Raw genomic sequence first — 144179 nt, forward strand, 5'->3', positions numbered from 1 at the left:
GTAGGCTAGAAAAACTAAGATCAGCCTTGCTGTCTTTCTATAGACAGTCTCTATCAATATGACCCACTTAGCTAAGCTTCCAAAAGGAGAGAAGGAGTTCCTAAGATCATCCAGGTTTGTGTTCTGTTAATTTGACTCAACATTCTTAGTATTCTTGATCAGTATGAAAGTGAAGATGGGAAATGAGCAATGATTATTTTTTAATGTTTCTTGATTTTTTGTTAGTAAATCTTTCTTAATTTTTGTTAGTATATCTTACTCTGTTTGATGAACATAGCTGCACCATTGTTTGGGACATATATATTTATAATTGTTATGTCTTGTTGGTGTATGGTTCCCTTGAGCAGTATGTAGTGTCCATCTTTATCCCTTTTAATTAACTTTGGCTTGAAGTCTATTTTATTTAATATGAATATGGACACTCCTGCTTGCTTCTGCAGTCCATGTGAGTGGTGTGATTTTTCCTAAACTTTCACCTTTAGTCTGTGTGTGTCTTTTCATATCAGATGAGTCTCCTGTAGGCAGCATATTGTTGAGTCTTTTTTAAAAAATCCAATCTGCTAGCCTATGTCTTTAGTAGTTAGTAGTTTATGCCATTAACATTTATGATTATTTTTGAGACATGGTTTGTATTTCCAGCCATATTTGTTTATTTTTGTTATTTAACTTGACTTGATTTTGTTCCTTGATTAATTTTTCCTTTAGGTTACTACCTCCCTCTGCCTATTTTCATTGTTTTTCGTTTCCTCTTTGTGGAATGTTTTGCCAAGGATATTTTGTAGTGCTGGTTTTCTAGCTATAAATTATTTTAACTTTTGATTATCATGGAAAGTTTTTATTTCATCTTAAAATATAAAACAATTTTTCTGGATATAAGATTTGGCACCCATTTTCTTTCAGAGCTTGGTGTATGTTATTCCAGGATCTTCTAGTTTTCAGGGCCTGGGTTGAAAAATCTGCTGTTATCCTAATTGTTTTTCCCCTATATGTAATCTGATTCCTTTCTCTTGTGGCTTTTAAAATTCTCTTCTTATTCTGTACATTGGGCATTTTTAGTATAATGTGCGTTGGTGTGGATTGTTGTGATTTTGAACATTTGGCATCCTGTAGGCTTCTTGAATTTGGGTTTCCAATATATTCTTCATGTTTGGAAAGTTTTCTGATATTATTTAATTGTTTATTCCTTTGTTTTGGACCTCTATGCCTTCCTCTATCCCATACTCTTAAATTTGGTCTTTTTATGCTATCCCATATTTCTTGAATGTTCTACTCATGGTTTCTTATCATTATCACTGTGTGGTCTATGTTCTTTTCAAGATTATATATTTTATCTTCATTGTCTGATGTCCTATCTTCCAAGCGGTCTACTCTGTTGGTAATGCTTTCATTTGAGTTTTTAATTTGGTTTATTGTTTCTTTCATTTCAAGGATTTCAGTTTTTGTTTGTTTGTTTTGTTTTGTTTTTAGAACCTCTATCTCCCTGTTGAGGTGATCTTTTGCTTCTTGGATTTGTTTATGTAGCTCCTTGTCGAAGTGATCTTTCACTGCTTGTATTTATTTGCTCTCTTATATCTTCCTTTAGTTCACAGAACATTTTAATCATGTATATCTTGAATTCTTTCTTTGTCATTTTTTTTCTGCTGTGGCTGCCAATGATTCTAATGATTGGTTTCTTGATTTGTTTGTGGTACTTTCTTCCTTTTCTTTTTGTGTTGCTCATGTGTCTTCCTTTCCAGCTCTGTGGGTCTAGATTGTTGGTGTTTTTACCTTATAGGTTTGTAGTGCTCTTGTAGGGATCTAAGACCTCTCCTTTGTGGGGAAGGACAATGTTAACAGATCCCAATATCAACAATATATCACCTATGAATAACTTGTTGTTATTAAGACATTTACAGTTTAGTCTCAATGTCCAGAAATGTTGGATTCAATTTTCATCTAAGATATAAACAGTAGTTTCATAAAAAGGTTTACAGTTTCTGTTGGTGGATATATCTTCCTAGATAATATGTCTTAGGAAGTGTGAAAGAATTCTAATGAAGAGGGTTAGTAGCAAAAGAATAGACAGGAAGTAAATTAGGTTAGACAATACATGGGAAGACAGTGGAGTACTTGAAACAACACACATATGTATTTATAAAAATGCAGAATGTTAAAATAGTAAAATTTGGAGGGGGAATAAAATAAAACAAGAAAAAATAGGAAAAATGGCATATACAACACCTCTATATTATATTATTCAGGTGACTCGGTTCTCAAAATCCTATTTCATGCAAAGTTCTTGGTTTTATATATGTTGGTGATGTGAGGGCTGGAGAATAGAGAGGTAGAAGAGAAAGAGGAAAAAAAAACTCGAAAGAAGAAACCAAGGTTGTTGCTAGTTTTAGAGATTTGTAACTTTTCTTTTTTCCTCATCCAATAGGTGGGGTTGTCTGTTTTAAGATGTATCTCTGCCTCAGGATGGTGTGTAGGTAACCGGGGTGGGAAGACTGGTCCTGGTGTAGGGCATCTGGAAGTGGGGAGTGCCACCTCCTGCCAGTCTCTGCAGGGAGACTACACCTCAAGGGTCTCTTTTTGGTACTGGTAGTCTGACTTGAACATCCGGTATTTTCTCCCTCTCTTGCCTGGAGATTTCCCAGCTCCTGGTCTCTCTGTTAGACTCCAAACTTCAGTCTCATCCCCTCTCAATTAGCAGTTCCCACCTGCAGGACCTCTCACCCCTAGGCTCACACCAGGTGGGCAGTGCCTTGGTCACACTGCACACCTGCCCAGCTAGGAGCTTTTTTGTGTTGAGTGGTCACTGTGCTGAGTTATCACAACTGGGGGGAGGAGGGAGCTGGATACCAGGTACCTGGCCAGATGGAGATCCAATCTGAGAGCTGCCCCCAACAAATATGGCGAGAAAGGTTATCCAAGATGGAGTCGGTCTGCTTCTAGCACCAGAGTGTCTGGTGAGGTGGGGGGAGCCAGGTGATGGCATTGTGCTGTGTGTAGTAGTAGCAGAGTGGCCTGTGTGGGTGTGGAGCACAGTTCTGCAGAGGTGCTGATAGGTGATTCTCCTAAGCTGCTTGAGAGCCGTGCGTGGGCTAGAACTGTGGGTTTTTGGTTTCCAGCCCCGGGGGTCGGAGTCCTGTTCGAACACTGAGGCTCTGAGCCTTGCGCGGGGGTCACAGCGCTGGTGATTCCTGTGAAAATCAGTTGTATAGGAAGGAGTCCTCTTATACTCTCTGAGATGCAGTATTCTGACTAGGTGAGATCTGGGTCATGGATTGACACAGAATGCTGCCTCCCTTTGGCCCACCATCTTGGAAGTCTCATTTTATGAATTTTTCCTACATTTGTAATTTATAATTATCTCTTTGTAGGATATTTCATCAGATATAAGCTCCAGTTCTGTGGCCAGAACCGGAAACTTCCCTCTTGTTCTTTGCATTACACATACTGAATATATAAATATACTGGATATTATATATATATATATAAAATATCCAGTATATGTATGTGTGTTTGTGTGTGTGTGTGTGTGTGTATAAAATCAACTAACTGATGCACATTATTTTCTGGAATGAGACTCATTAGAGGAAAATAGCACAAAGAAGTAATGGCAGTTACTCATTTGTTCCCTCACCCATCACACTGTTGTGAAATTCTTGTGCAATGTGCAGGTATGTGGAAAGTCTGGGCAGACACTAGGGATTGGAGTCCAGAGTTTTCACATGGGTATTTTGGGTACAAAGCTGGTTAGTCAGAAGTTCCTCTACTCTCATGACTAAGAAGTGCATTCTAAGCATTTTAGTAATGGCATAATAAAGAAAAATGTAGCTCCTTCCTTATTTTCTCTACCTCAGCATTTTTACTATAGAAAATGCAAGCCCTAACCTTTGTATCTATATCTGTAGGATGCACCTAAAACAATCACATAAGTCATTACTGAAGGACTTTATGCCAATGAGTTGCCCTAAGTTCACTGTAGCCAGCTAATATGGAAACTTACAGGAGCTAAATTGATACAGACCAGTATAACACAAGCTAATTCTTACCCATCATATTAGTTGTGATTTCAAAGTATCGCTATTTATTCCCATTCCATAACCAAACACTTTCACCTATAAGAACTCCAGGGCTGGATTACTGTAGCAGACAGCTGCCCAAGGGAAGACTCAGTTCAACCCAGCACTCCCACTTTTACAAGAACAAATTAAATCTAATAACCAGCAAATTCATTACATTTTCTGAATCTATCAGAGATCTGAGCTTATAAGGCAATAAATTCACCTGAAATCTAAGGAAAGATAGGTACCTCCAAGAAGAGACAGAATGTGAAGTCCTATACATGTGGGGTAAGCACTTAACCCATACACATATTTTAAAGCATTTAGGTAAATTAACAAGTCACAGGAGACCGAGGGTAAGTAAATTGCATGAGAGCATAGAACCCTTGGCAGCCACCTCCAAAAGAATAAGTCACACTTATTGATAGCACTTTCTAGACTCTCCAGATGGTGAAGGGCTGAGAGTAGATTAGGGTATTTTAGAAAGTTTCTCTTCTGTTATAGTTTTGGGAGAGATGAGCAGCAGCCATTGCACAAAAGACAAAAAACTCTTCTTGGAAATGTCTTCCCTGTGGACCAAAAGCCTGGGGCCTGAGGATAAAGCTGCTAAGTCTCCATCTCCGGCTTGAGATGAAAACCTGTTACAGCTGGGGGGAAGAGACAGAAACCTCTCCACTCCTGATGGAGGAACAGGAAGACATCTGAATAGTATTTGCACTGGCTTCTTTAAAGACCCCTGCTAAATTAAACTCTGGTTGTTCACAGTAGTAACTTGCTTAAAAGTGTACCCTGTCCCAATTCTCCATTTCTTTTGTAGAACATTCTTTTCCTGTGGTCAGTACTTGGGTTGTATGGATACCTGAAGCTTTTACAGAGAAGTTTAATAGAGATTTAGTACATGAAAAAATCTAGACCAACCTCTGGAGTACTTAATAATTTAAAAGAAAAGAAAAACTGCTGTGACTTAAGTAGGGTGGACAAATAAAGTACAAGGTATCTCAATTAAATTTGCATTTTGGATAAAAAGAATTAATTTTAATGCAAATATTCCTCATATAATATTTGTATTTTGTTGTCTTTGCAATATTTGTTGTTGATCTGAAGTTCAAAGAAACATGAAATCCTGTATATTAAGTTGCTAAATATGGCCACTCTCTATATAAGCTCAGTAGAGTGGTTTGACTAGAGAAATGAAGAAAAATTTATATATAGAGAAAGATTATTTTAATGGGAAAGGAGGTTTATTCCCACCCCCCAAAATGTACTGACCCATATATCAGTCAACCTATCCACAACCCAATCCAATGCTCTTTACTACATTTGTCAAATATGTATGTGAATTATGTCTAATTAATATTTTCTAAATGACTGCTGCCATTCTAGGTCCTGGCCTTTAGAAGCTTCAGAAACGGTACTGAATATGGTAGTAATCTTTCTAATACTATAACCAAAAACCCGAGATAATCAACTTGTAAAGAGAAAAGTTTTATTTTGGCTTATAGTTTTGGAGGTTTCAGTCCTTAAATGATTGGCCCCGTAGTTTTGGGACTATGGCAAGGTAGTACATCATGGAAAGAATATGTGTGGTGAAAACACAAAAATAAACAACATTCACTTCATGACCAGCAAGGAAAAACAGAAAGAAGGGCCTGGAGTCCACCAAACTCTTTCTTCAAGGGTCCCTCAGTGACCTAAAGACCTTCCAACTCACATAAATTACAACATTCTGACTAGCACCACCCTGGGGACTAAGCCTTCAACACCTGGGCCTTGACAGGTCATTCAAGATCCAAACTATAAAACCAAAGGACATAGCTACTGAGGTTTCTGCACAGTCTTTTCATGTAGAAGAAACTTTAAGCCAAAGTTCTAAATTGAGACTGCCACAACAATGACACAAAACCGAAGCATGTGTACTTTTATACATAAGAGGCTTGGTCTGGTAGTACCTACCTCTCCCTTCCCTTATATCATCAAGAAAGTAGAGATATGGTGGGAAGCAAGTGCCCCACAGGGTCTGTGCAGCAGTCCTGAGAGTTGAGGCCAGACAAGGGAAGATGGTCAGGCAGCTAATTGGCCTTCATCCTACCTTCAGATCTTTACCTGCCAGCTACCGAGACCCTGCTAGGCCAGTATATTCCTTAGTTTTGGTTACTGCATCTCAAGGGAGTTGAAGTCTAAGTCCCACTAAATGTAGCTCTGCATAATATTATTTTTTCTTCTTTGTGTCTAAAAAATTTAAATACACATTCTAAAATCTAGTACTATAAAAACATGACCAAATGGGAAAAATTATGGGTATATACAATGATTTCAAGGTTTAAAATATGTGGTACCTTTTGAGTATCAGCAAATATTTCCCTATGTAAGAGTTAATAAAATAAATAGAGAATAAAAACTCTTTAACACAAACTCGAGGGTCCAGAAAACATCATAATGTTAAAGATTAATTTGTACAACTGGAATATTTCTTAAGGTTCTGACTGTCTTTCTTCTTACCTAATAGGAAATGACATTACCAAGTTTATGGTCATGGAAGAACCACTAACCCATAATCCTTAGCCACATTCATGAAGATGGAAGGACTGTATAAATGGGGACCAGAGGATAGGAAAATAGGTAAGTCTGAAGTTTTTAAAGAACTATAGTTCTCTGTGAACACCTAGAAATTTACTGTATTCTTTCATTCCATTAAACTCATTCTGAGACTTAGATTTCTCCCCACATGAATAGTTTAAGGTCAATCCCAAGTAATCATAGTGAGGGCCAATGGTTGGCAATTTTTATCATCCTGCACTAATGTGTAAAGTGAAGACTGCCTAGATCAAAAACAAACCTTAATTCAGTTACTACACAAACAAGGTCTATTTCCTCAAATTTAACTAAGCAGGTAGGTAAAATTAGAACTCAGAGTTTAAAAATAAATAAATAAATAAATAAATAAATAACCAAAAACCGTAGCAGAAAAAATATTTAAAAAATAGAAAACGCAATAATAAAAAATGGGGTGAGGTTAAGATCTACAGTAGGGTGCAAAAGGATGTGTATTGTTAACATTACTAGCTCATATCTTATATTACTATCAGATTTAAAATTTTAAGGAGACTGTATAAAGAAGTTTAAGGAAAAAGAGGGAAGAAAAAAAAAAAAAAGAATGAGAATACCCATCCTCTGCTTGGACTAGTTATCAGGTGCGAGATAAGTGCCAATCAGAGATTGAATTCTCAGTGTTCACTGCGCTGAGCCAGCCAATCCCAGGCGGCTGAGCCATCGCTGCTGGGACAGGTGTACCTACCGTTGGTGCTGGCCAGCTGCCGTTACCGTCTCCGAAGTATTTTTCCCTGTGAGGATGGAACAGGTGAAATACCTGTGGGTCACAATGATTAAAGTCCAGTGTGCCAGACTGAGCAGAGGTTACTAGACCATAGCACTGTTTCTCATACATTCTTTTTTTTTTTTTTTTTAATTTTTTATTGTGGGTTGTTCAAAACATTACAAATTTCTTGACATATCATATTCCACACTTTGATTCTAGTGGGTTATGAACTCCCACCTTCACCCCATACACAGATTGCAGATTCACATCAGTTACACATCCATTGATTTACAAATTGCCATACTAGTGTCTGTTGTGCTCCGCTGCCTTTCCCATCATCCACCCTCCCCCCTCCCCACCTCTCCCCTCCCCTCCCCTCCTCTCTCTCTACCCCCTCCACTGTATAACCCTGAGGGTCTCCTTCCATTACCATGCAATTTACCTTCTCTCTCCCTTTCCCTCCCACCTCTCATCCCTGTTAAATGTTAATCTTCTTCTCCTGTTCTTCGTCCCTACTCTGTTCTTAGTTACTTTCCTTATATCAAAGAAGACATTTGGCATTTGTTTTTTAGGGATTGGCTAGCTTCACTTAGCATAATCTGCTCTAATGCCATCCATTTCCCTGTAAATTCTATGATTTTGTCATTTTTTAATGCAGAGTAATACTCCATTGTGTATAAATGCCACATTTTTTTTATCCATTCGTCTATTGAAGAGCATCTAGGTTGGTTCCACAGTCTTGCTATTGTGAACTGTGCTGCTATGAACATCGATGTAGCAGTGTCCCTGTAGCATGCTCTTTTTAGGTCTTTAGGGAATAGACCAAGAAGGGGAATAGCTGGGTCAAATGGTGGCTCCATTCCCAGCTTTCCAAGAAATCTCCATACTGCTTTCCAAATTGGCTGCACCAATCTGCAGTCCCACCAGCAATGTACAAGTGTACCCTTTTCCCCACATCCTCGCCAGCACTTGTTGTTGTTTGACTTCCTAATGGCTGCCAATCTTACTGGAGTGAGATGGTATCTTAGGGTGGTTTTGATTTGCATTTCTCTGACAGCTAGAGATGTTGAGCATTTTTTCATGTACTTGTTGATTGACTGTATGTCCTCCTCTGTGAAGTGTCTGTTCAGGTCCTTGGCCCATTTGTTGATTGGGTTGTTTGTTCTCTTATTGTCTAATTTTTTGAGTTCTTTGTATACTCTGGATATTAGGGCTCTATCTGAAGTGTGAGGAGTAAAGATTTGTTCCCAGGATGTAGGCTCCCTATTTACCTCTCTTATTGTTTCTTTTGCTGAGAAAAAACTTCTTAGTTTGAGTAAGTCCCATTTGTTGATTCTAGTTATTAACTTTTGTGCTATGGGTGTCCTATTGAGGAATTTGGAGCCCGACCCCACCGACTGTAGATCGTAGCCAACTTTTTCTTCTATCAGACGGCGCGTCTCTGATTTGATATCAAGTTCCTTGATCCATTTTGAATTCACTTTTGTGCATGGCGAGAGAAAGGGATTCAGTTTCATTTTGTTGCATATGGATTTCCAGTTTTCCCAGCACCATTTGTTGAAGATGCTATCCTTCCTCCATTGCATGCTTTTAGCCCCTTTATCAAATATAAGATAGTTGTAGTTTTGTGGATTGGTTTCTGTGTCCTCTATTCTGTACCATTGGTCCACACGCCTGTTTTGGTACCAGTACCATGCTGTTTTTGTTACTATTGCTCTGTAGTATAGTTTGAAGTCTGGTATCGCTATACCGCCTGATTCACACTTCTTGCTTAGCATTGTTTTTGCTATTCTGGGTCTTTTATTTTTCCATATGAATTTCATGATTGCTTTCTCTATTTCTACAAGAAATGCCATTGGGATTTTGATTGGCATTGCATTAAACCTATAGAGAACTTTTGGTAATATCGCCATTTTGATGATGTTAGTTCTGCCTATCCATGAACAGGGTATATTTTTCCATCTTCTAAGATCTTCTTCTATTTCTCTCTTTAGGGTTCTGTAGTTTTCATTGTATAAGTCTTTCACCTCTTTTGTTAGGTTGATTCCCAAGTATTTTATTTTTTTTGAAGATATTTTGAATGGAGTGGTTGTCCTCATTTCCATTTCAGAGGATTTGTCGCTGATATACAGGAATGCCTTTGATTTATGCGTGTTGATTTTAAATCCTGCCACTTTGCTGAATTCATTTATTAGCTCTAATAGTTTCTTTGTAGAGCCTTTTGGGTCTGCTAGATATAGAATCATATCATCTGCAAAGAGTGATAATTTAATTTCTTCTTTTCCTATTTTTATGCCTTTAATTTCTTTCGTCTGTCTAATTGCTCTGGCCAGTGTTTCGAGAACTATGTTGAAGAGAAGTGGAGAGAGAGGGCATCCCTGTCTTGTTCCAGATTTTAGAGGGAATGCCTTCAGTTTTTCTCCATTCAGAATAATGCTAGCCTGAGGCTTAGCATAGATTGCTTTTACAATATTGAGGTATGTTCCTGTTATCCCTAGTTTTTCTAGAGTTTTGAACATAAAGGGATGCTGTACTTTGTCAAATGCTTTTTCCGCATCTATCGAGATGATCATATGGTTCTTATTTTTAAGTCTATTGATGTGGTGAATAACATTTATTGATTTCCGTATATTGAACCAGCCTTGCATCCCAGGGATGAATCCTACTTGATCATGGTGTACAATTTTTTTTATATGTTTTTGTATCCGATTCGCCAGAATTTTATTGAGGATTTTTGCATCTAGGTTCATTAGAGATATTGGTCTGTAGTTTTCTTTCTTTGAAGTGTCTTTGTCTGGTTTAGGTATCAGGGTGATGTTGGCCTCATAGAATGAATTTGGAAGTTCTCCCTCCTTTTCTATTTCCTGAAGTAGCTTGAAAAGTATTGGTATTAGTTCTTCTTTAAAGGTTTTGTAAAATTCTGCTGTATACCCATCGGGACCTGGGCTTTTCTTAGTTGGTAGTCTTTTGATGGTTTCTTCTATCTCCTCAATTGATATTGGTCTGTTTAGGTTTTCTATATCCTCCTGACTCAATCTGGGCAGATCATATGACTTAAGAAATTTATCTATGCCTTCACTATCTTCTAATTTATTGGAGTATAAGGATTCAAAATAGTTTTTGATTATCTTCTGTATTTCTGAAGTGTCTGTTGTGATATTGCCTTTTTCATCCCGTATGCTAGTAATTTGAGTTCTCTCTCTTCTTCTCTTCACTAGCATCGCTAAGGGTCTGTCGATTTTGTTTATTTTTTCAAAGAACCAACTTTTAGTTTTGTCAATTTTTTCAATTGTTTCTTTTGTTTCGATTTCATTAATTTCAGCTCTGATTTTAATTATTTCTTGCCTTCTACTTCTTTTGCTGTTGTTTTGCTCTTCTTTTTCAAGGATTTTGAGATGAAGTATGAGATCATTTATTTGTTGGTTTTTTCTTTTTTTAAGGAATGAACTCTAAGCAATGAATTTTCCTCTTAGAACTGCTTTCAATGTGTCCCATAGATTCCGATATGTTGTGTCTGTGTTTTCATTTATCTCTAAGAATTTTTTAATTTCCTCCTTGATGTCTTCTATAACCCATTGATCATTCAGTAACCTATTGTTCATTCTCCAATTGATGTATGCTTTTTCCTTCCTTCTTTTATCGTTGATTTTCAGTTTCATTCCATTATGATCAGATAAGATGCATGGTAATATCTCTACTCCTTTATATTGTCTAAGAGTTGCCCTGTGACATAATATATGATCTATTTTTGAGAAGGATCCATGTGCTGCTGAGAAAAAAGTGTAACTGCTTGATGTTGGGTGGTATACTCTATATATGTCAATTAGGTCTAGGTTATTAATAGTGTTATTGAGTTCTATAGTTTCCTTATTCAACTTTTGTTTGGAAGATCTGTCCAGTGGCGAGAGAGGTGTGTTGAAGTCTCCCATGATTATGGTGTGGTGGTCTATTAGACTCTTGAACTTGAGAAGAGTTTGTTTGACGAACATAGCTGCACCATTGTTTGGGGCATAAATATTTATGATTGTTATGTCTTGTTGGTGTATGGTTCCCTTAAGCAGTATGTAGTGTCCCTCTTTATCTCTTTTGATTAACTTTGGCTTGAAATCTATTTTATTTGATATGAGTATGGACACGCCTGCTTGTTTCCGAAGTCCATATGAGTGATATGATTTTTCCCAACCTTTCACCTTCAGCCTATGTATGTCTTTTCCTATCAAATGCGTCTCCTGTAGGCAGCATATTGTTGGGTCCTGTTTTGTGATCCATTCTACTAGCCTGTGTCTCTTAATTGGTGAGTTTAAGCCATTAACATTTAGGGTTATTATTGAGATATGGGTTGTTCTTCCAGCCATATTTGTTTATTTCTGTTACTAAACATTGTTTGTTTTCCTCTTTGATTGTTTCCCCCCCCCCTTTACTGTCCTACCTCCCACTGTTGGTTTTCATTGTTATTTTCCATTTCCTCTTCCTGTAATACTTTGGCTAGGATGTTTTGAAGAGATGGTTTTCTAGCTGCGAATTCTTTAAACTTTTGTTTATCGTGGAAGGTTTTAATTTCATTCTCCATCCTGAAGCTTAATTTCGCTGGATACACAATTCTTGGTTGGAACCCATTATCTTTCAGTGTTTGAAATATGTTATTCCAGGATCTTCTAGCTTTCAGAGTCTGTGTTGAAAGATCAGCTGTTATCCTGATTGGCTTGCCCCTAAATGTAATCTGCTTCCTTTCTCTTGTAGCTTTTAAAATTCTCTCCTTATTCTGTATGTTGGGCATCTTCATTATAATGTGTCTAGGTGTGGATCTCTTATGATTTTGCACACTCTGCGTCCTGTAGGCTTCTAGGATTTGGGATTCTGTCTCATTCTTCAAGTCTGGGAAGTTTTCTTGTATTATTTCATGGAATAGACTGCTCATTCCTTTGGTTTGGAGCTCTGTACCTTCCTGTATCCCAATGACTCTTAAGTTTGGTCTCTTAATGTTATCCCATATTTCTTGGATGTTCTGCTCATGGTTTCTTAACAGTCTTGCTGAGCTGTCTATGTTCTTTTCCAGTTGAAATACTTTGTCTTCATTGTCTGATGTTCTATCTTCTAAGTGTTCTACTCTGTTGGTAGTATTCTCCATTGAGTTTTTAAGTTGGTTTATTGCTTCCTGCATTTCTAGGATTTCTGATTGTTTGTTTTTTATAACCTCTATCTCCCTGTATAGTTGATCCTTTGCTTCCTGGATTTGTTTGCGTAATTCGTTGTCGAAGTGATCTTTCATTGTCTGATTTTGCTGTTTAATGTCTTCCTTGATACTCCAGATCATCTGAAGCATGTATATCCTGAATTCTTTATCTGACATTCCATCTGCTGCAGCTGTTACCTCTTCTAAAGTTGCGTTGACCTGCATTGCTTGTGGTCCTTTCTTTCCTTGTCTTTTCATACTGCTTGCGTATCTTTCCTGCAGGTGCGGGCGGTGGCTCTGCTCTCTCCTTATTCCAATTGGGGTGTCGTGGCTACCACGCCGGCAGGTCACTGGGCCTGTTCTGGGAGCTGGTGGCGGCTCTGTTCTGCCCCTACTCCAATTGGGGTGACGTGTCTGTCGTACCAGCAGGCCACTGGGCCTGTCCTGCTGGTCGGTCGCAGATCTGCCCACCTTTCGGGCACGAGTGGAGGCTCTGCTTTGCCCCTACTCCAATTGGGGTGTCGTGACTACCCCGCCTGCAGGATGCTGGGTCTGTTCCTGGCAAGGGAGGCGACTCTGCTCTGTCACTACTCCAATTAGGGTGGTGTTTGTACCCCGCCGGCAGGCTCCTGGGCCTGATCCGCCGGTCTGTTGTAGGTCTGCCTACCTTGAAGGCGCGGGCGGCGGATCTGCCCTGCCCCTCCTACCACGCCTGCGGACCCCTGGGCCTGATCTGCAGGTTGATCACTGGTCTGCTCACCCTGCGGGCACGGGTGGCGGTTCCGCTCCACCCCCACTCCAATTGGGGTCACGTGACCACCACACCGGCAGGGCCTGATCCGGGCGTGGGATAAGGATCTGCTCTGCCCCTACTCGAGTTGGGGTGACGTGTGTACCACACTGGCAGGCCACTGGGCCTGACCCGCCAGGCTGTCACAGGTCTGTTTACCTTGCAAGCGCGAAGGGCGGCTCTGCCCTGCCCCTCCTACCACGCCCATGTACTACTGGGTCGTGGGTCTGCCCACCTGGCGGGTGTGGGTGGCGGCTCCGCTCCGCCCCCTCTCCAATTGGGGTCACGCGGTCACCACGCTGGCGAGCCGCTGGGCCTGCTCCGGGGGCTGGCGGCGGCCCGGCTCCTTCCCTCCGGCTCGAGGACAAATTGAGGAGACTCGGGTGACTGAGCCTCACCCCCCTTACCAGAAGACCAACTGCTTATGTCACCGCTGGTATTGATGAAGATCTCTCCTCCACCGCTTTCTGCTGACATCAGATCTCTGCCATGTTGGTATCCTATGCGAATGGCAGCATTTCGTTCCCCTTGCCAGGCAACCCAAGCAATGGGTGAGTCCTGACCTGCCCTCAGCAGGACCCGGACCGAGACACAGTTTCCGCGGGCTCCTAGCCCCGGTCCAGGGAAGTTCCGGGAGCCGGAACTCGGCCGCTCCGTGCTCGGTGTAAGCTCCTATAAGTGTAGGCTCCAAGAAGCAGCCCCCGCGGGCTCAGTTCCGGGAGCCGGAATTCGGCCGCTTAGTGTTTGGTGTATGCTCTGATAGTAGCAGGGTCCAAGAAGCAGCCTCCGCGGGCTCCGCAGCCCTGAGCCAGGGCGGTTCCGGGACGGTTCCGGGAGCCGGAACTCGGCCGCTCTGTGCTCGGTGTAAGCTCCTATAAGTGTCTCATACATTCTTGCTGTGGCGCCACCCTCTGAGAAAACTCGGCCCTGTTTCTTGCATTTGTAATCAACAAATATAATTAGCAGTTATCAGTTAATTCCTAGGATTATTCCAGCCTCTGCAATCATGGAAACTTCAAATGGGTTGGAAGCAGGGGGAGAAGAGGCTGAGAATAAGATAGCTGAGGAGCCCAAGAGGAACCAGATGGGTAAGAGAGTTGACAGTTTGTCCACCGGCTCAGAAATGCACTTTCTGTGATTATCCCCAGTCTCCTTTCCTGATTTTGCCTGGAACCTCAGCATTTGGGGTGGGGGCAGCGGAGGGTATTGCCCATTACAAGCACCTTGAAATGAAATGAAAGCAGTCTACATTAATAAAACAAATACTTTTTTTAAAAAGGGGGAATACATCTCACTTTACCCCTGTCCCCCTTGGAAAAAAAAAAAAAAAAAAAAACAGCATTTCATTAAATTGCCTCAGGAGGAAACTCTGGTTTTGTCCTAGAATCTAGGTAGGAGAATGAATAGCATAATTTCACAAAATGACACCAAAAAGTGGAGCCAAGGCACTTTTGAGTTTGCTACTGCTGAGGAGTTGTAACATCTTACCCTTTTGCATTTTCTAATATTTTATTTACTGGGCTGTGGACAGGAGAACATACTAAAGAGAGATTAGCTTGTGTTCCTCCAAAAGATAATGACATTTGTTTCCCTTATGTATAGTAAAAAAGAAAATGATAATCCTTTCAAGTTTGGCATGTGGAACCCTTGCTTTCCTTCTTTGGGGGATTTTAAGATTTCCTAAAAAATGTAAGTTAACAATTTCTGCTAAAAAATATCAATTGTATGATTATTGATCCAGTCTGAAACCAATGACTATATTTTTTCTTCCCTAATTTTAAATAGCTGAAATCAGAAACTGTTCTATAAGCCAGGATATTTAATTGCTTTTCAAATTTAGTCCCCTGCTCTACCTTCTAGAATAACCAGTCATTTGATAAATATTTATAAAGCTTAGGTATAGCACTAGTTGCTCTCCTTTTTCTTCTGTTCTTTCCACCTCTCCTTCTCCTCCTATATTTGGGCTGGGGATTGAATCTCATGCCCCGTTCATGCTTAGAACACACTTCGCCATTGGGCTACACACTGAGCCCTTATCATTTTCTATTAAACTCATTCTGATCAGGCTTCCACTCCCCATCCACTTCCCCCCACCAAACTTGTCTTTCAAGTTTGTCAATGATTTCAGTATTGCTAAATCTAGTGGGCCACTGTCAGTCTTCGTCTTATTGAACCTATCCAAGTCTTTGGCACTCCTCCTTCCTAAAAATAATGTCTTCATTTGGCTTACAAAATAACATATTTTCTGCATTTGCTTCCTACCCACTTTATTGTTCTTTATTCATTTCCTTAACTTGTTCTCTCTTTTCTTCCTGACCTTTTACCTTTGGAACGGCTCAGGGCTCAGTCCTTGAAGAGAATCCCCTCTTTTCCAACCCTTGTACCCTTGGTGTTCTCAACTAGAACTTTACCACACAAATAACCCCAGTATACATCTCCAATCTGGGATTCTTGCCAAACTTTTTAAGTCCAACTGCCTACTTGGCTTTCATATAAATATCTAAAACTCAACATTGTCTAAGTTGAAATATTAATCTCTCTCTCTTCCATAACCTCCTCTATATGTGATCTTCCTCATCCCAGAAAATAGTAAATTTATCCTTCTAATTTTAAAACCCAAAACCCTTATAATCATTTTTAACTCTTTTTCTTCTCATGTTCCAAATATAATCAGCAAAATCTGCCTAGTCTTTCAAACTATAAACAGAGTCTGAAAACTTTTTGCTCAGCACCTAGCCATCATTTCTTTTCTAATGTTCTTCCCTCTTCCATCCTTGATCTCCTTGAGTAACACAGTCCAGTACAAAAATAATGCAAGTCATTACATGTACATATATAATTTACAATTCTAGAAGCAACACTAAGAACAAAAAGGAAATTAGTAAAAGTCATTGAAATTATATTTTCTTTTAGCCTTATATAGCATTTCACCATGTAACAGTATAAACATTATTTATGAGACTTTTACCTTTTCTTTTTTTCTGAGTTTATTCAGTATAAATTTTATACTTGCAGGACATCTGAATTGGGACTAGACACATTTTAAGTACTCAATAACAACATGTGACTACAAGCTTCCATACTCGAAAATACAATTCTGGAGTCTGTTTTTGTTTTGTTTTGTTTTGTTGGTACCACGGATTGAATCTGGGGCATGTTTCCTCTGAGCCACTTCCACAGTCCTTTTTATTTTTTGTTTTGAGACAGGGTCTTGCTAAGTTTCTGAGGGCCTCCTTAAGTTGCTGAGGTTGGCTTTGAACTCAAAATCCTCCTGCCTCAGCCTCCTGAGTTGCTGGGATTATAGGCATGCACTACCACAACAGCTCTAGAGTTTGTTTTTAATAAAATTTTAAACATCCTAATTAGATATGTTCAAAACTCTGCAGTAGGTTTTCATTCACTTGGAGTAAAGACAAATTCCTTCAAAGGCTCTGTTGTGCTCTTATTGGATCCAGTCACCACCTTACTCCTCAAATACCATTTGCTTCTCTTCACTCAGTCCACAGGGACATGGATATTCTCACTATTTGGTGAACCAGCCAGGCACATTTACTTCAGTTATTGGTTTTAGAAAGATGATTTTCTTTTATATATGCATTTGCCTCCCTAGCCTACTCGCTTCAAGCCTTTACTGCTCATCACCTTCCCATTTAACCCTATCCTGACGTCTGCACTAAAATTGTAACTATTTCTACCAACAATCCTGATCCTCTTTTAGGACAATGCATATAATTCAGATATGTAAATTTTATAAAAGCAAGGATGTTTTAAAGTTATATTTGTCATTGTATTCTTAGAGCTACAAAAAGGGTCCATGGTATTGTGGATTCTCAAGTGGTATTTGTTGAATGTATAAATGAAAGATTGAATAAATTAGTGAATGAATGAGACAACTGCTCTCTGGTGATCCAGATTTTGGATCAAATACACATTTTTTATTAGTTGTCAATTTAAACTTGGCATTTAAAAATAATTTTTAATCGAATACTTTTAAATAATTTCAATGACCATAATATTTTCACTTGGCTTTCATGCCAGGTATCCAAAAGTAGGACCGCACTGCTAGTTGGTCCTTCCATTTGAGGGTCCTCCTATTCATAGTTTTTAGTATGAGCCATTCATTTTTTTTTCAGCTATGTGTAAGGGAAGCTTTAAATCTTGTTTCTCTAAGTTATATCTTAAGTAACTTCATCTATCTATTACAGTAAAGAGTAAAAGTAAGCAGTAAAAATTTAATAAAATTTCAGCATATTTTTTCCTTCTAATGCATTTTGTTTAAGGACAAAAGACAAAGAAACAGCTTCAACTTCTGGAAAAATGCTGTCTTTGAAAGACAATTGAGTCTCAGTTAATTCACTGATAGAAAACAAGCGCTTTGAGGTTATAAATATAGAGGAACTTATTTACAGTGAAACTTGTTCCAGACAGCACAGTAATATTTAAGAAATGAAATGAATGAATAAGGGAAATACCAGTAATATGAAAAAATGGGAAGGAAAGTTTCTGGATGTTGTTATTGCTGTAATAAGTTACACATAGATATTCGTTCTCCAGTGCAAATTTCTTTCATTCTCTGTTCTTGATGTTTAATTGTTCTCAGTACTCAACTCAAACATCAATCTGAGTTGATGTTTAAAGTTAAATCTTTCAAACTGAATGTGAAAGTAAAATATATTTTATCAGTCTGAAATATATAAGAATCTTTTATGCTGAAGGTCAGATTTTTCCTCTTACACTTGTTTTTCATTTTTTTCCTTTATCATCCTGTTAATTTTAGTTGGAATTACAAAGATATTTAAAGATAAGTCATGCTCACTGGACTTAAATAAATGTCCACAAGGCTGGAACTGAATCCATAAATACTGCTTCTTGTTATCTGAATATGAAACTTCTTGGAGCAACAGCCAGGAAAGCTGCAAAATATATTATGCATCTCTGGCTAAGTTCAACTTCCCAAAGGAAATGGTTAGATATCTCCTTTGTAAGATTAATCTGATTGAATGTATTGAGTGGCTGTTATATGGTAGGTGTATGGGTACAGTGTGATATGTTGGTCCATAAAGCCAGCCAAAGATCTTTGCCCATTTGGAGGTTACATCCCAGTGGAAGACACAAGCAATGAAGAACAATGATGGCAAATATTTAAATTATATAGCATGCTGGAAGGTAGTAAGTTTTATGCAGAAAGTATACAAATTAATAGGTATGATGAGTTAGCTAATTGGGTAGATTGAAGGCAAGGTCAGAGCTCATTGAGGTGATGATGGAGTCAATATGTAAAGCAGGTAATGAAGGTAGTTAAGGGAGTATCTGGTGGATAAGGTCTCCAGCAAAAGGAAACAGCTGGAGCACAGTTCTTCAGGTAGATGCATGCCCAGGTCATTCAAGGAACAGAGTGGTGACAGCCAGTCACCACTTCATTTTCCTGAAGAAGTCCATACGGCTAAAATGAGAAAGGGAATGAGAACGTGGATCAGTAGGGTCTTGTAAGTTATTGTAAAGACTTTGCTCACAGGAAAATATGGAGATATCAAATTACCAGTAAAAGTGTGATGTGCTCTGACTTCAATTTCACAAGAATTATTTTCTTTGCTGTGGTGAGACTGGCTACTGAATGACAAATACAAAAACAAGAGAATTATGTCATCAGGCAATTGCAGTAACCCTGGTAAGGATATGGAGAGAGTCTAGTGGACTCAGACAAAGACAATAGCATTTTATATAGTAAGAATAAGAAAAGTAGGAGATATACATTACATTCTGTATTCTGTAACAGGAAACTTTGATGCAAATGCTGAAGACCCCTTCTACATATTGGATAGGACTGAACAAACTCAATGATAGTGAAACCTGGAAATGGGCAGATGGGAGTGTATACAAACAATGGTAAGCTTTAATAACATTTATTAATTGAGTTACACTTGATAAGAATTCTGAGTTCATTGGCAGCTACCTCTATAGTTTCCTCCACAGCATTCCACAATAGGCCCTCAAAAAATAGATGCCAAAGAGAAACTCCAGACACATTTCTGGCCTTTAAAATACCAATGTTCACATCTGTGTGTTGAATTGTATTGAATTCAACACACAGATGTGAATATTGTATTGAATTGTACCCTACACGTGGGTCATAATGTCATTGTATCCTAAACTAGATGGAAGTCCAAGTAGTTTGATCCTTATCTCTTTAAACTTGAAACTTTGCCTTTTGTTTTTTTTTTTTTGTTTGTTTGTTTTTTTTTGGAGGGGGGGCAGCATTTAAATGTGTTTGCCTGTTTACTTTTATTTAAAATTCTAGAACTTTATATTCCTTATCCTGAAGAACCAGTTATACCCTTAGATTCCATTTTTGTTTTGTAAACATTTAAACATTTCTCCAACCTCAGACTGGAAGGACAAGGTGCTCTCCATAGAGGAACCAGTAGTTACCATTTACTGAGCACCTACCTTGTGATAGGTACTTGTTCAGCAGCATACACGTAAAATGTCAGACATTATATTATATATAAGACACAAAGAAGTTATGAGAAGTTTTAGAGAAACTTCTTTGATCATTATATTTACATCAAATTTGGGGTAAAAATACACAATAACTTGAGAGCAATAATATAACCAATAATAATGTTTATAGCTTTGAGAAGATATAAAAAAGTGTGACATACACTTTCTGATTAAAAAAATCTAATATTTATGACATTTTCCTGAAAAAAATTGACAATTTAACCTGATGTTACATAGTATATATAGTCCTATTTTTTAAATGAAGAAATCAAATTTATTAGTTGGTAAAATTTGGTGTGTTACTTTGCTAGGATTACTGTAATAAATGCCACAGGCTAGGCTTTTTACTAATTTTGGATGCTAAAAGTCCACAAGAAGTTGTGGGAAATGTTGGTTTTCTGGGGCTTCTCATCTTGACTTTCATAAGGTGGCCTTCTCACTGGGTGTCTTTCACAGATTACCCTCTGTGTACACTCAAGTCTGTGTCAAAATTATATTATTTTATGAGATCATCAGACATACTGCCATATTTGGCCCACCCAAAATATCTCATTTTAAGTTATTTATCCCTTTAAAAACCTTATCACAAAATAAGGTTACCTTATCTAGGTACTGGAGGTTTGGGCTTCAATATATGAAATTTGGAGTTGTGGAGGAGATATAATTCAGCCATAACAAGGTGGCCAGCATCCTGACAGGGTCGGTTTCTGCTCAGAAGATGTGGGCCGCATGGCAAATGAAAATTCTAAAATAATCAGTAAGAAATAAATACAGATCTAGAAATTAGATATGGAAAGAGGAGTGTCTGATGGGACTTCCAGTCCTGATAGGAGCTGGAACCCAAACAACTGAAGAAAAGGCTCTGATTATTTAAGGGAGAGTACATCAATGCAGCTCTAAGGTTTCAAAGTGGGAGGAGTCTAGTTTGGTGTTTGCTTCTTGGTGTGGCAGGGGTCTTGTAGTGAAGAGGATGGTTGACATTTTGGTAAGCCACACCCATCCCCTGGAGGCTGTGCTAGAACTTGAGCCTTAAGGTAGGCAGGACACCACCTGAACCAAGCATTCTCAAACCATTAGGTTCCCACTGGGAGTTCCTGATACCTAATGGCTCCAACATCACTTTGGTCCACACATGGTTCATAGATGCTCCCTGCATCAGCCCATAATATTTTGGTAAGTTCTCAGATGGCACTAGGGAACACATAGGAAGGGCTACACAGCTGATGCTCTGCATCTGCGGTTTCCGGTTTCCACATCCATTGATTCAGCCAAAAAAAAAAAAAAAAAAAGGACCAAAAGATACTAGATGAAAAATTTTGTGTAGTATGAAGCATGAACAGACATGATTTTTGGTCATTATTCCACAAAACAATACATTACAATAACTATTTACATGGCATTTATACCATATTAGATAGTATAACTGATATAAAGCTGATTTAAAGTCTGGGAAGATACACCTAGGTTATAGGCAAATACTGCACCACTTTATATAATTAACTTGAATATCTATGGATTTTGGAATTCACCATACTGGAGGTCCACAGCTTAGAGAAAACTTTTTTTAAAATACATTATGAACTTTTAAAATATTTATGAGGCTATGGAGGGATGGATATACACATATTTTAGATCTAGGCACCAGTGCTAATTATAACCAGAAATTAAAGGGAGAAATCATAATTCACCATTCTATTATTTTAATTGTGAAGTTTAATATGTGTTTCTATGTGATCTAAAAATATGAATTTAGAAAACCCTCTGTAGATATTTTGCAATTGCTTTCACATCATACTGCATCAAATGAAGAATACCTGTTTCACTGTGGTGATGGTTGCAGAGTGGCCAAGTGAGCCTCTGTTTTAGCATTGGATATACTATGGAAGTTTGTTCAGTGACATGTCAGTTACACTCTGCCTCTGCATCATCTCCAGATGGCTAGATTGACTTATTAGTATTCTAAAGCATAAGGGGAAGAATTCAGGCTCTCATAAAATGATGTACAGTGTTTTCCATGTTATTGACAACTTGAGGTACTTGCACTGTGTTGTTATGGAAGTGAAGTTAACAGTGTGGTTTTTTACCATCATCAGAGCCCTGAGATAGTATCTGGAGACTGATATGAGGAAATAAACTGCTTGTTCAACTTCCTCTATTCCTTCTGTAATGCATATTTGGAAACATGGTTACCAAAGTTTATATTCTGTGTTTGAGGCTGTGCTTGGTTATCTTTCCTAAGGTCCCATAAATAAAAATTTCTTTGTTTTGTTGCAGGTACAAAATTGAAGATAATGGTAATTGTGTCTACATAGATAAGAGAGTCATGAATAGTGCCAAATGTGAAAAAAACAAAAAATATATTTGCAGCAAAAAAAGCTTCTGTCTTTAGAGTTCTTCCATATGGAAAATAAGAAAAACTATCCTTTTTATGCATTATGAACTCATATAGATACATTTTATTTCCCACTAAACATATGTTTTAAGATGATTGATGAAAATTTAAATAAAAATTAATTTTGTCTAAATAACTGTTAAGAAGTCTAGAAATTAAGTTGAGTTTTAATGTGATGTGGGTTAGACCAACACAGTTGGTGCTCTGGACTACGGGTATAATGGTGGTCTTGGTTGGCACTGACCCATTAGTAAAGCCTTAATGGAACAGATTGGAAAGTAAAGGGAAGGGAGTGAAAGATGGCTCTGCTTGCCTGAAATCCAGTTAAATCTGCCTAAAAGAAATAACAGAGATGCAGCACTAGGCAAACATTAACAAAGTTTCACTCTGCCTTAATACTACCTACCTTATTTAAGATTTTCAAAGAAGGCCCATGTGAGAAATATCCCAAGATTGAAAAGGGACTTTGTATTGCCATCAGAGACCAGATACCCTGGAAATAAAGTTCATGGCTGAACCATGGACAACTCCTTGTAATTCTCTGGACCCTTAATCAAATTACTGAACTGAAGAATCACATTAACTGAATTTGTGCTGCTGTTTCTAAGAATAGTGAGGGAGTCAGGGTTTGTGATTTTTGAGTCAGCAAGAGGAACATGAGCAGAGATGAAGATGAATGTGAGTAAAGAAGACCTCCTGACATGAGTGAACCATGGAGTTTTCTCTGGATTCTTAGAAGCTCTAGTATTTAAATTCCAGGTAATACGTAAGCTGGTGTTTGAGCAATAGAGAGTAAGGGTTAGCCTCTGGCCATTGTTAAAAATCTCTGTTATCCTTTAATCTTTTGTTTTAACCTAACTTTCTTTTCCTCCTTTTTTTTTGTTTACTAACATAATGAGAGATGCTCTTTTGAATATTACCTTATACCATAAACTATGCTAAATATTTTATATCAACTATTCTTAAATAAACAAGCAAATTAAACCTTATCTAAATAAGATTATATTAAATGATGGAATCACATTTGAAATTTAGTTCTCATGCACATTATAGATTTCTAATTAATATAGAAAAGAGGATAGAAAAAATAGAAATTATGTTTAGCATCATCAAAAGCAAGTCTTGTCAGCATCTTTTCATTCTCTGTACCGACTGGGATTTAGTAGTGTCTAAAATGTGTTAGTAGGCTAAATACAGGCTTTGTTGAAATATAATTTTCACAAACATCATAAATCCTTATGTGGAAAATTACAAAGAATCTACAAAATAGATAATAGAACTAAGGAATGACATTTTGGCCAAGTTTCAAGATGCAAAATCAGTACACAAAAATCAACTACATTTCTATTTCCTGTAATAACTGAAAAGTAAAACTGTCATTTGCACTGAAATAAAAATAGAAAATATTTAGAAATATAATTAACAATGTGTGTGCAAAACTTACTACAAACTACAAAACATTGTTCAGTACAAATTGGTTGTGGTCCAAATAAATGAAAGTAAAACCCTGCTTGTGGTGGAGACTGAATGTCACTAAAATGTCAATTTTTACCAAATTGAGCTATAAATTCAAAGCATCCTGAAAAAATATCTTGGCAGGCTTTTTTTTAACATTGTTTAAAGCTTATAAAATAGGAAAATGCCTTAGGATAATAAAAATAAAATATCTTGAAAAAAGTTTTAAAAGGTTCCTGCTTTCAAGTTTTAACATAAATCTTTATAACAAGATCATGTGGCATTGACATAGGAACTGAAAAGGTATTAATGAAACCCACATAGAGCCAAGAAATGGGCCTCAGATTCCTCAACAAATGATTGAGTGAATGAAATAGCCTTTTTGGCATATAGTCTTGAAATAATTTTATGTTCATATTTTTAAAATATTAACATTGTTATTTATCTCATATCATGTGTAGAACATTTCTCAAGTTGAATCAAAAAATCTAAATGGAAGAGCTGAAACTTTAAAATTTCTCAGAAAACAAAAAACGACAAAGGGGAAAGTCTTTCTGCCTTGAGATAGGTAAAGATTAGATGGAGAAGTCCTCAAATTTCAAACTTTGGGGGAAAAAAGTAATTGATTTGTCTTTATTAAAATGAAGAGCTTTTTATATTCAAAAATTAAAGCAGTGAGAAATGAAGAGTGAAGCCATGGGTTGGGAAAGAACCTTTGTAAAACATGTATAGAATGGGTAACTCATATCCACAATTCCTGAAGAACTCTTGCAACTGAATATTAGTCAACCTTACTAAAAATGGATAAGTATTGAATGAGCATGTCACCAAAGAAGATATCTGAATGATAAATACATTAAAAATATGCACAACATGATTAATAATTAGAGGATATAAACTAAAAGAAGCCCAAAAGTGAAAAAACATTTGTTAAAATATCTAAAATTAAGAGATTGACAAGAACAAACATTGGTGAAGGTGTGCAACATTTGGAATCTTACACATTGTTAAAGAACTGAAAATTATGTACCTATTCTGGAAAACAGTTTGACAGATTTTATAAAGCAAACACCATATGACACAGTGATTGTATAAATGAATTTATCCAAAAGAAAGTATACTCTGACAAAATAATATGAAATGTGCATAGCAGCTTCTTATGTGATAGTCAAATACTAGAAATAAGAAATATTTCACTATGTCAGATATAAACATACAATGGGAATACCATTAAAAATTAAAAAGAGATTAACTACTTACATGTACAATGATTTCTGTAAATCTTAAAAGCATTATCATACATGAAATAAACCAGAGATAGACACCACACACTCTCTAATTCATTTAGGTGAAATTCTAGGATAGGTCAAACTATTGACATAAAGCCAGGGATCAAAGTCAGGTAGGAAAATGAATGTAAAAGGAAATAAGAAAATTTGAGAAGTGATGCAAATGTTTTAAATGACAGGTCTGTGGTGTTTACATGATTCACTTTGTGATATTCTTGTTATGAATGAGTCAATATTTTTCTGTTTGCTTCCCTAAGCTAGCAAGTCTGCCTACCTTTATCTGAAATTAATCTCAGTATTTTTTCCTGGACTGGGAAAGTGCTTTGATTAGTTAATTGTCCTATTTAACATAAAAGGTTGCTCAATACTGTGCTAAGTGAGGCACATAAGTAACTTTCTAGTCCACTCCTCTTGATCTGAGCCAATTAACACATTTGCTGTGATTAGACCAGAGCTACAAGGTGATGGGTATAAAAGCTGGACACAGAACAAGTAAGTTTTGGGGGGTGATAAGAAAGAAGTAGAGAAAGGAAAAAACAGAATCCAAGGCAGTTTAGAAGTGTTGAAGCCTTTACTTAAGTGGAAGTCTTTTGTAAGTTGGGGAAGACTTATGAGTGCACAAGTGTAAAAAGTTGTTTGGGACAAATTTTATGGTATGGGTGTTATATTGCAATAAAGATGTTTTCAAAAGGTACTTTTATAGGTTAAAAAGGTGAATGACCATAATTTCATGCAGAATAGAACACAAATTCCCCATCTTGGATTTAGTCAATTTCTGGTTGAATTAAACAAATGTATTCCTAAATTATCTCAATTCTAGTAATGTCTTCAGCTGTTGCCCCAACAACAGTTTTATTGTTTGTTTGTTTATTTGTTGTTGTGCTGGGGATTGAACTCCGGGACTTTTTATCACTGGATATGTCCCCAACCTTTCTGACTGGACTTCATAGTGTAATTTTTCTATTTCTTCTTTGGCTGCAATTAGTGGGTTTTGACATAGTGTATACTGTGTCAGAGCCCAAGGGTCCCACTTTTACTGAAGTTCTTACTAGAGTGGTGTTCCTCTAATAGATCAGGCAGTTCCATTGTAGATAGCAGAGTATGTAGAATGTACCCTCTGTGGCTACTCTTCCATTCTTATCATTAATGTGTGGTCTGAAAGGGCAAAGAGTAACAAATACCAAGTTCCCTAGTAGATGATGTATTTACAATCTTTTTGTTGCTTTTTTACTGTTACTATAGAGGTGAATTTTTAGAACAGGTCTTCAGCCTTCCTCCCTTGACCCCTACCAATGTTTACATGTGGCCAGGTTATTTGCTGGTCTTTTATCTCCCCCATTCTTTAAGCACAGACAACAACAAATGCCTGTTGAATAGGACAAATCAAGAGCTGGGATGGAGGGAAGACCTCTTGTGTTTTTAGCAGCTGTCACCACCTACTCCCTTTTTCTTCCAGGTCAGGGGGTGTGTCCATAAGAAAGGAGGAAGGATCCTGCCTGTGGTTCCCTCGCATGGCCTTTAGTTTTTCGCGAAGTCTCTGTCCCCCGAATTGCTTCTTTAGGAAATCATTTAATCTTTGGCCTCATTATTCTCACATCCTTTTCCTAACTAGTTTCCTGCACTTCTGGAGACCGAAAAAAGACCGCAGAGAGGTGGTGTTGGCCGTGGGGGTGGAGAAACAAGCAAAGCTTCCCTCCCAGGGGCTCTCCTGGAGAAGAGAAAGCAACTGCTTTCTTAAGTCGACTACCTAAATCAAGTGTTTTGATTCCAAGCCCAGAGTGTCAGTGCTCTTTCACTTCCCGATTCCATAAGAACAGTGGGCGACCAAGAGCTCTGGAGAAACGCCTGCAGGAGGAGGCTCAGCTCTACCAGGAGGAAGGGAACCAGCATGACTGGCAGGCGAAGTACTGTGATGCAGCTGGAGCTCTGCTTCAGCTGCGGGGTCTGGATCCAAGTCTTCACTTCGGGATACCTAATCTAGGACCTCAAGGCCCGGCTCTCAAACCTGAACGAGAAAACATCCTGCACAGGACTCAGACAGACAGCTACAACAATCTAGTTGCCTGTCTTCTTCAGATGGAGCTAGTGCACTACCAACGAGTGACAGTACAGTCAGAAAGTTTCAGAGTTTTCAATCAGGTGCTTTTAAGACACCAAGTGTCTTTAAAGGACAGCCTGATAATGAGAAGGCCTTGTATCAGGCTCTTTCATCAGCAGGACTATGACCAGGCTCAGCACTACCTACTGGCTGCTGTCAAATAGGCAGCCTAAAGATGCCAATGTCCGGAGGTACCTTCAGCTAATGCAGTCAGAACTCAGAAGCTACCATAGGAAAGAGAAGCAGCTGTACCTTGACATGTTTGGTTAACAAAGAAGAATGGTTCTTCTCCACTTGAACTTAGGTGAACCATTAAAGACCCATCAAGGGGAAACCTGAGCCTGAGCAAGAGAAATTAACTGTATACCTCTGACCCGGGTGGATTTCTGTTTTGTTTCCTATTCTGCATAAACTCTGTACTACTTAGACCTTGTATGTCTTTTTTTTTTTTTTTTTTTGGTCTATCCATCTGTTTATTTGCATAACTTTCAATATATATTATTGTTGGCGATGTTTGCCTTGAAAAATACACCAGAAAACATTCATCAGCTACAGGTGGAATTAATCACATTTCTAGCATAGATTAAATGATAGATGTTGCTAGGTGTATTCATATTCAGAGGAGAATGCTAACAGAGGATGAAATGGTAAGGATAGGCAGAAAGCAGTGTCTTCTATTGTTTTCTCAGATATCCAAAGCCAAACAGGAAAACATATATGGTGGAACTAGACATTATAAATTAGACCAAAATGTATTAAAATGAAAGATTTGAAATTAATCATTTTGATTTAAATTAATTCCTTTTTCTCCTCCATATTTCACGAACATTCAGATTCTTTTTCCCCTACAAAAATACATCTAGTTTATCTTTTTCCCCTGGTAATTCTAGTTCTTGCTTTTGCTTATATTCTTAAAAACTTTGGAGTCATGCATTTAAGTATTTATTTAATAACCCTTCAGCCCTTGTATCTCCCACCAAAAAAATGCCTGAGTAAATGTTTTAATTTTTAATAGATGCACATCTATAGTGTGCTTGTTTCTCTAAAAAACTTAGGTTATATTACCAAGCCCTCTAGAAACAATACCATAATAGAGCAGGATAAAAACTTTAATGCCTTCTTTACCTGTCCTTATATTTTGTAAGAGCACAGGTCTTCATGGAGGAGAGAAACAATAAGAAAGAGCTGTTATTGCTTGGTGTCTTTAAAGCACCTGATGGAACTCTCTGGAAGCCACTAGGCAGTTGTTCAGGATGCAGATCTAGTGCTGGCCTACCTCAGTAGAAGGCTCCATCAACCAGGAGCTCCTTTGTCAATCTATTTACTCATTGTGGATAATGTCTATGATGATGCAGGTACCAAATAGTAGGTGAGACCATACATCACACATTCCACTTTTATAAAGCAGAGGTAATAAGCATGTGCCATTAGCCAGTATAAAACCATAAAACAAAACAGATTTCAGAAAAGAAAAACTAAACACTCTAGTTCCTTATCAATAATACCCCTCTCCCAGTGCATTAAACTCCTCTTTTTTCCTCTATAGACTTTAAATAACATGACCATCAGTTACAGCAGAAAGTTTTCCTACCAAATTATCATATGAAGTCCAAAGACAGAACTAATAAAAGTTTAGGGTTATTGATGAAATTTTGTCATGGTGAATCTTATCAAGTCTGTTCAGCCAGTTTATCCTTGATTTCTATAGTTCCCTATAAAATTACTATAGTAATTTTATATCCACTGATTCCCACCCTTCCCCTTGATTATAAATCCCTACTTGTCCGTGTTGGAGTAGGAATTAAGTCCAGTTTCTGTCATCTCCCACTGGAAGACCTGGTTACAGTGATTCCTATACCAATTGACATGACCTTGTGAATACAGTATACCTTACTATGCTTTATTATTTTTTAAAAAATTTTATCATGTTTTGTTTGGGGTTTTGTTTTATGATGTTTTGTTGTATTTTTCCTCCTTTAATTCTCTTAATGTTATAATTAGGATTTCTTATCTTTTTGGTGTTTTTTCGCATTTTTAAATACCAGTTTTATTTTTTTATCATTGATCCAGAAAAGTTTACTGTAACTTTTTTTTTTTTTTGAGATAATTTAAAAGGAAGGCCAAAGAACATTTTGAAAATTCAAAAAGAGAAAAGAAAGGAAACAGGGAAAAATAGATAAATAAAATAAATATTAAAAGGAGAAGAGAGTAAAGAAAAAATATATATACAAATCAGCAAATAATGAAGATAAGAAAAGCTTGATAAAAAGCAAAAGTATTTGTTTCTGCCAAAGTGGCCACTCACATGGGCAAGAGTGGGTGTTCCCTACCTATGCTGATCAGAATTTCTTTCTGTGTCCTCAACAAGCAACCAGTGGAAGTAGTTTGGGACTGGAACCAGTTGGAATATCTCTCAACTGCCCTGCTTACCAGGATAAGATAATACAAACTGCAAAGTTTCAGAAATTTACTCTGAAAAGATTACTCAAGGCAATCTCAGGGTTGGGCTGACACCAGGCTCTGAGTCAGAGTCTGTGTCACGTGCCCATTGTGAAACCCACTTGGAAGGAAGGGGAAGTGAGTACACTGGGAAGAAGGAGTCCAGCACAATCCATAGCACCAGTCTCACCTTCTAAGATACAGCTTCTACTATAACCATGTATGCCTGCTCAGTCCCCAGAACTCCTTCAGCTAGTCACCTAGTATGTCTGTCCTAAACAGGAAGCAAGTTCTGCTTCATTCCATGTCACTCACTGGTTTCCCACTACATAGATTTTTCAGTGGGTTTGTTTCAGTGGGACTACCCTGGGGCTAAACTGGGTCTCAAGGTAGATGTCCACTGGGACAGTGTAGTCATGTTTGCTGTAGGTTCCTCTGTAGGAAAATGCAGAGGCTTTTGATTTGCACAACAGCAAGTTCAGATGCAACCTTCTCAAAATGGCTCATTTTTACAGAACTATGAGCATAGATTGGGAAGTGCAAAGGACTTCTCTAGTGCCAGCCCGTTATGCATATCCCAGATCCAGCTGTGTTCAGTCTTCCCATCTGCACTATGTTAAATTCTGTGCCAGCTGTGCTTATTGGGTCCCCTTCTTTCTCTGCTGTTCCTGTCCTTTGCCATGTTGGCACAGTGTGGCACTGTAGCTCTTTCTTGCTTTCTCTATTTTTTGTATTTGTTCTTTTTAGTCATACATGACAGTAGAATGTATTTTGACATACATACATGTAGTATAACTTCCCATTCTTGTGGTTGTACATGATGTGGAGTTACACTGGTCATATATTCATATATGAACATAAGAAAGTTACATCTGATGATTCATTCTATTGTCTTTCTCATTCCCTTCCCCACCTCTCCCTTCCTGCTACTCTGCTCTGTCCAATCTGGTGAAAACAAGCCCCCCACCCCTGCACCCCTCATCTATTGTGAGTCAGCATCTGCATTAACAGAGAGAACATTCAGCCTTTGGATTTTTGGTATTGGCTTATTTCACTTAGCATCATAATTTCCAGTTTCATAAAACATAATTACATTCTTCTTTATGGCTGAGTAATATTTGTGTATATATACCATATTTTCCTTATCCATTCATCTGTTGAAGAGCACTTAGGTTGGTTCCATAGTTTAGCTATTGTGAATTGAGCTGCTATAAACATTGATGTGGCTGCATCACTGTAGTATGCTGATTTTTAAGTCCTTTGCATGTACACTGAGGAGTGGGATAACTGGGTCAAATGGTGGTTCCATTCCAAGTTTCCTGAGGAATCCTCATATGGCTTTCCATAGTGTTGCACCAATTTTCAGTCCCACCAACAGTGTATGAATGGAAATTTCCCCCCACATCCTTCCCAATATTTATTGTTACTTGTATTCTTTATAACTGCCATTCTGACTGGAAGAAGATGATATCTTAGCATAGTTTGAATTTGCATTTCTCTATTGCTAGTGATGTTGAACATATTTTCTTATATTTGTTGATTGATAGTATTTCTTCTTCTGTGAAGTACCTGTTCAATTCCTTAGCCCATTTATTGATTGGGCTTTATTTATTTATTTTTTTGGGTGTTAAGTTCTTTGAGTTCTTTATGTATCCTGGAGGTTAATGCTATATCTGAGATAAAGGTAGCAAAGATTTTCTCCCATTCTGTAGGCTCTCTCTTCACATTCTTGATTGTTTCTTTTGCTTTGAAGAAGCTTCTCAGTTTGATACCATCTATTTATTGATTCTTGATATATTACTTATTATGCTTTTGAAGTCTTGTTGAAGAAATAGGTTCCTAAACCAACATGATGAGCCTATTTTTTTTTCTAGTAGGTGCAGGGTCTCTGGTCTAATTCCTAGATCCTTGATCCACTTTGAGTTGTGTTTTGTGCAGGGTGAGAGATAGGGGTTAAATTTTATTCTACTACATGTGTATTTTCAGTTTTCACAACACCATTTGTGGAAGAGGCTAACATTTCTCCAATGTACATTTATGGCACCTCTGTCTAGCATGAGATAACTGTATTTATGTGGGTCTGTCTCTGTGTCTTCTATTCTGTTCCACTGGTCTATGTGTCTGTTATGGTACCAGTACCATGCCATTGTTTTTACTATAGCCCCATAGTATAATTTAAGATCTTGCATCATCTCCACCTTCTCTTCCACTATTCAGAGTCTGGATTTCTCCAAGGCTCTGTATGTCCACTATTGTACTTCAGCATTTTCCCATAGGCATGTGCCTCAATGAATAGTTGCTTTCCAATTGTTTTGATTCCAATGCACAGAGAAGCAGGCAAGTGCTGGTTGCTTCTGATTTGCTGTCTTCAAAAGTATTTATTAATTTAATTCAAGTTTTATCATATTCTTTGCCTTTTTCAAAAAAAAAACATGTTCTCAGTTGAAGTGTAGAATCATGTTCTTAACTTTATTGGTCTTAAATTCTCAGATGATCAACAGATTAAAAAAGGCAATAATTTTTTCATTGAGAGTGAGTTTATGTTAAATACACTATGTTCTATTATTTATGTTTAATTCTCACAAAATTGGGAGAAAGATGTAATTATGAAATCCATTTATAGACAAAGATATAATGATTAGAGTAAGTTGATTCTCACACATAATAACTTCCAGAATCAGGATCAAAAGACTTGTCTAGTGCTGATGCCTCATAAATTGTAATCATCTTATGCAATGATATAATTTATTTGTTTTAATTTCTTTTGGATCGAGAGTAAGTTATATTACTTATAGTTGTTTGTTGATATCTTCCTCCTTCCATCCCTCCCTCCCTGTTTTCCTTTCTTCTCTCTTTCTATTGTAGGAAAATCAAAAGTTTTTCTCTACCATCTTAGGATTTTTCTGCTGAGTATGAGAATTAAGTTGACATGGAGATAGACAGGAGAAAAGCATCCACTTTTATATCATACAAATTTTATGCAGAAAAGAAATCTTCATAAAAAAAGAAGACTCAAAGACTCAGAATTGAACATGCATATTTAATTGGGAAAATTAGTATATTGTGAACATATGATAAGGTAAAAGTTTGGGATATGGTTGAGAAGTAACCAGGAGGTTTAATGAGGTTTGTTTATACAAATTTCCTTTAGCCTCAACTCTCCACTCTTGATGTAAGAGTGTTACTTTTCCTTCTGGTATAGAAAGAACATTTTTCACATGGGAATCCATTTGACCCAGGATATTTCTTCTTGCATCTTCTACTTTTCAGATTCTTTAATTTAATATAATAGGTATGTCAAGTTCTGAGTGTCACCCTCTGAACTCCTTCACTCTCATATCATGTTAAAGGGAAAAAAAGAACAAAGGCATTAGTAATCTGTTGGAAGATTTATAAAAATAAAATGCTAATATTCTTCTGGATATCATAGGCTCAACACACACATAAGCATGTGTGTGCATACACACACAAAGAGAATCCAAAGGCAGAATTTGATTCCTTATCCATGGCCTAATAGTTCTTAGAACCTGCTTTTCCATATGCACTCTTTACTAAATTTAGTACTTAAAATCAATTATGTCAGTGTTTAGCAGTTCTGATTTTTGTTTTCCTTGTCATTCTCAAGAATGCTGATGTTCCTTTGAAAATCTTCATGCTCAAGTGTTCATTTGATTAAACAGAGAAGGAAAAGTAAAAAGCAAAACTGATTCACTACAGTGAGTGGAAATAGTTTTTGATTTATTTTATCTGATATTTTTTTCTTTTTTAAGTAATATCAAAATGTTCTAAAACTGTGGCATGTGGAGGGGAATGGACTGCAGTAGGAGAGAAGTGTTTCTACTTTTCTGATGATATCAGAAACTGGACAGCCAGTGACAGAGACTACAGATCACAGGGGTCAAAACCGGCTTAGATTGATACACAAAGGGATATGGTAGGAAAAATTTTAAATAATTTCAAAGATTATGTTTCTGCAAGGAGAGAATAAAAACAATAACAGCTGATATTGTGTGACAATACATGTCAGACAGTGTTCTGAACACAATACTTATAAAAACTCAGGTAATCTTCAACCAGTGCCATGTGCATGCACACACACACACACACAGCACACATGCACAGAGGCATGAGCTGGGATTTGAATGCAGGCAAATTGCCTAGTGATATCATGTCTTAACATCAGTGCCTACTGTGTAGATAGATAAATGTCTTTATTGGATGTTTTTAGATTGCAATATTATTTCTTAGTTACATTTGCCTTCCACCAAAACTTTTCTGGAAATTAGAATTTTAAAAAAATGATTTAGCTCTTAGAGTTTAGGAACTTAGAGGTGAGGATGTGAAGGAGATATGTGCACTTGTAGTAAGTGAATTAATAAATGGAAGAGGTGAGAGAAGGCAGACAGACTTGGACTTTAGGGACACAGTAAGAAATGAGGTTGGTTGGTTTGTAAAGAAAAGCTGACAAAAATGATTAAGGTCCTATAGTAAGGATATTATGGAGGAAACCCTGAAACTCCCACTTAATATCTCCCATTGTAATAAATCATATTTACCCAGGAGTTAGTTTGATCTCAGATTGTATGAGAAAACATATAGCACGAATGGCATTCTTATGATGGGATCTACTCAAAGCAGTTTCCCTCTGAGTTTTTCCTTCTTAACAGTACTGCCACTTTCCTTTACTCCTTTCCCCTTTAATATATTGTGAACATATGATGAGGTAAAAATTTTGGATATGATAGGGAAGTAACCAGGAGGTTTAATGAGGTTTGTTTACACAAATTTCCCTTAGCCTCAACTCTCCACTCATGATGTAAGAGTATTACTTTTCCTTCTGGTATAGAAAGAACACTTTTCACATGGGAATTTCAGGCCCTTCTTCTTTAAATGATGGAAGGGCACCCACACTTAAAACAATATAGAAGCATTGGTTCCTGTCATCCTTCAGGAACAGGCTATACCAGTTCCTGTAGAAACCTTTGAGACCCCTAGCTTGTCATCCAGGTAGTTTTAACATCATTGCAGTTCATGGTCTTCGTCATTCACCTAGTGACTAGAACATATCAACGACTTAGACTTTGAACTTAAAAAGAAAAAAGTCAAATATGCTTTTCTCACAATTTCTGAAGAGGTGGAAATTGCCTTTGAAGATAATTAGAGGCCATGTAGATTATAGAATTTCAATAACACGATTAAAATATAACTTCTTAGACATGTCTAACTGATAGAGTGAAATAAAAATTGTTCTGATAATATTATCTCAAAGATATCTGTGCTGTTTGTGCTAGAAAAAAATGAAGACATCAGAATTTAGAATGTGAATTTTAAAAGGTGAAATGATTTAGTTGAGAAGCATATTCCACAATGTGCTCTAAAATATTAACTAATGGATGACACCTTGTGCTTGTGAAAGGAATTTTTGAAGAAATATTCAGGAACTTCCATGCACTGCATTGGGTTGAGCAGGAAAGTGGGAGAGTCTTGGAAATGGACAAATGGTACCACATTCAATGCTGTGTAAGCTTCAAATTTAGTATGAAAATTTTTATTATTGTGTTCTAGAAAAATTTAAATAATTTGAATGGTGATATTAAAAATAAATCTTTTTTTCTGTGTTAAAGAGACCTTCATATGAAAACTTTCAATCTCCAATCTGACATATGCCTCTTAACAAATCTCATAGTTTTTTAAAAATTCATCCAATGTCCACTATAAGCAATTTACTTATTTGAACTTTAATTTAATTTTAAGTATTTTTAATTTCTGTAACAGTTCCTTGCATGAAAGTTGCCTCCTCACTTATATACCATTTTTCCTAATAACCAGGGGTATAAGACTCTTCTTTCAATCCATGTATTCCTCCCTAATTTTTTAAGTTAGTGCTAGACAGAAAAGTGACAGCCAATTAGACAAATATTGAAAGCTTGGTTATATCATACTTGTTATAAAAAAATTTAAATATCAACAGAGCTAATTAACAAAAACTATATTACATGTGTTCTTTTGGTTCTACTCCCTGTATTTCAACAACACCAAATAACAACACCAAATTTTTATTTTTAGTAAAATAAAAATATTCATTAAATTTATGCCTGGAAGCTACTTTTTTATTTACAGAGATCTTTTGATTTAGCAAACATTCTTTTTCTAAATAGAAAAATGATAGATAACATAGAAGAATGAAAGGAAAAGAAGGAAAGAAGCAAGACAGATAGAGCGGGCAGTAGGAGGAAAAGGAAAGGTAAGAAAAGGGCCAAGCATGGCAGAGCACACCTGTAGTCCCAACTACTTAGGAGTCTGAGGCAGGAGGACTGCAAGTTTGAGGCCAGCCTCAGAAATTTAGCAAGATCTTCAGCAATTTAGCAAGACCCTGTCTCAAAATAAAATTTAAAAGGACTGAGAATGTAGCTCACAGCTAAAGCACCCCTGGATTCAATCCACCAGTCTAAAAACAAACAAAACCAAACGAAAAAACAAAGAAAGAAATGGACATAAACCTGTCTTCATCTGTCTGTACACTTTTTCTCCACATTGTTCTGAATAGAAGTACAGATTATAACTCAAAAAAATACCAAATTCAGTCTTATTTTCTTTTATTGAACCAATTTTTGTGAAAACATATGATATCAGGTAATATATTTTCTGGGAACTTGGTGTTTTTAAATATGTTTCAAATCACTGTGTTCTTAATTTTCTTTTTGATTATAGATGTATATAGCTCCCAAACTGACTTAGATTATTTCCTTTCAGGTTTGAAATAAAAGGGGATGGATTCTTTTTATTCCTGAATGCTGATAGAGTCCATAGTTCCAGGGGATTAATTGATATCAAGTGGATTTGCAGCATACCTAAGTATTTGTAGAGTATAGAAAACTAGAAAATGACTATCTTACTTCTGAGGTAAAGGAAAGAACTAGTTAAGCAGAAATTGTTTTTCATTTATTATGTTTTGAAGCAGACAGCTTTTCAAGTATTAAACAGAAGAAACCAAATTTTATGAATAAATGGAAAATTATACATAGAACCTCATAAATTCATAATACGTAAGTGCCCAATATGTGCAAATTTCAAAATATTTTAACTCTACTACATAAGAGATCAGATCAAAGCAATAATAAATAATTAGATGAACTGTGACTACAATGATGGTTATGAAAAATGAATTTAAAAGTATCTATATTGATAGGCCGACTAAGGATTATAGCTTAATAGTTAAAGAAATTTATGAGCTCTCTACATGTGAATGTTAAAAAAAATACTAACCATACTGTCCTTGGCTTAAATGTTACCAGACAATCACCCATGGATGGGTATTTACTTCAACAATATCCTGAAAACAAGGGAATGCGTACCAGGAAAGATGTTGATTCTGTCTTAGTTTGTTTGGTCTACTATAACAAAATACTTTTACTTTTACTTTTATTTATAAAAATACTTTTATTTCTTATAGTTGTAGAGGCTATAAGTCCAAGATCCAGGCATTCAGATTCAATGTCTGGTAAAGGCTCCCTTTTTGTTTCAGAGTTGTTATCTTCTTGCTGTGTCCTCATGGTTGAAGGGTCAAAGCAGCTCACAAAGACTTCTTTTGTAAAGGTACAAAAAATCCTGTTCATAAGGGCTCCACTCTTATGACATAATTGCCTCCCAATGTTATCACCTCCATATATTATCACAGTAGTGGTTAAATTTTAACTAATGAATTTTGTGGGAACACAAACATTCAGACGATGGTACCTATAAAGAATAAACACTGATAAATGACCAAGATTATATATTAAAATTATAATGCTTAGATTATGAAATGAAAATTAGAATTATAAATATAAGAAGTGACCAAATCATTGACAGGTAAAAAACTTGATCTTCCAACTAATAAAAAGTAAATAAGATGTTAATGACACATTCATGGGCACATCCTAAAACTCAAATTCTGTAGAATATGAAAAAATTATATCAAAACTGCTTTATTACCTTGGTTTAAGTTTAATTTTCTGCCTAGGTAAATGTAATCTGTAAATGCAAAAAGGTAAATGTAGTCTATAAATGCAATGAGTATAGGCAAATAGAGTACAGAAGTAGAGGAAAACAGCATCTAGGATACAGTGTAAATAAATAGGAACACACAGACAAGCCCATTCCTCACATTAATAGAGGGTGACTTCACGACATACTAACAGGTAAAACCTAATTTCCAGATAAGTCCCACCTTTAAATGTTTTGCCAGGCAGTATATGCTAATTTAAATAACTAAGTAATCTTGGCAAATACTATCATGTAATTAAGTATGGGCAAGTTACATTAGAGTACCATGTTGTTACCAAGAAAACTGGAAAAGTACTGGTATGGTGAACTGTTTTAATGTATAAACTATTGGCTCAGTTTAAGTTCCAGTTTTACCTAATTCTATATGTTAGCTTTTATTTTTCTTCTTCATTAATGATTAGCAAGTTAATTTGATTAACTGTTTAGTAATTAAGAGTAACAGTAACTCATTCCCTTTCCCTATTTCTTCTTTGACTCACAGTTATTAGGGCATAAATTTCTGATGGCTTAGAAGGAAATTTCTTGAAGGAATTAATTACCTCTCTTATAGAATGGATAATGAAATATGAATGTGTTTTGAACAAATGAGAGGAAAAATAAGAAACTTTATGTAGAATTTTGTTAGAAAACTGTGAGAGTTAAGACAATTTTCAATTAATCATGTTTATACATAACATTGATGAAAGAAGAATAAATTGTGGAATTATTAAAAGGAAATAAATTGTGTTTCAGCCAGCCTTTTGTTTCTGTGATCAATATACTTAACAAGAACAACTTGGAGAGGGAAATTTACTCAGAATTGTGTCGAGGTTCTGTCCATAATTGGCTAACTTCATAACTCATAACTTCATAACTCTGGGCCCCAGATGAGGCAGAACATCATGGTGGAAAAGCATGGCAGATTAAAGCTGCTCATTTTATAACAGCCAGGAAACAGAGAGAGCTCCACTCACCAGGAAAAAAAAAAATAATTTCAAAGTCATGCAACAAGTGGCCCACTTCCTCCAGCCATAACCTACCAACCACTCAGTTAATCAGTGTCAGTGGATTAATTGACTAATAGGTTAAAACTCTTAGAATCTAATAATTTCACTTCTGAACATTTTTACACAATTAGCTTTGGGGGATACCTCATATCTAAACCCAAACAGAATGCATGAAACTTCAAATAGTCATTCATGCTGATAGCATTTAGCACTTTATTATTAGTTGTAAGTTTGATTTCTTATAACTGATAATAAAGATAGATGAAAGAACAATTAACACAAGGGAAAAGCCAGTGAAGAAAGAAATACATACTTATATCTATGTGCCTAGTCTGCTATTTCACCAAATGCTCAAAAGCAATTATAATTCAAGAACTAGACTATATATGGACAGGAAATGAAGCAGGGTTAGAAGATTAAGTGGAATTATTTTTTAAACAATCAATTGACAAGATTGGAGAATTGTTTTCTTGTTTAAAAATACAACTAATAGAAGCAGAGAATAAAATGGTGGTTTTCAGGAAATGAAGGAATGGAGAGTAAGGAATTATTTCTTAAGGGGCAGAAAGTTTCAGTTATATAAAATGAAGTCAATCTAGCAATATGCTGTATAATCTGCAGTTCACAATACAGTATTGTTCAATTTAAAATATGAAATATCCACTTAGGTTAGAGTAGATCTGAAATGTTTCCAAAAGATCCATGGTGTTAAAGCTTTTGTCCCCATTGTTGGAAGGTGATGGACCCTTCAGGAGGTGGGGCTTACTGAGAGTTCTTCAAGTACTTGGGGCCATTATGGGACCCCAGCCCCTTCCTCTCTTCCTCTTCCTCTGTTTTGGTTCTCTCCTATTAGGTAAGTGGTTTTGCTTCTCTACACATTCCCACCATAATGGATTGCCTTATCCAAAGAAATCAACTAAAATCTCTAACATTTGAGCTGAAATAAACATTTCTTCTTTATGTTGATTATATCAGGCATTCATTATAATGATAGGAAGGTGTCTAACACAATATGTTGAGAATAGATCTCCTGTTAAGTGTTCTAACCAAACAACAACAAAGCAAACAAAAGGCAAGAAGGCACACATGAAAGAATATGCTGACATTTTTGGAGGTGATAGATAAGTTTAGTACCTCAATGTAATGACAACATCACAGGTATATATATATATATATATATCTCCATTCATGGGCTCTCTCTCACCCAGTGAGGAGGTCCATGGAACAGGAACAGAATAGAGGAGAGTGTGGCTGCAGAGTTGCTAATCAAGACCTCCAGAGACCAAGCAGGAAGCAGGTCTGATTTTATTGTGCAGTTACGATGTATATACTCAGGCAGTAGGTAGGCAGATTACAGGCAGCCACCAATGCAGTTTCTGCTAACTGCTCTTGCAGAGACCAATTGAGGAGTGGTCTCTGGAGCAAGCACAGGGACTGCAACACATGGCCTCATGCCCAGGGCTGTGCCTATGGGATAAGTGGCCTGCTGCTCATACGCCTAGCATAAGGGAGTGGCCTGGCACTCAGACGCCCTTACATGGACAGGAAATGCAGTACTCCATGCACTTGTCCCCGACATCTCCTCACTCTGACTGTGTTGCAAGAACTTCAGGCAGCATTGCTGTTTTTTGTTTGGTGGCTTTACATGGTTGCATAAGCATCTCATAACACAAAAAATTATCACTATTATGAACAGTAAGGCCAGGGTTATAGCATCATAAGAATTAGTTAATTCGGCTATCAGGTTTTTCCAATGTTCAGTCAATCCCTGGAAAAAAGAAGATGTTGTCAAGATAGACTCCTTTGTCTTGTTGATTTTGAAAATTGTCTTACTAAGGTTATGCATAGTCATAATATAGTTAGCATCCCAAGCGCCCTTAATATACTGAGAAAAATCAGAGAAGTATAAGGTTACACTGTCAGATTCAGCATATTGGGTGACACAAATATTATGAAGTTCAGAGTCACAAGTGAGCCTTTGCAACATAAACAGAATATCTAATTGTTCCTGGTGGAGGTCTAGTTCTTGCTGAATAACTAAAATAGTGGCTAGGGACAGTTTATTTAAGTAATTTTGAAAGGCAAAGACAAACTGCTTACAGTCTGAGCGGTCTGGATACTCTGAGTGAGTGAAGCAGCTGCAGTGGCTGTGGTGGCGATGGCAGCTACCAGGACAATAATTCCAGTGATGATGAGGCTAACTGCACACCTTGTCTGGTGTGGGATCTCATTCAGAAGATTCTTCATCTCCATGTCCCATGGACTCCTCCACTCTTTGGACAGGTTCACTGGAAGCCAGATTGCTGGGGCCACTCTGAGGATAAATATACATTTAGCTTTCATAGCAGTGGTTAGACAATTTGTGAGCCAGCAGTATATATTGACTATACCAGGGATCTCTGTATGAATGATATTTATGCCATCAGTATCATTGATTATTAGCATGGCAAAAGGTGGCATAACACAAGCTTATGCAAAGTGGGTATGGGTATAATTTGGCACAAAGGCAAAGCCATGGTCAGGGTCTGGACTCAATATAGACCTATTTATCCATCCAGCTGCTGCCCATTTGATGGGTCCTAGAGTTATAGTTAATGCTACCTATAGCCATAGATTCCACCATGGCAAATGCAAGAAACTCTTGCTGCCAACATGCCCAACAACACTTTTTGGAAAGCTCCCCTCAGATAATGATAGCATCTCATGGAATCAATGTGTCACTGCCATACCTTATCTACTTGATAAGAGAAATTTCTCTGGGGAAGAACGACATCTAGGCACCTGGGTCCATTTGAGATAGCAATATTGTCATGATATCCATCATGTCATACTGATTTTCTGCATACTGGTTGGTAACGGCTTGTCCTGTGTAGCAGTTACTGCAGTACCCCATGTTTTTTTTTTTTTTTTTTTTGCCACATCAGTTACATTTCAGGGAACTTCACTTGCCCAGGTGCATAGATGTATATATCTCTATGGCTATTATTTCGAGGAAATTTTTCTAAGTGATATGCACACTTACTGTATATACTTTTTGATATGGTATGGCACTAGAACCAGATAGGTGGGGCAGAATGGGAGATGGATTTATGGGAGTGGGGGGTCTCTGAAAGTACTTCACTATGTAGGTTTGACCTTGAAATTTGTAAATGGTCTATATAATTATAAAAATAAGTTAAACCAAAAAATATGTGATCCCAAAAATAAAATAAAAATTTTTTAAAGAGGAAGAGAACTTTGGGTCCTTAATGGCTGAACTGTAGAAAGAGGAATTATTTCAAGTGGTTTGAAAACAAAGTTGTGCATGTCCAATGAGATATATACTAGAAATAAAAAAGGAACTACATAAATGCTTTAATATGTTTTAAGCAATTAGCATAGCTCTCTCCTTATCAATTCTTCATGTTTGAAACCTTTGATTTCTTCTTTTCTAGATCTTCATAAAATATACAACAGGTTATTATGAACTATAGCCACCTCACTGTGTATTCACAAAAGAAAACACTGTATGTTTATTCTCATGTGTAAGTTTAAAAAAATTATCTGAATGTAGAATAGTGATTATTAGAGACTGAGAAGGGTAGGAGAGAAGGGGGATGAAGGATCACTATTTCTACAGTGATCCTGAAAATGTATGTATAAAGTTTACATATAGCATTCACATATATATGTGAATATGTTTAAATATATACCTATAAATACATATAAATATAATGCACACTGTATTTCATCATATATTAGGACAAAGCAGTTAATAATTTCTTATTCTTTCTAGCAACCAAGAATTTTTGCTTTTGTTTTTTTGTTTTTGATGCTGAGGATCAAACCCAGGATCTTACACATCCTAAGCAAGCATTCCCCCTTAGAGCTGCACCCTGCTGCCTTGTGATTTTCAATATACAAGAAAGAACAAACAAATTTAAAATCATAAAAGTTAGTAAAGCACCATTTATAATCGCAAGCCTCAAATTATCAATCCAATTCTTATGAGATATATCATATTTATCCCAAGCTTTACCAAATATTGGCAAAAGATACAAGACATGATATTAGCTTGTGTCAAGTATCTGGAAGCTAAAGATCTACACAATTTGGCTCAGAGCAATGTCTATGAACTGAATGTGAAAAAGCATAAATAAGATGCTACCTTTTGTGGTCTCTCAGCTTTTAATATCTTGTTCCCAAGACAAAATTGAATGTAGAAAGCAAAGAGAGATTTTTTAAAAAGTGGAAATCTGAAAACAAAAAACACATGAGAAGCAGCAATTAATTTATTATAAATAGGCCTACATATGACTCTAACATGAATCATTGATGAGAGTTATAATAGAAGGCCAGTGGAAAAGGCAAGTTTTTTTAAAAATCTATGCCATTTTTCAAAAATGAAGATGAAATGGACACAACAACCACTACCACTCCCTAAAACCCAGAGAAAATTAATTGCTAGCAAACTTGCTATGCTAGACATACTAAAAATATTCTCTTAAAACAAATCATTGATGCATTACAACTATGTATAATAGTGTGATTCATTGTAATATATTTGTGCATGCACATAACATAATTTGGCCAAATTCATTCCCCAGTATCTCCCCCTTGCCTTCCCTAGTCCCTCACCCCATTCCCTTCCTTTACTTTACTGGTGTCCTTGCTATTTATATGGAATCCACATAAATTTATATGTAATCCCCCCTCCCTTTACTCTAAGTTCTGCATATGAGAGAAAAATAAGACCCCTGACTATCTGACTTTGGCTTATTTCTCATAAGATGCTATTCTCCATTTCCATCCATTTTCCTGCAAATGACATATACTTGCTACTCATGGTTCAGTAAAACTCCAAGGTATGTATATAACACATTTTCTTTATTCATTCATCTGTTGGTGGACACCCAGTCTGGTTTCATAATTTGGCTTTTGTGAGTTGTGCTGCTATAATCACTGTTGTGGCTTTACCATTATACTATGCTGATTTTGGCTCAAGGAATGAAAAACTGGCACATAAGGTGGTTCCATTCTTAGTCTTTTGAGGAATCCCCATGCTGATTCTCCTTTTCATGCTCTTGTTTCCTTTGCTGTCAGAAGCTATTTAATTTGATGCCAATCATTTATGGATCTTTGGTACTATTTTCTGAACTTTATAAATCCTATTGAGAAATTTGTTGTCTATGGTTAAATGTTGGAGTGCTGACCCTCCACTTTCTTTTAGCAGTTGTGAAGTTTCTGGTCTAATTCCTTGGTCTTCAATCCATTTTTATTTGAATTTTTCACAGGATGAGAGGGATCTAGTTTCTTTCTTGTACACATGGATATCCAATTTTCCTAGCACCATTTATTAAAAAACAATCTTTGCTCTAATATATGTTTTTGCACCTTTGTCAAGGATCAGATGACTGTATATGGGTGGTTTTGACTCTATTACTTCTATTCCATTGGTCTACATGGCTGTTTTTATGCAAGTGCCATGCTGTTTTTATTAATATAATATTGTACTATAATTTTAAATTGGTTAATGTGATGCCTTTAACATTTCCCCTTTTGCTAAGAATTGTTTTGGTTATTTTTGAACATATTAAAACACTATATGTATAAATTAATTAATACAATCTCTGTACCACAATATATCACCATTGAAACACTTTGGATTGTGGACAATTTCTAAAAATAATTAATTCTCCATCTATTCCATTATTGTTCAAATAATATCCAAATTCTCACCTTCTTCTTTGTAACAAATTTTAAAATTGCCTGTATATGTTGATTCCCATTTCTCTCCAATTTTCTTTTTTTAATTATTAAATTATTTTTATTTATATATAACAGAAGAATGCATTACAATTCTTATTTCATATAGAGAGCTCAAGTTTTCATATCTCTGGTTGTATACATAGTATACTCACACCAATTCGTGACTTCATTCACATAAAACAGAGCAATAAGAAGGCTGGATGTAGCCTAGTGGTAGAAAGTTGGATTAGCATAAGGCCCTGAATTTGATTCCCAGCATCTAAATTTCAAATTGAAACAAAACAATAAATCAATGATATTAAAAAAAAACCACTATATGTATTCTACATAAGAAACCTTCATTTTGGTTAAAAATAGTTTGAAAGTATAACTTTGTAAAAACAATACCAAGTTAACAGTAATTCTGAGAAAACTGGAGGGCCCTCAACAAATTTAAAACAATTGAATTATATGATGCATGATTATTCCATAGTAGAATAATATTATATATGTAAAAAGGAATTTATCAAAATTTACAAATGTGTAGAAATTTAAACAATTAAGTGACCAGTGCATCACAACAGAAATCATAAGAGAAAAATTGAAAATACTTAGATAAATGAAAAATGAAACAAGCATACCCAGAATTACAGAGTTCCCATAAACACAATTCTGCTACATATATACCTAAAAACAATACATTAAATTAGAAGGCCTCAAATCATAGTCCTATCATTAACCTTAAGAAGCCCCCCCACCCAAAAAAAAGCATGAACTAAACCTAGAGTAAGCAGAAAGAAGGAAAATAAAGACTAGAGTCAAAATAAAAATATAGAGACTAGAAAATAATACATATAATCAATGACACAAAGTTAGTTTCTTGAAATATCAATAAAAGTGATTAAGCTTTAGCTAAACTAACCAAAAACATACAAACACATGAGAGAGAGGAAGGGAGAGACAGAGGACTCAAATTACTAAAAGCATGAATCAAGGAGGGGAATATAACTACCAGCATTACTGAAATAAAAATATTTAAGTTAAATAATATGAAAAACTTCATGTCACAAATTAGATAAATGGTACATATTCTTTGAAAGAGTCTATTATTACTATTTCATTTCTCAAGAATAAACAAACTGTGTTAGAACTATAAAAATAAACAGATTAAATTAGTAGTTAAAATATTACCAGAGAAGAGCCTGGAAATATAAATTCTGTGGCAAATTTTAAGAGAATAAATATGAATTATTCACCAACTCTTCCAAAACATAGAAAATGACAGAACATTTCCCAGTTCATCCCACGCAATCAGCAAGACATAAATACCAATACCATATTTAAAGTCATGCAAGTTAGGAAAACTATAAACCAATATCTCTTATGAATGTAGATGCAAAAATCTTCAACAAATATTAACAAAATAAATCAAGAAATATAATAAAACTATTGTATTCACAAGCAACTAGGTTTTTATCTCAAAATGCAAGGTTGGTTGAACATTTAAAAACTGATTAGTTTAATTAATTCATATGGATAGGCTAAAACATCAAACCACATAATCACCTGGATTGACACAGAAAAGCACATATTATTATTAAAACATATCTATAATTAAAAACAAAAAGAAATAAAAGTAGTCTGCCACCAACAAATGAACTAAACCCCCCTAACTTAATATAGGACATTCAGAAAAAAGCACAGTTAATATCATAGTTAATGCTGAACACTTGTTTTCCTCCCAGTATTATAAAGAAAACAAAAATATCAACTATTACTATTTTTACCCCATATTGAACTGAAATTCTAGTCAGGATATTAGGTTTGAAAAGCATAAAATGTGTCTATCTTATTCCTAGCTGACAGGATCTTGCATGTAAAATACCCTAAGTAGTCCACTAAAAGACCATTAGGAGTATTTTAAAAATTCAACAAGTTTGCAGGATGCAATATCGATATACAAAACTTAAGTGAATTTCTATACACTAGTTTTTTAGTTAGCTTTTGTTCTGTTTTTGGTTTTTGTTGTTGTGTTGTTGCTGTGACTGAAAGATCTGATAAGAACAATGTATGGAGGGAAAATTTATTCTGGCTCCTGATTTTATTTGTCCATGGTCACTGATTCCATAGCTCTGGCCCCCAAATGAGGCAGAGCATCATGACAGAAAGCTGTGGCAAAGGAAAACAACTCAGGAAAGGGCAGCCAGGATGTCCAGAGAGAACTCTGCTTACCAGGAACAAAATATAAACACCAAAGTCACACTTGGGTTTATATTTCCATTCACATCCTATCTGCCAATAATTACCACCCAGTTAATTCATCATTGGATTAACTGACTGATTAGGTTACACCTCTCATAATAGAATCATTTCACCTCTGAAAATTCTTGTATTATCTCATACGTAAGGTTTTGAAGGACATCCCATATCTAAAGCAATACAACTAGCAGTGAATTTTCTCGAAATGAACTTTTACATAATTCAATATACAAAATCATCAAAATTAATAAAATACTTAAGGATAAAATTAACAAAACTCCATGATTTAAATTTTTTTTAAATATCTGAATAAATTAAAAGTCATCTGATGATTGTGGATTGGAAGACTTAAAACCATTAAAATGGAAAGACTCCAAATTTTTCTTAAGATTCAAAATAATTCCTTGAAAAATAAATTCAAAATTCCATTTGTCTTTTCTTCTTCAAGAATTTTACAAGTTTACCTAAAAATTTAAATGGAATTTTGAGGTATTTAGAATTACCAAAACAAATTTACAAAAGAAGAACGAATTTGGAGAACTGCCGCAGTCTGGCTGCAGCAAAATAACCGGGGGGTGACGAACAACTTGTGTACATTGATACAGCAGGAGTGGGAGCCGTTTATTGTAGGACAGGAGGGGTATATATACATTCCACACAGCTTATCTTAATTAACATAAACTAGATACAGCAGTCAACCAATAAGGAATCTCCACACTTAATGGCTCCCTGGTGTTACTTCACAAACCACTCCCTCTGGCAAAATGCCAGGCACCATCTTGACTTGTTTACAGACCCTAACAGAGAACATTTATGGCTAATTGATGTTTTTTTCTTTTTCTTTTTTTCTTTGGGTACTGGGGGGTTGAATCCAGGTGCACTTAGTCACTAAGCCACATTTCCAACCATGTTTTTATATTTTATGTAGAGACAGAGTCTTGCTAAATTGCTTACTGTCACACTAAGTTGCTTTGAACTCCTAATTCTCCTGCCTTAGGCTTCAGAGCCACTGGTATTACAGGCGTGCACCACCACACCCAGCTGGACAATTGATATTTGACAAGGGTACCAAGAGTGTTTAATGAGAAAAGTGTACTATTATGACACATGGCTCTTCAACAACTGGATGTCTACAAGCAAAAACTTAAATTGGTGCAGAGTTTGGCAGTTTCTTTCAAGACTAAACACTCTTTCCATATAATTCAGCAATGATACTACTTGGTATTTACCTCAATGAGTTGAAAACATGTCCACACCAAAGTATGCACATATATGTTCATGACATTTTTTCATAACTGAAACTTGGAAGTATTCAAAATATCCTTTGTTAAGCAAATGGATGGGTGAAATTGGTAATACAGACAATGGAATATTGCTCAACACTAAAAATAAATTAGCTATCAGGAAGGAAAGGCATGGAGGACCCTTAAAATGCATATTGTTAGGTTAAAGAACCCAATCTGGAAATGATATGAACTGAATGATTCCAAACATATAACATTTTGGAAAAGGTAACCCTGTTACCAGAAGTTAGTAGAGAGGGATTTTTAGAGTGGTGAAATTATTCTATATATCCTATAATGGGTGAATATTTATGCATTTGTCAAACCCATAAAACTGTATAACATCAAGAATAAACCAAATATATTGTGCCAGGTGTGGTGGCGTATGCCTGAAGTCCCTGTGACTCTGGAGGCTAAGGCAATAGGATTGCAAGTTGAAAGCTAGCCTTATCAAATTACTGAGTCCCTGAGCAACTTAGGGAGACCCTGTCTCAAAATAAAATATACCAAAAGGGCCCAGGATATGGCTCAGTGGTTAAACACCCTTGGGTTCCATCAAAAAAAATTCTGTCATAAACTATGAATATAAATAGATGAGGTCTAATGATGTGCCAGTGTAAGTTCAATTGTAACAAATGTACTAGTTTGGGTTGAGTTTTTGATAAGGGAACCTATTAATGTGGAGGGGTAGGAAGACTGTGCATATGTATGGGAAATCTGCACCTCCTATTTAATTTTGTAGTACTCTAAAAAGGTAAAGCCAATTTTTAGAAAGTGAATTATATTTTAAACATATATAAATAGTAACAATTTTTATATATTATAAGTTCTTGAAATAAAATATGGTAAAATATTACATAGTCATATTTTCAAATGATTATAGGACCCATTTCCAATAGATTTTACATATTTGTTTCCAATTGTCTAAAAAATTAAGCACTTATTTTTGTTGTCAGGTAACATGCTAGATACTGGGAAATAAAGATATTAAGAAAATTTATATCTACCTCAGAATATTTTATAATAACAGTACAGGCTAAATTCACAGAGAAAAATTCTGTGACTGCAAAGCTTTGTACGCTATTGAAGTTAATTTGATTGGACATGAGGTGCAAAATGACAGGGCAACCATGAAAATTAATATATATTTTTTTAAATTAAGCATTGTTGATTTTTTATGGTAGCAGGAATTCGAATACAAAATTACTTCTAAATTTATTCTATAGCCATAGCCATTATATAATAACCTGTACTTTTGTAATTTAAACTATTATTCCCGTCAGAAAATAAAGATGAATACAGCAGAGACTATGTTACTTTCCCAAGGTCATTCAGAGATAGGAAACATTCTGAAGCTAGAATTGAGAGGTCCCTTGTGGTTTCATTAATGTTTTCCTTTATGCTGGCTTTCCTTAAACTAACAATTATTGCTACTACAGTCTTAGTCTTCAACAGCTACACACAGTTGCAAAATTTGTTCTATAAATCACTAAGTACCTCCTTGCATTAGGCGTACCCCACCCCCCATGTGAGAAATGACCTCTGTAGGGAGGACAATTTAGTAATTTCATTGGTTTAAACAGATAACAGATAATAAAATATATTAGATGATATAATCTTTGAAAGACTTCACATCACACAAACTATAAATTATGTATGAAAATATATTCAAACCATAATGACTGAATATTCACATAAGGTATAAAAGACCATAATTTAAAAAGTGAACTGAAAAATCCCATGTTTCTATTTATATACGTAAATCTTTTATCTTGGTCATATAATCTGCATGGATAGAGAAAACAGCTTTTCTTTTGATGCTGAGAGTTAAAGACTGCTTTTCCTAAAACAATTTCTATCATACATGCATACGTTCATTCATCCATCTACTCAACATTAATTTATTACCAAAAAAATGCTTCAGATCTTGGAAGTGCAATAACTTAAGAACAATGCCTTATAAGGAAGAAAAAAAATGTGAAAGACAGGTGATGGAGTTTATCTTTAGATAATCTATGTTTATACATATTTCATAGTAATTTCTATAACTTTGATTTTTGTATTTCCAACATCTTTCAGTTTCTGACCAACTTTTTTTGTTCACTAAGTATTTGACTAATGACTGGATGGGAAAATAAAATTCAGTGAAGGTATTCATTTGGGGAAAGAAAAGTGTTTGCAGGGAGGACAAGAGGAGAGCCCAGCACTTACATTCTCCAAGTAGACTGACTAGTTCATCTCACAATCACACAGAAGCCGCCTCCTCGTTAAGGCCTTACACCAGCACTAGAGGGCGCCAGTACACAAGTGAAACTGAAGATCTGCAAAGAGAGTTCTTGCTGGAGTTTAGAAAGGCAGCTGAAAGGTGACATTGTGCTGGAAATTGACCTGCAGCTCAGATTTGCTCCTAGGCAGTAGTCTCTAATGCAAAATCATTAAATGGTTTGCCTTAACTCGCTGTCCCTGTGGCTTCTATTAACCTAACTCTTCTTGAGGAATGAAAATCAATTTGTCATATTAATTTAACATTTATTAAGTATCTACTTTAACCTAGGCTGAGTGCTCAGTACTGTCACATACTATCTATTAAACATCTCTGCCTTTATTCATCAAGGCTGTTTTATAGTAAAGATAATGAAAAGTTTCTCTCTTAAAATCCATTTTGAGGATTATCTTCCCCTTGAAAACATAATAGTACTAAAATAATATGAATTAAAGCATTTTAAACTTAGAATTTTTTGTATTATTGAATACCCCATTAGATAACCAAATAAACATATCAAGTTTATGACTGAAAATAAATATCTATGCTATCAATTAGTAAATGTGTAAAATTAAAGTCAAGGGCCATTAAGGTGGTAATGAAATTAGAGTTTCTTTTTCTTACCTTTATTATGAAAAGCATATATGCCTGAAATAATATGAAGTAAAAGTCATTATAAATATATTTCCTCCTTTAGATTTCAAACCAAAAGTAACTTAAAAATGAGGTTGGAATACTCTTTTTCCAATCCATTCTGGGAGACCCTATGCCATATCCTCTTCAATGGGCTTTAACATCTCTCAAAACTTCTTTCATTTCTTTGTTTCATTGAGGAGTAAAATGTGGAGTTGATGAATTGTATCTGTTTAGGTATTAACAGTAATAAAAATTAGTATTACCCCAGTGATGAAGCATAGTACTAGCAATGATATATATACTATATCTATATGTATCTATCTATATATATATATGCACACTCATACATATGAATATATATATATATATAAACATACAACTTATATAGATATAGACATGTATAATTTTGATCTGAAGTGTTTCCCAAAGGCCTATGTGTTAAAAGTGTAGTCTCCATTTCTTGGGATTTGGTAGGCTAAGAGATGAGGCCTAGTGAGAGGACATAGGTCAATGGGCTGTATTCTCAAAGGAGAGAGTGGGACCTCTAAGCTCTCCCTATTTTTCACTTTCCAGACATAAGGTGAGTGGCTCTTCTCCATCATGCAGTAAACTGTGATGTGCCACCACAGGCCTAAAACAATAGAACCAATTAACCAGGGACTGAAATCTCCAAAGCTGTGAGCCAGAATAAACTTTTTCTCTTTTAGGTTGGTTGTGAGGGTTATTATTACAGCAATGGAAAGCTAATCAATATTCACACACATTCACAGATATACACAAAGTTAATCTATTGGTAAATATGAAATTTCAATGTAGCCTTATGAAAATAATGTCTATGGAAATTGTCGACTGTAAAATTATATGACCAGGAAGCTACATATTGGCTTCAAATATGTCTAAAGAAAACACCTACAAATTGATGCTACAAATCTAGAAAGCAATATGGAGATTCCTCAGAAAATTAGGAATGGAACCACCATTTGCTCTAGCTCTCCCACTCTTCAGTCTATACCCAAAGGACTTAAAATCAGCATATTATAGTGACATAGCCACACCAATGTTTATAGCAGCTCAATTCACAATAGTTAAACTGTGGAAGCAACCTAGATGCCCTTCAATGGATGAATGGAAAAAGAAACTGTGGTATATATATGCAGAAAAATATTACTAAGTATTAAAAGAGAATAAAATTATGACATTTACAGGTAAATGGATGGAGTTGGAGAATATGATGCTAAGCGAAGTAAGCCAATCCCCACCCCCTAAAAGGCCAAATGTTCTCTCTGATAAGTGAATGTTGATCCATAAGGAAGAGAGATTGGAAAAAAAGAAGGAACTTTGCACAAAGGGAAGGGAGAAGTGGGGAAGGGATATGGGGGCAGGAAAGATGGTGGAATGAGATGAGTATCATTACCCTAGGTACATGTATGACTGCAAACATGGTGCAGAGCTACATCATGTACAACCAGAGGAATGAAAAGTTGTGCTGTAATTGTGTACAATGAATCAAAATGCATTCTGCTGTCATATATACCAAATTAAAATAAATAAATAAAATTTAAAAAGAAAACACCTATGAAAGTTAATACAAGACAGAATTTTATGCATAATTTATATGAGGAGATCATGGTAGAATCAGTGGAAGTTCTAAATGTAGTTAAGATGGTTATTTTATTTTGTTTTTAACAGTACTACTTTTCTGGAAGCCAAAGGAATAACATGTACAAAGGAAAGAAAAAATCAATTGTGTCAAATTCTCCTGAAACTCTGGCCTGAGGAAAATTGAGAAGTGAATATAGAATAAAGAAACAGATCAATAACAACCTTAACAACAACAATAAAAAGTGATTCTGTCACAAATGAAGAGCCAAAGCTCTAAGCCTAAGTTCTTGTGTACTGATAAAAGAAAATTTAGAATCAGACACAAAAATCCAAGCCAGAAAATTTTATTATAAATAAAAGTAAGGCCCCAGTGAAGAACACTCAAGAAAGAAAGTGGTTGTCTCTGCACAGAGAACGACAAAGGAAACTTAATGCTACTTCTATATTTATTATTCTTTGATGTTTGTCAAGAGAACTAGGATCTACCTTCTGCAGTCTTCACCAGATATTTAATTCTTTCTTCACATTTGTGTGGGAGTTTTTGACACTAGTTGGTGCTTTCCAGAATAGTCTTGGTGAATTTCTCCTTTTAAGGGGGAAACTACAAATCAATTCTATGTAAAATAAGTTGTTGGGTTCAATGACCAGGTAAACTTTATTTTACTGCACCTGAGCTACTAAAGGGATTTCCTTTCTGAAACACATTGAGAACCCTATAACCATGAATCTTAACTTTATAATAATCTCAGTTGACCATGTCACTAGTTAATCCCATTGATCTTTTCTCCTCAACATATTTTTTAATCACCTCCCTTTGTTTCCACCTGTTTATTCTCAGGGTTAGTACACCTGCTGTTTTTCTACAAATTACTCAATTATTAATTAGTCTTAAAGGCAATTTAAAGAGAATTCATAACACTGCTCTACTATGGGTTTGCATTCCACTGTTCCTTACTAACAACTACCTAACAATTCTAAGACTTACCCAGAATAATTTCAGCAAAAGGGCCAAGTTTTCTTTCCCCCCAAAGAGAGAACATGGTAGGGACTTCAAGACTCAGATATTAAATAATAATAATAATAACAATAATAATGATATCTTTACAGTCTAAAGTACAATTATCATATGGATCTCAGTTGATTTTTAATCTTTGGATGACCTGATTAGATCTGAATACTAATACTGTCAATAAGTGGTCCTACCTAAAGCCCATGTATGTGCATTGTGTGCCTCCTTATACTATTTCAGTGGCCTATAAAAACACTGCTCTTTGAATTTCCACTATTATTCTACAGAAGAGATAGGAAAAGTCCTGAGGATTTAAAACATGATAATATTTGGCGATTAACTGAATAAGAGGAAGTAATATAATATGAAGGTATCCGAAACTTTCATTGATCAGAATAGACTCTCTGCCAGGATGCCACCAATATCACCTGCCCAGAAAATAGAAAAAAAATGGAGTTTTGATAAACTCAAGCAGGATATATAATGAACCATAGGAAGTGAAATTTTAAGAGAAACCAAGGCATGGTCCCTTTCACAGTGGCTTACAACTAAAGAGGATATGCAGTACCTCAAAGTTAGAAGGTTTCTCTGTCTTGTTAGACTTGATCTGCATATTTACTTCTGCAGTGTCTGATTCTCCCATTGGTACTATTGTTTCTAAAAATAAGAAGTAAAGAAGAATTCTCCTGAATTTGTCAGAGAAATCCTTTCTGACCACCTTTTCCAAATGTAACCACATCTTCTATCTATCACATTGTTTACTATCATATGCACACATTTGATTTATTTATCAATTCAATAAATAAAGTATTGAGTGTCTACTATCTGAAGTTGCTGATGAGATAAAATATGAAAATTCATATTCTCTGATCTCAGTACATTGAACTATTCTTTTCTTTTGAATGACACATTTTATGATTTCTACAAATCTGACAGATTTAATTCAAAATGTTTGTTTCCATGTGTATATTAGAGAGTCAAAACACTCAGTATAAATATTCCCTTTGTTTTACTCAGCTTTTATTGCTGCTGTGACTAAAAGACCCAACCAGAACGATTATAGAGGAGGAAAAGTTTATTTGGGGCCTCATGGTTTTAGTGTTCTCTATCCATAGACAACAGACTCCATTCCTTCAGGATCAAGGTGAGGCTGAACATCATGGTGGAAGAGTGTGTGGCAGAGGAAAGCAGCTAACATCATGATCAGAAAGCAGAGAGAGAGAAGCTCCACTCCTCACTTGCAAACTATATACCCAAAGCCATGTCCACAATGCCCTACCTCCTCCAGCCACACCCTACCAGCTTCCAGTTACCAGTCAGTTAATCCCTATCATAGAATTAATTCACTGATTGGGTTAAGGATCTCACAATCCATTTATTTCTCTTTTGAAGCTTCTTGTATTTTCTCACTCATGAGCTTTTGGGGGATATCTTACATCCAAATCATAACACTTCTAAATGTATGCAAGGATTTGGAGAGGCAGTTGAGATACAAGCTGCTGGAAAATTCTACTTTTTTTTGGAGAATTGTTTGGTTTGCTCCAAGGGAATAAAGATCACAAGTAACACCCAAAGAATAAATAAATCAAAGATGACACTTCATGTTTTTGTTATGAGATGTCTCCACTATTTCTTCACATGGTATTGAAGTCAAGTTCTTTAGCAAAAAGACTACCAGATGATGATTTGAATATAGGATACTAATTAGGATGGAATCTCAAAATCAATACCTGCAGATGATAAACAAAGTGTTGTGCAAATAGTAATGTTGAATGGGGATGTGGTCCTAAGAAAAGCTTTAGCTGATTCTACAGAAAATTCTGAAGAAAAAGTGCCCATCAATTTCATCCTGAGAGAAGAGAAAACACAGGCTAGTCCCAAATAAACTAGCATTTGATTATTGTGCAGCCAGCCTTGAGAGAGAGTGTGACTTCAGGAAGGCAGTCCTCTTTAGCCCATAGCTGCACCAAAAATATTCAACTGAAACTTTTCAGATGCCACACTCAGCAGCAGAGGTAATGATGCAAAGAGGAGACACCCTACTGAATCCATTGCAAATGGAAAACGACTTACTGAATCAAAAGATAGATAATATAGCAATTGAATACATACAGAATAGACATTCACTGGTAAATGGATGGATCTGGAGACTATTTCACTAAGTGAAATAAGCCAATCCCCAAAAATTAAAGGTTGAATGTTCGTTTTGATATGTGGATTCTTACACACAACAAGTGTAGGGGTAGAATAGACATTCAGTGGATTAGACAAAGGGGAATGACAAAGAGGTGTGACAGGAATAGAAAAGACAGTGGAATGCATTAGAAATAACTTTCTTATGTAAATATATGAATACACCACAGTGAATCTTAACATCATGTATATCAACAAGAGTGGGATCCTAATTAGAATAAGATATATTCCATGTTTGTATAATTATATCAAAATAGATTCTACTGTCATGTGTAACTAAAAAGAACAAATATAATAAAACAAAACACTCTTTTTTTCCTTTTTAAAAGTTTTATTGAGGTGTATTTTTTTATTCTGATTTGTTATATATGACAGCAGAATGCATTACAATTCATATTATACATATAGAGCACAATTTTTTCATATCTCTGGTTGTATACAAAGTATATTCCCACCATTTGTGTCTTCATACATGTACTTAGGGTAATGATGTCTACCTCATTCCACCATCATTTCTAACCCCATGTCCCTTCCCTCCCCCTCACCCCCATTTGCCCTATCTAGAGTTTATCTATTCCTCCCATGCTCCCCCTTCCTACCCCACTATGAAACAACATGATGCTGGTTGTTTTAATAAATCATAATAATAGCCATTATTTATCAGGTGGTTAGTATGTACCCAATACTGTTAAAACACTTCATGAACTAGATTTCTTTTTAAAGTCGTATTTGTTGAGATATAATTTATATATGGTACAATTTGCCCTTTTTTGTTTTACAGTTATATGAATTATGACAGTACAAATATTAAAAATGACAGCATATATACATGAATATATAGTACTGCAGTCAAGATACAGAATGTTACCTTGTTCTTCTTTCCTTCTTTTCTAAAAAATTAGAAAAAATAATTTTAATATATTTTAATTTAACCCAATGGATTACCAACATAATTTGCAAAGAAAAATAATTGTTAGTAAGATATTTCATGTTCATTTTTTTTCTTAGTAATTCTTTGGAACCTAATGTCTATTTAACACATAGCACATCTCAATTCAGAGTAGATACATTTCAAATACACAGTAGCCTCATATAACCAATGGCTGCCATATTGGCTCCTTTCTCCATATTTCACCTTTTGGTGAGACATATGCTGTAGGCTGCATGATAAGTCCCCTTGTTACACGGTTTCTCATTGAGTTGCATCAGAAAGGGACACCAAAGAGATGAACTTAGAATATACAAGAGTAGAGCAAGGTGCTTTATTCCTCCCTATTAGACTCTATTAGACTGTGAGTTGTTTCCTCATGCTTTTGGTGAGAATATCTTCAGTTAGTTCAACTTCTCCTACAAGTTTTTCATAATAGCTCTCTCTACTTTCACCTTCTACCTCTATAAGTCTACAGAAGAAAAGGTGCTTCACAAAATTTGCTGGTGTCCCTCAACCTTGCCCTTACCTTTATAAATACTTTATTAAACAATTTTTTTTAAAGAGAGAGAGAGAGAGAGAGAGAGAGAGAGAGAGAGAGAGAGAGAGAGAGAGAGAATATTTAATATTTTTTAGTTTTTAGTTTTTGGCGGACACACATCTTTGTTTGTACGTGGTGCTGAGGATCAAACTCCGGCCGCACGCATGCCAGGCGAGCGGCTACCGCTTGAGCCATATCCCCAGCCCTATTAAACAATTTTTACTGATTGATCTTTTTCATCCTTGAATCTTGAATTTTTTTAATAATAAGAAAGTAAAATATATCTCATCTCATATCACAGGCAATTTATATACACATACCAGGTTCATTATATATTAAAATATAATGTATAAAATGCTAAATTTTTTAAAGAAAATATTTGTATAACTTTGTGAAGAGAAATGGAAAACAAAACAAAAATTAACAAAAACCTGAAAAATTAAAAGATATTGTAGTTAAAATTTTTATGTGTAAAAATTTATCAAAAACGGTTGAAAGTAACATGAGTTGTATTACTGGTCATTTTTGTTTATTTTTGGTATTTAACTTGACTTGGTTCCTCCTTTGTTTGGATTTTCCTTTATTGTAGTTCTTTCCCTTTGCAGATTTTCATTTTTGTTTATCATTTCCTCCTTGTGGAATATTTTGCCAAGAAATATTCTGTAGTGCAGATTTTCTTGCTATAAATTCTTTTTAGTGTTTGTTTATCATGGAAAGTTTTTATTTCATCGTCAAATTTGAAGCTTAAATTTGCTTGATATATTATTCTTGGTTGGCATCATTATCTTTTACAGCTTGGTATATGTTGTTCCTGGATCTCCTGGCTTTGAGAGTTGGGGTTGAAAAATATGCTAAGATCCAAATTGGTCTTTCCTTATAGGTAATCTGATTTTTCTCTCTTGTGGCCTCTAAAATTCTATCCTTATTGTAAGTGCTAGGCATTTTTTATTATAATGTGTCTTGGTGTAGATCTGTTATAATTTTGTACATTTGGTGTCCTATAGGACTCTTGTATTTGATTTTCCAGTTCATTCATGCTTGGAAAATTTTCTGATATTATTTTATTGAAGAGATTGTGCATACCTTTGGTTTGAATCTCTGAACACTCCTTATGCCAATAAATCTTAAATTTGGTATTTTGATGGTGTCCCATAATTCTTAGATATTCTGTTTATGGTTTCTTACCACCTTCACTATGAGGTCAACTTTTATTTTCAAGATTGTATATTTTATCTTTATTGTCTGATGTCCTGACTTCTAAGTGGTCATTCTATCTGTTGAGTTTTTTAATTGGCTTATTGTTTCTTTCATTTCAAGGATTTCTATTTTTTTTCATAGTCTTTATCTCTTTCTTGAAGTAATCTCTTGCAACCTGTATTTACTCTCTTATCTCTTTGTTGGAATGATCGATTTTTGCCTGTATCTGCTCAGTTAGGTCATTCTTTAATTCCCAAATCATTTTTGTTATGTATATTCTGAACACCTTCTCTGACATTTCACTTACTGTGCTATCTATGGATTCTATTGTTGTAATATCTTGGTTTGTTTGGGGCACTTTCCTCCCTTGCTTTTTCATGATTATCTATGTGTCTTCCTCTCTTGCAGTGTAGATCTGAGGTATTACAGCTTCTGCCCTATTGTCTTATAGCGTTCCTATAGGTTACCAACACCTCACTTTTAAGGGAGAGATCAATATTTTAGCACTCAATGTACCCAACGTGCAGCCATATATTAGTTAGCTTCTATTTTTACATTTATAGTTTTGTAACTATAATCAGAAATGATGAGCTCAGTTATCTTTTACCATATAATCAATAGGTTTGCATAATGGTTTACAGTTTCTAATGGTAGAAGAAGGAACTAGGGGGTTGGCTGAGATGTTTATGAGGTAGGATGTGAGAATATGGAGGTATTAGATTATATGACAAGTGAGAGGGTAATCATAAGAAGTTGGCTGTTAGTAGGAGAAACTAGAAATAGGCAACCCCATACAAGACTCCCTGTTATCTTAGTGACAGGATAACTGTTAGAACCCCTAGTAGAGAAACCTCTGGTGCAGCCAGGCCCACAGAAACCTTGGTGATGTCTTACCAGGTTCCTATTATTGTCTTTTGATAGAAGCTGCAATATCACAGTTTCATGGTGGTGGCAGCCTCAAGCCTATATGTATCCTGATGTTGAGCTGTGGAGCCATGCTTTGGGGAATAAGAGTGACTCTTATGGTTGGGGGGCTCTCCTCCAGATGGATCTCCAGACCACAGTGTTGCAGGGTGGACAGACCTCTCCTCCAAATCTCCAAGCTGCACCACCTTGTCCAAAACACTCTCTTGATTAGACTCCTCTGCTTATGTCTGGAATCATATTTACAAATGTCTATTTAAAATACACAGATAAATTCCCCTACAGTTTCCAGGAACTTTTTATCATTTTTATTATATGACAAATCCAATATTTATTCTCATTCTCTGTGCAATTGAAAGGAATACTGCCCACCATTGTCTGAATCAAAACAAAAGGACAATTCCTGACTCCTTCTCTCTTGGCATCTCTCTTTATCCTGTTTTGTCCCATTGTCCCAGATGTACAAGACCTATACAAATTTAAATATAGTCTATAAAATATAACATTATATTATTTAAAACTATATAATAAAACACAATTAAAACAACTATAATATAGTCATGTTAATATACTGATATATAGATTATAAATCTCAGACTATTTTAATGCAGCTATGTCAATTTTATTGAAATATTTGCACAATTTAAAGTTTAAAACTTAATGGATTAGATAACCTTATTGAGTTATCATAGGTTATGCGTCCCTATCATGTCCTTAATTCAACAACATTCCTTTATCTCTGTTGCCACTACACTGGTCTTAAACACAGTCAACTCTTTAGGTTTATTCTATAGAAGTTTCCCTAAGTGATTCTTTTTAAAATAAATATCTGATCACAGTTAATCCCTAATTTATAACACTATATTGATATTTTATGGACTTTAGATTCTATACTGTTTAATAGATTTATTTGGCCCTTGTTAATTTGTCTCTGTCTCCTGATTCATTCTTCAATCTTAATTCCATTTTACAGAATTTCAGTTCCTCTAACGGGTGATCTTTTTTCTCGTTCCTTAGAATTATATTAAAAAATTCTTTCCTCCCTTAATCACCTGGTAAACTTCTGCTCATATTTCACTTCTCAGATTAAATATTACTTTTACATAATGCTGCACTAAGAAAATTCCCCAATATGGTTCTATAGCACTATTTATTGTTTTTTTCATCAAAAATCTAAACATACTTTATTATGATTATATGATTAATTGGTCAGACATGAGCAGGAATGGTGAAATAAAAAGCTACCCTTCCACAAAATCAATAATATTGACAAAAATTGTAAAAAATGAATTCCTTGGAATGCAGAAAATTAACCAAAGACTTACAAAATATTAAGATCATTTAGAAAAAAAATGTGAATTTTTTTTTAGAATAGTGAGCTTTGTTAATTTTTCACTTGCTTTGTTCCCACTACCCTCTCATCAGCTTTACAGTAGCCCTGAAAACCAAAGGTCTTATAACTAAAGTATCTATGGAAAACAACAGCCTAGGAGGAGGCATTTGAGGGAACAGAGGGTTTGAAGAATTTCAAAAGACCATTCTCAGGGCACTGCCATTGTTGGGACTATCTGGTATTTCCAAGGAAATTCCCCCAGTTGGACATATCTTTACTCAACCTGAAACAGCTTGCTCAGTGCAAACATTTTTTTTCCCCAGGGGCATTTGTCTGAACTAACCAGCACCAATTACTGAGGTGCTGCTAGCTGAAGTTGTACTATGGTATGATATGATTTGACTATTTCCCTCAAAAATTTATATGCTAGAAACTGAGTGTTGTGGTGTTCAGAGGTGGTGGAACCTCATGCAAGGTATTAGGTCATGAAGGGGCTTCCCTTAAAAGGGATTAATATAGTTCTGCTGGGACCCCAGTTATTTTCCATGAGAGTTGGTTGTTATAAAATGTGCAAACCTGGTGCCTGAATTATTCTGGATTCCTGTTTCATCATTTTCTCCAGATCAGAAAGAAGTCTTTTTAGAATGTGCGACATATACAAATTCTTTCTTGAACAAAATGTACCATACAGAAATTAAGCACAAATACTGGACCCAAGTTATAGTATTTGCTTATCCATGGGACATATTAGATGTATTTTGAAAAGATAACCATTCCAATATCTCCCACTACATATGTTTTCCTTAAAATGTAACTTTGAAGTCCTTCAATTGATAGAAAGTGATCTCTGCCATTCCTTAGAATCCAGGCAGTTTTGTGACTGTAGTGGAAGAACATTTTGTGATTTCTCAGAATGAGTCATAAAAAAGGAACACACTTTTCAGCTCTGGAGGTTCTGGAACCCAGCCATCATGCTACAGGAAGCTCAAGCAGACTATGGAGAGATTATGTGGAGATGAACTGAGACCCCCAGCACATAGTGCTGGTTAGGCTCCCAGCCAACAACCAACTAGCTGGTAAAGGAGCCATCTTGGAGATAGATTCTGCAGTTTCAAGAAGGATTGTTCCAGCTGATACCAAGTTATAGAGATGAACTCTTGCTGATTGCAGAACATGGCACCCACCTGCCCAGGTGCTTGCTTTGCTGGCATCCTCTTGAGTGGGCTTGTAGGACTCCTTGACAAATCTCTTCACTCTTGCACCCCAGCAAAGCTCCAGGGGATTCAGGTCATCTTCTCCAGTGGTTTCTGAAGGCCTCTAAGACTTCAGTTTAGCTTCAAACACTGACGGTCTGGTATATGCTGAAAAATGGCTGCACAAAAGGAATGCTTTTTTTGTTTTCAAACAATAACAGCCAGAAGAATAGATGAGTCACCCTTGTTTTTAATTTGGTCTAATCTAATCACATTTGAGTGGAATGTAAAAGTAACCATGTGACTGATTACACAGTGAAGGGAAAACAAAACCAAAAACAAAAAGAAATGCCCCAACTAATAGCTTCTGTATTTGTCTTCTAGGGCTACCATAACAAAACCACAGACTAGATGACAAACAGCTGACAATTATTTTTCACATTCTTGAGGCTGGAAGGCCAAAATAAATGTACTGACAGATTCAGTTCCTGACAATGGTGGCTGCCATTTCATTATATGCTCATTTGACTTCTTCTTTTGTGCCTTCACTCAGGAAAAGAATAAGGTTATTTTTTTCACACATTATCCAGTTGGAGGTATTTAGTCAAAACAACAGAAAGCAGACTATGACAGGTTCCTGTAATAGCTGGGGCAAAGGGAAAGTTGACAAAAACTTCTAAAGATACTTGGGGCATGAGATGTCCATAGAGTTAGATTGAAACAGATTCAATATATTGCTAAGAATATAAAATAAATGTACATATGCAAAGCTGTGTACATGCCCCAAAATATTTGAAAAGACCCTGGGTACTCTCTCCTGACTAATCTTAAGGCTCTAAACAAGCAGAGAATAAGGCAAAAATTTTAAATTTGTTATTCAAGATGCTTTCAGAGGACAAAAGCAAATCATAAAATAAAAGAATGTATGAAAAAGATGTCTCACCTAGTAGAAAATATCATTAAAGAAAAAATACCAATTGTTACAAAAAAAGAACAAATGGAAATGCTGGAGTTAAAAAGAAAAATATAATTTCACTAGAGGAACACAACAGCAGAGTTTTGCTGACTGGAAAAAAGAACTGGTGAACTTGAAGCTAGGTCAACTGAGATTATCAAGTCTGGGTAACAAAAAGAAAACAGAATAAAAATAAAAAATAAAGAGAGCCTCAGAGGGCTATGGGACACAAGCATGCATAGTAATATATGCATGACTGTCCCAAGAGGTAAAGGGAAAGGAGTAAAAAGAATATTTGAAAGACTGATGGCCTAAAATACTGAAATTTAATGAAAATCATAATCCCCACACCCAACAGCTCAACAAACTTCAAGTAGGATATATTCAGAGAGATTCAGTACTAGACTTATAATCAAACTGTCAAAAATGGTGATAAAAACAGTGTTTCAAATGCAGACAGTGGGAAGTGACTCATTTATCATTATAAACCCTGGAAAGGAGAAGAAATGGACTGACATATTCAAAATCAGAAGTGCTGAAAAGACTGTCAACCAAGAATTTATATCCATAAAATTTATCTTTCAAAAATAAAGGCAAAAGTTTTACATTGCCAGACAAATAAAAACTATAAGAATTACATGCTAGCAAGACATCATAATGATAGTCCTTCAGGCTGAAATAAAAGGACACTAGATAGATAGCAATTTGAACCCATGTGAAAAAAATAAAAACCCTTGTTAAAATAAACTACATGGGTAACTAAAAAAGACAGCATAAAAGCCTTTTTCTTTATAACACTATTTTCTCCTAACTTATTAACAAAATTGCATAAATAATTTTAAGCCCTGTAGATGAAGCTAAGGTACATATATAAGGTAATTTGTTTGACAGTTGCACAAAGGAGGAAAAAGGGAACAGAAACATAAAGACAAAAGTTTTGGATAGTGTTGAAATTAAGTTTGTATTAATCTGAACTACATTATTATAAATTAGGATCAATCAATATCCCCAGAGCAACCATGAAGAAAATAAGTGACTGAAACAGTGGGGTGAAGTCAGGTAACTAAATTACACAATAGAAAAAAAATAGAAAAATATCTATTTAGCATAAAAGATGATAGTAATCAAAGAGTAGAGGAGCAATAAGATATAAGACATGAAAACAAATAACAAAATGTCAGACTAAAAATATAATAAGCCTTTATTGCACTAAATTTAAATGGATTAAACTTTTCAACCAAAAGGCAGAAACTGGATGAGTTGATAAAAAGCATGGTCCATCTAAGTGCTATATAGAAGAGACAAACTTGAGGTTGAAAAGCACAAGTAGTTTGAAAATTTTAAAAAAAGGTATAATGATAATACTAATGGAAAGAGTACTAGAGTGCTGCATTATATCAGATAAATATAAGACAAAAATAGTTAACAACATTCAAAAAAGATATTTTATGATAATGATACAACCAATAAATCATAAAGGCATGACAATTTTAAACTATATGCATCTAAAATTATATCCCCAAATGTATGAAACAAAAATTAACAGAATTAAAGAGAGAAGCAATAATTCAGTACCCCATTTTCAGTAGTAGACAGAACTAGACAGAAGATCAACCAGGAAAGAGAAGACTTAAGTGTTATAAACCAACTAGACCTAACAGACATCTACTGAATAGGAGAGTACCCATTCATATAAAGTGAAATTGCATGGAACATTCTCCAAATTAATGACATGTTAGGTCTAAAATAGTTGTAAATGTCTTTTATCAATTTAAAATGACAAATTATATTTTCTGACCAAAATGGGATAAAATTGTAAATCAACAACAGTGGGGCATGTGGAAAATTTATAAATATATGGAAATTAAACAACACACTCATAAATAATCAAGAGATCAATAAAATGACATAAGAAGTTAGAAATTACTTTCAGTTATATGAAAATAAACATACAACATACCCAAGCATGTGAGATGTAGCGAAAGTATTACATAGAGGAAAATGCATTGTTATAAACAACAATATTTTTAAAAATGAGAGGAAGACCTACAGTCAATAATTAACCTTCTATCTTAAGAAGCTAGAAAAAGAAGTGCAAACTAAGCCCAAAGCAAAAAAAAAAAAAGAAGAAGAAGAAAGAAATCATGAATATTTTTGAGAAAACAAACTCAATATAAAGAGAAAACCTAGGACATGAAAACTTGAGTTTTTTAGATGCCAACCAAATTGATAACACTTTATCTAGAAAGATCAAGAGAAAAGAAAGAGTGGATTAAATTACTAATTGTGGGACCTTATTGCTAGATTGAACTCTCTCTAAAAGCACAGATACACAAAATAATCACACGTGGTTTTGTTCATTACTGTATCTTCATTAGTTATTTCAGTTTTGGCAAGAAGTAGCTGTTCATTAAATATTTGTTGAATAAATTAATGAGTGAGTAAAAGCATTAATGAGTGTGAAACAACAAAATACAAGAAATTCTCTAAACTTATGCATTATTAGCAGCCAATTTTTAAATTGCAATTTGTGATTTCTAACCCAGGGTTTTACCATTTGCATCATAAAGTATTTGGTTAAAACCTACTTCATTTGAAGGTTTTACTATTGATCTGCACAAATTCTATTTTGTTTCATCTTTATCTGATACTGCTTCTCCCCACCCACTTCTTTATATCTTGAAAACTTTTCTGTGGGGTTAGGACAAGAGCACTTAAATAAAAATGAATTCAATTTAGTTGCCTGATGTGGTTTTAAAGTTTCCTGTTAGGTGATTAAGATTAAAGTAAGCTAGGAACACAAAGTTCCAGAACTTGAATACAAAGATAAGCAACAAAGATTTCTTTTAGACAATATTTTTGTTGTTTTCTTTTCTGCCCTTAAAGTTATTTAATCATGTTAATTGTACAAATTTATGGGATAAAATTATGTGATACTTCCATACATTCACATACTGTGCTGTTTTCACTCTATCTCCTCTTCCTACTATCCTTGCTTTTCCTCCCCTTTGTCACCCCTTACCCTTTCACTTGGTCTCCTTTCCCTTGCATAATAGTCTGTCTTCATGTTTAGATTTTTTTAGTTTCCACATGTGAGCTACAACACATGATATTATTTTTCCCTGACTGGCTAAATTCACTTAACAAAATAACTTCCAGTTCATTTTCTGCAAATGACATGATTTCATGCTTTTTAAAAATAATTTTTTATTTACATATGACAGGAGAATGCATTACAATTCTTATTACACATGTAGAGCACAATTTTCATATCTCTGGTTGTATACAAAGTACATTTACACCAATTTATGTCTTCATACATGTGCTTTGGATAATAATGTCCATTACATTCCACCATCATTTCTAACCCCCATACTCCCTCTCTTCCCCTCCCACCCCTCTGCCCTATCTAGAGTTTGTCTATTCCTCCCATGCTGCTCTCCCTACCCCACTATGAATCAGCCTCCTTATATCAGAGAAAATATTCAACATTTGGTTTTTTGAGATCGGCTAACTTAATTTAGCATTATCTTTTCTAACTCTATCCATTCACCTGCAAATACCATGATTTTATCCTCTTTTACTGCTGAGTAATATTCCATTGTGTATATATGCCACACTTTTTTATCCATTTATCTATTGAAGGGCATCTAGGTTTGTTCCACAGTTTAGCTATTGTAAATTGTGCTGCTATAAACATTGATGTGGCTGTGTCCCTTTAGTATGCTGTTTTTAACTCCTTTGGGTATAGACTGAGGAGAGGGATATCTGGGTCAGATAGTGGTTCCATTCCCAATTTTCCAAGAAATCTTCATTCGCTTTCTACATTGGCTGCACCAATTTGCAGCCCCACCAGCAATGTATGAGTGTGCCTTTCCCCCCACATCCTTGCCAACACTTATTGTTGTTTGTATGCAACAATAGCTGCCATTCTGACTGGAGTAAGATGAAATCTTAGAGTAGTTTTGATTTGCATTTCTCTAATTGCTAGTGATGACGAACATTTTTTCATATATCTGTTGATTGATTGTATATTATCTTCTGAGAAGTACCTGTTCAGGTCCTTGGCCCATTGATTGATTGGGTGGTTGTTGTTGTTGTTATTATTATTATTATGTGATTAGCTTTTTGAGTTTTTATATACTATAGAGATTAGAGCTCTATTTGATGTGTGAGGGGTAAAGATTTGCTCCAAAGATCTCTATTCACCTCACAGATTGTTTCTTTGGCTGAGAAGAAACTTTTTGGTTTGATTCCATCCCATTTATTGATTCTTGGTTTTAATTCTTGTGCCAAAGGAGTCTTATTAAGGAAGTTGGGCCCTAACTGAACATGATGGAGATTAGGGCCTATCAGATGAAGGGTCTCTGGTTTTATTCCTAGGTCCTTGATTCACTTTGAGTTGAGTTTTGTGCATGGTGAGAGATAGGGGTTTAATTTCATTTTGTTGCATATGGATTTCCAGTTTTCCCAGCACCACTTGTTGAAGAGGCTATCTTTTTTCCAATACATGTTCTTGGCACCTTTGTATAATGTAAGATAATTATAGTTTTGTGGTTAGTCTCTGTGTTCTCTATCCTGTACCATTGGTCTACCAGTTTGTTTTAGTGCCAATACCATTCTGTTTTTTTAAACCATTGCTTTGTAGTATATTTTAAGGTCTGGTATAGTTATGCCACCTGCTTCACTCTTTCTGCTAAGGATTGCTTTAGCTATTCTGGGTCTCTTATTTTTCTAGATGAATTTCATGATTGCTTTTCCTATTTCTATGAGGAATGCCATTGGGATTTTGATTGAAATTGCATTAAATCTGTATAGTGCTTTTGGTAATATGGTCATTTTGATAATATTAATTCTGCCTATCCAAGAGCAAGGTAGATCTTTCCATCTTCTAAGGTCTTCTTTGATTTCTTTCTTTAGAGCTTTGTGGTTTTCATTATATAAACTTTTCACCTCTTTCATTAAGCTGATTCCCAAGTATTTTTGTTTGTTTGTTTGTTTTGGAAGCTATTGTAAATGGGGTAGTTTTTCTTGTTTTCCTTTCTGAGGGTTTGTCACTGATATACAGAAATACCTTTGATTTATGGGTATTGACTTTATATCCTCCTACATTGCTGAATTCATTTACTAGTTCTAGAAGTTTTCTGTTGGAACTTTTTGGATCTTCAAGGTATAGAATTATATCATCAGCAAATAGTGTCAATTCTTCTTTTCCTATGTGTATCCCTTTAATTTCTTTCATCTAATTGCTCTGGCCAGTGTTTCAAGAACTATGTTAAATAGAAGTGGTGAAAGAGGGCATCCCTGTCTTGTTCCAGTTTTTAGATGGAATGCCTTCAATTTTTCTCCATTTAGAATGATGTTGGTGTGAGGCTTATCATAGATAGCCTTTATGATGTTGAGATATGTTCCTGTTATCTCTAATTTTTCTAGTGTTTTGAACATAAAGGGGTGCTGTATTTTGTCAACTGCTTTTTCTGCATCCATTGAAATGATCATAGGATTCTTATTTTTAAGTCTATTGGTGTAATGAATTACACATTAATTTTCATATGTTGAACCAAACTTGCATCCCTGGGATGAATCCCACTTGATCATGGTGCACTATCTTCTAGATATGTTTTTGTATTCAATTTGCCAGAACTTTATTGAAAAATTTTGCATCTATGTTCATGAGATATATTGGTCTGAAGTTTTCTTTCTTTGATGTGTCTTTGTTTGGTTTTGGAATCAGGGTGATATTGGCCTCATAGAATGTGTTTGTAAGTACTTCCTCTTTTTCTATTTCTTGAAATAGATTGAAGAGTGTTGGTATTAGTTCTTCTTTAAAGGTCTTATAAAACTTGGCTCGTATCCATCCAGTCCTGGGCTTTTCTTGGTTGGTAGACTTCTGCTGGCATCTTTTATTTCATCACTTGAAATTGATCTGTTTAAATTGTGTATATCATCCTGGTTCAATTTGGGCAAATTATATAACTATAGAAAGTTGTTGATGCCTTCAATATTTCCTTTTATTGGAGTACAAGTTTTCAAATAGTTCTAATTATGTTCTATATTTCTGTAGTGTCTGTTGTGATATTTTCTTTTTCATCATGTATGTTAGTAATTTGAGTTGTCTCTCTCCTTGTCTTTGTTAACATGGCTAAGGTTCTTTCAATTTTATTTATTTTTTTAAAGAACCAACTTTTCTGTCAAATTTTTCACTTGTTTCTTTTGTTTCAAATTCATTGATTTCAGTTCTGATTTTAATTATTTCCTGTCTCCTACTGCTTTTGGTGTTGGTTTGTTCTTCTTTTCTGGGGCTTTGAGATGTAATGTTGATTTTTTTTTTCTTTTAATGAATGAACTCCATGTAATGAACTTTCCTCTTAGAACTGATTTCATAGTGTTTCAGAGATTTCAATACATTGTATCTGTGTTCTTATTCACTTTTAAAATTTTTTTAATCTCCTCCTTGATGTCTTCTGCAACCCAGTCTTCATTCAGTAGCATATTATTTAGTCTCCAGGTGTTGGAGTAGATTTTATTTCTCATTTTATCATTTATTTCTAATTTAATTCCATTATGATCTGATAGAATGCAGGGTAGTATCTCTACTTTTTTATATTTGCTAAGAGTTGCTTTGTGGCATTATATATGGTCTATTTTAGAGAAGAATCCATGTGCTGTTGAGAAGAAAGTGTATTCTCTCATTGAAGGATAAAATATTCTATGTATGAGAGTGAAGTCTAAGTTATTGATTGTAGTACTGTGCTTTATAATTTCTTTGTTTGGCTTTTTAAAAAAGATCTATCTAGGAATAAAAGACGTGTGTCCAAGTCACCCAAAATAATGGTGTGTGGTCTATTGACTCTTGTACTTGAGAAGAGTTTGTTTAGTGAACATAGATGCTCCATTGTTTGGGAAATATATATTTATAATTGTTAAGTCTTGTTGGTGTATGGTTCCCTTGAGCAGTATGTAGTGTCCTTCTTTATCCTTTTTGACTGACTTTAATTGAAGTCTACTTTATTTGATATGAGTATGGAAACCCCTGCTTACTTCTGCAGTCCATGTGAGTGGTATTATTTTTCCCAACCCTTCACCTTCACTCAGTGGATGTCTTTTCCTATGAGTCTCTTGAAAGTAGCATATTGTTGGGTCTTTTTTTGTTATTTCTTTCTTTTTTTTTTGATCCAATCTGCTATTTTATGTCTTTGATTGGTGAGTTTAGGCCATTAACATTCAGGGTAATTATTGAGATATGATTTGTATTCCCAGCCATTTTTGTTTATTTTTGGTATTTAATGTGACTTGGTTTCTCTTCTGATTAGATTTTCCTTTAGTGTGATCCCTCCCTCTGCTGATTTTCATCATTGTTTTTTATTTATTATTCATGGAATATTTTGCTGAGTATGCTCAGTACTGCAGGCTTTCTTGTTGTAAATTCTTTTAATTTTTGTTTATCATTGAAGGTTTTTATTTCATCATCAAATCTAAAGCTTAGTTTTGATGGATACAAGATTCTTGGTTGGCATTCATTGTTTTTAGAGCTTGGTATATGTTTTCCATGATCTCCTGGCTTTGAAGGTGTGGGTTGAAAAATCTGCTGAGATAAAAATTGTTCTTCCCCTATATGTGATCTGATTTCTCTCACTTGCAGATTTTAGGATTCTATCCTTATTCTGTATGCTAGGCATTTACATTATAATGTGCCTTGGTGTGAATCTATTGTAATTTTGTACATTTGGTGTCTTGTAAGCCTCTTGTATTTGGTTTTCCAATTTGTTCTTCATGCTTGGGAAGTTTTCTGATATTATATCATTGAAGAGAATGTGCATTCCTTTGGTTTGAAACTCTGTGCCTTCCTCTATCCCAAATATCTCTTAGATTTGGTCTTTTGATGCTGTACCATAATTCTTGGATGTTCTGTTCATGGTTTCTTACTATCTTCACTGTGTGATCAACTTTATTTTCCAGGTTGTATACTTTTTCTTCATTATCTGACATCATTATCTATCTTTCTTCCAAGTGATCTAATCTGTTGGTTATGCTTTCTATTGAGTTTTTTGTATCCTTAATTTCAAGGATTTCTGTTTTTTTTTTTTTTTTAAGTATCTATCTGTCTCTTGAAGTATCTTTTGCTACCTGTATTTTCTTTCTTATATCTTTGTTGGAGTTATCAATTTTTGCCTGCATTTGCTCATTTCAGTCATTCTTTAATTCACAGATCATTTTAATTATGAGCCTTCTGAACTCCTTCTCTGACATTTCATCAACTTTGCTGCCCATCGGTTCTGTAATTATAGTGTCCTGGTTTGTTTGGGGCACTTTCCTCCCTTGTTTTTTCATGTTGTCTATGTGTTTTCCTTTCTTGCAGCATGGATCTGAGATATTACAGTTTTGTAGTACTCATGTAGATTGCCTGTACCTCACCTTGATGTTGGGCTTCCAGACCCTACTAGTGTTCCTCAGTGTATGCTACTGCATGTAAAGGTGTTTGTGGCAATAGCCAAGGTAAGTCAAGATAATAGTTGATGTGCCCCAAGATAGATGCAATGTCTTACAGAGATGAGGCTGAAAGAGTGGGCCTCACACTCTCTTTGGGATGTCTGCTCTGAAATTCAGCTGCTTGTAGACCCTGTCTGTTGTCAAAAAGTTAGGACTACTGCATGGGAAAGGCTATGGCGATGACTGCAGTGTCCCAAGATGAAAGTGGGTTAGACTTAGGCTCCCAAGTGGGATGGGGGGTAAACTTTTACTTACTCTCAATCTGGGTCCTACACAAATTGGTGTAGGCAAATCTGGGCCAGGCCTGGGCTCCTATGAACGCCGAGCTCTGGTGGGTATCTTCTGGTGGAGAGATGGACTCGGGCCTACTGTGAGCCTGGGTCCTGTGCAGGCCAGTGTGGGTGGATCTGAGCCAGAAGGCTTGACCTCCCATGTTAGTATGCTGGTTGCAAGGGGCAGTTCTTAGCTGGAGCATGGGCTCTGACAGATCCCTGCCAGTGGGGGAATGGACCCAGGCCTACTGTGAGCCTGGGTCTTGCACAGGCCAGTGTTGGGTGGATCTATTCTTTATGACTGAAAAAAAAATACTCTCCATTGTGTGTGTGTGTGTGTGTGTGTGTGTGTTTATACCATGTTTTTTAACCCATTAATTTTTAACAGGAATCCTGGCTGCTTCCATATCTTTACTATTATGAATAGTGCCCCAATGGGCAACGTGATGCAGGTATCTCATTTGTATGCTGACTTTATTTCCTTCAGATATATAACCAAGAGTGCTATAGTGGAATTTTATGGTAGCTTTATTTTTGCATTTTGAGGAAACTCCATATTTTGTCTGTAGTCTCCATACTAATCTTCATTTCCACCAGCACTGTATAAGAATTTCTCTTTTTTTTTTCCACATCCTTATCAGCATTTGTTATTTTTTTGGATTTTTAGTAATAGCCATTATAACTCTGGAGAGAGAGAATCTCAAAGAAGTTTTAATCTGAATTTCTCTGAGAGCTAAAGAATTTTAATAATTTTAATATATTTGTTGCCCATTTGCACTTATTTTGAGAAATATTTGTTCATATTATTTCTCCACTTGGTGATTAAATTATTTGTTCTATTGTTAACTCTTGTGGGATATATATATATATATATATATATATATATATATATATATATATTCTGGATATTAATTCTCTATCAGATGAATGGCTGGTAAAGATTTTCTCCTGTTATATAGGTTGTCTCTTTACTCTTTTAATTAATTCCTTTGCTGTGCAGAAGCTTTTTAATTTGATAAAATTCTATTTGTGTAGTTTTGCTTTTATTACTTCAACTATTTTAGTCGTTTTCAGGAATCTTTTGCTTGTTCTAATATCTTGAAGTGTTTCTTCTGTGTTTCCTTCAGTAGTTTCAAAATTTTAGGTCTCATGTTAAAGACTCTGATCCATTTTGAGTTTATTTTTGTACAGGGTGAGAGACAACAATCCAGTTTCATTCTTCTATATATGGTTTTCCAGTTTTCCAGGTTGTTTCTATTAAACAGGTTGCTTTGCTCAAAATAAGTTTTTTGGCATCTTTGTGAGAAAATCAGATGGCTATAGATGTATGAGTTTATTTCCAGGCCCTCTATTCTATCCCTTTGGTCTTCATGTCTGTTTTAGGTCAATCTCATGCTGTTTCTTTAACTGTGGCTCTGTAGTACATTTTGAAATCAGGTCTTGTGATGCCCTAAACATTTATTTATCTATCTATCTATCTATCTATTTATTTATTTAAAATTACATTGGTTTGTGTGTGTGTGTGTTTCCAAATGAATTTTAGGATTGTTTTTGTTGTTACTATATCCTTATAAAGTTTTGGTAGCAGGGTAATACTGGCTTTATGGAATAATTTTGGAATCGTTACAAAACTTCTTTGAGATTGTCTTTGTTGCTAGACTTTTTATTACTGCCTTAACCTCATTACTTATAATTTTCTCTTTTGGTTTTATATACACTTGTTACAGTATTAGAAAATCATATATGTCTATAAATTTGTGCAAATATTTTTCAATAATTTCAGGTTGTATTTGAATTCCTTCCCAATAGACAATTCCTCCCTTCATCTTCCTCACTGGAATTGTTCTGTTCAAGCAATCACCCTCCTCACTGTGGCTCTGGTGACTTATAATTAGATTTCACTCTGAATTCAGATAGTGGATCCTAAATGGATTATGTTGTCATGGTACCATCAATTCTATCCTAAAAATTTAGTTTTAAAGGTCAATAAGTTATATAAATAATTTTTAACTATGCAATATTTTTATTGGCTTAAATATATTACCTCATTAAAATTTACCACTTCCTTGTATGAGAAGTACAAATATTATCTCTACTTGAAGGTTATCTCTGGCAGGAAAAAGTGTAGGAAGCAGGAAGACTGGGAAAAGAAGGTTATTTCAAAGAATATGGCAATAGTAATGGCCTAAATAATATAAGAACTTGGGCAAGCCAGGGAAAATAGAGATGCTCAGGGATTTTAGAAAATTCTTACTGATAGATTACTTCTAACATTCCAGCAGTCTAAATGAAATATTAGACACTGATTTAATATTAGAAAATTATAAATAGGCATATATGCCTATTTATAGAACATATATTCTCTTCTTCTTCACTAGTTTCTCTTGTATCTGCATCTGATTATTGGAAGAGATACAGTCATTTTGTGACCGTTAGTGAAAACGGTGTCAATTAATAAACAATGGCAAATGGAATGATAAATAACTCTTGGTTATTCAAACTAATAAAATTACTACGTCTAAATCTACAACTAGATAATAAAATGTAAGCTATGTTGAATCAAATTATCTGCTATGTGCCTCCATGAAAGTGTTAGTCACCTTATCATCACTATGACCAAAATAGCAAACTAGAATAACTTAGAGAAGATAAGGTTTATTTAGGATTCAGGTTCAGTCCTTGGTCAGCTGACTTCATTGTTCGGGGCCTGAGGTAGAACATCATGGCAGAAGGGAATGGTAGTGGGAAGCTACTCCATTCAAGACAGCCAGAAAGCAGAAAAGAAAGGAGCCATGGATAAGACATAATTCCCAAACACACATCTCCAGAGACCTACTTCCTGTAACCCCACTCCAATTCCCCAGTAGTTCATTCAAATTATGAATCCCATCAAATGGATTAATTTACTGATTAGGCTACAGCTCTCATAATCCAGTGATTTCACCTGTAGAATCCTTGCATTAACATATGAGATTTTGGGGAGACATTAAAGATCCAAACTATAACCATGTGCATTACAATTAGTACACCTGTGTTACCTCTGAGTTTCTTGTTTCAAGAGATAGTTATCCCTTATGTTTAAATTGACTAACACAGGGTTTTCTGTTTCTTAAAGTTGAACTCTCCTTGTTTAACATATTTAAGCCTGAAAGGATGATGAGTGAAAAGACATGGAACCAGCCTGAAGAGGAAGTCCAGTGTCTTATCAAAGTAACAGTTTATACATTAAGAAACAATTTCTGCTTCCATTATAGGACTGTTACCTTTGCCATTCTTTTAAGCACATAAATGCCTGAACCCATGTGCTTACAGAGTAATGTAAAAATCCATAAAAGTAATTAATAGCAGTGATATCATGAAAGAGATCCACACCTTAGAGAAATGACTAGCATAAAGGTGAGTTTCTTTATTTTATTATGGCTTTGTTTCAGGACACACTGCAGGGTGTTTGTGGGTTATAAGACACTAGTACAAATTATACAACTTTTCTGAATGGAGAAACCAAGGAAAGAGTTAAGTCGACCATCCATGTATATTTTTTTAGAATTTGTAAAGCTCCACATAGTAATACTTTAGGTTTTTCAGGACTTGTTCATCACAAAAACTCAGATTTGCCCTTCTAGACCAAAGAGAGCCATAGATAATACGGAGGAGAAGTGGGAATAGCCACATTCTAACAAAGCTTCCTTTACTAAAAGAGATGATCTGATGAATTCAGTTCATAACCTCTGCTTTATATATAATTACAAAAGAAGAAAATGATTATATAATAAATGACCTCAGTTTACACCTCTCAAAAAGTTAGGGAAAAGTAAATTTAAACCTAAATTAGTAGAAGGAAGATAAAAGAAGAGCAGAAATCAGCCAGATAGAAAACAGAATGAATTTTAACAAAATAAAAAGCTGCTTCAAAAAATGGACCATTTCTTAGCTAGACAGATAAAAAAGAGACAGAAAAGGAAGATGAGAGAAAACACAAATTATTAATAATAGGAATGAAAGATGAACTGTTACTACTACTACATTAAAAGGATAATAAAATGATTAAAAACAACTCAACAACTTAAATGAAATGGCCCAAATTCTCAAAATTACAATTTAATACTGACACAAGAAGAAACAGAATATTCTTCTGTTAAGAAACTAAGATTTCTGTAAAAATATGTTCTTGAAAAATGAAATAAACAACTATAAAAAAGCCCTTTAGGTCCACAGAATTCCATGGTTTACCTCTTTTAAAACTCAAATCAATAATAATAACAAAAATAAACTTTTTCAGGAAATCAGTGAATATGTAAACACTGTCAGTTATTTTATAAGACCAAACATTATTGGGAGATTATAAGTGGGAGATTTCTGAGGGACAGCAATAAAAATATTGTAAAGAATTACAATCACATAAATACTTTCGTTTTAATGGAAAAATAAAAATTAAATTCATATACGAAATAGATGGAGAAGTATTGTGATAATGGATCCAAAGCAATCTATGATAGTCACATGGAAAAAGGAAAAATATGAACATAAAATTTACTTAGTTTTTGATAAAGCATATGAAGGTGATATGTGTGGAAATATTTTGAATATCACATTCAGAAAATCTAGAAAAAACAAACTTATTTTGATTATTAAAATCTATAGGAACATAAGTTAGGTAAGGGGAACCATGTTTTTAATTTGGAATCTTTTAGTTATCTTTTATTTCTGATCACATTCTACATTTTCCAAGTTATCAAGATTTTTCTGTTGCTTTTCAAAGTATTTTCCGCAATATATTCTCTATATTCTATTAATTATTTCACTCTTAGAATACTGCAGTGATATAACTAATTAAAGTATTGTTGGCTTCAGTTTTATTCCTTTCTTCTCACTTTTCTGAATCGCAATCTGATCTGATTTATTTCCTCCCTATAGAATTTTAAATTTTAAATTGGCAATTTATCTAGTTTGGCATATTTCTATCATTATTCCACATATTATTTCTATCTATATTGCATTAATTTGTGAACTTTTCCTTCTCCCTACACTTCTAGTTCTTGGAGGACTAGAGAAAAGTTAAAAATTTCTGTGTCCTGTTTGGTACATCTGCTTCAGCATTCAGAAACTTGAAAGCAATAAAAAATGTTTGACATATTGATTTATTAATGTCATATTAGTGTGCGAGACAATTGAAACATAACTCACTATAAACAGAGAGAATCCAATATAGCTTTAATTACTCCCAGTGAATTTGCCACTGCCAAAAAGGTTGGTCATGAAACCCAGTTTTATATATTCCTGACTGCTTTAGTCCCCATCATAGTGACACAATACCTGAGAAAACCAACTTATAAGAAGAAAAAGTTTATTTTAGCTCCTAGTTTCAGAGGTTTAAGTGCCTGGTCCTTTGACCCTGTTGTTTTGTGTCTATAGCAGCACAGCACAACATAACAGAAACCAGCTGCTGTGCAGCTGCTCAACTCATGGTAACCAGGAAGCAGAAAAAGGTGTGGGGAGGGCAGGCTAGTGATCAATATTCCTTAAAAGGCCATGTCCCCAGTAACCTGATTTCCTCTAATGAAGGTCCACCTCTTAAGGGTTTCACCTCCTAAAAGAACCACAAGCTGGTGACCAAGCCTTTGGTACATGGGCCTTGGGGAAACATTTAAGATCCAAACCATAATACTACCTCTACTGTAATTTTTTTTTTTTTTTTTTTTAGTATTAGACAATTGTTTTATTTGCAAAAGCTAATGAGATTTTTCTCTAAGCTTTACCAAGCACCCTAAATCTTTGTCACTGAGTGTTCTATTCCAGAAGAGCTTCATTCTTTAAAATGCAGCTCATGGAAAAGATTTCACCAGCCTTTAATGCAACTCACATTTGAATTGCTTTGTATCTTTTACTTCAAATTTTCTTTGTTGTATTTGTCTAATACAATAGTTGAGACTATCAGCTTTTTTGACGTCATATAATCAAAAAACTCCTTATAAATAAAATTGACCTCTAATTAGTCAATTGTGATTGTGTAAAATATTTTAATAATTACTCAGACTTCGTGGGTTAGTGTTTCGAAACATTAGGGTTTTTAAAATGATCTTATTAAAGAGATTAGTTTTAAAATCTATTATAAAATTTGAGTTTATAATCATTGCACAATTTGACTGCAAAATAAAATTCTCATTTATGTGATTTTGTCCATTCTAGGTCAGAAATCGTGTATAGAATGTGACAACAATGACATCTATGCAAACAAAAGCAGTATATTAAGCAACTGAAGATACTAAAGTGTCATATTATTTAATTGTTTAATGTTAAAATGTCCTGTGATTTGCAATTTATTTAGTTTTAGCCAAAAAAGTGGTAAATTTGTTTAACAGCTGCCTCCCCACCAATCTACAATACACTTCGGTGTAGTATTTATTATATAAGTAGAGCTGGCTCAAAGAATTAAGTTTGAGATACTAAATTAAATGGTAGTATTTAAAAGTTTTTTTTAATAATTCTCATGTTTTCCTCTTCACTCTTATTTATCTTTTTAATCATAGTCAATATTTTTAGATCTAGATTCCTGTTATATCTAAAATATTTCTCTAGAAATGGTATTATAACACATTTAAAAGAAACTATACTACACAAAAGAATAAGAAAGCAAAATCATGCATAGGAGTAGGGACCATGGATACATTGTGAAAAAACGAGATGAAAGAAGCTGCTAAAATAAGTGGTTAAGTACAGCTTCAGTAAACAAGAAACAAAGATAGCAGGATTGGCAATAAAAGATAATAAATTTTGAATTTGCTTTAAAAATAGTCAAATAAAGCTCAAATGGAATATATTAAATCATACCATATTTATTAATTATAATTGTCAGTTTTGTTATTTTTAAGATGGGGTGTGTGTGTGTGTGCACTTTTGTTCATAAAAATATGGTGGGACAGGAGAGTGGTTAATTCTTCCCATAACAAGAAACTTTTGACTTCTAGTTCCCCAACTGAATTATAACCAATGATCAAAACTTCTCTTATAAAGTTAGGTGAGCTAAATATTGTAAGGTTACTAAATATTCATTAGTTTGCTTTTCACATTTAGGTCTATAATCTATGAGGAATTTATGTTATCTGCAGTGTCATAGTTATCCAGTTATATATTTCTTCAATTGAGAACCTCATGTCCCAGCACCTTTACTTGAAAGTGCATCATTAATATTATATGTGCTATAATATTACCTGTGTCATAAAATGTGCTTCAAGTATCAGTGGGTGTGTTTCTGACCTCTCTATACTATTTGTCAATTTGTCTTATCTTTAGAGTAGCATCCATCACACTTCATAAATTAATGTAGGTTTATAACATTGGAAGGGTATGTCTTCCAATCTTGGTCTTTGTCAAGAGTGACTGGGTTACTATCAATTTTCATTTAAAAAATTACTCTTAAGATTTTGTAATTGGAATTCCAGTGATTTAAAAACTTTAGAAAAATTGGAAAGCTAACAATATTTCTCTAATTATTAAACATGATATATCTGTTTATATGTTAATATTTTAGTTTTATTGTTTATCCTTTATTAGACTTGTTCCTAAATATTTATTTTTCAACACAGTTGTATGTTCTCTTCCAAAATTTCACTTTATATCTTTTGTTGGTATATGTAAATGCAACTATTTAAATACATGCATGTATAACCAAGAATATTTTATTAACTTTTTCAAAAATTGTGTTAATTACCTTATTATTTTATAGATCCATCTTAATTATTTGATGTGCACAGTCATAGGACTCTACTTTTGTAAAAATAAAGCAGATTTTTCCTTTTCTTTTCACTAAGTACAACAAAAAGTACTAGAAAAATGTGTATAAAACAAAGGTAAGAAAACCAAAAGTTGATGAGGCTAAAAGCAAGCTGGCTAGGGGACTTGGGACTATAGAAATGACACTTTGGTGAGGTCCTTGATTTTCCTTCATGTTTGAATTATTCAAGTCTTGGACCTGAGGAAGCCAGAAACCCAGAAATATCAATAGACATAAATGGAAAAACACCTATCCCCAAACCCTTTCTCTCCTTTGCCAAAGGACTAGGAAAGATGTACTCTAACAAAACAAAAGCCTTTTGATAATAACCACTCTACTGATGATAACACCACAGAATGAAAAAAATTGTGACCCTACCCAGTGTACATCAGTATATCTTCAGCTGCAGTTCAGAGTTTTCACACTCCCCAGGTTATAAGAAGATACTAACCCCTAACTCCTAATGGGTCAGAAATGAGGATTTTTCACTCCCATTGGAGAATAATAAATATCTTCCCTCCCTAGGAAGACTATGTGTAAGCCACAATTACTTCTCCTACAAGGGATTCCCTTTCAACTCTCCTGCCCAGGCTGGTGCCCAAAGAGGCCTAGTAGGGAGCCAAAATCTACCAATGTCATCCTGTGCTCCTGTGGCATTGGGGGCTAGGTAGGAACAGTGATGTCCCTTCAAGCCAAGATAATATCACCATTAGTCTAACTAGGAGCTTTAAATTCTATACTCACTAAGCAGCAAGAAGTAACTCCTCTTCCCTTGGGTGTCAACAAAGTCTGAATGAAGAACCTGGAAACATTCTCCTTCTCATCCCTGAGAAATGTCAGAAGAAGTCAGTTAGAACAGAGTTAAAACCAGATCAAAATATAATTCTCCAATGACCAGATTCCCATTTTTAAACAATCATTCATTAAGAATCAGAAAAATCTTAACCTGAGAAAAGACAATTAATAGATTTAATCACAGCAATGTTAGGATGATATTAGCGACATCTGATGTTAGAATTATCTGACAAAGAGTATAATACAGCAACCAAAAAATGTTTCAGCAAATAATTTTGAACAATTTTGAAACAAGTGAATAAATTAAAGATATCAGTAAAGAAACAGAAAAGTCTCAGCAAATAAGTAGAAGATATAAAATAAAACTAAAAATTTCAATAATTAATGGATAAACATAACCACACAATGAAGAGACAACATGAAGACAAAGAAAAGGCAATCAATAAATCTGAACAAGAGAGAAAAAAAAATGATCAGTTAGCTGTTTTCAAATTAAAAATTTTTGTGTGAGATCCCTGAGGAGTATGAAAGCACAAACTGAAAACTGGTACTAATATTTGCAAATACATTTCAATAGACACTAGTACCTAGAATACTTAAGTTCTAATTATAATAGTAAATCCACCTTTGAATTGCAATTGGGCCAAAGTCAGAAACATTTCACTGCTAAGAACATACAAAAAGCAACTAATCACATGAAAATATGTTCACCATCATTAGCCATTAGGAAAATGCAAAGTGAATCACAATGAGATAGCACTGCACAGCTATAAGAATAGCTAAGATGAAGAAATGAACAAACAAGCACAAAACCATAGAGACAGCACAAAATGCTGACACAGATATGGAGAAACTATCACTCAGTCACTGTTGATGGAACATCATAGAAGAAAGTTGGGTAATATCTTAATAAAACAAAGTGGGAATGGAGGGGGATGAGGGAGGAAATGGTTTTGGCTCTAAATGGACAACAAAAAGGACTTATGGAGTGCTGAATTTGTTCTGTATTTTTTAAAACTATCTTTATTTTATTTATTTATTTACATGTGGTGCTGAGGATCAAACCAGTGCCTCGCACATGATAAGCAAGCCCTCTACCGCTAAGCTACACCCCCAGCCCGTGTTCTGTATTTTAGTTGTATCTGTATCAATTTCTTTGGTTATAATACAGTAGTATAGTTTTATAAGATGATGCAATTAGTATAAAAGGGTAAAAGCAAGGGCATTTTCTACAGTTTCATGTAATTGTACAAATATGTAAAAAATCATAATAATTTTAAAATATTTTGAACTCTCCAATCCTTAAAAATTCATTTTTTTATTCTTATTTCACTTCATTGCATTGCTATATCAGGAAATTTTTTAAAAAATGAGATACTGGGCATCTAATCTCATTTCTAATTTCACAAGAAAACTTTCTCAATTATTCAATAATAAGAATGGACTGGGATTGTGTCTCAGTGGTAGGGCACTTGCCTGGCATATGTGAGGCACTGGGTTTGATCTTTAGCACCACATAAAAATAAATATAAAGTAAAGGCATTGTGTCCATCTACACCTAAAATAAATAAATAAATAATCCATCCTGCATAATCTATAATATATAGATTAAGGAAGTTCATCTTATTCTTAGTGTGTTATGGATTTCCATCATAAATTTATTGCTATATTTACCTTGTCTTACACCTTCTGTAGAAATTGTTTTCCTTTTAATATGTTAATGTGGCAAGTTTTGGTAATTGTCTTTAAATAAAAAAACAATGAGCGTATTTCTACAATAAACCTTGTTTTCTTGTGGTGTATTTTCTCTATATTTTACAGAGTTCAACTTTCCAAAAATTGTTTGTTTGTTTTTTAATTTTCAGTGAAATAGACTGGTCAATTTTCATTAAAGAGCTTTTAAACAATCTATTATTTATTAATAATTTGTAATTTATTATTACTCTTTTAAATGCTCAAGTTAATTGTAACATAAAACCATGTGGGCATAGGGGTTTATTGGTTTTGGTGGGTTCTTTTTAAAATTTCTTTCCCAAGTAAAATGTACTTAACTGTGGATTATAGAAAATCAATACTTTTCATTTCTTCTTGTGTTTGACTTGGAAAAGGCATTTGTTTGTGATGTGCCCATTTTACTTCAGTTGTCAAGTACAATAGCTTAATGTTATTCATGGTATATTATTAAGACATTTCATGTCTGTCTTGACCTCTCCTACTGTATGGGGAGTTCCCTTTTATTGGCTCCATTTTCCTTCCCAAACATCTTGTCTAAGTGAAATCATTCCAATCTGTCAGAAATATTTTAGTACAGATGAACTTCAAATTGGTTGGCTTTAGGAATGGTAAAAGTCCTGAATGTCTCCTACTGAAGGCTTTCTCTCACTAGGTAGGTTAGATGCAAATAGATCTGGAGAAGGTGAGATGAGCAGCTCTGCTCAAACTCGTTATCTGTCAAACAAGGGCCAAATACAAATGGGTTCATTTTATAATCCCTTAATAGCCTAGGCCCTGGCTAATCTAAAAATTTTTATGTTACATTTACCATTCTCACACAATATTCTTTGAGAGTAGCCCCTCAAAATATTTTGCACACGTGAGAATCCTGGAATTAATTTGTGGAATGTACTAAGGTAAAGCTAGACATAGTATGTCATCTTTAGGCCAGTTCTTCTGTATTTTACATTCAAAATAGTGAAATTTTTCTGAGTGCACGTTTCTAAATACATGAACACTTCATTTTACCTTCCTTCTCTCATCTCAGGAAGAGAGACACCAGCTCACACTTTCCAAACTCGTTTTTATGCTACAGAAGATGTTCCATTGAGGAGGTGAGTGAGAAAGTTCAAAGAGTTAGCTTAGAGAGGACAGAAGATTGGAAAGTGTTTTGACCTGGAAATCCCCCACTTACTCACGGTTACCTTTATTCACTTTACGGTAATCAATTTAAAAACATGCACACCTGTGACTTAAAAATGAATCTTCCCAATTTGCCTACTTTTTACTAACTTAATAAAAGATTATAATTCCTTTGATTCACGGGAAGATCAAGGGCATTCAGAAACCTAATTTGCCCATTGAAAAAAAATATAAAAAAATGATGAGCAGGTTGTCTCCGGAAATTGTCTCAGATCGGAAGTGTTGTGGTCCCTGTGAACATGTGCCCCTAAGCAGCAGCTGTCTGATAAGGACTGTATATCCTGCCTTCCCTGCACCACTTTGCATTGAGCTCACATTACTTCATTTCCTTTCTGAAACCTTCCTCCGGATTGTTCATATATGGTCAAACATGAAGGGGAGCTGCATTTAATTTAGGTGTCCTGAATGATCTTTTCCAACTTTACCCAGGCACTAACTTCTCTAAGCCTCAGTTTTCTCAACTAATTATGAAATGTCAGTCATAATGGAGACTGTCATTAATATTACCCTATGGATACCACTTAATGTTATAATCTATTACTTATGAAGTAAAACATGTAAAGTCTCTCTGAAAAAAGAGGAAAGGTAGATAAAACATTGTCATGTATTTTACAAGAACATTAAAGTTTTTTTGTGAAAGTTTTTTTCTTCTGTATTTTCTCAATTGGTTCTTTTTTAGTAAGTCTTTTCATGTTACTTTGCTGTAGAGAATTAAATCCATCATGGATAACTACATGGGAAGTTTGCTTCTATATTTCAATGAATAAGGGACAACTAAAAAGACCCTCCGGTACCCAGATCTGTCCCTCACTGAATTCTGACCCTCTATATTTTGCTTTGTCTTATTTCCTGGAATTTCACATTTAGAGATATCTTCCTTTGGTTTAACAAATACAGAAAAGTTCCAGGAGCATTTGCTTTATTATACCTAAGAGGATTCTCTTCCAGGTGAACTGACATGCTTTTACTAATTAGAGCAGGACAATAGATGTTGGGCAAGTGCTATTCATACTTAACAGAGGGGGGCAGGTAAACAAAGACAGACAGAGATGGAGAACAGAAGAGAAGTTTAATGAAAAAGAATTAATTTTGCCACAAAGTTCAGGCTCTTGTGGAGAATCTGGAACAACCTGAGGATCAGGGTTGCCTAGATGGCCCAAAGATACATACATTCTTGGCAATTTGGCTGCTTTTTTTTTTGTTTGCAGTGACTGTTTTCTCCTACCCACAAGTGCTGATTTCAATAAAATACTTTGGCAGTCCTAATAAAGACAGACAAAAAAAAATGACTTCAGAATGAAGTAAGAGTTTGATTAACATTATAATGTTTAAAGATATTCATTTTCTTACAATGAGATTTCTAGGTATCATTTGTCTATACCTAGTGGCAGTTATATTAAATAAATATATATTATATACGTTACACATAACAATTTTATGTGTATATTTGTAACATACATATACACTCACTCATAAATATATATGCATATTTTATATTCACCAGATTATGATGGAAGAAGCAAGAAATCTTGAGCACATAAGCAAGAATCTTAGTGCTATGAAATCTGTTAGAAGTGGTTTTAGGAGCCTGCATCTTCCTCTGTCACATTATATTGCATCAACAATTATGCTGAGTCTCAGTTATCATTGCTTAGTGCCTTAGTTAATGAGACACTTTCTCTTCCACAACCTGTATCAAACTCCCACTCCCTTAAATTATCATCAAATACCTAAATATAGCAAACACTGTGCTAGAATATGAATTTTTTAATTCATAAAAACTTTATCAATTAACTGCTAATATTTTCAGTTTTTATACATAAGCAGGCTAAAGCTCAGTGGAGTTATATAGATTTTTCTAAATCTAAACTGTTAATTATTGAGTTAATAAACATATTGTTTCATGTATCTCTGAACAATACTTGAGTTCCTTCTACATTGGAACCTATATAAGGTTCATTGTTAGATAAGGTAGGCATGTGCCTGGTCTTAAACACCTTGCTTTCTAGTTGTGCAAATAAAAATAATAACAATGACTTTTAAAGCTTATATAAATAGATGAGCTACAAAGTTTCAGATTGTGGTGTCTCTCAACTAAAAGACAGAGTGAAGTAATAAACAGAGGCTAATGGGAGGTAATTTATGTAGGTGGTCAGAGAAGGTCTTATCGAGGGGCGATATGTGGGGTTAGATGTAAATATGAAGAAATAGCCATGAAAAAATCTGAGAATGGGAATAATGAGAGTAAACACACTTGCCATAAAATGAAAAGTTTCTTTAAGGAATAAAAATGTTCAGTTCTTGGTAGAGAACATGAAGGGAAATGATAGGAATGATTATCTGCCTGGAAAACCTATTTTTTAAACATAATGTTAACCTAACTAACTGTTCTAGAAGATTCAAATGTCAAGGTTAGTTAGTATCCAGGTAGGGAAATAAGATTTTGAACTTTATTATATAAAATGCCAAAAGGGAGAAAGGTATATTAAGTAACTGAGAAAATTGGGATATAAGTTCCATGTGAGTCCAACCAGTTGTTGAAAAGTTCTTCTTTGCATATGGAAAAGATACATGACAAAGGTTATCAGTTGTATTTAAGAATATTTTCTTTCTGACTCTTTAGAACCCACAGACTAGGAATAGTTCAAGTAATGTCACAGATTTATAATAGTGATGTTATATTTTGCATTGTTCACAAGAGTGTGTTAAATTAGTGAAATTATTGACAGAGTGTATATATTAATCCAAATCTTCAAACTTTACAAAGATAGATAAACATTTAAAAGAAGTTTATCCAGACATGGTAGTGTACACCTCTAATAGTAGTGACTGTGGAGGCTGAAGTAAGAGGATTGCCAAATTCCAGAGTTCAATCTCTAGTACCCAAATAAATAAATAAATAAAAGATAGAAGTTGCTTTAACCCAAAGAAATTAGCAAAGCCATTTGCAGTAGTCCCTGTTATTCCTCTAAGTATTAATTTTAGCACCTCCTTTGTCATACAAAAATATTTTCATACTCCTTTGTTGTCCAATGGAAGTCTAAAGCCATGTACTTCTCAACTATACAACACTGCAAACCTCCTTGAGTAGCACCCTGTATTTTAGAACTTTTAGGGTTGTGAGCATCTTTTTTCATTAATTAATGAAATTGTATTCATTCACTCATTCATTTAGTGGGCATGTGTTGTACATGTAGTGGAGTCCAATTACCATGACAGATCTTAGAGTCACTGAAGGGAGAAGTCAAAGTCCTTGCCCTCAAGAAGCTTACAGTCTAGTAAGGAAAGTAAATGATGAGCAATGACATGGTATTAGTTATGACAATGATATAGAGAAAGCAAAGGTGTGGGAGGTATAGAGTGTGATGTTATATTTTTTGAGAGGACAAGGAAAGGAGTCTCTGGGCAGATGACACTGGATCAGCCAGTGAATTAAGCTAAAGGGAAAGCAAAACTTTCAGGCAAATGAAGGAAGAGCTCTTCATAGAACACATGTTAAAGAACCTGCAATGGTAGCATGTTTGAGGCTTGTATGGAACAGCAAGGAGGTTACTGTTGAGGAGGATAGTGACTAGGAGGGGAGGTAGCCAGGGGCCGAACCATATATAATCCCTTCCCAAATATAAGAAGGCCTTCAGATATCATGGCACCTTTAACAGGATGCCTTTGGGGGTAGAGGGAGTAGGAATTGAACTTCTCACTAAAATGGTATGACTTACTTAAAATACATCCAGTTGCTACATGGAAAAAGTCCTAGGAAAATAAGGCAGAGGCAAAGAGAGATTTTGGGAACACCATGTTCCTCTGTGTGACTTACATGGACAAATACACCTGATGACCCAACTAACTTCTATAGATGGTCATTTCCAACCCACCTAAGTATACCATTATCACAATGCCTTTACTCTGTAAATAGAATGACTTCTCTAAAATAAGTGATTTTAGTGACAAAGTTTTGGCACCAAAATTAACCAAAGTGGTATTTTGATTCCCTCACCTTCAAGTCATGGTACCTTGACATTCTGCATTCATTTTGTGTTGACCTTAATACTTATCTGGATGAGATCATTATCATAACAATATATTTTCTTTTTTTTATAACAGTATATTTTCATAGTAATCATCCCCAAAAGGTCTGAAGCTTCAGAGAGATCTGAGCAGAATAACCAAAAAGCTCAGGGAAAAATAGAAAAAAAAGATATTAGTTAGGTGAAAAAAAGGCAGTCTAAGTGACAGTGAAGTTCAAAAAAATAGCAGAGATGATGAAACAGACAATTTAAGATAAACAATTTTAGAACACAGCAAGGAAGTTCCAGACCACAAGCTTTCTATTTCCTGTATTAAGGCAACTACTTAGCTAAATGACACCTTAAAGGAACTAGTCCCCAGGGAAGAAGGGAGTGACATACTTCCGAAAGCCAATGCACAGCTTCCTAAAATGTTTCCAAGCTGAAGTGAGATTCATGAGAACGAAGATTTTAAAATTCTTATAAAGCAATAAATCATCTAGCCCCCAACAGCATCAGGTACATAGTGTATGTTTAATAAATACCAGTTGTTAAATGTATGAATGAATGAATGAATGGGATTCCAGGAAACCATTACACTCTCCTCCAAATTATTTCCATATCAATTAGGAAGCTCTAACCCTTAATTCTTTACTTAGATTATGCTATCTTCTACATTATCTGAGTTTTCTAAAACTTTAAGGAAGGATGTTTCTGATTCTGGGAAAATCCCACTTGTCTCTTCACGATGCACCTATAGTTGTGAGAAAGCACATTTCAGACAGCAGGGAAAACCCACACCTCACCACAACAACACACAGTGAACTGTCTGGTCCACTGGAGCGTAAATTAAAGAGAACTGGCAGAGTTAGACAAGTAGGAGGTAAGAGGAAGGGGGTGGAGTCACCCTAAAGGAACATAAATGCTGAGAAGCCTCAGAGACTCAGATGCTGAACATAAGCTACAGGAAGAACTCCCAGGAGGTTGACTTGACTTGAGATCCACCAGGGAACCTTGAGGATAAGGATGAATTCTGAAGATTGTTCCATAACAGAGAAGAGCTCTCTGAATCTGGAGAAAGGACAAAAAAGTAAGTCACGCCTGATTCTTACATTCCAGTAGTATTTCTATAAATGACAGACAGTGGTACTGAGGCAAGAAAATAGGGCACTTTTAAAGAGCTTGGTTGGGTTCCATTTCAGTCAGCAGAAACTGGGAAGAGAGAAATTCCTCTTGTGAGAAGATAGAATTCCTGCTAGAGTGGAAGCTACAAGGTGACTCTCAGAAGAAATTTAAAGATCTTTTCCTTTAAATCAACTTTATAGCATCTCACTTTTTATATCGAAATAAAAAATTCCCAGTCCTAGCCTAGTTACTCTCCATTATTTTTCCATGTCCACCTGTGCCTATTCCAGGAAGTTTTACCTCTCCCTGTGAAAAATTCTGTTTTTCACAGACCATAACATTCTTGATTGTTTACCCTTAGACCTTTGCTTTCTGTGAGCATCATCCTGTTCATGCTGTGTTCTCAGGACAGTATCTTTTAATTGCTAAATATGTACAAGTTTCCAGTCTGAGAAAACAGCTATATGAGCGTCTAAACATTTACAGTGCTCAATGGCAATTTATTAAGAGAATGAAAAAAAAGTCTCAAAAATACAATCTTCTGTTTTGATGTTCCTTTGGGGGCTCTTTCCCTCAGTTTCACCCTCCAATTTCATTTTTATAATCACTGACTTCAACTTCTAGATGAGCAGACAAATTTTCTTTTTTTTTTCATCAAAGTGCAATTATCTTGTAATTTTCTCCTCTCTTCTATTTTTCTGTTTTATTCACACATCTATTCTATTTCCTAGTAACATAATTTTCCATTATTTTTCTGTCTTTTTCTGTAAGACTTTCCTGATATTTTTTCATTTATTCCTTTTACTTCCTAATAAGTAGTAAGCTAAAGCACTATTAGTATTTTGAGTTAAGTTGTAAGCAAGAGCTGTCCAGTTAATAAAGAAATGTGTTAGAAACAGCACAGCCAAAACAATCTCTGAGGAAGAAATCATTTTCTCAGTGTATATCTACTAGATTGGTTTACTCTAGAAAAATATTACTTATTTTTGATTAACTTATTATTTGTTTTAAGAACATGAAGTCAAGTGTGACTAAAAAGTGTAAGACATGTAAATTTTTAAGTAACCAGGTGAACCACGACTTTACAGCCCAGTCAAGCTGCTAAAAAGTAAAATGATTTTTGAAAAGATATTAATAAATGTATTCAATAAAAAGAGCATAGTGGAAAGAAGGACCAGATACAGAAATTATTAACTTTACCTGAGATCATACAGATTTTTTGTCGAATGCTTAATCTGTGTTTCCATCATAATTATTTTAGTAGTATGAACAATTGCTGGCCATCTCTTGAGCAAGTCGATAGGTAATAAATAGGTGGGTCTGTTTTCACCTTCTCCATTAATGGAGAAAATCTATAATCACAGCAAAAGGGTGCTGTTGGGGGAATGTTTTGTCACCTAGGTGATAGAACAAATGTGGTTAGCCATACCCCTCACTAATGTAAATAAAGTACAGATCTGGGCCAACGGGCTGAGCTGGCTCTCATGTTCAACAGCTGTGTGGATGTGTTAGGGCTTGCTGAGGAGTCAGAGGTATTGCTGCATTGAGTTCAAGCAGAATGATTGAGTCTCACGTGGTGGAAAGTGAAACTAGACAGATGTTGCCTGACCTACCAAAGGCTGTCTCTAATGATAATTGTATACAAGTGTAAAACAGGAGGAATTTCTTTGAGAAACTGAGAGAAATAGAAATAGACAGGAATAAAATAAAGGTTTCTCTTGCAAAATCTGAATGCAGACATACATTGGGAAAAAAAAAACCCTAGAATAAGCAAAAGTTGATGTTGACACTAGCTATTCAGAGGAGTAAGAGGCTGGATCATACACTAGAGGTTTAGTTGATTTTTTAAGAAACCGTTTCCAATTTACTCTCCTACCAACAATGTATGAAAATTTCAATTGTTCCACATCTGCACTAACTTCATCAAAAATACTCTCAGGTGTTTAAAATTTTATATCATTCTAGCTTTGTGATTTTCTATTTCCTTACATTATCCATTCCAATCCCATTCATATCATCTCTCTTAAAGACATCTGTGTCTTAACTATACGAAATTTGACATTTTTATGAAACATCTCTTAAACAGTAACTGCCAAGAGGGTAAGGGATTATCCCATGATGTTTTTTTTTTTTGTATGTCCTCTATGGGTGCTTAATAAATACTGTATTATACTTAAAACAAGAAAATTATAATGTGGCTAAAATTCTTATAGGTACAAAGTACATCCATTGTGTATATTAAATTCATATATGAGTATGTGCAAATATTGGGTGATATTTTATGACCTCAGAACTATGACTGAAATGTTTTATTTTTATCTAATAAGACATTTTCTAAGTTCACACAAAATTTTGGAAAAATTAGTTTTTCCTTTTCACAAAATATGTTACCTATCTACCTTTCTCTTTCTCTCTGTTTCTCTCTCTCTCTCTTTCATTTAAACACCACAAAAGATTGCCCCATCTAAGGTCTGCCTGAATTCATCAAAAACTTTCTTCCTTTCAGGAAATGCCACCAGCCTCCATTATGAAACACATCATGAAGGGTCTCTTCAAGTTCCTATTCCATGTGCTGTAATGAATGTGGTCTTCATCACCATTTTAATCATAGCTCTCGTCGCCTTATCAGGTGGGTCTTCACTTTATGAGTTCTTGCAAAGTCTCCTAGCTGTAAGCATTGATGCCCAGCTGAAATCAATAGGTATTAGCTCAGTCTAGTTAATCAGAAATTCTGTTCAATTTAGGATAATCTCATATACCATACATGGCCAAATTTCTAATCAGTACAAAATATAATGTTCTTTGAATGATTACTACATTGCTTTTATGAGTATTAAGTGTCTATGATTTATATATCACTATAGGAGAAAAGCACAGTTGAGCAGACTTTTACATCTAGAAGAAAAGAAGCTAATATGAATTCTAAATGAAGAGACATTTAGCTAGAAAAAAAAATGTGTATTTTTTTATATAATAATATATAAATAATAGATATTTAAATAATATCTAAAGCATAGATTAATAAAAATTGGCCAGTCATTTATTTTTGTCTCTTATCTCAAAGCCACAGAATGTTAGTTCTGAGTTATTAAGACTATAGCAGAAATTCTCAGTCAGCAGTGACATGGTACTGAATACATATTATTTTATCATGTAAACTAGATACATCTGTGTCTTCACTATAGGAAATTTTACATTTTTATGAAACATCTCTAGCCATTGATCTTTCTTTACTCTGATTTATTTACCTGACAATTACTCTCTGCTTCATCTCCCAATTTAGTATTGTACCTCTTGTATCTTCAAATTCCTACATCTCCACCTCATTTAAACTTACAACATTACTTGGAATTTACAATGTATATTACACTTTCTAGTTCAAAGACTACCTCCAGGATTTTTTCTATTTTCCCTGCCACTGTCTGAGTGACCAAAGAGATACCCCTTATGCTCATACCTCATCTGATGATGAATAGACACAAAGAATAGTTAGATAAGTGAGCAACTGCTTTCTTCTTCCTTCTCTCTTTCCTGGTTCTCACTCTCTATCATACCTAAACTAAGTTTACATGCTGAATCTTTTTGATTTCTTTTGTTACTAAAAAACAAACAAACAAACAAAAAAAAAAACATTTTCCTTTTCACAGTGGGCCAATATAATTGTCCAGGGCAATATAAGTTCCCAGTGCCTTCAGACACCCATAATTCTTCATGCTCAGAAGAGTGGGTTGTGTACCAGAGGAAATGCTACTTTATTTCCACCACAACAAAGAGCTGGATTTTGGCAAAAAACTCTTGTTCCAAAGATGGTGCTACTCTTGCTGTCATTGAATCTGAAAAGGACATGGTAAGATTCAAAAATAACTTCACAAAATGATGCTATTTTGTTTTAAATAGGCAATCTGTGGTTTCTTTCTGAGTTAAAACTTTGTATCTATTGCACATTTAGGAAAATTGTCACAGAAGTGATATGATCACTCTGAGTTCAAAATGAGAGTTCAATATGGACTTTGAAAAGTGATTATTGACTGCTTAGCTTCAAAGGCCAGAAGTCCAAATAAGCTTCTCCTATATAGAAATAATAAATGATCAGCCTTAGTCATTATGTTCAAATTAAAGCTTTTAAAAATCAGATCTAATAAATACATGTTTCCTCAGTCAGTTGTTTAACATAACAACTCCTTTATGTTTTAAGAACTTCCTGAAACGATATGTGGGAGGAGCTGAACACTGGATTGGGCTGAACAATGAAGATGGTCAGAAATGGAAATGGTCAGATGGCAGAGTTCACAACTGGTAAGTCAAGAAGTTTCTTTATTGTTCCCAGGCTGTCACCACAGGAAAAATGCTTTCCCTTTCTTCTTTCATTTAACCTTTAATTTTTTTTCTTTTCTTCTTGCAAATCCCAGTTGGCTGTGAAGGTTGAGATACTCATGAGTAGAGCTCTTAAAATTTTCTTTTATATGCTTATATCCAATGGACTCCTTTCAAGACAGCCTTTGTTATATTTTTATCAACTTAGGATTCTGACAATAAATTCTTATAGTAATTTTTCCTCAGTAAACTCTAGTATGAATGCTCGAAATTAGCTTGTTTGGAAATATTCTAAGGAGATGACTTATGAGATAGTTCCTGGAAAAGAATTTCTTCTTTCTCTTTCCTAGTTTTCATATCTGTGTGGATAAAGAACAACATAATCTATGCCTAATTATTAATTTCTATGAACCTGAAGAAACTTGCCAGAGAATTTAAGATACTTATTCTGTTTTTGAGAGACATTTTATAAGTTTGGTGTTGATTTCGGCTTTCTCAACATTCAGAATGGAATAAATTTCTCACTATTAATAATTTTAGGATAATTACAGATACAGCATCAAGATCCAAATTCAGATCTATAGTAAAGGTATCCTTAATATGTGTCCTTACAGTCTCATATCTACAGATGGGCTGCAAGATCCATAAACACCCTAAATATGTATTCACAAGTATGCATGACTTTTGAATGCATGTAATTTCTGAAGTATATCTTGAAGAATCAATGAACTCAAAATGACCTAGAATCACCCCTTTGTTGACATGCCTACCAAACAAATGGAGCACTTTACTCTTAACTCTGTATCTTTTCTCTGCATGCTATTCCTTCATTTTTTTTTTGTCTATTGTCCCACAGATTAGACTATGATAACTTGACTGGCAGATTTGTCTCATAATTTCTCCTAAGGAAAAATAGTAGAGGTGACCATTAAGTTTATTCTCATGTAACTGAATGGAAATGACGAATTGAAAATAATTCTGAGTGTCTTCATTGTTTGACAGGTTCAACCTGACAGGGTCTGAGAAGTGTGCATTTCTGAACAGCACAGATATCAGCAGTGCAGAATGTGAGAGGAATTTACCCTGGGTCTGCAGCAAACCCTTCAGATAATGAGCAAGCATATTCACTCAAACCATTGTTGCTGGAACTAAAGGAAAGTTGTGTCAAATGATGCTACTTTGTGTCAGAAATGTCCACAAAGACATGGTGAACAAACTTTTATAAATATGTCTTTGGAACAAAATGGAGAGAAATTCCAGGAAAAATCTGCATTGTGGACTCCTTCTTCTGTGAGCTGAAAATATTGCAGGTTGATTGACAGTCATGTCCCAAGAATAAGAAGAATGACTATTAAACTTTTCAAATGCACTTTATGTACTCAAGTCCAGAAGTAACAATAGGTTAGGAATTATTATTTATTGTTGAATGACTACGAACAATGAGTGTCCTTCCTGCATTTGCGCTGCTTGAAAAAGCTGATGGTGGAGGCAAAAGGTGAATGTAAACAAATGGAATTTTGACTAGGAATGGATATTTGGTATAAATGAATTTCTTAAACTTAGCATTTATAAGTGAACATGTTTATGAAACTAAACTGTGTAATATTTTCCTCTGTTCGGAGGCCTTTGCCAGGTTACTTTGTCATATTTATCCCCAAAAGAATAGCATTTGTCTTTCTTTTTTTTTTTTTTAAACTTCCTCAATTGTAGGCAGGTCTTTGTCAATGGTACAAATTTCTTTGCCTTTAAAATTATTCACATGGTGTTTTTTGAAGAAAAGAAAAAAACAAAAACTATGAAGAATATTTGAAAAACAGACAAAAATGTTGAAAAATGTGCAATATAAGGGGTGGCAAATCTCTATCAGTAAATACTCTGTATTTTTCAAACTTGGAATAATACTAGTCTCTTCTGGTAATAAGATTGTGCCTTTCCTAATCAGCTTTGTCATGTGCACTACTTCATGTGAAGCATTTTCTGTGCAATGAAGTATGTTTGTTTGTTTGTATTTTGTGTTCAGCACAATTATAAGCTCCTTTGTTGTATGTGAAAATAAAAATAGAATCAACACCATGGGTTCCAAGAAGTGTTCAAATATTAAAGTGTTCATATATTAAACATCATATGCCATATTAGAAAGCAGAAAACATAATACTATGATTTTCCAAAATTCCTGTTTAGAGTAAAGTCTTACTTAGTTTTATAGCATTTGTAATACCTTTTAAGTTATTTTTTATACCCATGTTTTCTAAAGGACTGTATCCATTTTTCTTTGTATTGCAGATGCTTGGTAACATTTAGTCCTCATAAACAATGGTTTAAAATATCTTATAAGTTCTGAGGTGCTATATATATTAATTATATACACCAAATAATTAATTAAACAGAATGGGATACTGCATGATATCCGTGGGCTATTTCAATCAGGAACAAATTGAACTACTTTCCTTATTGTTTTACAAATGTATTTTTCAATATTTTTTTCTGAACATTGGACATATATGATATTCATGGTATCTTTAACCTGTTGTCACCACCAATGGCATATAGAAAAGAAATATGGATTTAAAATACTTCTTAGTAAAAAATATAGATGAATTTCTTGACCTTTGAGCTCCTCTTGTATAATGAAATGTCCCCTTAATGCTAATCTTCTATCATTAATGACAGCATTCTACTCCTGAGTCATGTGAGAAGCTGGTGTCCTATAAAATCTGTGTTATAAAATGTGCAAGTGGAAAGTGTTGCTGGTAAAAGCCAGAGGGTAGGAGGCAGGTAGCCTGAGTTTCATTACTGTCACCCACTGGCTACTGTGTGAAATATACAGGTGAAGTGTTCTTTTCAGAGGAAGAACTTGAAATTATGTTGAAAAACCAAAACAAAACTCAGATAACTGGCACATATAATAACATATAGTAATGTTTGGCACATATCTTACTAAGATGAGTCTAGATTACAGATTTAACATTTTGAATATTATTGAAAATTTTGATTACCTCAGCAAATTAGCTATTATAATTAGAATTAGCTAGAAATTTACTTAAAATTAGTTAGAATCTAAATTACTTAGTACATGAAAATTAACTTAAAACAATACTTGGTTCATAGCAAACCCTAGACATTTTTTAAATATTAAGAACTGATGGAGAGTGGATCCAAGATGGCGGAATAGAGGAGACACCATTTCTGGATGCTCTGTGCATGAATCCGAGAAAGCAGTCATGCGGCTTTTCCACAGGGTCTCGCCTAGACGGAATACGACATCTCAGAGCGTGTGACAGAACCCCATACAATGGATTTTCACAGAAAATTCCAGAGCTGTGAACACCCAAGCAGAACTCAGAACCTCTGTGTTCTGTAAGACTCCAGATTCTGGTCCCAAAGCCCGCAGTTGGAGGACACGCGCGACTCTCAAGAGGCAGAGCTGAAGCACCAAATCAGCACCTCTGCAGAGCACAGAATTCCAGAGTACGCTCCACTCCCGGCATTCTAGCCACAGCAGAAGGACATTCCAGCTCCTCCAACCTCACCAGACACCCCAATGTGGGAAACAGACGGGCTTCATCTTGGAAAACCTTTCTCACTATTTTTTGGTGGGTGTGGCTATCAGCACAGATCTTTGAGAGAGAGATGGAGAGAGAGAGAGAGAGAGAATTTTTTTTTTTTAATATTTATTTTTTAGTTTTCCGCAGACGCAACATCTTTGTTTGTATGTGGTGCTGAGGATCGAACCCGGGCCGCACGCATGCCAGGTGAGCATGCTACCGCTTAAGCCACATCCCCAGCCCAGCACAGATCTTTGACTGAACAGGTACCTGGTTTCCAACTCCCCCTCCCCCCAGCAGTGGTAACTAGGCATAGTAACTATCAGCACAAAATCAGCACTCAGTTGAAAAGGAGCGCAGTATGAATAGAGCGCTGCCCACCTGGTGAGAACCAGAGGGTGAAGGGTGAGAGGTCCCACAGTTGAGACCTGATAAGCAAGAGAGGGGAGGGGTATAAAAAATAGGAGCAACTCAGAGAGACCAAGATTAGGGAAGCTCCAGGCAAGAGAGGGGGACTCAAATCTTCTCACACTGTTACCTACACCACCCTGAGGACAGAGACTCAAGCTTGAAATAGACAACTCCATCTACTGGAAGAGAAAAGAAGGAAACAGAATTCTAAGAGTGTTTTGTTTTGTTTTGTTTTTGTTTTCCTTCTCTTCTATTTTATCCTTTTTCTTTCTCCTCTACCCTTCCTCCTCTGGCCCTCACAACCCCAACATATGTGAAACCAAGAACTTCGCATGAAATAGAACTTTAAGAACTGAGTAACCAGAATAATATAATATAGAGGAATTGCATAAACACCTCCCTTTTTTTTCTTTCTTTCACTCTCTCTCTTTTCTCTTTCTTTTCTTTTTTATTTTTCTTCCTCCCTCTATTCCTCTTTCAACCTCATAATTTTACTATTTTTACTTCATGTGGTTTTCTAAATACATATATGTGTTTGTTTTTATGTACCCTACTATCCTCACACTTACTTGTCTACCCTAAATTACCTCCTGTCTATTCCCCTGCTACTAACTCTCTTCATTAGAGTTCTCCTCCAAATTTCCTAAGTTATATTAACCCCACACCCTCACATCTTTCTCCATTACCATAATATCCTATGCCCGATCCCCAGATCTCTATCCACCACTAGAAGCTGTACACGTTTTATGAAACTACTGATTATATTTTAAATAATAATTGAATCCAACATTTCTGGACATTGACACTAACTATAAATGTCTTAATAACAATAATTTGTTCATAGGTGATGTATTGTTCATATTGGAAACTGTTAACATTGTCTTTCCCCACAAAGGAGGGATCTTGGAACTATACAAGAGTACTACAAATCTATAGGGTAAAAACAATAACACACCAGTCCCACAGAGCTGGAAAGAAAGAAATGTGAGCAACATGAAAAGACAAGGGAAGAAAGTATCACAAAAAATTCAAGACAACACATTATTAGAAGAATTAACAGCTACAGCAGACAAAATGACAGATAAAGTTTTCAGGATATACATGAATAAAATGTTTTGGAATCTCAAAGAAGACAATATATAACAAATACAGGCAGTGAAAGATCACTTTGAAAATGAGCTACATAAAGAAATCCAAAAAGCAAAAGATCACCTCTACAGGGAGATAGAGGTTATACAAACAAACAAACAAACAAAAAACCCAAAGAGAAATCATTGAAATGAAAGAAATAATAAACCAAATTAAAAACTCAAATGAGAGCATCACCAGCAGAGTAGACCACTTAGAAAATAGGACATCAAACAATGAAGATAACGTATATCATCTTGAAAAGAACATAAACAGCACAGCAATAATGATAAGAAACCACAAGTAGAACATCCAAGAAACATGGGATAGCATAAAAAGACTAAATTTAAGAGTTATTGGGATAGAGAAAGGCATAGAGGTCCAAATCAAAGAAATGAGCAATCTGTTCAATGAAATAATATCAGAAAACTTTCCAGACATGAAGAATGAAATGGAAATCCAATTTCAAGAAGCCTCCAGGAAGCTGAATGTGAAAAATCACAACAGATCCACACCAAGGCACATTAAAATAAAAAGGCCCAACATACAGAATAAGGAGAGAATGTTAAAAGCCACAAGAGAAAGGAATCAGATTATATATTATATATTATATATATTATATATTATATATTATATATATTGTATATTAATTGGGTAAACCAATTAAGATAACGGCAGATTTTTGAATACAGACCCTGAAAGCTAGAAGATCCTGGAACAACATATTTCAAACTCTGAAAGATAATGGGTGCCAACCAAGAATCTTGTATCCAGCAAAATTAAGCTTCAGATTTGAAGATGAAATAAAGACCTTCCATGACAAACAAAAGAAATGATAGCTAGAAAACTGGCACTAAAAAACATCATTCGCAAAATATTTCATGAAGAGGAAGTAAAAACAACAATGAAAACCAGCAGAGGGAGGTAGTACACTAAAAGAAAAACTAATTCAAGAAGAAAATCGAGTCAAGTTAAATAACAAAAATAAACAAATATGGCTGGAAATACAAACCATGTCTCAATAGTAACCCTAAATGTTCATGGCTTAAACTCACCAATTAAAAGACATAGGCTAGCAGATTGGTTTTTAAAAAAGATCCAACAATAGGCTGCCTACAGGAGACTCATTTGATAGGAAAAGACATGCACAGACTGAAGGTGAAAGGTTGGGAAAAATCATATCTCTCACATGAACTGCGGAAGCAAGCAGGGTCTCCAAACTCATATCAAATAAAGTAGACTTCAAGCCAAAGTTAATCAAAAGGGATAAAGATGGACATTACATAATGCTCAAGAGAAACATACACCAACAAGACATAACAATCATAAATTACATATGCCCCAAACCATGGTGCAGCTATGTTCATCAAACAAACTCTTCTCAAGTTCAAGAGTCAAATTGACCACAACACAAATATCTTAGTTGACTTTAACACACCTCTCTTACCACTGATAAATCTTCAAAACAAAAGTTGAATAAATAAACTATAGAGCTCAATAACACAATTAATAACTTAGACTTAACTGACATATATAGAATATATCAACCAGCATCAAGAAGATACATTTTCTTCTCAGCATAACATGGATCTTTCTCAAAAATAGATCATATACTATGCCACAGGGCAATTCTTAGTAAATACCAAGGACTAGAAATACTACCATGCATTTTATCAGATCATAATGGAATGAAATTGGAAATCAATGACAAAATAAAGAATAAAAAATACTGCATCACATGGAAACTGAACAATATGCTACTGAATGAACAATGGGTTTCAGAAGACATCAAGGAGGAGATTAAAAATTCTTAGAGGTAAGTGAGAACACAGACACAACATATCGAAATCTCTGGGACACTATGAAAGCAGTACTAAGAGAAAAATTTATTGCATGGAGTTCATTCCTTAAAGAAAGAAAAAGTCAACAAATAAATGACCTCACACTATATCGCAAGCCCTAGAAAAAGAACAAATCAGCAGTAAAAGCAGTAGAAGGCAAGAAATAATTAAAATCAGAGCTGAAATAAATGAAATTGAAACAAAAGAAATAATTGGGAAAATTGACAAAACTAAAAGTTGTTTCTTAGAAATAATAAATAAAATTGACAGACTCTTAGCCATGCTAATGAAGAGAAGGAGAGAATTCAAATTACCAGCATATGTGATGAAAAAGGCAATATCACAACAGACACTACAGAGATATAGAAGATAATTAGAAATTATTTTGAAAACTTATACTCTAATAAAATAGAAGACAGTGAAGGCATTGATAAATTCCTTAAGTCTGCCCAGGTTGACTCAGGAAGATATACACAACTTAAACAGACCAATATCAAATGAGGAAATGGAAGAAGCCATCAAAAGACTACCAACCAAGAAAAGCCAAGGACCAGATGGATACACAGCTGAGTTCTACAAGACCTTGAAAGATGAACTAATACCAATACTCTTCAATTTATTTCAGGAAATAGAAAAAGAGGGAGTACTTCCAAATTCATTCTATAAGGCCAATATCACCCTGATTCCAAAAGCAAACAAAGACACTTCAAAGAAAGAAAACTTCAGACCAATATCTCTAATGAACATAGATGCAAAGATCCTCAATAAAATTCTGGAAAATCAAAAACAAAAACATCAAAAAGATTGTGCACCATCAAGTGGAATTCATCCCAGGGATGCAAGGTTGGTTCAACATACAAAAATCAATAAATGTAATTCATCATATCAATGGACTTAAAGATAATAATCATATGATTATCTTGATAGATGCAGAATAAGCATTTGACAAATTACAGCACCCCTTTATGTCCAAAACACTAAAAAAACTAGGGATGACAGGAACATATCTCAATATTGTAAAGGCTATCTATGCTAAGCCTCATGCCAACGTCATTCTAAATGGAGAAAAATTGAAGGCATTACCTCTAAAATCTGGAACAAGACAGGGATACCCTCTCTCACCACTTCTATTCAACAAAGTTCTTGAAACACTGGCCAGAGAATTTAGACAGATGAAAGAAATTAAAGGGATATGTATAGAAAAAGAAGAACTTAAACTAGCATTATTTGTTGACTATATGACTCTATACATAGAAGACCCAAAAAACTCCACCAGAAAACTTTTAGAACTAGTAAATGAATTCAGCAAAATAGCAGGATATAAAATCAACACCCATAAATCCTTTTAGAATGTATGGTCAATTTCTGTATATCAGTGACAAATCCTCTGAGAAGGAAATAAGGGAAACTACCCCATTCACAATAGCCTCAAAAAAAAAAAAAAAGATATCTGGAAACCAACTTAACAAAAGAGGTGAAAGATCTATACAATGAAAACTACAGAACCCTAAAGAGAGAAATCAAAGAAGATCTTAGAAGATGGAAATATCTACCTTGCTCATAGATAGGCAGAATTAATATTATCAAAATAACCATACTTCCAAGAGCACTATACAGGTTTAATGCAATTATGATCAAAATCCCAATGACATTCCTCATAGAAACAGAAAAAGCAATCATGAAATTCATCTGAAAAAATTAGAGACCCAAAATAGCTAAAGCAATTCTAAGCAGGAAGAGTGAAGCAGGTGGCATCACTATACCAGATTTTAAACTATACTACAGGGCAATAGTAACAAAAACAGCATGGTATTGGCACCAAAATAGACTGGTAGACCAATGGAACAGAATAGAGGACACAGAAACTAATCCACAAAATTACAATTATCTTATATTAGACAAAGGTGCAAAAAACATACAATGAAGAAAAGATAGTCTCTTCAACAAATGGTTCTAGAAAAACTGGAAATCCATATGCAACCAAATAAATTCAACCCCTATTTATCATCATGCACAAAACTTAACTCAAAATGGATCAAGGACCTAGGAATTAAACCAGAGACTCTGCATTTAATACAAGAAAAAAAGTAGGCCCTAATCTTCATCATGTGGGATTAGGCCCCAACTTCCTTAATAAGACTTCTATAGCACAAGAATTAAAACCAAGAATCAATAAATGGGATGGATTGAAACTAAAAACTTTTTTTCTCAGCAAAAGAAACAATCTGTGAGGTGAACAGAGAGCCTACATCCTGGGAGCAAGTTATTACCCCTCACACATCAGATATAGCACTAATCTCTAGGGTATATAAGGAACTCAAAAATCTGAACACCAAAAAAAAACCCCAAATAACCCAATCAACAAATGGAATAAGGACCTGAACAGACACTTCTCAGAAGAGGGTATACAATCAATCAACAAATATAAAAAAATGCTAATAATCTCTAGCAATCAGAGAAATGCAAATCAAAACTACTCTAAGATATCATCTCACTCCAGTCAGAATGGCAGCTATTATGAAGGCAAACAACAACAAGTATTGGCGAGGATGTGGGGACAAAGGCAAACTCATACATTCCTGGTGGGACTGCCAATTGGTGCAGTCAATTTAGAAAGCAGTATGGAGATTCCTTGGAAATCTGGGAATGGAACCACTATTTGACCCAGCTATTCCTCTTCTCAGACTATTTCCAAAGAACCTAAAAACAGCATACTACAGGGACAAGCCAAATAAATGTTTACAGCAGCACAATTCACAATAGCTAAACTGTGGAGCCAACCTAGATGTCCTTCAGTGGATGAATGGATTAAAAAAATGTGACATATATACACAATGGAATTTTACTCAGCATTAAAAAAGAACAAAATTATGGCATTTGCTGGTAAATGGATGGCATTTGAGAAGATAATGCTAAGTGAACTTAGCCAATCCCCCCCCGCAAAAAAATGCCAAATGTTTTCTCTGATATAGGGGAGTGACTTATAGTGGGGTAGGGAGGGAGAGCATGGGAGGATTATATAAATTCTAGATAGGGCAGAGGGATGAGAGGGAAAGGGAGGTTGCAGGGTATTAGCAAGCATTGTGGAATGTGATAGTCATCATTATACAAAGTACATGTATGAAGGCTTGAATTGGTTGTCAACATACCTTATATACATAGATGAAAAATTTTGGTATATATGTTATTAAGAATTATAATGCAAAAAAGTACATTTATAATGGCATAAATTGGTGTGAACATACTTTATATAGAGAGATATGAAAAATGTGCTCTATATGTATAATAAGAAATGTAATAAAAATGTGCTCTATAAGTGTAATGCATTCCACTGTTGTCATGTATTTAAAAAATAAAAATAAAATCAATTGAAAAATAAAAAAAAAATCTTCCATGCAAAAAAAGAAGAACTGGTATTATAAATGGAAAACTATGTCATCATATTTCATCAGGTTTGGGATAAATAAATCAACATTCATTTGCAACCTATTCTACATAACAGTCATGTTTCTGTTTGAGGGAATTTAAAAAAAAATCATTCACAAGTGAATATTAAGCAGCAGCTAATGTGGTGGACACTAGATTTAAAATTCCAAGCAAATTTGGCATGCAAATTTTCCTTTTAGAATGTATGGTCAATTTGTAAGACAAACAATGAATAATTATAATATGGTGTGATCAAGACCATGATAGAGGAAATGCAAAGTGCTATAGAAGTCTAATATAGGTATACTGCTCTATTTCCTCCTGTGTTTGGACTTTTCACTAATATTCAAAATATTAAATCTGAAAGTTACACTTACCTTACACAATCACAATAATATCTGTGTTTTATTTTGCTTTTCCAACATAATTTCAATTTTCTCCTCTAAAAATATTTGACCTGCTTATTTCACATAATTATAGGGATACAATAAGATTACTTTAAAGAGGGCAAAATACCCAGGAAATATTAGATACTACAGTCAGTTTTCAAAGATTCCAAAATTTTGCTGTATAAATGCAAAAATTATTATCTTAAGTTTGTTCTAAGCTTTCATATCTTTGATCAGATTTCTAAATGAAATTTCACATAACTAAAATTAAAATGTAAATAACTCCTTGGGGGAAAATATTAGAAAACATATGGCTAGAAAGACTACTAGTGAAGTGTCAATTGGTTTATTTCAACTTGCAGAAGCAGTTAGACAATGCTTATCAAAAACTATAAAAAATAATTCATACATTCCCTTAGAAACAGTTACTTAGGGAAGAGAGAGGATTTTAAAGGTATATTCTTTGACATGTAACACAAAAATCACAAAAAAAAAGTTTATCAATGGGATATTTCCAGTACTGTGAAATGAGAAGTCACTAACCAAAGCTAATGCTTTGTTAAATACATATGATTTCTATAAAATGAAATGTTATGTCCACATAAAAACAATAACAAACATTTATGAATATACATAAGAATATTCAAACAATAATTGCCACCAGTTAAAAATAACATACACAATAAGAACGAATTCTGTTTAACATTAAATATATAAGATACGGTATGTATTTCTATACACACTACGAAAGTAAAGTATAATTTCAAATTTTCTATGATAATCATTTAATTCTTAAGGAAAACTACTCTTTAAATAAATATGTCTCAAAATTAATTTTATGATTTAAAGTAAAACTCTTCTTTTTAGTGGCTATTAAAAATAAGTTTGGGGCTGGAGTTGTGCCTCTGTGGTAGAGCACTTGCCTAGCACTTGTGAGGCACTGGGTTCGATCCTTAGCACCACATAAAAATAAATAAATAACATAAAGGTATTGTGTCTGTTTAGTCAGCTTCTTCACTGCTGTGACTAAATGACCTGACCAGCACAACTGAAGAGAAGGAAAAGTTTATTTGAAGGCTCATGGTTTCAGAAGTCTTAGTCCATAGAAGGCCAGCTCCATTCCTTGGGGCTCCAGGTGACACAGAGCATCAGGACAGGAGAGTGTGGCAGAAGGAAGCAGTTCACATCATGTCAGGAAGCAGAGATTGCACTGGCCAGATACAAATATATATCCGAAACCTTGCCTCAAATCCGAGCCACTCCCTACCAGCCTTTACTTACCACTCAGTTAATCCCTATCAGGGGATTAAATTACTGATTGGGTTAAGACTCTTACAACCCAATCATTTCTCCTCTGAACCTTCTTGCATTTTCTCACACATGAGCCTTGCGGGGGTGGGGTGGGGGTGGGAGGTACCACATCTAAACCATAATAGTGTCCAGTGTATGACTAAAAAAAATGAGTTTGAAATCACAGAGACTCACATATATAGTCATCTGATACTAGACAAAAATACCAAAAACATAATTTGGAGAAAGGATAGTCTTTTTAGCAAAGGATACAGGAAAAACTGGCTATCCATATGTAGAATAATGAAATGTAACCCCTATTTCTCACCCTGCACAAAACTCAACTTAAAGTAGATCAAAGAGCTAGGAATTAGACCAGAAGTCCTGTAACTGCTAGAAGAAAATGTACACCAACAGTCTACTTTATCAGAACAGGAACAGATTTCCTTAACAAGACTCACAAAGCACAAGAAGTAAAATAAAAAATCAATAAGTGGGATGGCATCAAATTTAAAAGCTTCTTCACAGCAAAGGAAACAAGGGAGGTAAAGAGAGAGTCTACAGAATGAGAGATGTTTGCCAACTACTCTTCATATAGGGCATTAATATCCAGAATATACCAAGAACTCAAAAAACTTAATAACAACAACAACAAACAAAATCCTAATAACAAATGGGCAAAAGAAATAAACAGACACTTCTCAAAGAAGAAATACAAATGGTCAACAGATATACATGTATATATATTCAACATCTCTAAAAATTAGAAAAATACAAATTAGAACTACACTGAAACTTCATCTCCCTCCAGTCATAATGGCAATTATCAAGAATACAATAAATGTTGCCAAGGATATGGGGAAAAGAGTACACTCATACATTGCTGGTAGGACTTCTAATTGGTGCAATCACTCTTGAAAGCAGTATGAAGATTCCTCAGAAAACTAGGAATGGAACCCTTATATGACTCAGCTATTTCATACTTCGGTATACATCAAAAGGAATTTAAATCAGCATACTATAGTGACACAGCCACATCAATGTTCATAGCAGTATAATTCACAATAGCCAAGCTATAGAGCCAATCTAGGTGCCCTTCAACAGATGAATAGATAAATAAAATGTGATATATTACACAAATAGTATTACTCCACTCTAAAGAAAAATGCTGCATGCCATTTGCCAGTAAATAGAAGATCTGGAAACTATCATGCTAAATGAAATAATCCAATCCCCAAAAAACAAAGGTGAAATGTTCTTTCTGATATGTGGATGCTAACACACAACAAGGGGGTGAGGGGAAGAATAGAAATTCTGTGGTTTATACCTAGGGGGATGAAGGGAAGGGAGGAGGGATAGGAATAGGAAAGATAGTGGAATGAATCTGACATAACTTTCCTATGTACAAATATGAATACACCACAGTGCATCTCAACATTGTGACTGGGATCCTAAGTAGAATAAGATATACACACTGTTTGTATAAAAGCTTATCAAAATGGGGGAGGGGATTAAAATAAATTTTTTAAAATGAGATAAAGGAAAAATAGAAAGGAGAGGAAATTTCATCAAAATAGAGGCAAGAACAGCAGAGTAGATGAAGGGAATTGAGGAGGAAGAATGGACAGGTAAAGGGAAGAATAGTGTAATGAATCTGACATCACTTTAACATGTGCATGCACCGATGTGGCACTGTGGGTTCTGGCATTGGATGTACCCTCAGAACACTAATTAAAAATAATTGGGGTGGGGGGCGGGGGGGCTGAGGTTGTGGCTTAGCAGTGGAGCACTGGCCTTGCACGTGTGAGACCCTGGGTTTGATCCTCAGCACCAAATAAAAATTAATAAGTGAAATAAAGGTATTGTGTCCAACTACAACTAATAAATAAATAAATATAATTTTTAAAAAAAATTAAACTAAATGTATTGAATAGGGATCAGTGGAATAAGAATGGGGTGCGGTAATGGCTGGGACTGAATTGGAAAAGCTTGTGTTTCATGCTTTTGTGATTATGTAAGGGTGTGTCCTGGTGTTGTATATAACTAAAAAGGAATAAGTAAATAAAAACAGAAACTACTCCCTTAAGTTTCTCTTACACTGAGTTCCCCTGTACTTGCAAGCTTTAGTGCCATCTAGTGGATACATTACATCACTGCACTTCAGTTCTAAATAGCTCACTACATGAAACTACATAAAAAATTTCTGGATGACTATGATGAACAATAATGTAATGGACATTTCTGAATTGCTGAGAGAGTAAATTTGAAAGTTTCTCACCATAAAAAATTACAAGGATTTTAGGCGGGACAATAAACACGTTAATTAGCTTGATTTAATCACTTTACATGGTATGCAGATTGCATGGCATTTCATTATACTCCAAATTTTAAATCAATTTACAAAAGGATGTCTGGGTTTTTTATACCCAATTGGATAAGTGTGAATAGTGATTTTTAAAATCCCAGTAGTGCCTCATTTGGCAGATGTAGCCACCACCCTCTCTTAATAATACCTTTTACATTTTTTCTAATTATTAAGAAAATTAGATTATTTATTAAGAAAATTAGAAATTATATTGCTCTCTTTTGAATAGGCAAGAGGATACAAGATTTGATGTCTTTCTGTTATCTCAGCTTGTTTTTAATTTAATTTACATTTTGATTTTGAATTGAAAAACTGCATACCTTTCTTCTTTAGAACACACATCTGCAATTCCAGTAGAAAGTCTAACCATGTCCATACTAAAGAACACATTCAAATACTGGACTTCATTAAGTTTAAATTGGATTTAGGTGTTCCCAAGCCTCCTCGACCTCAACAGTCTAAAAACTCTCTTGATAACCAGGCAGCCCATGAAGGCAAATTCTGTGGGACATTATTCCCCAAACAAAAGCTCTTTTCTAGTCCTCATAGCTTTGACACAGGTTGGCAATGAATAAAAATCTAGCTTTAAATTCTGTCAATTTTGTCCAATCCTCTATTGTCACCTCTCCTCAAGAGTCCAAGTTTCCATTCATTAGGAAAGTATACAAAATCTGACAGTATGTGATCTTAATAAAATAAGATAAATCTGACTAGATATACTCAATCATTATTTCAAATTCTTTCTCTCTTTTTTGGTATTTTCTTTTGGTACTCAATTTTTTAATATTTATTTTTTAGTTGTAGTTGGACACAGTTTAGTTGTAGTTGGACACATTATTTTGTTTATTTATATGTGGTGCTGAAGATTGAACCCAAGGCTTCACATGTGCAAGGCAAGTGCTCTACTGCTGAGCCACAATCCCAGTCCTGGTACTCAAATTTGATATGCATCAGGTTTTTCCTTTCAATTCTTCATTTTACTTAACCTCTCATGTTGTCCTTATTGTGTCTATTTGTGCTGAATTCTTGGTAATGTCTTCAGACACATTTTACAGTTCACAAATTATCTCTTTTCCTGTGTCTAATCCAACTCATCTATTGAGCTTCTAATTTCAGTGAGCATAATTTTAAGTTCTAAGGGCTTTTAAATTTTCAAACCTGCCCATTAACTTTTTTTTATATTGGTTTTATTTTTTAAATACATGACAGAAGAATGCATCATAATTCTTATTACACATATAGAACAATTTTTCATACCTCTGTTTGCATATAAAGTATGTTCACACCAATTTATGTCTTCATACATATACTTCGGATAATAATGTCCATCACATTCCACCATCCTTGCTAATCCCCTGCCACCTCCCTTTCCCTCCCACCACTCTGCCCTATCTAGAATTCATCTAATCCTCCCATGCTTCCCCTCTCTACCCCACTATTAATAATCCTCCTTATATCAGAGAAAACATTCAGCATTGTTTTTTTGAGGTTGACTAACTTCACTTAGCATTATCTTCTCCAATGCCATCCATTTACCTGCAAATGTCATGATTTTATTCTCTTTTATTGCTGAGTAAAATTCCATTGTGTATATATGTCAATTTTTTTTATCCATTCGTCCACTGAAGGGCATTTATGTTGGCTTCACAGTTTAGCTATTGTGAATTGTAAACATTGATGTGACTGTGTCCCTGTAGTATGCTGTTTTTAAGTCCTTTGGGTATAGACTGAGGAGAGGGATAGCTGGGTCAAATGGTGGTTCCATTCCCAGTTTTCCAAGGAATCTCCATACTGCTTTCCACATTAGCTGCACCAATTTGTAGTCCCACCAGCAATGTATGAGTGTGCCTTTTCTCCCACATCCTCACCAACACTTATTGTTTGTATGCATAATAGCTGCCCTTCTGACTGGAGTGAGATGATATCTTGGAGTGGTTTTGATTTGCATTTCTCTAATTGCTAGAGATGATGAACATTTTTTTGTATATTTGTTGATTGATTGAATATCCTTATCTGAGAAGTGTCTGTTCAGGTCCTTGGCCCATTTATTGATGGGTTATTATTATTATTATTATTATTGTTTAGCTTTTTGAGTTTTTTTATACCCTAGAGATTAGTGCTCTATCTGATGTTTGAGGGGTAAAGATTTGCTCCCAAGATGTAGGCTCTTTATTCACCTCACAGACATTGTTTCTTTTGCTGAGAAGAAACTTTTAGTTTGAGTCCATCCCATTTATTGATTCTTGATTTTAATTCTTGTGCCAAGTACATACTTTTGCATATCTATACTTATAAGAATTTTCAGTTTTTATGCCCAAAGTATGCTGTTTTGGTGAAAGTTCAATTTGCACTTGAAAATATTATATATTGCTGTTGTTGGATAGAGTCTTCTATGATGCCAATTAGATCCTGTTGATTGAGATTTTTGCCCAGTTCTTCTACTTCCCTACTAACTTTCCCTCTATTTGGCTTATTGGTTTTATTGGTTCCTTAGAGATGAGTGTCTACATCTCCAACTAAAATTGTGTGCTGGTAAATTTCCCTTTTGTGGGTTCTACCAATGTTTACTCTGGTGCACAAACCTAATTGATCTTTGTTGTGGCCTGGTAGGGCCAGAACATGGATTATTATGGCATGAATCTTGTCCATACAAAATCCATGTTTAAGTCCTAAGGCTCAGTTCCTCAGAATATGACCAAATTTAGAGAAAGGGCATTTGAAGAAGTAGTTAACATGAGGTCATTGGGGTTGGCACTTATCCAATTTGACTGATGTCTTTATAAAAAGAAGTAATTCAGACACACAGAGATATCAGGGATGTGCACACAGAGAGAAAAGACCATGTGAGAACCCAGAAAAAAAGCAGCCATCTTCAAGCAAAGGAGAAATTTCAGAAGAAACCATACCTACTGACACCCTGTCCTTGGTCCTGTGGTCTTCAAAACTGTGAGACAGTTAATTTCTGTTGCTTAAGCTACCCAACATGTAGTATTTTGTTATGCTACTCTTAATGCACTATATAACTTCTTTGTATTTTGTAATATCCCTCTTTATTCTTGGGAGTACTTGCTTGTTGAAAATTGAACATCTTGTCTAGGACAGTAAAGACTAAGTTAAATAATTTTGTGCTAAGTCTTTAATCTGGGATTTGAGTTGATCATTAAGAGTTTGGTTAGGTTTATAACTTATAAATTATAATTTACTGTTATTCAAATAACTCATTCTTCAAAGTCCTCTTTCGTGCGAAGATCTTGGTTTCATATGTGTTTGGGATGTAAGGGCTGGAGGATGGAGGGGTAGAAGAGAAAAAAACCAACCAACCTACCAACCAACAAACAAAAAACTCAAAGGAAGAAGCAAGAGTTGTAGCTAGCTTTAGAGATCTGTTATCTTTCCTGCTTCTTTTCTCATCCAGTAGGTGGCATCACCTGTTGTAAGCTGGTGTCTCTGCCCTTGGAATGGTGGAGGTAACCATGGAGGGAAGACTGTTCCTTGCACAGGGCACCTGGCTGCAGGGAGTGGCATCCACCAGACCCTGCAAAAAGACTCTTTTGGGGACTGGGTCTCTTTTTGGGACTGCTCACTTATATGACGTCAATGCCCGGTACTATCTCCCCCTCTTCTCTAGAGATTTCCCAGTTCCTGGTCTCTCTCTCTCTTCCCTGGCAGTTCCCAATTCAGGAAACTCTCACCCTGGGGCTCCCATGGGTGGCTCCCTGATCTTACTGCACACCTGTGTTTGGCAACTACTATGTTGGGTTACCTCTGCTGGGGAGGGGGGAAGGTTGGAAATCTGGTACCTAGCCACTGGAGATCCAATCTGGGGACTGCCCTCAGTTAAATGGTGAGAATGTTGAGTCAAGATGGCGGCAGTCTGCTTTCAGTGCCAGGGTGTCTTGTGAGGTGGAGGGAGCCTGGTGAGGTGGGGGGAGCCAGGCAATGGTGTTGCACTGTGGGTAGCTAACAGCTGAGTCACCTGCATGGGAGTGGATCGAAGTCTTGGCAATCTGTAGATGTGTTGATAAGTGATTCTGCTAAGGCACTAGCTGAGTCTTGCGTGGACTGGAACTTTGGGCTTTGGGTCCTGCTCCAATGCCGGGCATCCTACTGGAAAGCTGAGTCCTGGAGCCCAGCATGGGGTCACAGCATTGGTGATTTCTGCAGAGAGCAGCTGGATAGGGGTCCTCTAACTCTCTCAGAGTTGTAGTATTCTGACTAGGTGAGATATGCCTGCAGGCCTGGCGGTGTGGGGCGCGGGGCAGCTCATTCCCTTCCCGCTGCCATGTTTTTCCACCTTCCCATTAACTTTTGATAGTTGCTAATTAAAGAATCATTTTATTCCTTGAATAATTTAGTCATAATTATTTATAATACATGTGATTATTTAAAAATCTAAAATCCTTGGTAACTAAATCTGGTATTTGTATTTCTCATTGATATATTGACTTGTTTCTCTGATTTAATATAAGTATTTGATAACTTATATTAAATCAAGTTGATCTCACTAAATGTGATTTCTAAAAGAAAAAATAAGGTATTTTTTCCATAGATTATTTTCATTTTCATCTGCAAGCAGGCAGGGGGAGCTGCTGACTTGGATAACCTGAGGCCCTTCCTAAATTCAAGACAAGTCTCAGATTCACCCCATCACCCTCCATCTAATCCAATACTTGGTCTTAGAATCTTAGGGTGGATGTAAATCCATTAGCCTGAGGACAGATCTACCTTTTGAACTCATTGAACTGGTTCATATTCCACATTTCACTTCTAAGTGCTTTCTTTTAACAATTTCACTTATTTCATACAAGCTAACCAATGTTTTAGTTTATAATTCTTTTAAGGTTTGTTTTTACATGAGCTCTATTATTATTATTATTATTATTTGCATTACAATTCTTAATATACCTTTATACCACAATTTATCATATCTGTATATTTTTATACTGTATTCTTTTAGGTTTTAATTGTGAAAATATCTTCAATAGTGAAAATATCTTCAAAGAAGAATTTTTCCTACAGAATGTGCAAACATATTTTGATACCTTGAAGTTCCTGAGCTATACAGGTACAGTTAGATAAACTATAAACTATTATTTATCTATCATATTTACATTAGAAACATATTTCTTTTATACTGAATAGTATAAAAAATGATTGGGAAGCACTGCTTCAAATTATCTAATGCATCAGAGAGGTAGAAGTGTAGTTTTCATAGTTATTTATTAAATATGTCCCCCAAATATCCCAGCTGTATTGCTGCTGTATCTTTAGCAATAATTATATTCTTTTTTAGAATTATTACTTGGAAATAAGTTGGGCTAGATGCATAATATCAATCTAATGAAGAACTTGAAAAGCTAAGCAAAAGTGTGGATTTAATACTTCAAGACCTAGTGTGTTTTGAAGATATATTTCTTATTTTATAGGTTTTCTTTTTTCTTTTTTTTTTTTTTTTTTTTTTGCATTGGGGATTGAATGCATGGGTGCTCAACCACTGAACTACATTCTCAGCACTTTTTGTATTTTATTTAGAGACAGGGTCTGAGTTGCTTATGGCCTTGCTGTTACTGAGGCTGTCTGGCTTTGAACTTTCCATTCTTCAGCCTCAGCCTCCTGGCTGCTTTGATTATAGGTACACACCACCATACCTGGCTTACTTTCTACTTTGATGGTGATGCTGTTTTTCATTGACCATTCAAGTTTCATTTAGAAATATTCCCATATTCCTTAAACATTTGCTATGGAGACTATCTGCTGGCAAGAGATTCTTCTTCTTCTTCTTTTTTAATCTGAAAATGCTATACATTCACTACAATTTTTGAAGAACATTTTAATTGGATGCAAACTATTTTGTAGGCAGTTATTTTTTCCCCTCAACAATTTAAAGATTTTTTTTGCTGAATTCCAGCACCACTTCCATACTCACCATGGTTTATAACAAGAAAGAGATTTTTGAATAATTGTTTCCTTTCAGGTAATGCACACTTTTCCTTACTGTTTTCAATACTTTTCCCCATCTCTTTCGTTTTAAACAGATAATTTTATTTCTACATGTGATTTTGAAATAAACCCTAATCATAATGTGCTGGTTTTCTTCAAAGTATAAATTTGTGAATTTAAACAAGAGAATGGCAAAAGTTTGAAAAGTTAATTCTATTATTTTTCTTTGTAAAAATGGTATAAACTTTTGTTTTGAGATTTCTGGATCATGAAGTGAAAGACATAATTGTCTTGCTGATTTTTTTTTTTTAATGCCTCTTCCCTCCACCACTTCTTTCTTTACTGTTATGCCACATGTTGACACATTTTATCTTTAACCTGTTTGGGGACTTGAAAAAAATTTGCCATTAAATTTTGTTGTTGTTGTTTCTTGGAATAATCATTCTTCTGATACTTTATTTGTGTTTTTACTTTTCTATCTTTGCAGAGGCTTAGAAATGGATACAGTTGTGCATAAATCCTAGGTTGATTCCTTTTAGATTCTTCATCTTTAAAAAAAAAAAAAAAAGCATTTACATGTGACCCATCTAATTCCTTAAGAATAATGTAAAGAGGTCTAAGTTAAATTGTAAGAAATACAACTCTGCTAAAAATACATTGTCTTAGACTGTTGTTCTCCAAAAATCTGGCTTATTATTTGTGCAGGAGTTGTGTCTTTTCTGCAAACTGCACTCTTCTCTTTGATGGTGGGTAGTAGATGAGATTCATAGTGAAGCCAGTGATCCTTTCAGATCATTTTAGAAGAATTTCAATTGATCCCTGCTTCTCCTTACTGAACCACTAAAATTGAACCCTGGGAAGACAACAAAGGTCTCCTTCAATTCTTAATTCCATTCTGGATTTCATGTTTTGCTGTACCTGACAGAGAATCTTGCAGTTTTATATTTGGGGTTATACCAGCTACACTGAGAGAGTTTACTTTTTCTTTTTTCTTTTTTTTCCTTTTTCTTCTTGTGCAGTTCTGTCAAACTCAGAGGGGTTTTCTTCCCCCTTAGAAGTTTCAAAAGCTAGGCCTTTGTAAATTCTGCCAAATAGCTGATATCCAACCAGAATTGTAAGCATTCCTAGGCACTGGTTTTGCACAAGCTGAGTCACTGACACAGCTTGTGATTTTAACATATGAATCTTATGCTGAGAACCTTCATTTGCTGTTTGCCCATTAACAGGTACATTGGCTTTATCTATCAGAAGGTTTAAAGTAGTATCAAACCTTCATTTTGCAAGACTTCTATTTAAATTAATCCAGAAATAGCTAAATATATGTCTCCTCAAGAAAGAACTAAATCTAAGTAAGAAAGGATATATATATATATATATATATATATATATATATATATATATATATATTTTTTTTTTTTTTTTTTTTTTTTTTTTTTCCCACATCTGCTTGAAACTCAGTTGACATACCTGGCTGCAGCCCTTGTGAGCATTGCACTAAATGAGAGTTGAAATAAGAAATTTTATTTCCGTGGTGGAACAGGTACATGCAGGAGAGAGGAGACACAGTCTCACTTAGGATAGATAAATCAGACACCAGGAAGTAGGATTCAGCCAGAATAGTTGGGAAAAAAAAATTAAGCCTGAGTGTGGGTGGTAGAACCGTGAGATGATTCTAGGTTCTGCAGAAGTTAGGGACTTCCACTAGTTCTGGCAGGCTATTTGTCCATAAACTCTACCAAACTCTCACAGGAACAATCAGAAACAAGCATAAGAATGTGTCTGTTATAGTGCAGACTTTGGAAAGAAAACAGTGTTAATTCAGAAATGGCAAGAAGTTCTCTCAGAGACCCTTTCCCCCTACCCACTCTCTATATTATAAAATGAGAGAGTTGATGTGTGTGTCGGGAAGAGAAGAACATCAAACACTGTTGCCCTTAGGGAACCAATGAAAAACCACTGCAGGTGGCAAAAAGGATCAGGAATAAATCTACTCCTGTAGGAGAAGCAAGGAGACACACTGGGTCCACAGCTTCATCCAGGGTTGGGGCAGCAGAACTGAGGTCACACATCAAATGCATACATGTTCAGTGCCTAGGACAGTCATAATCAGCGCAACAGATATTAGCACCTCACTGCCTTCTAGTACCAGTACAACATGTTTTGGAAAAGATGTTAAAAAAAAAAAAAAAAAACTACTGAAATTGAGATCAATGAGGAATAAGAATGTGAAAACAAATCCTCTCTGAAAAACATTGCAAAGAGAAAACTAAAATGATCAAGGTCAAGAGGGGGTTCCTCAGTTTGAATAAACTTCACATTAGATACCAGATAGCATTACAGGGATATGAAAAACTGAGGAAACCACAGTGGCAATAAATTATAATTTATAACTTATAAACCTAACTGAACTCTTAATGATCAACTCAAATCCCAGATTAAAGACTTAGCACAAAATTATTTAACTCAGTCTTTACTGTCCTGGACAAGATGTTCAATTTTCAACAACCAAGTACTCCCAAGGATAAAGAGGGATATTGCAAAATAACAAAGAAGTTATATAGTGCATTAAGAGTAGCATAACAAAATGCTATAGGTTGGGTAGCTTAAGCAACAGAATTTTTTTTTCCTCACAGTTTTGAAGACTACAGGACCATGAATAGGATGTCAGTAGATTTAGTTTCTTCTGAAATTACTCCTTTGCTTGAAGATGGCTGTTTTTTTCCTAGGTTCTCACATGGTCTTTTCTCTCTGTGTGCACATCTCTCATGTCTTTCTGTGTGTCTGAATTACTTCTTTTTATAAAGACATCAGTCAAATTGGATAAGTGCCAACCCCAATGACCTCATGTTAACTACTTCTTCAAATGCCCTTTCTCTTAATACTGTCATATTCTGAGGAACTGAGCCTTAGGGCTTAAACATGGATTTTGTATGGACAAGATTCATGCCATAATAATCCATGTTCTGGCCCTACCAGGCCACAACAAAGATCAATTAGGTTTGTGCACCAGAGTAAACATTGGTAGAACCCACAAAAGGGAAATTTACCAGCACACAATTTTAGTTGGAGATGTAGACACTCATCTCTAAGGAACCAATAAAACCAATAAGCCAAATAGAGGGAAAGTTAGTAGGGAAGTAGAAGAACTGGGCAAAAATCTCAATCAACAGGATCTAATTGGCATCATAGAAGACTCTATCCAACAACAGCATTATATAATATTTTCAAGTACAAATTGAACTTTCACCAAAACATCATACTTTGGGCATAAAAAACTGAAAATTCTTATAAGTATAGATATGCAAAAGTATGTCACATCATAACAAAATTGCACTATAAATTAAGAACAGAAAAATATTTAGAAATATTCCAAATATTAGAATTTGGGGTTTAAGAAGTGGCATAGAAAATTTTAAAAATATATTTTGCATTAAATGAAACTAACATGATAGCATATAAAAATTAATAGGGTTTAATATCTAGAATAAAAAACTACAGACCAGTATCCTGGGTGAACATAGATACAAAAAAAATCCTCAATAAAATATTATCAAACTGCAATAAAAAACATATTAAGAAGATCATGCACTATGATCAATAGGGCTTCATTCCAGGGATGCAAGATTGGTTAAAATACATAAATCAACAAATGTAATTCACCATATAAATAGAATTGAGGAAAATAATTTTATGATCACCCCAATAGATGCTGAAAGGGCCTTTGATAAAATGAACAAAAATTCAAGTTAAAAATGCTAGAGAAACTAGGGATAAAAAGAACTTGCCTGTTCAGGCAAGTCATGACATTTTAAAGGCAATAAATGAAAAACCCAAAGTCAACATCACACTGAATAAAGAAAACCTCAAAGCTATTTAATATAGTTATTGAAACTTGAGGCAAAGAAATCAGACAAGAGAAGAAAGTTAAAAGGGTATAAATCAGAAGTCAAAATATATTAGTGTTTGCTGATGACACAATCCAATATCTAGAGTACCAAAAAAATTCCACTAAAAGATTTCTAGAGCTGATAAACAAATTTGAAAAGTAACAAGATACAAGATTAACACTTATAAATCTATAGCTAGCTTTTCTATATTCTGCTTGTGCTAAGAAAGACATCCGGAAAACCATCCCTTTCATTATAACCTAAAAACAACAATAACAACAAAAACAACTTGGCGTTAATATAACCAAGGAAGAAAAAGAACTCTAAAATGAAAACTATAGAGCACTGAAGAAAGATATTGAAGAAGACCTCAGCAGATGGAAAGACCTCCCATACTCTTGGAGAGGCAGAATTAATATTGAAAAAACTGGCCATATTACCAAAAGCATCATACATATTCATTTCAATCCCCATCAAGCCAATGACATTCTTCACAGAACTAGAAAAATCATTCCTTAAATTCATTTAGAAGAATAAGAGACTTAGAATAGCCAAAGCAATTCTGAACAATTCTTTCTGGTGATGTGAGGAGATATCACAATATCCAACCTCAAATTATACTACTATAGTACAGAATGTTACTGACATCAAATAAACATAAAAAACAATGGAATCAGAATAGAAGACACAGAGACAAACTCAGATACTTACAGTCATATGGTACTTGACAAAGGTGACAAAAATATATGTTGGAGAAAACCTTTTTAACAAATGGTGCTGGGAAAATTGGATATCCATATATAGAAGAGTGAACTTAGATCCCTATATCAACCTGCAAAAATATAAAGTCAAAATGGATCAAGTACCTAGGAATTAGACCAGAAACCTTGAAACTGCTAGAAGAAAACATAGGGTCAACACTCCATCACATAGGTACAGGCACCAACTTCCTCAACAAGACTCCTAAAGCTCAAGAAATAAAACCAAGAATCAATAAGTGGGATGCCATCAAATCAAAAAGCTTATGCACAGCAAAGGAAATGATTAAGAGCATGAAAAAAGAGCCTACGGATTAGAAGGAAAAAAATCTTTGCCAGCTAGTCCTCTGACAAGAATTTGTAAATAACTCAAAAAACTCAACAACAACAAGAAGCCCTAATCAATAAATGTAGAAAATAACTAAACATAAATTTATCAAATAAAAAAATACAAATGGCCAACAAAAATACATGGAAAAATATTTAACATCTCTAGGAATCAGAGAAATGCAAATCAAAACTCCACTAAGATTTCATCTCACTCCAGTTGGAATGGCAATTATCAAGAACACAAACATGGTCTGGGGTTGTGGCTCAGTGGCAGAGTGCTTGTCTCTCACATGTGAGGCACTGGGTTGGATCCTCAGAACCAAGTAAAAATTAATAAACAAAATAAATATATTGTATCCATGAATAACTAAAGAATATTTAGTTATATATTTAGTATATAATATATATAATATATACACAAATAATAATAAATGCTGGCAAGAATGTAGGGGGAAAGGTACACTTGTACTTTAGTGGTGAACTGTAAATTAGTACAATCACTATGAAAAGCAGTATGGAGGTTCCTCAAAAAATAAGAATAGAACAACCATTTGATCAGCCAGCTATTCATTTCTTTGGTGTTTATCCAAAATAACTAAAATGAACATATATAGCAATACAGCCACTTCAAAATTTATAGCAGCACAATTCACAATAGCCAAATTATGAAATCAACCCAAATGTCCATCAGTATGTGAATGAATCAATAAAACATGGTATACCATGCACTATAGAATTTTATGTATCCATACAAAAGAATGAAATAATGGTATTTTGCCAGTACATAGGTGAAAACGGAGAATACAATGCTAAATATATGAGAAAAAATATTCAAGCCAGACTCAGAAAATCAGGAGCTGAATATTTTTTCCCATAAGTTGAAGCTATAGCAAAATAGGGGCTAGATGGTGATGGGTGAAAGGATAGGATTTTATAAAGGCATAGGGAAACAACAGAATAGAAAAAGGAGAACAAGAGGGAGAATGGGAAGAAGGAAAGTGCAAAGAAATATGGAATGAATTTACATATAAAAATGGACTAAAAATTTTACCTTTATGTATATGTAGAAATACCAGTCAAAAATGAATGAGTGAAAAGAACATCAGTAGAGGAGAGGAGGGAAAATCAGTGGAGAGAGGAAGGGAGAAAAGGAGTGGAATATGTATTGCAATCAAATTATTTACATGCATTATTTTTTATCAAAAGGAACCCAAATACTGTGTATAATTATGATGCTCTAATAAAAAATAATGGAGCTTATCTTAATCATAGTTTAGAGGCAATTGGATAATATTGAATGCTTATATTTAGAAAAGGAGATAATATAGAATCAATAATATAAATTTTTCTTTTTAAAAAAAAGGGAAAACTAAACCCCAAACAAGAACAAGAACGGAGGACTTATACTACTCAATGTCATGTCTTATTGAAGTTAAATTAACCAAGATGATGTTTACTCTTTCATTGAATAAAATACACTTTCTTTTATAAAATATACCATTAGTATCAATTCAAAAGGAAAAATAAGGCTTCCAATTAAGGAATTCTTTGTAAGATATATCCAATTTTAAAGTGTTGGAATTGGAGGGGATTTTGTCTTAGAATACCTGCAATAGGTTAACTTTCTTACCTATTATTTCACAGTGGAAGTGGGTTTTTGCTCATCACGCTCAATAGGGCACTGCTTTTACCTATCTATTACTGGTTTGATTCACCATCATTGTCCACATTTCAACCATTGGGAAAGAAGAAAATGATGAATGAAATGGTATGGCCCTTCCCTTTAAGTGCACGGCTGGAAATTCAATAGAAATTCTGTTCTCTTCCATCAGTCAGAAACTAGGTGATTCATATGGTCACACCTAGCCACAAGGTGGGGTGGGAAGTGCAGCCTTTATTTCTGCTGTCTATATATTTGCTTAGGTGTTAGAATACTATAGACAATGACAATTATGAGGAGAGGTTGATTACGAGAGAAAGAGAGAGATTAGCAAACTATGAGCAATGTGTTACCTAATTTCAGTTCTTCTAATTCACTTCCTCTACAGTTCCTCTAATTTCCCCATATTTTCTCTGGTTTCAATATATTATTTTGTACTTCTACTTAATGATAAAGACTAACACTTATATACTGAGAATGTATGTTCCAGGAAGTGTTGTCTTAACAGAAAGGTGATCAAAGTTCCTCTGGGTCAAATTATGACATAGGGCTGGAGAGTTGATGGTGTTAATGGAGAACAATGAAGTGTATTGTTGGCTTTGATGACTGAACACACATGATTCTGTTGATTATTGATAAGAGTTATTGAGATAAAAGAATTTTCCAGATCAATAGATCTACACCCAGTACAAGGACAAGGGTTAAGCAATAAAACTGCATCAGGAACAGAAGCTACAATTAGAGTCTACTACCTACTCAACTTTATGGTAATCCATTTTCACTCTTCAAAATCCATCTCTTTTCTGCACAGGTCAAAAAGGTGTATTGAATGAGAATTTGTTGGAGATCATCACATGTGCTTATTTCAAGCCATTAATGGTGGTACAAATTTATTCATTCCCTCCAAGAATGTGGTATTGCTCTTGATATATTTTCCTCATCAGTGGCATTTCGAATGGCTTCTACTTGGTCCTTCTTATTATAATAGCTTTCCCTTCAATTATCATGAAACCAACATAGAGATTATGCCAATGGCTGAGTATGCCTATTGTGGTTTGGATGTGAAATGTTCCGTAAAGGCTCCTGTGTCAATGCAGAAATGTTCAGAGAAATGCAGGTGGAAATGGCTGAAGGGGATGGTTCACAGGGGACATGCCCTAGAACAGTTTATCATCCCTAAAGTCCCTTCCTCTCCACCTGCTTCCCAGCCACCATGAGTTGAGTAGCTAACCTCTGTCATTCTCATTCTCTCTCTCTCTCTGGCCATTATAGTTATACATAGTATAGTTATACATAGTAGGTGGGTTCATCTAGACAAAATCATACATGCATGGTATCTGACTTACTGCATTTCAGTCCCCATTTCTTCTACTCTCCCAATCTTTTCCCCATGACTCCCCTGATTTTCCCTTTGGTCATCCATTTATCCATCCTTGTGTGTGCTTTCCATACGCACCTATAGGTGAAATCCCCTGTGGTGTATTTGTAGATGTACATATGTAATTTGTTAAATTTATTCTGCCTTTCTTCTCCTTTTCTGTCTTTCCTCCTTTTCTCTCAACATCCTTCTTTTTTTTAGAGAGAGAGAGAGAGAGAGAGAGAGAGAGAGAGAGAGAATTTTTAATATTTATTTTTTTTAGTTTTCGGCGGACACAACATCTTTGTTTGTATATGGTGCTGAGGATCGAACCCGGGCCGCACGCATGCCAGGCAAGCACGCTACCACTTGAGCCACATCCCCAGCCCCTCAACATCCTTCTTCTACTCAGTTGATCTTCCTGTATATTTGTGATATCTAATACCTCCTCATTTTCCTTATTTTGCTCTGTTTTCAATATATGAAAGAAAACATCCAACTTTTAAATTTTTTAAAATTTGGCTTATTTCATTTAGTATGATGTATTTCGTTTCCATCCATCTACCAGTAAATGCCATAATTTCATTCTTTATGATGGAGTAAACCTTTACTATGTATATATACCACATTTTCTTAATACATTCATGATGTATTAAGAAAAATTATGGAATCATCAAATTATGGAATCATCCCAGATGCCCATCATGGGCATCTGGGATGATTCCATAATTTGGCTATTGTGAATTATGCTGCTATAAACATTGAGTTGACTGTATCACTGCAGTATGTTTTAGATAAATACAGTATGTTTTAGATAGATAGCTAGGTCATAAGATGGTTCCATTCTTAGATTTTTGGGAATCTCTGTACTACTTTCCAAAATGGTTGTGCTAATTTTCAGTCCCACTAACAATGTATGAGTGTACATTTTTCCCCACATCCATTCCAGCTTTTATTATTTGTATCCTTGATAATTGCCATACTGACTGGAATGAGATGAAATTGTAGTTTTGTTTTGATTTGCATGTCCCTTATTGTTTGGGAAATTGAACATTTATTTTTATACATTTGTTGGCCATCTGTGTTTCTTTTGAGAAATGAAGTGTCTCTGTAATTCTTTTGCCCATTTATTACTTGGGTTATTTGGTTTTTTTTTTTTTTTTTTTTGGTATTACACAATTTTTTATATATTCTGCATATTAATTCCCTGTCAGTGGAGTAACTATAAAAGATTTTCTCCCATTCTGTAGGCACTCTCTTCATGTTCTTAATTATTTCTTTTGTTGTGCATAAGCTTATTAATTCAATGCCATTCTATTATTGATTCTTGTTTATATTTCTTGAGCTTTAGGGGTCTTGCTAAGGAAGTTGGGGCCTTACTAATATATTGGAGTCTTGATCCTATGCTTTCTTCTAGCAGTAGTGAAGTTTCTGGTTGATATTCTGGGATTTTTTTTTTTTACAATTCCAAATGAATTTTAGGGCTGTTTCCCCTAATTTTGTGGAAAATATCATTGGTATTTTGATGGAGATTGCATTGAATCTGTATAATGTTTTTGGTAGTATGTCCATTTTGACAAAATTCTGCCTAGTCAAGAGCAAGAAAGTTCTTTCTATCTTCTAAGATCCTCAATTTCTTTGTTCAGTGCTATATAGTGTTGTTTGCAGAGATCTTTCACCTCGGTTGATATATCATTTTTCCAATTTCCTTTGAAGTTATTGTGAAAGAAGTGTTTTTCATAATTTATTTCTCAACAGAATCAATGTTGAAGTAAAGGAAAACTATTGATTTGTGAATACTGATCTTGTTTTCTGCTACTTTGCTGAATTTATTGATCATTTCTAGAAGTCTTCTGGTGAAGTTTTGGATATTCTAAAGATAGGATATATTTTTTTGTTCATTTATTTTGATTCATCAGTAGATAGGGAGAGTTTGACCTCTTATTTTCTTATTTGTATCACTTTAATTTCCTTCTCTTGCCTGCTTCCCTGCATAAAATTCCAAGAACAATATTTAAGGGGAGTAAGGAGAGTAGACATCCTTGTTTTGATTTTAGAGGAAATGTTTTCCAATTTTCTGTGTTCAATATAATTTTGTCTTTGGGTTTTTCATAAATGGCCTTTACAATGTTGAGGTAAGTTCCTTTTAGCCCTAGTTTCTTCAGTTTTTAAACTTGAATTGGTGCTAGATTTATTAAATTTCTTTTTAGCATCAATTGAGATGATCATATGATTCTTGTCCTTAATTCTACTTATGTGGTGAATTACATTTAATGATTTGCTTATGTTAAATTAACCATGCATTTCTGAGATGAAGCACATTTGATCATGGTATATTATCTTTGATGATTTTTATTAAGGACTTTTGCAACAATATTTATCAGGGATATTCGTGTGTAGTTTGCTTTCCTTGCTCTGTCTTTGGTTTCAGTGTCAGGGTTATATTGGCTTCATAAAATGTATTTAGGAGTGTTCCCTCTCTAAATTTCATGGAATAATTTGAGAAAGACTCATTTGAGTTCTTTCTTTTCTTTTCTTTTTTAAGCTTTTTTATTTATATATGACAGCAGAATGCATTATAATTCTTATTACACATATAGAACAAAACTTTTCATATCTCTGGTTGTATACAAAGTATATTCACACCAATTCATCATTCTACGTGTACTTTGGATAATAATGTCCATCACATTCCACCATCATTTCTAACCCTATACCTCTTCCCTTTCACTCCCACCCTCTGCCCTATCTAGAGTTTGTCTATTCCTCCCACACTCCCCCTCTCTACCCCACTTTAAATCAGTCTCCTTATATCAGAGAAAATATTTGGCATTTGTTTTGGGGGGATTGGCTAACTTTACTTAGCATTATCTTCTCTAATTCTATTCATTCACCTGAAAATGTCATGATTTTATTCTCTTTTTTATTGCTGAGTAATATTCCATTGTGTATATATGCCACACTTTTTTTATCCATTCATCTATTAAAGGGCATCTAGGTTGGTTCCACAGTTTAGCTATTGTGAATTATGCTGCTATAAACATTGATGTGCCTGTGTCCCTGTAGTATGCTGTTTTTAAGTCCTTTGAGGAGTGAGGAGAGGAATAGCTGGATCAAAAGGTGGTACCATTCCCAGTTTTCCAAGCAATCTCCATACTGCTTTTCACATTGGATGCACCAATTTTCAGCCCCATCAGCAGTGTATGAGTGTACCTTTCCCCCCACATCCTCGCCATCACTTATTGTTGTTTGTCTTTATAATAGCTGCCATTCTGACTGGAGTGAGATGATGTCTTAGAGTGGTTTTGATTTGCATTTCTCTAATTGCTAGTGATGATTAACGTTTTTTCATGTATTTGTTGATTGATTGCATATTATCTTCTGAGAAGTGTCTCTTCAGGTCCTTGGCCCATTTATCAATTGAGTTATTTATTTTTTGGGGGGTGTTTAGATTTTTGAGTTCTTTATATACCCTAGAGATTAGTGCTCTATCTGATGTGTGAGGGGTAAAGATTTTCTCCCAAGATATAGGCTCTCAATTCATCTCACAGATTGTCTCTTTTGTTGAGAAGAAAATTTTAGTTTGAGTCCATCCCATTTATTGATTCTTGATTTAATTCTTGTGCCACAGAAGTCTTGTTAAGGAAGTTAATCCCACATGATGGAGATTAGGGCATACTTTTTCTTCTATTAGATGCAGGGTCTCTGGTTTTATTCCTAGGTCCTTGATCCATTTTTATTTGAGTTTTGTGAGAGATAGGGGTTTAATTTCATTTTGTTGCATATGGATTTCCAGTTTGTCTAGCACCATTTGTTGAAGAGGCTGTCTTTTCTTCATTGCATATTTTTGGCACCTTTGTTTAATATAAGATAATTGTAATTTTGTGGATTAGTTTCTGTGTCCTCTATTCTGTACCATTTGTCCATCAGTCTATTTTGGTGCCAATACCATGCTGGTTTTGTTACTATTGCTCTGTAGCATAGTTTAAGATCTGGTCTAGTAATGCCACATGCTTCACTCTTCCTGCTAAGGATTGCTTTAGCTATTCTGGGTCTCTTATTGTTCCAAATGAATTTCACGATTGCTTTTTCTATTTCTATGAGGAATGTCATTGGGATTTTGATCGGAATTGCATTAAATCTGTATAGTGCTTTTGGCAGTACTGTTATTTTGATAATATTAATTCTGCCTATCCAAGAGCAAGGTAGATTTTTCCATCTTCTAAGATCTTCTTTGATTTCTATCTTTAGGGTTCTGTAATTTTCATTATATAGACCTTTCACCTCTTTCTTTGGTTCACAAGTATTTTTTGTTTTTGAAGCTATTGTTAATTCAGTAGTTTTTCTCCTTTCCCTTTCTGAGAATTTGTCACTGATATACAGAAATGCCTTTGATTTATGGGTTTGGATTTTATATCCTGCTACTTTGCTGAATTTATTACTAGTTCTAGAAGTTTTCTGGTGGAACTTTTAGGGTTTTCTAGGTATAGAATCATATCATCAGCAAATAGTACCAATTTGAGTTCTTCTTTTTCTATGTTTATCACTTTAATTTCTTTCATCTGTCTAATTGCTCTGTTTCAAGGACTATGAAGTTAAATAGAAGTGGTGAAAGAGAGCATCCCTGTCTTGTTCTAGTTTTTATATGGAATGCCTTCAATTTTTTCTCCATTTAGAATGATGTTGGTATGGGGCTTAGCATAGATAGCCTTTATGATATTGAGGTATGCTCTTGTTATCCCTAATTTTTCTAGTGTTTTAAATTGAAGGGATGCTGTATTTTGTCAAATGCTTTTTCTGCATCTATTGAGATGATCATATGATTTTTATCTTTATGTCTATGGATGTGATGAATTACATTTATTGATTTCCATATATTGAACCAAACTTGCATCCCTGGAATGAATCCCACTTGATTGTGGTGCATGATCTTTTTGATATGTTTTTGTATTTGATTTGCCAGAATTTTATTGAGAATTTTTGCATCTATGTTCATTAGAGATATTGGTCTGAAGTTTTCTTTTTTGAATGTGTCTTTGCCTGGTTTTGGAATTAGGGTGATATTAGTCTCACAGAATGAGTTTGGAAGTGCTGCCTCTTCTTCTATTTCCTGAAAATTGAAGAGTATTGGTATCAGTTCTTCCTTAAAGGTGTTGTAGAACTTGACTGTGTATCCACCTGGTCCTGGGCTTTTCTTGGTTTTTAGACTTCTAATGGCATATTTTATTTCCTCACTTGAAGTTGATCTGTTTAAATTGTATATATCATCCTGATTCAATTTGGGCAAATTATATGACTCTAGAATTTTATTGATGTCTTTGATATTTTATATATTATTGGAGTACAAGCTTTCATAATAATTTTTGATTATATTCTGTATTTCTCTATTGTCTGATGTGATATATCCTATTTCATCACATATGTTAGTAATTTGAGTTTTCTCTCTCTTTGTCAGCATGGCTAAGAGTCTGCCAATTTTATTTATTTTTTCAAAGAACCAACTTTTCTGTCAAATTTTTCAATTGTTTCTTTTGTTTCAAATTCATTGATTTCAGCTCTGATTTTAATTATTTCACATTTTCTATGCTTTTGGTGTTGATGTATTCTTCTTTTTCTAGGGTTTTGAGATGTAATGTTGACTTTTTATTCTTTAAATGAATGAACACCATGCAATGAACTTTTCTCTTAGAACTGCTTTCATAGTGTCCCAGAGATTTTGATATGTTGTATCTGTGTTCTCATTCACCTCTAATTTTTTTTTTAATCTCCTCCTTGATGTCTTCTGCAACCCAGTGTTTGTTCAGTAGCATATTATTTAGTCTCCAGGTGTTGGAGTAGCTTTTATTTCTTATTTTATCATTGATTTCTAATTTTATTCCATTATGATCAGATAGAATGCAGGGTAGTATCTCTACTTTTTTGTATTTGCTAAATGTTGCTTTCTGGCATAATATAAGGTCTATTTTAGAGAAGGATCCATGTGCTGCTGAGAAGAAAGTGTATTTGCTTGTTGAAGGATGAAATATTCTATATATATATATATCAGTTAAATCTAAGTTATTGATTATGTTATTGAATTCTATAGTTTCTTTGTTCACATTTTGTTTGAAAGATCTATCCAGTGGTGAAACAGGTGTGTTAAAGTCACCCAAAATTATTGTGTTGTGGTCTATTTGACTTTTGAACTTGTGAAGCTCCATTGTTTGGGGCATATATATTTATAATTGCTAAGTCTTGTTGGTGTATGGTTCCCTTGAGCAGTATGTAGTGTTCTTCTTTATCTTTTTTGATTGACTTTAGCTTGAAGTCTATTTATTTGATATGAGGATGGAAACCCCTGCTTGCTTCCTCAGTCCATGTGAGTGGTATAATTTTTCCCAACCCTTCACCTTCAGTCTGTGGATCTCTTTTCCTAGTGATGAGTCTCTTGAAGCAGAATGTTGTTGGGTCTTTTCTGTTTGATCCAATTGGCTAGTGTATGTCTTTTGATTGGTGAGTTTAGGCCATTAACATTCAGGGTTATTATTGAGACATGATTTGTATTCCCAGCCATTTTTGTTTATTTTTGGTAAATAACATGACTTGGTTTCTCTTCTGATTAGATTTTCCTTTAGTGTAATCCCTCTCTCTGCTGATTTTCATCACTGTTTTTCATTTCTTCTTTATGGAATATTTTGCTGAGGATGTTCTGTAGTGCAGGCTTTCTAGTTGTAAATTCTTTTAACTTTTGTTTATCATGGAAGGTTTTTATTTTATCATCAAATCTACAACTTAGGTTTACTAGATATAAGATTTTTGGTTGGCATCCATTTTCTTTCAGAGCTTGGTATACGTTATTCCACCATCTCCTGTCTTTGAGAGTCTGGGTTGAAAAATCTGAGATATGAATTGGTCTCCCCCTATATGTGATCTGATTCTCTTGGGGCTTTTAAGGTTCTATCTTTCTTCTGTATGCTAGGCATTTTTACTATAAATGCCTTGGTGTAGATCTGTTGTAATTTTGTACATTTGAGGTTCTCATATTTGGTAAGCCCTTGTATTTGGTTTAACAATTTTTTCTTCATGCTTGGGAAATTTTCTGATATTATCTCATTGAAGAGATTGTGCATTCATTTGGTATGAAACTCTGTTCCTTCCTCTATCTCGATAACTCTTAGATTTGGTCTTTTGATGCTATACCATAATCCTTGGATGTTCTGTTCATGGTTTCTTACAATCTTCACTGTATGATCATCTTTGTTTTCCAGATTGTATACTTTGTCTTCATTATCTGATGTTGTTTATTCCAAGAGATCTAGTCTGTTGGTTATGTTTTCTATAGAGCTTTTTATTTGGTTTATTTTATTCTTCATTTTAAGGATTTGTGATTAGTTTTTTTTTTTTTTTTTCAGAGTATCTATCTCTTTCTTGAAGTAATCTTTTGCTATCTGTATTTGGGCTCTTATCTCTTTGTTGGAGTGATCAATTTTTGCCTGTATTTGCTCATTTAGGTCATTCTTTAGTTCACAGATCATTTTAATTATGAACCTTCTGAACTCCTTCTCTGGCATTTCATCAACTTTGCTGTCAATGGGTTCTGTTATTATAGTGTCCTGGTTTGTTTGGGCACTTTCCTCCTTTGTTTTTTCATGTTGTCCATGTGTCTTTCTTTCTTATAGCGTGGATCTGAGATATTACAGTTTCTACCCTATATTCTTGTAGTACCCATGCAGATTGTCTGTACTTCACCTTGATGTTGGGCTTCCAAATCCTGCTGGTGTCCTTCAATGTATACTACTGCATCTAAAGGTGGTGGTGGCAATAGCCGAGGTAAGTTGAAATAATAGTTGAGGTGCCCTAAGATGGAAGCAATGTCTTACAGTAATGAGGCTGAAAGGGTGGGCCTCACACTCTCTTTGGGATGCCTGCTCTGAGATGCAGCTGCTAGTAGGCCTTTTCTATTGTCAAAAAGTTAGGGGCTACTGCGTTAGGAAGGCTTTGGCAGTGACCGCAGTGTCCCAAGATGGAAGTGGTTTAGGCTTAGGCTCCCAGATGTGGGGTTAAACTGAGTCCTAGCCTGGACCTGGGTCTTGCGCAAGTTGCTGTGGATGAATCTGGGCTGGGCCTGGCCTACCACAGTAGTTGTGAGCCTGGGTCACATGCAGGCTGGTGTGGGTGGATCTGGGCCTCTGGGCTTGACCTCCCTTGGTAGTCTTCTAATTGGAAGGGGCAGTCCTGTGCAGGAGGCTGGGCTCACAAAGGTGCCTGCAGGTGGAGGGGTGGACCAGGGCCTACAGTAAGCCTGGGTTTTGAGCCTTTTTTGTTGTTGTTAAGTTGTAGATAGACACAATATCTTTATTTTTGTATTTTTATGTGGTGCTGAGAGTGGAACCCAGTGCTTCACACGTGCAAGGCAAGCGCTGTACCACTGAACCACAATCCTAGCCCCTGGTGTGAATTCTTCTTTAAAGGTCTAGTAAAATTCAGCTAGTCCTATTTTCTTTTCTTTTTTTTTTTTTTGTGTGTGTGTGTTGTTTGTTTGTTTTGGAAGGCTTTTAATTGCTGTTTTAATTTCATTACTTGATATTGGTCTGTTTAAGTTTTTTATATCTTCCTGACTAATTTGGGGCAGAACATATGTGTCTAGAAAATTTTTAATGTCTTTTAGATTTTCCAATTTACTGAGGTATAAATTTTCAAAATAGTTTCTAATGACTCTTGGGATTTCAAACATGTCTGTAGTGATATCTCATTTTTGTCTTTAATTTTGTTTATTTTGTTCTTCTCTTTATTTTGGTTGATTTAGCTAAGGGTTTATCATATTGTTTATCTTTAAAAAAACTTTTCCTTGCATTTATCCTGTGTATTTTTTATTCTCAATTTCATTAATTTCAGGTCTGATATTTATTATTTCTTATCTTCTACTTATTTTGGAACTAATTTGTTCTTCCTTTTCTAAGGCCTTGAGGTGGGGCATAAGCTTATTTATTGGATATATTTCTATTTTTTAAATTAAGCCTCAATGCTATAAAGTTTCTTGTTAGAACTGCCTTCATACTGTCTCAAAGATTTTGATATGCTGTATCTCTGTTATTATTAATTTCTAAAAATGTCTTAATTTCTTCTATGATCCATTCTTCATTTAAAAGAGTATTATCCAATCTCCATTCATTTATGTGGTTTCTATTATTTTTCTTGCTGTTTATTTTTAGTTTAATATCATATGATCTGATAGAATACACAAGATTATATTATTCATTTTATATTTGTAAGATTTATTCTGTGAACTAGAATATGGTCTATTTTGGATCAAGTTCCATGAGCTACTGTTAAGAAGGTACATTCAGCTGTTTTGGGGTGAAATGTTTCATGATTTATACTATAGTTGAGATCAGAAATATTTATTGATTGTATTTAAATGGCCTGTCTACTGATGATAAGAGAGAATCCCAGGGGCACCAGCTTTGGACTCCCCACCTGTGTAAAGCAGTCTCTCTCTCTCTTTCTCTCTCCCTTCCTCCTCCTCCTTCTATCTTTTAAATAAAACTTTTTGCTCTTAAAAAAAAAAGAGAGAGTTGGGCTGGGGCTGGGGCTCAGAGGTAGTGCACTTGTGTGGCATGTGTAAGGCACTGGGTTTGATTCTCAGAACCACATGTAAATAAATAAAGGTCTATCGACAACTAAAATATTTTTTTAAATGAGTGAATCCCAAATGTAAACTATGCACTTAGGGTAATAATAATGAGTCAATTTAGATTTGACAATTATAAGATATATAGTACTGTGATGCTGAATTCTGATAGTTGAAGAGGTTGCATATGTATGGGGACAGGAGATGTATGGGAACTCTATAATTTCTGTTCAATTTTACTATGAACTTAAAACTGCTCTAAAAAAAATAAAGTCTATTTTTAAAAGAAAAAAAGAGAGTATTGAAATCACCCAGTTTTATTGTATTGAGGTCTATTTGGAATTTAATGTCAAGAAGTATTGTAAGTAGGTTAAACTAACTTTGGAGACTATGTATTTATTATCTTTATATCTTCTTGTTGTATTGTTGCCTTTACCAGTATAAATGATTTTCCTTTTCTCATTTAATTTTGCTTGAATTTGGCTTTATCTGATATCATAATATAGACTCTTATTTGTTCTTGGACTCCATTTGCATGGAACATTTTTTCCATTATTTTATCTTTAGCCTGTATCTTTGCCTATGTGCCATGCTCTTTTGTCTTGAAGTCCTGCCTCACATCAGACTCAATGGAGTTGGCGAACCATAGACTGAGACATCTGAATACATAACCAAAATAAACTTTTTCTCCTCTAAATTGCTCTTGTTGGTATTTGGTCTAACTAACACAATGGCTTGACTCACATGAGGTCTTTTTCAATTATACATTCCAATCCTGGTAAATAATCATAGTGTGGGTTTACAAACCCAGTGGGCCCTCTGTGAAGAAGTACTCTGATGATGATCTGAAGATTGATAAAATTCACCTTCAAGATTATGTTCCTCTAGAATCACCCATAATGCCTAAATCTGTATCAGTCATATGTGACTTACTATGGCAAAGGAGAGCCACTATTATATAAATGTGTTGTCCCCGAGTTATTATAACTCTGAAAGGATAGACAATTTTACCCTAAGAAGGATCAAATAATTAGTAACTTCTGGTTGCATTATCTGCTTATAAGCTTTGGACACCCAGGAGGGATCTCATTCCTCAGCAATCCAAAAACAGAACATGTGTTATGAGAGGGGAAGGTAAAGTTAAGAAGGTCCTTAAGGCAAATTTAGCAAACCAGGAGCTCAGTGCTCAAAGTGGGCCTGAAAGCCACATGTCAGCTCAATGATTGCCCCATGGCTGGTCACTCCAGAATCTTGAGTTAAAGTATTCATAGTAAGAAAAGCCTAGAGAGAAGAATGCCCTCTATTCTCTTTTGTTTATTTATTTTGGTATCAGGGATTGAACCCACAGGTATTTAACCACTAAGCCACATCCCCAGTCTTTTTATGTTTTATTTTATTAGTGTTGTTGTTATCATTATTATTTATTATTTTGGTACTGGGAATTTAATCCAGGAACATTTAATCACTGAGCCACAACCTCAGGCCTTTTTATATTTTATTTTGAGACAGCATATCGCTAAGATGCTTAGGGCCTTGCTATGTTGCTAATGCTAGCTTTAAACTTGTGAGCCTCCTGCCTCAGCTTCCTGAGCCACTGGGATTATAGGCATTTGCCACTGCATCACTCCTGCTTGTTTATTTTTGTGAGACAGGGTCTCATGAAGTTGATAAGAGTCTCGTGAAATTGCTGAGGCTGGCCTTGAATGTGGCATCTTCCTGCCTCAGTCTCCTGCAATGCTGAAATTTCAGGTGTGCATCACCAGACCCAGTTATCTATTCCCTTTTAGCTGGATCTTTCTGTAGTCAACTTCTCAGAATTCTGTATTCTTTGAGGTTATTAGTGTATAGAAGAAATGGTCAAAAAAGGGCCATCTGTCATTACCAGAAGAGCAGCTGGAACAACCTAAATGTTTAGAAAGTCCTCGAGGGCCTTAGAAAAATTCAACATAGAAGGGAAAGTGGAAGCATGGGAGTAAACAACAAAACTTCCTGTAAATCTATTGTTAAACACCCTGGGCTAGAGGATTTTCTTGTTACATGAAGACAACTACATTCCTGTAGGTTATTAAAACAGCAAACAATGAATAAGTTCTAACACAGGGTCTTACACTGAAACATCAATTGCTAGACTAATTGACCATGGCAGTTAGACAATACAGAGAATGAACTTTCCTTATAAAGGGCAGAAGTGAATGGCAAATGTAAGATAACAAAGAAAGGAAAACTCAAGAGTGCCAGAACTTTCCTCTTTCAGTCCTTTTACAATGCCGCTAACAAAAGAGTTTCATCTCTGTACCAAATTCCCTGGAAACTTTCCAGATATTTCTAGTAACATGGTTATATATTTCCTACAGCTGTTGTGTAGGAAAATTAAAGAAAACAAAACAAAAAGAAATAGTTCATATCTAGCTTGTCCCCACATATGTTGTGTATGGTGATTAAAAAAAAAAAAAAAAACATTTAAAAGTAATACAGATGTTTTCCAGCAGATGGAGTCATTAAACAAAGGTATTACATAGATGTCAGAAATTTTCTTCTACATTGTTTCTGGTTTTCTGAGACACTGAGACCTACTAGTAACAACAATAGCCTATTTACCTAACATAACATTCTGATAGGGAATAAAAAAATTAAAAAGTGCAACAAGTAGACTCTACATAGGAAACTTGGGAAATGCAAAAATAAAATGAGTTTTTTGCCTGTTTTAAAAACTCTGATGTCAGCAGAGGCAAACTTATATGAAGATAGAGCATAAAAACATGAGCTGACATGTCTTCAGGTCTAGGTAGGGCACTATGATCCCTGATGACAGACAGAAATAAATGAAGGGTGATGCACCTCTTGGCGTTTTGGAGGAGGGTGGTTAGGGAAGTGGGAGGAGAATCCAAGATTCCTGTAGGAGGAAAGAAAACTCAGAAACTAAAAACTAGAACATATGAGGATTCACAAAGAAGTCCACAAAATTCAGTGGAAGCACAGAAGCATGCCAACACAATTTTGTGTTCTTTTCCTTCACAGCATTTCTTAGACCTATCCCATATTTCTACACAATGTCAACATTTGCCATTTTACTCATATATTAGATGAAAACCAACACCTTATATTACCATTCATTTATTTTTTGAACCAGCAAATGGTTCATCTAACATTCCTTTTAAAGATGAAAGTGTTTGTGTAAAAATAAACGACAAATGGAGAGAAGGAGAATGAATAACTGAGAGTCAATAAATAGATACATAGGTCATGCAAGGTAAATCCAATGTTTTATTAATAATTTGAGAGAGATCCAGAGCAAAAGAATAATATTATCTCCATGCACAATTATATGAAATATCTGGACGTGTGAAGCTGAAAAACTTCTGCTTTTCAAATGGCAGCCTGTAATCATGAGTGGCATCACTTTGGGGACATTCTGGTCATACTATACAATGATAAAATGGATCTACTTTTAAAGAGAAAATGGATCTCCAGGAATGTGCCAGTCAGTATCTTTTGTATCCTATTTTTCAAGTTATATCTGCTACAAAAGTTATCATTTTGAAGGGGATTTCTAAGGATTACTTGCTATTGAGATTTCAGTGTTTAGTGTATGGCATGTATCAAACTGATCAATGCGTAACTTTCAACCTTGATAATTAAATGCTTAAAAAGCTCTCTGATTATAATGGACTACATACAATGGCAGCATGTCTACCACACCACAGCATGCTATGCTTTATCACACATCACCCTTGTTTTTGTGGATGGAAAAGTTTCAAGCATAATAGGAAAAACAACAAGTTTATGATGGAACTAAAGTAGTGATCATCAAATTGTGGATCCATGTTCCCCTGGAAAATGGCCCCTCTTTGAGACCAGAAAGGTTGTGGGAGACCTTATGTCATACTCATACTGGACTAAGTGCAGGTATGAATTCTACTCATCTAACCCTAGTATGGAGGACCTAACATTCTTTATTCATTCACTAGTCCATGGACTTAGGTTGTTCCCATATGTCAGCTATTGTGAATAATGCCATAATGGACATGGGGTTATAGATGTCTCTACAAGATACTAATTTCATTTCCATCAGTTTCATGCCCAGAAGATTAAGTGCTGCATCAGGTGATAATTCCATTCTTAGTTTATAAAGGAGCCTCCATAATCTTTTCCACAATTTATATTCCCCCAAACAGTGTGCAACGATTGCAGAATTTTCTCCATAAACTCCTCAACATTTATCTCTTGACTTTTTGAGATTGGCCATCTTAACAACTGTGAAGTGATAATTTGTTGTCATTTCAGTTTGCATTTCCTTGATGATTCATGACATTGAGCACCTTTTCATACACCTCTGGTCATTTGTGTATCCTCTTTGGATAAATATCTATTTTATTCAAGTCCTTTACTCATTTTTAAGAGCAGTTTGTTTTCTTGCTCCCAAGTTGTGTGTGTCCCTCACTTATGTTGAATAGAAACCTCTTATCCAAAAATGGCTTGCAAATATATTCTTCTGATCTATAGACTTCCTTTATATTTTGCAGTTTTCTTTGCTGTGAAGATTTTTATTGTGATGTTGTTCTTTTTTTCAGTGTTGTTTTTGTCTAAGCATTTGGTGGCACATAGATTTTCACCTTGTTGAAGTAAAATAACAATTCCTTTAAAGAAAATAGTTTATCCTTTTTTATTTGTTCTAATTAGTTATACATGACAGAAAAATGCATTTCAATTCATTGTACACAAATGGAGCTCACCTTTTCATTTATTTTGGTTGTACATGTTGTAGTGTCACACCATATTGCAGTCATACATGTACCTAGAGTAATGATGTTCATTTCATTCCACCATCTTTCCTACCCCCTGCCCCCTCCCCTCACTCCCCTCTGCCCCAATCCAAAGTTACTCCACTCTTCCCATGCACCACCCCACCATTATGGATCAGCATCCATATCAGAGAAAACATTTGGCCTTTGTATTTTGGGGATTGGCTTATTTCACTTAGCATGATATTCTCCAACTCCATTCATTTACCTGTAAATGCCATAATTTTATTCTCTTTTAATGCTGAGTAATATTTCATTGTGTATATATAACCCCAGTTTCTTTATCCATGCATCTGTTGAAGGACATCTTGCTGATTTTAAGTCCTTTGGGTATACACCAAGGAGTGGGATAGCTGGGTCAAATGGTAGTTCCATTCCAAATTTTCTAAAGAATCTCCATACTGCTTTAGGACAATTTAAATTTTTGTTCCTGGACTATGATCTTTTATATTTGGTTAAGAATAAACTTAAGTTAAGATCTTTGGTTAAGATCATAGTCCAGGAACAGAAATTTAAATTGCCCCAAAGGACACGATCCACTATCGAAGAGGTTATGTGAATTTTTATAGTCAATGCTAAAAAAAAAGTAAGCAATATATTCATTAAATACATAGGTAGGATCATCAGGTAGACAGGCTACAACAAGGTGAGAAAATTCCTTCTATTGGGCTCAGATGCTGTTCTTATCAAAGCAGGGTAATTCCTTCTACAGGTTGCAGGTGTTATCTTTATCAACGAGGGAATATCTTCTATAGGATTCAGATGTTCTCTTTCCCACATTCTTAGCTTTAGTGTTGGTGAAGGATAGAGGTCTAGTGTTGGTCCAGCTTAGCATACACTCCAAAAGTTTTATTTAGTTGTCCTGAGGATGTTAGGTCAGATACTGAGATTGTAGCAGATGACTATTTAAAGGGACTAAAGGTAGATCAACATAACTTTTGCTCTTTTCTTGCAACATTCCATCTCTCCATGATCACAATATTGTAGTCAGCCAAAGCCAAACCATCTGTAGGCCCTTGAATAGAGATGTGGTTTCTTCAAAAGACTTGGTTAAATATGTTCCTAAAAGTTTTTATTTTATTTTATTTTTTTGATGCCATGAAAAAATGGAATTGAGGTGCTAAGGGTAAAACTTAGTGATAGAACACTTGCCAAGTACAAGGCCCTAGATTTGATCTCCAGATTTGAAAAAAGAAAATGAAATTAGTCTTCTAATTTTTTTTCAGATAGATTGCTAGGAGTGTATAGAAATGCAACTTGTTTTGTGTTGATTTAGTATCCTTCAATATTGCAACATTATTGATTTATTAGTGTGTCAGTAAGCTTTTCATTGCTGTGACCAGAATACCCAACAAGAACAGCATAGAGGAATAAAAGATTATTTCGGCTCAGTCTCAAGATTTTCAGTCCATTATTCTGACCTAAGGTGAGGCAGAACATCATGGCAGAAGGATATGATAGAATAATTCTTCCTTTTTGATTTGGATGTCATTTGTTTCTTTTCAGATATTTCTTGCTATTACCTGGGTGTGGGTAGCTTGGCTTCATCTGAATCTTATTGGCGAAATTTCTAGTTTTTCTTCAATGATTATAATATTAAATTAACTATGGTCTTTTCATTAATTACTTTTATTATGTTAGGAAATTGCCTTCTCTATTCAAATTGATAAATTTTGTCAAGAAATGCTATTGAAATTTGTTAAATGCTTTTTCTGAAACAATTGAGGTAATTATTGATTTTTATCTTTAATCATTTTATTGCATTTTGTTAATATGTCACATTGATTGATTTGCATTTGTTAAACCAACCTTGAATCACAAGGATAAATCTCACTTTGTCTTGATGTATAATATTCACATGAATATTCATATGAATTTCTAGAAAACTTCTGATAGAAACTTGCTCTTCAGTTTTCTATAATATCATCAAAATGTGCCTTATTACATTTGGGACCTGTATCAAGTCCAAGTCCCTCCTGACAAAGTTATGTCAGTAAGCTGGTAAGTTCAGATAATATTAGACAAGTACAGTAAATGTAAATTATTATCTAAGACTGAGACAGAGAATAAAGCATTTGTGAGAGCAATCACTGAATACCAGTCTCCTTCAGCATGTTGCATTTTTGTACTGTTGAAAACAAATCTACAGCTGCTGGAGCTTTGGACAGTACAGCTTCATCTAATCCATAATTGGTTAAATTCATAGATATGGAACCTGTGGGTATGGAGGTACAAATGTACTGTTCAAAAAACTCCTTTTTGGCTTGGGGAATTCTACTAGTTCCCATTTAGCACACCTATTTAGGAGTGGCCTGAGGGTACATTTGCATGTCTTCTGTTTTATCATAATAATTATAGAAACCAATCCTGAATCTGATGTACCATCCATCCCATATATCAAGGTAAAGGAAACATAAGTACCTCACATAAAGTCTACTTAAAATTCCCAATTTTCATCCAAACTTGCATCTAACCCCACTAACAATTATATCTCCATAGCCTCCCAATAAAGACTTGAACAATTTGTTTCAGTTATAGGATCTCATGACAAGGAGTCCCATGAAAGTCCCCACCAACTGCCACTTTACCCATATACATTCATATACTCTCTGGTCACTAGTCAGGGCTTAAACTAGAAGACCCTTTAGTCCTCATCAGTCTCTGTCTTGATTTGTGTATCTAAAAGTTTCTCTAGGTGTCTGTGTAGGATTTTTTATTGTAGTCTTTGTCTTTCCACTTTTTAAATTTCTCTAAACTGGATTAAGTGGGGCATATTTGTTTAGAGATTTTTAATGTTGAGAGAACAAGAGGTGGCCCCATTGATACACCCAACTTTTGAAAATGCTGTATTGACACCTTAGTTTTGATACCATTAACATCTATCATATTCTCCCCATTTTGCAATACATTTAAAGATTTCTACACTTCTAGAATAAGTCCTTTAACTCTCTACTCTGTTTCCTATTTTATTATTAGTTTCCTTAATTGCTTTAACATCAGCAAACCCCCTGCTAGAAAACTGAGACGGCAAATCCAATAATGCTTCTTGGTTAGTATTTTGATTTTGCAGTAGTAAGATCACACTGAGTTTCCTTGCCAAAGCTGTCCCTTAATCACAGAACTCACCATTACCTGAGTAAGGGGACTACTTACTTACTATGTAGTAAATGAAACATATCATTTACTACATATCAGGATGTTTCACTTGGCATTTTTAGAAAGAATTGAGCTATCAGCCTTCTCAGGGTAAACACACTTTATAGTATGAATTAAAGTGGCTGGTTGTTACATTAGAAATAATCTTCTATATATCTAGGTCATGTATATCCATCTGTGATTAGTTAGTGGTGAACTGTGATCTTGTATCAACCCAAACTACAACATTTAAAATCTAAGCTACTGTCCCTAACTCAGTCACTTCTACAATTCATTTATTGAAGTTTCTTCAGGAATCTTTTCAGACCAATACATAAATGATGCAACCCTTTCACACTACACCATCTGGTTTCAGTAGTTTCCTGGTTTTGATCTTCTGCTATAGGACTACCTTCTCAGTCACCCAAAACTCTGGAAATAGTTTCTGTTGTCATGACGTAATTGTTTCTTTTGTGGGTGGCTTTGAGGCTAAATCAACCAAAATCTGAGCTTTGAGGATAGACTGAAACTAAGCTTAGTCCAGCATCAAGATCTGATCCAGAACTTTCTTTTACTTTCACTTTAGAGAATAATAATCAAGGGACTATATGTTCAGAATGCCTTTTATTATTTTTCATTTCTATGTGTTTCCAATAAGCCATTTTCTCAGGAGTCAGGTCTACCCTAATTCTAAATTCATTGGCAACTTTTACCTTTAGAAACTGATCCTAGCACAGCTGCAGTTTCACATCATTTAGTGACTAGGTAGCCTTCCAGGGATCAAGGTTCCTCATTCTCTACCTCCTCTTCCCAAACCACAGGTTCCCATGAGCCTAGACCAATCTCACAAATCTGACTTCTGATAATACTTATGAACAATTTTTACTTCCAACACTTCTGATACCTAATAAAAGAATTGTTTTACACACAAATGACCAGTTCTCCAATTCTTTGGACATCAACTGGATGTCCAATGACCCAATTTAATTCTGACACTAGCTACCTAAAATTAGTGTTAAATTCCACATTATAAGTATCTTAAAGGCTCAGCCTCACAAGCTTCAGATATAAATTGCAAATCCCAGAGCTTCCATACTTCTATCCAACTGGGGTTAGAAGAATCAAGGATTTGCAGCATCCCTTCTTGGCTTTGAAAATTTGCTAGAATAACTCATGGAACTCATGGAAAATCATTTACTTACTATTATCAATTTATTATAAAATATTCTAAAATAACATAAATGAATTAACAGATGAAAAGATACATAGAGCAAGGTCCGGAAGGGTCCTAAGCTTAGGAGCTTCTTTCTGTCTCTCTACAGTTAGTTACACCACCATCCTGACACATAGGTAGCTCACCAATTCAGAGGTTCTCTGAACCCCATTGTTTAGGAGTTTTATAGAGGATCCATTATGTAAGCATGATTGACTAGATTATTGGTCATTAGTGATTAATTCAATCTCTATTCCCCTCTCCTCTCACTTGAGGACAAGGGTGTAGGGATGAAAGTACCAACACCCTAATTCCATAGTAGGTTCCTCCAGCAAACAGCTCCTGTCCTGAAGCTATATAGGGCCCATCAAGAGTCACCTTTTTAGCACAACTCATATATGGTGGAAAGGGGCTCATTGTGAGCAACAACAGATAACTCACTCACCTTTATCACTAGGGTAATTCTGAGGGTTTTAATAACTCTCATGTTAGAAATCATGGACAAAGACCAAATATAACACAGAGTTCTCTTTTCAATCTTATTAGTCAGGAAATTAAAAGAAGTTTATGAGCTCTGCGCAAGAACTGAGATGAAGAATAATTATATTTTTCTTATTATGTCACAATAATACAAGATGTTTAGAAGAGTTGAAATGAACAATACCTTAGCTTAATTGAAAACACAGACAGAAAATAACAATGCAAAATAATCAACTGTGCTTTAAACAATTCACTATCTGGGATCACAACCTAAATAAAAACTACCACTTTTATAAGCACTTAATATTTGTTTAACATGATTCTGTGTGCCTAAAACATATATTTTAATCTCATCAAATATAACCAAGTAGATGATAAAATATTCTCATTTTAAAGATGACGAAACTTAGTATACAGGAGAATCTGAATAGTTCTTTTTAAAATTTCACATTTAATAAATGCAGAGCTGAAATTTAAATTCAAGCAGTCTGTTTTCAGAGTCCATGTTCAGTGCCTGAGTTATATTACTCCTGGGGGCCAAATAGAAGAGTGAGTTCAGAGAAGATGTGAGTTTTGGGAGACAATAAAATCAGTATTGGTCTTTTCTGTTTATTGTTTTGTGTGGCAAAAATCACAACATCACAAACAAAATACACTGCCTATAAAGTCTTCCTTCCAGAGCATTGTACATGCATGCATGTATACACACACACACACACACACACACACACATACATTTGTATCTTAGTGCACTGATTTTCAATGCTTTATTAGTGCACTATAGTTATGCATAATGGTTGGGTTCATTTGGACATGACCATACACACGTGGGATTTGATTTGCCCCAGTTTCCAGTGTCTCCTATTTTCCTCCCCTTCTCCCTCCCTTATTTCCCATCTGCTCTAATCTAGTCTTCCTTCTATTTATTTATTTTTAATTGTTTCTTTATAGATATACATAAAGGTGGGATTCACTGTGATATATTTATACATGGACTTAGCGTAATTATGCTAAATTCATTTCACATTTCCTCCCGTTTCCTGTTCCTCCTCCTCCCCCTCAACCTCCTCCTTCAACTCCACTGATCTTCCCTCTGTCCTTATGATATCTGATCCTCTCTCCTTTTACCCTTACTTTGTTCTAGCTTTTGCATTGATTTTCTGAGTCTGGCTCATTTCATTTAGTTTGATAATGTCCCTTGCTATCCATTTAACAGAAAATGTTATGATTTCATCCTCATGTATGGTTGAGTAGAATTCCATTGTGTACATATTCCCATGTTACACAGTTTTTCATCCATTTCTCTGTTGATGGACACCTGGACTGGTTTCATAACTTGGCTATCATGAGTTGCGCTGCTATAAACATTGATGTGCTGGTATCACTATAATATGCTGATTTTAGTTCTTTTGGATAAATACTAAGATGTGGGATAGATGGGTCATGTGGGGGTTCCATTAAATAGTTTTTTGAGGATGTTCTATATTGCTTTCCAACCATGTATCAGTGTACATTTTTCCCCAGATCCTTAAGAGCATTTATTATCTGTATTATTCATAATTGCCATTCTGACTGGAGTGAGATGAAATTCCAACATAGTTTTGATTTGTGTTTCTCTGATTGCTAGGATTGTTAGGAAAATTGAACATTTGTTCTTGTTTTTTTTTTTTTTTATTTCTTTTGAGAAGTGACTGTTTAGTTGTTTTTCCCATTTATTGATTGGGTTATTTGTATTTTTAGTATTGTTTTTTGAGTTCTTTATGTATTGTACGTATTAATCTCCTGTCAGAAGAACAGCTGGCAAAGATTTTCTACCCTTCTGTAGCTCCCTCTTCATGCTCTTAATCATTTCCTTTGCTGTGCAGAAGCTTTCAAATTTGATTTTATTTAGGCCTAAGATATTTGGATCTGTACCAAACATGTAAAGACATCATTTTCTTGTGATTATTCCCTAGGCAATGATATATAACAACTATTTATATAGCATTTGCATTATAGTAAATATTATAAGTAATCTAGCCATGATTTAAAGTATACAAGAGGATATGATATGCAAAGTCATATGAAAATATTACTCTTATGTTTTGTATAAGGGAATTGAGTGACTACAGATTTTTTGTGTCCTTTTGCAATCCTGGAACCAATCATCTGTGGATACTGAGTGACAACTGTAGACTTCTTGGTTATCAAAAAGAGATTACGACTCTACTAGAAGCTGGAGTGCTGGTACTAATGAACAATTTGTACAATCTCTCTGTTGGGCCACTGAAAAAGGCAGATGATTTAGAGACTCACAGTAGATTATTCTAAGGCTTAAATGAAGCTGTACTGTCTAAAGCTCTAGCAGTTGTAGATTTGTTTTCAACAGTACAAAAATTGCAACATGCTGAAGGAGACTGGTATTCAGTGATTGCTCTCACAAATGCTTTACTCTCTGCCTCAGTCTTGGATAATAATTTACATTTACTGTACTGGTCCAACATTATCTGAATTCACCAGCTTACTGTCATAACTTGGTCAGGAGGGACTTGGACTTGATACAGGTCCCAAGTGTAATAAGGCAACATTTTGATAATATGATAAAAAACTGAGGAGCAAGTTTCTATCAGAAGTTTCCAAGAAATTCATATGAACTAGTTATTATAAAATCAGGCAAATTACCAATTTATAGTCTCTTAGTGGAAAACCACCCTTCATTTTATGCCCTGCTGGAATGGAGATAATATCTGTAAGTATTACTTCTTTGCCCGATGGCATAATACTATGTTTTGTGTGTGAAGGTTACTGGAAGTATTCTGGAAAAGGGGGCTTCTCTTTCTGATCTCAGTGTGTTTTGCTCATCAGACTCCTACACACTTTTTGTTTTTGAGTACCTCATAACCAGAAATACATAGGACCTTTTCCTGGGCATCTCCTAGTGGCACCTGCTCAGGTGTTTTCATAGTGGAATGGTGCCAACAGCTGTGGTACCTTCCTGTGAACAATTTCCCCAGAATTCACGGGGGCAGACTTGCAGATTTCTGTTGATATGACACCTTATGTAACTTGTCCATGTGAGCTATTCACATTCCCTCTCTAATGAGGTGTGGACCTCATTCCTTGGTTTAGTCTAGAGACAGGCCTCTCTCTTGAGTGTTCTGTCTCAACATGGTAGTGGCTGTTTCTGGTATTTGTTGTTCCTATATGTTTTACCTCCTTTCAATGAACCTTTTATTACTGTGATGCTCTATTGATAATTTTATATTGAATATTACAGTTCATATGTGGTTTCAACTTCCTAATTAGACTCTAACTAGTAGCGGAATTCAGTTACTTTAAATGGAACTTTACTTGATCCATTTCTCACTCTGATTTTCCTCTGATTCAGTGGTATTTAAACTTGTTAAGTTAAAAAGGGTCCTTCTTTATTCTACGTATAATGTCAATAAATATAACCCATAGGTAGAAAGATGCTCTGATTTAAGTGAGATGAATGGAGAGAACCCCCAAGTAAGCCTTCTCCTCCTACCTGGCATCTTCCCATGGAAACCTCTCTCTGGAGCAGAAATATTCTCATGATTGAACTTGATAAACAGAGAGACCCCCATTCCCTACTATAAAGAGAGCTATAGTGAAAGAGTATTTATCATTTTCAGACTATGCATTATTTTCCATTTTAAATTTCATAGTTGAAAGGAGAAAGAGTTTTCTGATTACAGGCGGCATTAAAACAAATGATCTTAAGATTATCAACAGAGATCTGTACCAAAATTATGTGTAAAAAGATAAAGAATTTCCTCAAGTTTTATAAATTATATTGTCATAGTCCTTATAGCCAGTATACAGTGGATTGATATCAAGTTGCTGTCTTATATGAGAAATAAAATGATGTCCTTTTAACCTGACGCAGTTATCCAATTGTGAAGCAGTAAGATGTACCTGGAGGAATTTAGGAATGAAATGCCCTTATTTCTAACTAAACAAGAAAGTAGACACGCAGTGAGGAAAGATTATGAGAAAGGATGTGTATGGGATAAAATTTCTAGTCTCAACTCTCAAGACTGAGGAAAACACACTTCTTCTTTCATTTCTTGTTTGGAAGACTAAAAATCTGCTGTTGTCGCTTTGGAATGCCCCTGTTCTTACCAGGTCTAAGAGGGAAACAATATCGGTGGAACAGCTTCTCCTTTCAAAGAGGACTGTTCACTCAATAGTAAACCTACTTTCTCAGGCATCCTCACTATGGAAATTCCTCATCCTAAATATTCTCATTAACTTAAATTCATCTAGCCTTTTACTTCAGAGAATGATCAAATATGAACTATGTTGCAGAGGTCTCCAATTTACAGAATTAATACAAGAGGAT

At 34.9% G+C, this 144179-nt stretch overlaps 2 protein-coding genes, 2 long non-coding RNA genes and 1 pseudogene across 4 annotated transcripts; 3 read left to right on the forward strand and 2 right to left on the reverse strand.

Annotated features, from left to right (window-relative positions):
* The first annotated feature begins 14334 nt into the window (after positions 1–14334).
* Positions 14335–27465, forward strand: LOC124078867 (tetratricopeptide repeat protein 9C-like; annotated as a pseudogene).
* A 5818-nt stretch (positions 27466–33283) lies between these two features.
* Positions 33284–36367, forward strand: LOC124078868 (C-type lectin domain family 2 member A; the record flags this gene model as incomplete). Its single annotated transcript, XM_046423950.1, is given in 3 exon segments — positions 33284–33436; positions 34919–35022; positions 36256–36367. Coding segments are annotated over 3 exon segments (369 nt in total), but the record flags the coding sequence as incomplete, so codon positions are not given.
* A 250-nt stretch (positions 36368–36617) lies between these two features.
* LOC131423380 (uncharacterized) lies at positions 36618–42781 on the reverse strand. The gene is made up of 3 exons (XR_009224861.1): positions 42682–42781; positions 40635–40848; positions 36618–37239 (listed from the first exon to the last, which is right to left on the reverse strand). It is a non-coding gene; the product is annotated as an uncharacterized LOC131423380 (long non-coding RNA).
* Positions 42782–50696: 7915 nt separating this feature from the next.
* On the reverse strand, positions 50697–89658 carry LOC131423378 (uncharacterized). Its single transcript, XR_009224859.1, has 3 exons — positions 89154–89658; positions 79855–79936; positions 50697–50928 (listed from the first exon to the last, which is right to left on the reverse strand). It is a non-coding gene; the product is annotated as an uncharacterized LOC131423378 (long non-coding RNA).
* On the forward strand, positions 87761–94337 carry Cd69 (CD69 molecule). Its single transcript, XM_046423960.2, has 5 exons — positions 87761–87918; positions 90460–90582; positions 91601–91800; positions 92149–92249; positions 93270–94337. Exons 1-5 carry the CDS (start codon positions 87855–87857, stop codon positions 93376–93378), a joined length of 597 nt encoding a protein of 198 aa, XP_046279916.1. The 5' UTR covers positions 87761–87854; the 3' UTR covers positions 93379–94337.
* Positions 94338–144179: the final 49842 nt, after the last annotated feature.

The sequence above is a fragment of the Marmota monax genome, unplaced genomic scaffold (genome assembly GCF_021218885.2).
Source record: "Marmota monax isolate L192 unplaced genomic scaffold, Marmota_monax_Labrador192_F-V1.1 WCK01_AAM20220418_F8-fsc00488, whole genome shotgun sequence".
Taxonomy (NCBI): Eukaryota; Metazoa; Chordata; class Mammalia; order Rodentia; family Sciuridae; genus Marmota; species Marmota monax.

Bases quoted from the DNA above. Each gene is read 5' to 3' on its own strand.
- Cd69 (XM_046423960.2), top strand. From the start codon at position 87,855: ATGAATTCTGAAGATTGTTCCATAACAGAGAAGAGCTCTCTGAATCTG. The intron at 90,583-91,600 runs GTGGGTCTTCAC...TCCTTTTCACAG, and splicing joins AGCTCTCGTCGCCTTATCAG to TGGGCCAATATAATTGTCCA. The intron at 92,250-93,269 runs GTAAGTCAAGAA...ATTGTTTGACAG, and splicing joins GATGGCAGAGTTCACAACTG to GTTCAACCTGACAGGGTCTG.